General features: G+C 42.4%; 2 protein-coding genes across 4 annotated transcripts; both read right to left on the bottom strand.

The window, feature by feature from the left end:
* Nucleotides 1-10950: 10950 nt before the first annotated feature.
* Nucleotides 10951-75214, bottom strand: fhdc1 (FH2 domain containing 1). Its single transcript, XM_046327753.1, has 12 exons — nt 75066-75214; nt 43980-44893; nt 42110-42171; nt 34552-34654; nt 33782-33867; nt 30661-30761; nt 25314-25384; nt 24921-25028; nt 20910-20980; nt 17870-17987; nt 17253-17417; nt 10951-16992 (listed from the first exon to the last, which is right to left on the bottom strand). The coding sequence occupies exons 2-12, from the start codon at nt 44508-44510 to the stop codon at nt 14692-14694; spliced, it is 3717 nt and encodes a 1238-aa protein (XP_046183709.1). The 5' UTR covers nt 44511-44893; nt 75066-75214; the 3' UTR covers nt 10951-14691.
* Nucleotides 75215-82803: 7589 nt separating this feature from the next.
* arfip1 (ADP-ribosylation factor interacting protein 1 (arfaptin 1)) lies at nt 82804-113739 on the bottom strand. 3 transcript variants are annotated; one of them, XM_046325557.1, is made up of 10 exons: nt 113575-113739; nt 110684-111108; nt 106532-106630; nt 97084-97183; nt 92192-92299; nt 91248-91360; nt 90207-90428; nt 87107-87264; nt 86569-86743; nt 82804-85213 (listed from the first exon to the last, which is right to left on the bottom strand). In XM_046325557.1, the coding sequence occupies exons 2-10, from the start codon at nt 111104-111106 to the stop codon at nt 85058-85060; spliced, it is 1554 nt and encodes a 517-aa protein (XP_046181513.1). In that variant the 5' UTR covers nt 111107-111108; nt 113575-113739; the 3' UTR covers nt 82804-85057. The 3 variants fall into 3 exon arrangements, with proteins under 3 accessions (XP_046181513.1, XP_046181515.1, XP_046181516.1); XM_046325559.1 differs by lacking the exon at nt 92192-92299 and having other exon boundaries at nt 113575-113738; XM_046325560.1 differs by lacking the exon at nt 110684-111108 and having other exon boundaries at nt 113575-113734.
* Nucleotides 113740-123150: the final 9411 nt, after the last annotated feature.

Consider the following 123150-nt stretch of genomic DNA (forward strand, 5'->3'; position numbering starts at 1 on the left):
GTTGCGTTTATAATTCATATCATAGGCCTAATAGTACTGCAGAGCTCTTTTTACTTGCACACAATATAGCTGGATTGCCCTGTGCTGCCACAAGGAATCCACTGCCCTGCAGCACCCCAACCCAACCAAACACACCACACTCTTCTTTAGGATCTTAGTGAAACATTTATTATTAGTTTTGGGTTGTGTCAGGCCAAGGCCAGAGTGACAACTCACAGAACGGCAGACCCCCAGAGCCAGGACTGAATAGCCCAGCAGTTAAGGACTGCCTAAATAGATATCTCCCCTGATGTGTGCATGTTTTCATTACAGACTCCTTTAGTCATTCGATATTACATATAAGGCATCCAGACAATATGAAAGTTGCACAGTATGCCTTTAATCTGGTAATAAATCAAATCTAGTGATACATAACTTGACATTTCTGTCATCCATTGTGACATTGTGGGAGGACAACCAACTTTCCAATTAATGGCAATGCATTTCTTAGCCGCTATAAATGCTAGGTTACACAGTTTCTTCTGATAAGTCTCCAGTATCAACATTTCCAAGCAAACAAAAACAAGGAGAAGGTAGAATCTGTAGACATGCTGAGATAAAAAAAAGAACATACTCTTTGCCAGAATTCAGCCAGCCTTCACAAGAGCATAACATATTGAAATATGTCCCCTTTTGTGTTTTACACCTCCAGCAGAGGAATTACATTTCTGAGTGCATGATATTCAGTTTCACTGGCATATAGTATATTTCATGGTGGGTCTTAAACTGCAGTATTTTACGTCTGAGACTATTTGAGCATGACTGGACATTCAAACATATCTGCATCCTGTAACAATCTTAGGCGTATAGTGTGTGCGGAGTCAGGTGCAGGAGGAAGAAAGTCCTGAATAGCTCTATATTCAGCCCCGGGCAAAATCGTATATCAACGAAACTGAGGGTCATAAAACAAGTGCCCAAAACAGGAACCAAACCGAGATCGCACTACCACACATACAAAGTGGGAATAAACAAGCCCGCATGAAGAGCAGGCCGCCTACCGACTTAAATAGCCAAACTAAAAGTCTAATAAACAAGCCCGCACGAAGAGCAGGCGGGCCTACCGACTTAAATAGCCAAACTAAAAGTCTAATAAACAAGCCCGCACGAAGAGCAGGCGGCCTACCGACTTAAATAGCCAAACTAAAAGTCTAATAAACAAGCCCGCACGAAGAGCAGGCGGGCCTACCGACTTAAATAGCCAAACTAAAAGTCTAATAAACAAGCCCGCACGAAGAGCAGGCGGCCTACCGACTTAAAAAGCCAAACTAAAAGTCTAATAAACAAGCCCGCACGAAGAGCAGACGGCCTACCGACTTAAATAGCCAAACTAAAAGTCTAATAAACAAGCCCGCACGAAGAGCAGGCGGCCTACCGACTTAAAAAGCCAAACTAAAAGTCTAATAAACAAGCCCGCACGAAGAGCAGACGGCCTACCGACTTAAATAGCCAAACTAAAAGTCTAATAAACAAGCCCGCATGAAGAGCAGGCGGCCTACCGACTTAAATAGCCAAACTAAAAGTCTAATAAACAAGTCCGCACGAAGAGCAGGCGGCCTACCGACTTAAATAGCCAAACTAAAAGTCTAATAAACAAGCCCGCATGAAGAGCAGGCGGCCTACCGACTTAAATAGCCAAACTAAAAGTCTAATAAACAATCCCGCATGAAGAGCAGGCGGCCTACCGACTTAAATAGCCAAACTAAAAGTCTAATAAACAATCCCGCATGAAGAGCAGGCGGGTGAAACAAATCAGACCAAACCAACAGAAAAGGAAAAAAGGGATCGGTGGCAGCTAGTAGGCCGGTGACGACGACCGCCGAGCACCACCCGAACAGGAAGGGGAGCCACCTTCGGTAGGAGTTGTGACACATCCATTCATCATTATCAATAGCTTCTACCAGGTCTTCCTCACATTTGTATTTGTAACTCAACTTTGGAGATTTGTCCAACTGCCTTAAAATACTTTCAATCTTTGAAGCATCTGGCTTGTCCAGCTGCACAGAGATAATAAAGTGTTCTATCTACAAAAAGTCACCTCAGCTCCATCACAGACTGGTTTTCCCTGGCTGCCTGACCCTGCTGAGACCCCTGTCACCATCTGACACTCCTAAGATGAGCCTGACAAAGAATTACCTTGGTATAATTTATACATTGTATTATCCAAGAATATAATTCATGGTTCAATAATTGATCTGAATCCCGAGATCCCAGACTGTAGCTTTAAGCTTAAGCTGCTGTCCTGTAGTTACTGTAGGTCTACTGTACCCATCAAATCAAGATGGAACTTTTGTATCATTCACTGATACTGATAATACACTGCAAAATTCACCTGAGCTCCGTAGACAGGTCTTCCCTGGCTATCTGACCCTGCTGGGACACCTGTCACCGTCTGACCCTGCTAAGACATGATGAGCATAGTGTTGTTGTACTGACTGTGCACCATGACAGTGATGCCTGTAGAGCTGTTAATACCGTGTCAGTGTGAAAAGTAGGGAGTTCGCTGGGGAAACTGACAGATCAATAACGTTACATTTCTATACTGACTAATAAAAACTCACATTGCACTGAAGAAACGTCAGAATATTGGTCATCAATCATTTGGCCGCTGGTTTCATTGTTAGATTCAGGTCTAGTGTGATTGAGGCAAAATGAATAGCTAAGGTTTTTGACCATACAGCAGTCTCTCTAATGGTACATGGCAAACTGGCAAAAGCTAGTCAAGTTCATTTACTTCTGTTGAAATGGGACAAGACAAAGGCTACAAAACATTTCCTCACAATCAACAGCTGTTAGATAGTAGTAATAGCCACCTCATATCGCTATCTGACAGATAGCTAGAGGCTAGAGCTGAACTGACTGTGGTAAGACAAATGTCTGTTAAAAATTTAAAAAACGATCTGATCCCTACACAGGCTCAAGGTGAACCTGGGAGGGCGAGTCTTCCGATTTAAAATACTGAAGTCCCAAAAACCTTTCTGCCAGCAGCCACAATCATTTTGCCACCTCAATCTTCTTCACCCTTACAGGGCACTCCAGGAACTCAGGATCATAATCCCCATCACAATTACAATACTGGCGTCCTTCTACACAGCATTCTTCAGTATACTCTGTCCATCTGCACACACTTGAAACATGGCCAAATCCTTTACAATTATTACACTGCAGTGCTTTGGGGACAAAAACTTCACATGCTAGGTATTTGCTCTTCATCAAAAAACAAATGCATCCCAACAAGAAGCTATTCATTATCATTCATACACGTATCCTCCACTCCAATTTTAGACAATTTCCTTTTTGTTCCAGTATTCGATACTACTGTTGTCTATTCAGAACATTCATCTTCACCAACTTTGCTCGATGCGCTGCTTGATTCAAACTCAGCACCCACTTACGTCATTTTCTCCACCTACCCAGTCCAGCCAACCTTCCAGAAACTTTGCCTTTCACACAGCCTGTCTACCCGCTCTGTGGTGTCCGCATGGTCCTAAAGCCAGCCAGTTGAACACTCCAAACAGCCTAACCGACCACTGAGGCGTCCGCATGGTCCTAAAGCACACCCTTGCCGCTTATTGTATAACATTGCAATGATAAAACTGGGGGGGCAAAAGTGCATTTTCAGATTGTGGGCGGGACATGACCCCCCCGTCCGTAGTGAAAGTTGCGCCCCTGCTTTTATGTCATAAAATGTTTCAATCAAGCCAGGCGCCATCAGCGAGTTACGTGACAAATTGGAGAAAAAAAACGTATAAAAATGAATTATTACCTTGCGCAACTAACCCAGAAAATACTACAAAATACTGCGAAATACAGGAAGGACTGATAATTGCATTAGATATGCAATATGCATAGCTCGTAAGGCACAATAATTGGAAGAACTGACATTTTCTCAGTCCTGATTTCAGCCTGCACTCTCCACCATGAAAAAAAATCTACCTTGGCTACCGGACGATTGTGTCATCCGTCCCCCCAACCCCTCTTTAACGCTGCTGCTACTCTCTGTTGATCATATATGCATAGTCACTTTAACTATACGTTTATAGGGCATTGAGCCAGTAACTGAAAGGTTGCTAGATCGAATCCCAGAGCTGACAAGATAAAAATCTGTCTTTCTACCCCTGAACAAGGCAGTTAACCCACTGTTCCTAAGCCGTCATTGTAAATAAGAATTTGTTTTTAACTGACTGGCATAGTTAAATAAAGGTAAAAAAAAATGTTTACATACTATTAGCCAGACTAACTGGTGCCCCCCGCACATTGGTTACCTGGACTATCTGCATTGTGTCCCACCAACCCCTCTCTGTTTATCATATATACATGCATAGTCACTTTAACCATACCCACAAGTACATACTACCTCAATTAGCCCGGCTAACCGGTGCCTGTATATAGCCTCTTTACTGTTATAGCCTCTTTACTGTTATAGCCTCGCTACTGTTATAGCCTCTTTACTGTTATAGCCTCGCTACTGTTATTTTTCACTGTCTTTTTACTGTTGTTTTTTAATTTCTTTACTTATCTATTGTTCATCTAATACCTATTGTTTACTTAAAAAATTGCATCGTTTGGTTAGGCCCTGTAAGTAAGCATTTCACTGTCAGGTCTACACCTGTTGTATTCAGCGCGCGTGACACTTTGATTTGAGGATCCACTCTCTAAGAGAAACAACAGTTATTGAACACACAAAGTGTAAACACACTGTGCCAAACGTAATTCCACATACTATCAGGTCTAATATAATCTTTCAATTAAACTTAAGATAATATCTGAGAACCATTAGACTGGCTTAGAGCAGTCTCCCTGCAGAGACACCTGGGTGATTCCACCTGGACTCCAACTCTCTCAGGTAGGAGGGATTTGACCTCAAAGCTTAAGCCAAAGCAGCACAGCCATCTTTTGTGACTCCACAGGCTGACAGCCTACAAAGAGAGACACACAAAACAGCTATTTATCTTGCCTAACTCACACATAGCACAAAGCTGTTCCTGCCACAATTAGGTTTGGGGTTCATTTTCGGGTTAGGTTCAGGGAAAGCATGGCCGGCTCCAGGCATATGTGAAATTCATCTAAACAGTTATCTAAACTTGTAGTAATCATGGCTGAATACTGACCGGGCATGCAGGGCAGATGCCGAAGGGCACTGAACTCCAGGGCCCTCCCATTGATTTTGTTAGTCACTCTCACACAGATATCCTTAACATGGCATAAGTCATTGCAAAATGTGTAGAATTGCAGGAAATCAGCTTTAAAACAGCAAAATAATCTCTCCACCCGCATGGCAAAATGAGTAGATTTGAATGAAATGTGTTATAAGATTGCTAAATGTTCTCTCGGCCCCATGGAAAAATGTGTGGAATTGCAGGAAGCAGAAAAAAAATCTCTCCACAGGGCATTTTTATGTCTTTGCGTTTTGAAGGTAGTGGAAGGTCATTTCTAGAGCCAACACAGAAGTGTGGCCAGATCTGCACAATAACCCTTCATCTTACCACACTGACCTAGGCTGCCGTAGGACGGCAGTTAAAAGAAGCACCTGATAACTCAAGATCATCAAGATAGTTCACACACACAATGGTAATAGCGTTTCCAATCACCCTTTTAATTTGATATCAGTGTTCTGGACATTTAATTTACTTTAAAGCCTATGTGAAATAGTAGATTATGTATCTTCTTTAGAACAACTTTGATTACCCTCTGGGACAAGAGTTAGAGAACCATGCAGTAAACGGTTTTGAGAAAAATTATACACGGTACTCTTTTGCCCTCTAGTGGTTTATCCTAAATTCCCTCTGAGAAAATCATTTCTTCAACAGAATTCTCAAGGCTGTTTCTTTTATCGCCAGTGATAGTAGATAACAATATTTTATAATATTATCAATGAATCCCACATACCAATCTCACGTATGAACCCTGGGTTGTTTTCAGTAGGGTAAACTATGTCAAAATGAAAAAAAAAAAACGTATGACTTACTTATTGGACAAATTTAGGTAGTACCTCCGGTTTCAAAAGGTTTTCTCCCTACTGAACACCACCGTGGTCATTGGGTAGCTCTAAAGATTGCCAGACAACCATTAGATATCAACAGAATACACAGTCATACATCTCTAGGTAGTAAAAGTGATCTATAGACAGAATCCGTCTGGAGTTGACTGATCTACACTCCTAGAAACGAAGCTCTAGATTTGTTCTTAAATGGGTATTTTGTACCTTTTTAGTTATAGGTACATACTTGTACTCCAGTTCATACCTCAGATAGTAACTTTCTTCCATCAAATGCATTCGGAATGTCACGCCCTGACCTGAGATATCTCTGTTTTCTTTATGTTTTGGTTAGGTCAGGGTGTGACTAGGGTGGGTACGCTAGTTTTGTATTGTCTAGGGTTTTTGTATTGTCTAGGGGTTTTTGTCATTCTATGTTGGCCTGATATGGTTCCCAATCAGAGACAGCTGTTTATCGTTGTCTCTGATTGGGGATCATATTTAGGTAGCCATTTCCCTTTGGTGTTTGTGGGATCTTGTCTATGTGTAGTTGCCTGTCAGCACTTGTTTGTATAGCTTCGTAGTAGTATATGGGGCTTTGGTGACAAAACGGATTGCACTGTGACAGACTGCATCCAATTTGTTGAGCAGGGTATTGGAGGCTATTTTGTAAATGACATCGCCAAAGTCGAGGATTGGTAGGATGGTCAGTTTTACAAGGGTATGTTTGGCAGCATGAGTGAAGGATGCTTTGTTGTGAAATAGGAAGCCAATTCTAGATTTAACTTTGGATTGGAGATGTTTGATATGGGTCTGGAAGGAGAGTTTACAGTCTAACCAGACACCTAAGTATTTGTAGTTGTCCACGTATTCTAAGTCAGAGCCGTCCAGAGTAGTGATGTTGGACAGGCGGGTAGGTGCAGGTAGCGATCGGTTGAAGAGCATGCATTTAGTTTTACTTGTATTTAAGAGCAATTGGAGGCCACGGAAGGAGAGTTGTATGGCATTGAAGCTTGCCTGGAGGGTTGTTAACACACTGTCCAAAGAAGGGCCAGAAGTATACAGAATGGTGTCGTCTGCTTAGAGGTGGATCAGAGACTCACCAGCAGCAAGAGCGACCTCATTGATGTATACAGAGAAGAGAGTCGGTCCAAGAATTGAACCCTGTGGCACCCCCATAGAGACTGCCAGAGGTCCAATTCAATTAAATTGTTTTTTCCCCTCATCGATCTACATACAATACCCCATAATGCAAAAAGAGGTTGAAATGAAAAAAGATAAATATCACATTTACATAAGTATTCAGACACTTTACTCAATACTTTTTTGAAGCACCTTTGGCAGGAATTACAGCCTCGAGTCTTCTTTTAATCTGTTTGGACCCCAGGAAGAGTAGCTGCTGCCTTGGCACAGCTGTATTTGGGGAGTTTCTCCCAGTCTTCTCTGCAGATCCTCTCAAGCTCTGTCAGGTTGGATGGGAAGTGTTGTTGCACAACTATTTTCAGGTCTCTCCAGAGATGTTAAATCGCATTCAAGTTCGGGCTCTGGCTGAGCCACTCAAGGACATGCAGAGACTTGATCTGAAGCCGCTCCCAGGTTGTCTTGGCTGTGTGCTTAGGGTCGTTGTTGGAAGGTGAACCTTCACCCTAGTGGAGGTCCTGAGCGCTCTGGAGCAGGTTTTCATCAAAGATTTCTCTGTACTTTGCTCCGTTCTTTCCCTCGATCCTGACTAGTCTCCCCGTCCCTGCCGCTGAAAAACATCCCTACAGCATGATGCTGTCAGCACCATGCTTCACCGTAGGGATGGTGCCAGGTTTCCTCCAGACGCGACGCTTGGCATTCAGGCTAAAGTGTTCAATCTTGTTTTCTTCAAACCAGAGAATCTTGTTTCTCATGGTCTGAGAATCTTTAGGTGCCTTTTGGCAAACTGCAAGCTGGCTGTCATGTGCCTTTAACTGAGGAGTGGCTTCTGTCTGGCCACTCTACCATAAAGGCCTGATTGGTGGAGTGCTGCAGAGATGGTTGTCCTTCTGGAAGGTTATCCCATCTTCATAGAGGAACTTTGGAGCACTATCAGAGTGACCATTGGGTTCTTGGTCACCTCCCTGACTAAAGCGACCAACTCTAGGCAGAGTCTTGGTGGTTCCAAAGCTCTTCCATTTAAGAATGATGGAGGCCACTGTGTTCTTGGGGACCTTCAATGCTGCAGAAATGTTTTTGTACCCTTCCCCATATCTGTGCCTATACACAATCCTGTTTCAGAGCACTATGGGCAATTCCTTCGAACCTCATGGCTTGGTTTTTTGCTCTGACATGCACTGTCAACTGTGAGACCTTATATAGGCAGGTGTGTTCCTTTCCAAATCATGTCCAACCAATTGAATGTACCACAGGTGGACTCCAACAAAGTTGTAGAAACATCTCAATGATGATCAATGGAAACGGGATGCACCTGAGCTCAATTCTGAGCCTCATAGCAAAGGGTCTGAATACTTATGTAAATACAGTATTTTTGTTTTTTATTTATAATACATTTGCAAACATTTCTAAAAACCTGTTTTCGCTTAGTCATTATGGGGTATTGTGTGTAGATTGATGATGACAAATATTTCATTTAATGTTTAATTCATAATCCATTTGAGAATAAGGGTGTAACGTAACAAAATGTGGAAAAAATCAATGGATCTGAATACTTTCTGAATACACTGTGTAGTCAATAGGTCCAAAGCTGACTTTAGATAAGGTACACGGCACAACACTTCCACTCACTGGTGGCCCAAAGAAATTAACTCAAAGCCACGCCCCCACTAAACCATGCTTCCAATATAATTTCACAGTGTGCCTTGCCTTTTCGAGTGAATTCGTTCATATTCAGTCCTGCGGCCTTCACCAAGTGAGTTCCTAGGCGAATGTTATCATTAAAATGTTACTTTTTATGACAAGGCCTTATTTAGCAGGTCTGAAAAATTCTGGTAACTACAGAGTTCCTGCTTATTCCCTCCCAACCGGGATTCCTTGAAAACCTGGGCATTTTGGGAAAGTTTCTCCAATTTTGCAACCCTGCTTGCAAGTCACATTCTGCTGGTTTGGAAAGGGATGCGTAATTCCTATCAGATTCCTGCCAAATTAGGATATCCAGCATTTACTATTCTCCCACAACCTGTATTCAGAATGAACACATTGCGAGGGAACTACCTAAACCATTGAAACTGGAACAACCATTTCAGTAACGGGTGCAAAAAATCTAACTGATTACATTAGTTTAGAAAAATATGTTATTTATCTTTGTGTAGCATAAGATTACTCAATCAATCTTCGTTAATGAAAAATCACAGATATTCAAAACATTTTGAAAAGATCAATCTGCATTAGAGCATGCTGGGAAATAATTGTATTATAATGATTACAGTACAAATGTGTATTTTAGGGTACTACCACATTGACAAAGTCATTAGTTCCTTTTGAGAATACATTATTGTACCCTGTGGTGGGTTTTGAGGGTACACAAAATACAGTACGTTTGTATCTTTGAAAAAACAGAAAAGTAGCTTCACAGTAGAGTGGGATGATTGCATATTTTATATTCAAAATATAGGGTACAAAAATATACCATTATACTAGGTTATCTGCACATGTACCCTAAAAGGTACTGAACAGTACCATGTGAGTGTCACGCCCTGGCCATATATATGCTTTTATTCTCTATTTTGGTTAGGCCAGGGTATGACAAGGGTGGGCATTCTATGTTCATTTTCTATGTTTTATATTTCTTTGTTGTTTGGCCAGGTGTGGTTCTCAATCAGAGGCAGCTGTCTATCGTTGTCTCTGATTGAGAACCATACTTAGGTAGCCTTTTCCCACCTGAGTTTTGTGGGTAGTTGCTTTCTGTTTTGGTGTCTGCACCAGACAGAACTGTTGTTGTTGTTGTTGTTGTTGTTGTTGTTGTTGTTGTTGTTGTTGTTGTTGTTGTTGTTGTTGTTGTTGTTGTTGTTGTTGTTGTTGTTGTTGTTGTTGTTGTTGTTGTTGTTGTTGTTGTTGTTTTAATCAGTGTTCAGTTCCATTAATAAAAGGATGAACAGGTACCACGCTGCACTTTGGTCCTCACCTTCTTCCACAAACAGCCGTTAGTGAGATTATTATGTGTACCTCTCTTATTATGTTTACCCCAGTGAACAATTTGTACCCTAACCGTACCCTTATATATCATTGTTTTAGCAGCTAACCCGGACAACGCTGTGTGCGCCACTTCATCAGCACCGTGCAACTCGGGAGGCACATCCATAATAATTTTTCCAGAAATGTAAAAGATTTTACCACTGATATGTGACAGAGCTGTGAATTCAGGAGATGCTAATAGACTACTTAAAGGGGTAGTACTCCCAAAACGTTTGCCAACATTTTCATGTTGTAAAGACTAGGGGCGCGATTAGCAGTATGGTACGTTCAGATAGAAATAGTAGAATATGTAGAACAAACATGCATCTCTAACATGTAGAATATGGCATCACATCTCTATTCATGGCATTTCTATCTTCAATGTTCGAGAAGGATTCGCAACTGAACATTGCCCAACTGGCCATATTCCACGTCACGATTGGTTACTCTCCCTTTAATTAATACAACAGATGAGAGAAAGGGTGTTAAATGTCTAGCACGCTGTAGCGCAGCCCTCAGTGCGTCTGCTTTAGAACAACCCCCTGTAGAATGCATACAAAAACCAATATGATTCACGCAGTTTCAGATTCACAGAAATGTCCATTCCTGACGGGAAAAGGCTGAGAAGGATGGAGAAAAAAGCTTCACGGCTTCAAAGTGACACAGCATCGGATGACTTTATTGATTTTGTTTAACATATTTTTTTAAATGATCAGTGCTGTAGAATAACATTCTAATATTCAGTCTTGTGTAGTTTAGTGATTACAGTAATTTCCTCCATGTAGAAGTTTGAGTTTATTAACATCAAAGACAGTGACTTGGAGAAGAAGGCGGCAAAGCAGAACCAAGGCAATTAAGTGGAGCAGCTGTATAGAGCGGTGGGATTCCTCATAAAGAATCACATTAAAACAGTAAAAAACACCAAGCCTGGTCCTGGATCTGTTTGTGCCATCAAGGCCATGACAACAACCATATTGTCGGCTATAGAGCACAAACAGATCTGGGATCAGGCAAGAAAACATTCCTCCTTGCTTTCAGTTCCACCATCACCTCGGTCCTAAGGAATCCATGCCAATAGCTCACACTGTAATTTAAGGTTAACATTTGAAAGTGAACATGAACTGTAGCCTACTGTGGATGAAGTCACTAATTGTGTGCGTGCAACTTCTCGAGTTGGCTTGAGAAACCACCAACCTCAATCAATCAATGGGAAAATATTCATCGCCACCATTTGGTTTGGGTTGGGCAACATTAGACAAATGTTTCAACATTGTTTTGGGTTGCCAGGCGCCTGCTCTGTCATGATTAGGAGTCGGGCCTAAGTTTAGAAAGGCTAAGGCTATTAGTCAGACAGACCACTGCTAGTGTTCAGTCCCACAGCGTCCTGACTGACCTGCTGGACTGTGTTGTCATGGTTACCACCCCATAACAAGGAAGTGGCAGCAGAGTGGTGGGGGGATGCAAAGGGGAGACATTCCGTATTGAAGTCCCACCGTCTTTAGTGGCTCTGACGTAAGACCACCCATTGTCGACATGCCCCTATTAAATGAGCCCGGCAGCAGGAGGCATTGTGCGATAAGATGTGGGAGGCCGCTCTTGTAAAGGGCCATCCTTGTAAAAGACTGGACATTGTGTTAAGTCTGGCGGAGAGGAGATCTGTCATACACTCTAACTGTGACTGTAGATGGGAAAAGAGAGGGAGTGAGAGGAGCATTGTGCCTCGCTCTTTAGCCATAAGACATGTCGTAGGCCAGCGTCCCATATATAACACACTACTTTTGATCAGAGCCCTATAGGGTGCCATTTGAGACACAGCCCGTCCGGGCTGACGTATGGCCTCTGGGTCTTTTGTGACATTCACTGCCTCCCTTCATTTGCATTGCAGAGAGCAGGGAGATAAAAATATCCTGGCCTACTGCAGGGATGTGGCCTGTAGGATTGATTTAGGCTTGCTCTGAGAGTTACAGACAGAAATGGTACAACAGCTGTATGGAGAGTACAGTAGATTGAACTTGTTGATTCAAGACCAGTTGAATTGAGCGCCTCAGTGTATGGTCTGTGAACAACGATGCTGTTCATTGTGACAATTTCAAGAGAGGAAGAAGTCTGGTTAAGCATTTCCTCTCACCTTCACCTTCACTACTTCCAAGCCTCCATATACAGTTTGCTACATGTAAACATATTGCAAGCTCTACGTATAATAAAAAATCATATGTCTTTACACTATGTACACAGAGTGGACGGCTAATCGGCTAAGCCCGTGATTTGTAGTATCCATTCTAATTCGTTCAGTGCAATGGAGTGTAGGGAGGATTTCTACTCTTATTTACAATTCAGGAGACACTACTGATGATGCGGCGGCTACATCAAGCTTCAAGTTAATGCACTCTAGTTGTTGTTATTTAAGTCAATGACACAATGCTGTTTCAAAGGCAAGTGGTGTGACAAGCTGGCCGAGTTCCAGATCTGTTCGTGCTGGCTTGCCGATGACCATAGGAGTGGACAAGACAGCACAAACGGGCCAGTCTAGTGAGGAGCAATTGCAGGGCTGAAGAATCTACGGTATTACTTGAATCACGACCATTGGCGGTCGAGGAACACAATTACGCAATGTCATGTAGTACAAAAATCCGATGACAACATTCACAGTAGAAAAAGTCAAGGATTACAAAGACGATTATTGTGACAAAACACAGAGACAAACAACACCATGTTGGGTGTTACTTCAGTCTGAAGAGCTACATGTTCAATGCTGTTTTTCATAGCATTAGCGTTCGTCTAGGTATAGCATATAGCAGGAGAAATATTTCCTTTGTGTGCACGTCTACTCAATGCGAGAATGGAGGCGTTTTATCGAGAGCATTTAGAAACATTGCTTGTGATTGATACATAAATGCAAATGTCAAAAGTAACACAAGTACATGAAAATACATTGCATGACCAAGTACATGTTGTACTGTATTCTGAGAGGTAAAGGTAACACTTTACAGTGGAATCATACCAAAGGACTAACTGGAGTATCATAAACAGAGGATAATGGCTCAATAACTTTCTGTACTTGCTAATAGTAACAGTTAATGCACTTGATACAGTACACAATAGGATACCTGATTCAATCAAACCCTGACAACCAGGTTTCCAAAACAAGTGAAAAACAACATTCTTTATTGACAATTCAAATTTTGTTCAGTTTCCTAATATCTGACTGCACATATTATTTTGTCCAAGACAATGCAGCACATCAGCAATAATGTTTATTTAACTTAACCTCGGAAACCTGGATACCCAGTTGGATTGAATAGGGCCTATGGGCATTTCTTTTGTGTCCTTTTTTTTATACTATATACTATTTCTGCAATGTCAAGTATAACCGAGGTATAACTTCAGTGGAGCAGGAAAGGAACTCAGTGGCCAACAGCTGAGGAGTACAATGACACTGAGAGCAGGGTCTTATTCAGTAGTACAAACGGAAAACGAAAACGGTTGTTTCTTATTGGTTTCTCGTGAATAAGGTCCTGAATAGTTATTTTCACTGTTGTCCCGCCCATAGTATCTGAGTGGACACTGATTGGACCAGCTCTTTTTTTGCCAATCCCAAGTGAACCCTAATGGATCAGACTCACACTAAATCAGTGAAGTGAAGCAATAGAAAAACAGAGTGATATTCAGTGTGGACTCCAGGCTACTGTATAGTATAGCTGTGCAAAGGAAAGTAGAGAACCACAGAAATCAAAGATACAATCACAACAGCAGCAAGGCAGCATCTCACAAAGCTCATACCCTGAATGAAGACACTAACATAGTCCCCAAATTGTCAAAGCTAATTAGCAGCATTCAAACATGTTCAGTAGTGGTTTTTCAGTAACACTTCATTTTACAGTCACTGTTTACCAGGTAGTTACCTAGAAAGTACTTGTTAAAATGGTAATTATCTAATAATTGCATAGTAATCACACTTCAGTTTCTACGAGATTCATTGACACACGTGTCTCTATGTACCATTTGGTAACAGTAAATTACCAATAGTGTTGAATTCTTTGAGGTGAGTACCAGAAAATATTACTACCACATAGTTTTTAAGTAAATACCATGTAAACACCATCTTAAAATGGTCTGTTACAAAAAAAAAGCATTCTAATTTTGCTTCTATTTTGACATGTCATTATACAGTATTACATAGAGTTTAAGACCACAAAGCAGGCAAAGAAGGCTCCTAGGAAAAAAGGGGGATTTTGCCATTTGTCAGTTCTGTCTCCCCGTGAAGAATGCTCAAAAACAAACGGGGGCTCACGAAAAAAATAATCTTATCTACAGAGAGGTTACATAGAGTGCATTATATATTTTGCAGTTCATATAATACGTTTTGACAGAGCCCTGTACATTGACTTGATATGGATGAGGTGGGATGTCATAGAGTAGCTAATGAAAGAGGACATAAAAATGTCCATCTACAGTACGTGGGGGGAAAACCATAGTACATTTCTTTTTCTCTGGCTCCAATTGAGCTCCACCATATTTGAGTACTACTTCCAGGTGGGCTTGATGGTCCTACATGACGTAATGGATTGTACAGATTTCTCGGAGAAGCTGCTGCTCTTGCGTGAGCGCTCGCGGGTGGGCGGCGGTGGGGGGGTGTCGCTACGCTGGGTGCTCGCCCGGCTTGACGCCTTAACGCTCTGCACCCTCTGCAGACCACCCACTTGGGCCTTCTCCTTCTCCTCCCTCCGGGGTGAATGCTGCCCCCCTTTGGCAGGAGGTGTGGTTGTGGCGGTGGCTGGAGGCCGAGCGGGTGCTTGACTCTGGGAGCTGCTGCGGGACCGGAGAGAGGGGCTCCTGGAGGGGGTCGGAGGGTTGGAGAGGGCGAGAGCGAGTTCCTTCTTGGTGGTCCTAGAGGAGGAGGCCACAGTGTTGCGGGCCCAGCCAGGCAGGGTGGCTGATGGGGTTTTGGAGCTGTGGGTAGGTGTTTCGGGAGCACTAGCCTCAGAGGGTGCCCCAACCTGACCTTGGGCCTGGGCAGCCAGGGCTCTCATGGTGGCGCGGCACATCTTTGCCTCCGGCGGTGGCTTGGGCAGGTTCCTCAGTGGCTTGGCGCTGGGCTTGCGGAAGGAGGGCTTTCGTGGGTTGAGGTCACATGCCCAGCCTGAGAGGCCGGTGCTCCCCTGGGATTTGGTCTCCTCTGGGGGCAAGCTGGAGTGGCGGGGGGGCCTACCGATCTTCTCGCCCCGCCCCCTGGCTGGGGTGCTCTTGTCACGGAGAGGCTGCCTGGGTACTGCACCCTCATGGCTCCCGGCTGGTCTCTCCACCCGCCTGGCGTTGCTGCCAGTCCGGCTGAGCTTGGTGATGGGCACCACCTTCCGCATGCCCTGGTTCTCAGTGGTTGTCAACATCCTGACGCTGCGACCCACTCCGCTGTTTTTGGAAACTTTTGACACGTTCTTGTTCTTGGAGTGTGTTGGTTTAGGGCTATACGTCTCTACAGCTTTCTCGCCCACCTGCCTACCCTCTGCCGTGTCACAGCTATCTGTGTCCCCCTCTTCCGTGGTAACGAAGGAGCCGACGGATGGGGCACGTTCGTCTCTGGACTTTGACGGCAACATCTCATTTGTGGAGGCGGAGACGGACTGATCGTTTGTGGATGTGGAATCAAAGTTGGAGTTGGAGGACAGCGAGCTGGGGTCTTGAAGGTTCCCCTGGACGTTGTTGCAGTCAGTGTTTTTTACGTCAGGGACCAATCCTTCCCTCATTAGAGGCGAGCTTTCGATCTCAGAGTAGTCAAGCGCTACGGAGCAGTCAGTTTCTGTGCAGTCTAAGATGTAGAAAATCGGTTTCTTATTGGATACCGAGGGGTCAAGAGGGAGGGTCGTGTCGCAGGTGGTTGAGGAGATGGTGCTGCTGTCTTCTTCTTCCTCCTTCTGAAGCGGGCCCACCACAAACTGAGAGGACGCCATATCACCTTCCCACGCCGCGGGCTCTGGCCCTCTTTCCAAACTCTTTGGACAAGGAGGAGGAGTATCCAAAATGAGTGTCGTTGGAGATTCCCTCACCCTTTCCAAGTCCGTCACCACCACGTTTTCGTGGTCGACAAAGTGCATGTGATTGGTGTTATTGTTCGTACTTGTGGGGTCAAACGGTTGAATTCCCGGAACTAGCGTGTGCCTCTCCACGCTGACGTTCATGTGTGCCGTGATACTCGCTCCGGGGTTGGGAGTCTTCTGAAAGACGTTACGGTTGTGACATGAGCGAGGCAGATAGCTCCCCTCGGACACGGTCGTGTAGTTGTTATTATTGTTATACGGTTCCTCATTGACATTAAAGCATGTGGAAGAATACATGGCCAAGGGGCTGATGGGCTCTGTCTCGGCCCGGTGTGACGTGGCCAGCACCTGCCGCCCATTCCCCAGATCGCGGTTATCATCCTGGGACACAAGCCAGGGGGCGGTTCTCCGTTGAAGGGTGCGGCCGGAGCGCGGCAGGCTGTTGAATTTGTTGGCATAGTCTGCTGGCAGCGCCGCGCCACTGCCGAACAACTCCAGATAGCCGTGAAGCTCGCGGTCGGCCATGGAGGCCACAGTGTGGCGGTGGCGACGGGCGCTGGCTGAACGACCCAGGGGGCTGTGGGGGCTGGCGGGACGCTGCTGGAGGAAGTCAAGTAGGCCCTCCTTGGTGAGCATGTCCACGTCGTTCTCGCTGCTGCTGCGGCCAAAACCTCCGTTACCAGCGACAGCACCCTGCTGCTGGTCAGCATTCCAGGCAAAGCGCTTCTCCTCCAGCTCTCTGAGACGCCGCTGCCTGGCCATCTCCTTCAGCTCCCGCTCCAGGTTATCCTGACAGGGACAGCGAAAGGACGGGCTAATTAATATCATTTTGTGTACAGTGCCTTCAGGAAAGTATTCAGACCCCTTGACTTCTTCCACATTTTGTTATATGTTTACATACACCTACATCAGTATGTTCTTTTAAAGAGTTTAGAATTTTTTGTTACTTCAGGAAATGCAATGCAGGATAACGTGAGTTACTTATCTGAAACTACATAGTAGAGTCTTAAAAGATTTGAATAGAAATGTTTAAAGAAAAAACACCTCACCTTGACAGCCTTTTTGAACTTGAGACAGAAGTCCTGGAAGATGCGGAAGCACTCGTCCAGCATGAAGGTGTCCTTGTCTTCACAGAAGAAGTCAATAAGCGCATTTCCCTCCTTCCGCAGGTCCAGCCTGCGCCTCTTCAGATCTTGTAGGGTCCTTGTGGAGCTCTGTTGGGAATGACAGACAATGGATGACAGACACATAGATTAGATATATAAAGAACAAAACAAATGTGAAAATATTATTACCATCAAAATATACCAAAAACAGGGGGCTTGGTGATACTGTATATCAGGGATGTAGGATAGTATGAATGGTAAGCACTTATCAACATGCAAAATACATATGGACTCATATTGGCCCATATTTGTTATGCTTATGGGGTGTTCTTCCAATTGAGATCATGGTGGTAAGTTATCTGATATACATTTATTTGTCTACTATATGTACAGACACACCTCACATGACATTGAAGTCATGTTACAATGTTACAGTCACCCTAGGATCCGTTTTGATATCACAACTGGCTAAGGATGCCTTCACTGTGTGCCGCCCTCATGCGCCGTAATCAGCACAGAGTAGAATTCCCTAATTAGATCCTGACTGAATGTGCTCCCACCTGCAGGAAGGGGTCCAGCTGCTCCAGGAGCTCTGGTTCACTCTGGACCTTCTCCTCCAAGGATCTGGTCCTGACGTAGAGAGACGAGAACTCCAACTCGATGTTTTCCACTGATATTCTGCGGGGATATGCAAATCATCCAAAGCCTGTTAAAATACATTGTGTGGCTCAGTTGGTAGAGCGTGGCGCTCACAACGTGGACCATGTTACACTGTATGGCACTTGTCTATATCTACAGTGCATTCGATAATGGTGAAAGCACGACAGTTAGAGAGGCTGGAAGTAAGGATGATGTGTTAGCATATCCACAGCGGAGCATGAACTGTTGGCACACCAGGAGAGAGGGAGAGCTGAACTGTAGCATGCAGAGGTGACCTTGAGCTTGACAGCCACAGGGAAGATAAGGTATCCTAAACAGTGCAGTATACTGCCAGAGCCATTGGGAGCTAAAATGAATCTGAAATTCAACTCAAGGCGTTCGTAGGGATCTGTGATTTCATTCAGTGCTGCTGTTATTCTAGCCAATAATCAACCTCTTCATTTGATTGCATTTAAACTATGAACATGTATTGTACCATATATTTTTTCTATTGCGTTAAAGCTGCAGTCTGCGATACATAAAACAGCAAAGTGGTCACCTCGCCACTTGGTAAACAGCTGAGGTATGCAGCTGGAGAAATGTAACCAGACTTAAAGATGCAGTCTTATTAAAGCCGCAGTCTGCAGTTCAGAAAACAACAAACAGGACACCCCACCACTTGTTTAGGTAAACGGCTAAGGGATTGGGGTGGGGCTGCAGAAATGTTACTAGACTGCAGCATTAAGCACAAATCATCATCCAGTAGTAGTCATATAAAGGCAACATATACAGATATGTCTAATGGAGGGATATAATCATGCTAATGTTGAAGCAAGAACCTAAAAGCTACAGTCGTGGCCAAAAGATTTGAGAATGACACAAATATACATTTTCCCAAAGTCTGCTGCCTCAGTATGTATGATGGCAATTTGCATATACTCCAGAATGTTATGAAGAGTGATCAGATGAATTACAAAGTCCCTCTTTGCAAAGTCTCTCTTTGCAATGAACTGAATCCCCCAAAAACATTTCCACTGCATTTCAGCCCTGCCACAAAAGGACCAGCTGACGTCATGTCAGTGATTCTCTCGTTAACACAGGTGTGAGTGTTGACGAGGACAAGGCTGGAGAATACTCTGTCATGCTGATTGAGTTTGGATAACAGATTGGAAGCTTCAAAAGGAGGGTGGTGCTTGGAATCATTGTTTTTCCTCATTCAACCATGGTTAACTGCAAGGGAACACGTGCCGTCATCATTGCTTTGCACAAAATGGATTCACAGGCAAGGATATTGCTGCCAGTAAGATTGCACCTAAATCAACCATTTATCGGATCATCAAGAACTTCAAGGAGAGCGGTTCAATTGTTGTGAAGAAGGCTTCAGGGCGCCCAAGAAAGTTCAGCAAGCGCCAGGACCATCTCCTAATGTTGATTCAGCTGTGGGATCGGGGCACCACCAGTACAAGGCTTGCTCAGGAATGGCAGCAGGCAGGTGTGAGTGCATCTGCACGCACAGTGAGGGGAAGACTTTAGGAGGATGGCCTGGTGTCAAGAAGGGTAGCAAAGAAACCACTTCTCTTCAGGAAAAACATCAGGGACAGACTGATATTCTGCAAAAAAGTACAGGGATTGGACTGCTGAGGACTGGGGTAAAGTCATTTTCTCTGATGAATCCCCGATTGTTTGGGGCATCTGGAAAAAAGCTTGTCCGGAGAAGACAAGGTGAGCGCTAACATCAGTCCTGTGTCATTCAAACAGTAAAGCATCCTGAGAACATTCATGTGTGGGTGGGTGGGCTCACTCACAATTTTTCCTAAGAACACAGCCATGAATAAAGAATGGTACCAACACATCCTCCGAGAGCAACTTCTCCCAAACATACAGGAACAGTTTGGTGATGAACAATGCCTTTTCCAGCATGATAAGGCAAAAGTGATAACTAAGTGGCTCGGGGAACAAAACATCAATATTTTGGGTCCATGGTCAGGAAACTCCCCAGACCTTAATCCCATTTAGAACTTTTGGTCAATCCTCAAGAGGCGGGTGGACAAACAAAACCCACAAATTCTGACAAACTCCAAGCATCGATTATGCAAGAATCGCCTGCCATCAGTCAGGATGTGGCCCAGAAGTTTATTGACGGCATGCCAGGGCAGATTGCAGAGATCTTGAAAAAGAAGGGTCAACACTGCAAATATTGACTCTCTGCATCAACTTCATGTAATTGTCAATAAAATCCTTTGACACTTATGAAATGCCTGTAATTATACTTCAGTATTCCATAGTAACATCTGACAAAAATATCTAAAGACACTGAAGCAGCAAACTTTGTGAAAATGTATATTTGTGTCATTCTCAAAACTTTTGGCCACTACTGTACACACACCATTCCAGGAACTGAGTTAGTGATCTTGATTGTGAAAAGAGACACATAAGTCCTTATACGGTTTAGGGCATCCGTAGATAATGGGTATGAAATTGACTGGGATTCTTCTAGGTGAACTAGTTGTAAGACTCTTGTCAAAGGATAGCAGTGCAAATGCTGCGTTCTTGACATATCAGAGTGTTCGGAAATAAAACGTGCAAACTCTGAGCATTAAGTTGTATCTATTAACGTGCTTTGAAGTCATTGAAAATGCCCATTGACTAACAGCTAACTAGCTAACTAGCTACGTCAACCATGAACTGCAGTTATTATGCTCACAAACAAATTACAGTGTTCAAAAACAGTATAAATAGATTGATTTTGATAAATAATGTACTGTTGTTGCATTTAACTGCCGAGAATGCTGTAATTTCCTCAATAGGTGACGTCATAGTTCAGCATGTCGAAGAAATTGCGGCACATAGTTGACACCCGAGTGTCCTACTTTACAGAAATGATGAGATGGAGGGCTGTTCAAATGGCTTTTTCCCAGTTTGCAAGTTTCCGACATCATGAAGACCGCAAGGAAGTTTTACCTAGAAGCGCTCTGGATGTCCTGCAGTTTCTCAGGGAACTTCAGCAGCTTCTCATCCTTCTTCTGTGCCTCCTGAGAAGATAGGAAGGAATTATTATTACATGTTATGTACACCCATATCCCCCTTGTAATTTCCAATCTGTTTAATAAAGCTTGAAAATACATAAGGACTCCTTAAAAAAGAAAAACACACAAACATCTGCCATCCTTCTTGCAATATTCAAAATGTCTCTAATTTGGCCTCTGTTTACTCCAACATCAATGTCATGGAATATTTACTAGTGACATCTTCTCTGCTGTTGAAAGGGCATCTGTGGAAAGCCTCTCCTTATTCTGTGTCAAAAAATACATATTTACGCATCTCAAATTCTAACAAACGAATTCAAACAAACTACTAAATTCTGACCCACTGGGCACACCACGTCATTTAAACGTGGAAATGTTGGTAATATTTGGATGAGATGTTGATCAATAAGATTTCAACCTTCATTCATCCACTCAAAAAGACAGCCTGACATTTGTTGAATTCCTAATGTGTCACTACCTTCTAAAAGCACAACCAAATTCCAATGAAAAAACAATGTTGTATGTTTGGTTTAGTTGTCATCTAAACGTGTTATCACTGCAATTTCCATCATAACAAACAAACAACAAAATTCAACAAAATTAAAATGGGAATGCAATGTCAGACATTTTGTATCCATACACTGAGTATACCAAACCTTAGGAATATCTTCAACCAGGGATGTTTTATATACTCAGTGTTGTACATATACTATATACAACAACTTAATGTGTTCTCACTGTTTAATCTCATACCAAAACCAATATATAGCTGTGAGCAGCAATGAACGGTGTTCACAGGATGACAGAAAGGACACAAGATCAGTTGTTTAGCAAAGCAAGCACTCTATCATGTAACTATATTCCTTTATCTGCAATCAGTGAAAGCATTACTATGTTTATCTCTCAATACCACAAGGATGACTCAAGTGAAGTAAAAACAAGTTGCTGCATTCAAATATGGCCACACTGTACCTATAAGAAACTATAATTTTTCAAAAGTATTTGTAGCATTAGCATATGTGCTAACATGCATCTATAGGTACAGAACGGCCATATTTGAATGCAGCAACAATATTTTCTCAAAAACCATTAAAGACTGATGTAATGAGTCTAAATACAAAATCTGAAGTGAATCTGACGTATGGTTCACAAGAATAAGATGAATGCAAAGAATGAGTTGTTAATAGTTTCCTTGTTTTTTGAAATATAAATGCCAAATTCAGTATGGTTCATTTTAGGGACGGCCATGATAGCGACGATAAGTTTCAAGTTGACAGGCCACTGTGGTGTCAATTTACATTGGTTTAAATGGACAAGGAAAATCTGAGTTTCGTTTTGTCAATAACTTCGCCATCTTTTGGCCAATCCCTTAGCTTTTCAACTATGTACCATAGGCCTACATTCCACATTTTGTGTGTACTTTCAGCATATTTTAACATATTAGTGTATGTGCTATAGTGTGGCCATCTTTGAATGCATTAACGTAGGGACTATTGTGACCAAAGATCAAATTTGGAGTGAATCTGACTTTTATTCCATGACAAGATTATTTATGAATATTTTAAGCATTAGCGTAACTTGGTCAAGGATATCAATGGCAAACTTAACATGGTTCATCATGGTAATGTCTCTGATGAACCTAAACGGTTTCAAGTTGTTAGGCCCATTGTGGAGTGGCTTTACAAAGGATTTAAATAGACATGTAAAATCTGATTTATCAACAGCTCAGCCATTCTTTTTGAAGTTACTCATGGCCTCTAGTTTCTGTGTGCTTCGCTCTGAACTCTGAACTCCAGGTAGGATTGTAGTTGAGATGACAATAAAAGTACATAGTGCAAGTTATCAATGCTGTTCAATATTCTGCACAGATTATTATAGCAACTGTGAAGATTTCCACAGACCTGCGACCTTTGCATGCTATTTTGAACATGCACACTTTCTATGATTACATAAGATGACATTTATAGTTACAGTAACCTCATGACATGGCTCTGGATGTGTTACTCGTTTTAAAGTTGAATAAACACTGTTACATTAGTTTGTAAAATAGCCTAACTTTAGGCTATTAACTGTATTACAAAAGTTATATTTGTAATACAAATATCAACATTTAAAGGGAATGAATCTAATGCTTGGATAGTTTAATCTGAGCCACTGGCTTAATCCTATTGAATTATATTTTTGGTTTAGTTGGAGACGTGAATACAACATATCATTTGTTAACTTTGTGGACAAGTTAATAGACAGAAGTGCATCGCAAAAGTGATATTGAATCGTGTTTACACAAACAAAAATCAACATTTGAAGGAATTGTATCTTTTGTACCACTGACTTAGTCTGACTTTAATTCCAGTTCGTCTACAAATTAATATGTTGAAATAACCATGTCCATCTCAACCAAAGATCGAAGTTAAAGAATAGGACTAAATCAAATCAAACTTTAAACACACTTTAAATAAAAGTTGATTTGATTTAGTCCTATTATTTTACTTAGAGATGGAGATGTGAGATGGAGATGTGAGTCCAACATATGAATTCTTAACTTCAATGTTACATTTAAAATCAACCAAAGCTTGAAATCCTAGGGCCATATGCATTGTCTATTTTTAGTTGAACCCTGGGTTGACTTGAGACAATATCTGTTGATGACTTTGCAAATTCTATAATAATAATAAAAGGCCTAATATAGGCCTCAATAGTATCATTGATGATATATGACTTAACATTTGTTCTGTTAAACTCACCCCTTGAAACTACTTCAAAAACAATAGTGAATCTATTTAGTTATTAAGAGATCTCTCAAATATCATTCTCACTATAACAAATTGGTAGTAGTCAGTGACAAATATTAAAGCTAAGCAGAGCTGGGCTTAGTTAAAATCCTGGAAGTACATAGTGCAAGTTATCAATGGTTGGTTATCTTTGAATGCAGTAAATGGATGGCTGTTACCTTGAAAAACTACCAGCTCGTGAGATTGCATGTTGTTAAAGTTAACTACCAGCTGCTGCCCAGTTTATAGCTTTTTTCTGATAGTGGATATAACATTGAAGATCTGAAGTTGTTTCAAATGTACAAATTCAACAAGGTATGTCTATGTTGAAAATTGGTTACCATGATGACAGACACTGGTTGAACTTTTACCCTCAAAACAACAGTTGATGACTTTTTGCAAATCCAAATCCAATGCATTTTCCCCCTAGATTCCATGTCTCAATACATTGACAAATAACGTTAAAACAATGTTGATTCAACCAGTTTGTTCCCAGTGGGGAGTGTTTGTACTCTGTTCGAATGCCAAAAGGGTCCACAGGTCAGCACACTGACACCCAAATGGTGACATTTCATTTTAAAGTGAGCATGACCAGAAGAAACCTGAAGATATTCCTGCACACAGCTTGCTTACAAAGTGATTCTCCACTAATCTGTCTCTGTGTGTCTCCTCCAGTGTGTATGTGTCTTCTCCTGTGTGTGTTGTGCATGTCTTGTTTTTCTCCTCCAGTTTGTCTGTCTCCTCCAATGTGTCTGTCTCCTCCAGTGTGTCTGCCTCCTCCAGTGTGTCTGCCTCCTCTAGTGTGCCTTTCTCCTCTAGTGTATCTGTCTCCTCCAGTGTGTCTGTCTCCTCCAGTGTGTCTGTCTCCTCTAGTGTGTCTGTCTCCTCTAGTGTGTCTGTCTCCTCCAGTGTGTCTGTCTCCTCCAGTGTGTCTGTCTCCTCCAGTGCGTCTGTCTCCTCTAGTGTGTCTGTCTCCTCTAGTGTGTCTGTCTCCTCCCGTGTGTCTGTCTCCTCCAGTGTGTCTGTCTCCTCCAGTGTGTCTGTCTCCTCTAGTGTGTCTGTCTCCTCTAGTGTGTCTGTCTCCTCTAGTGTGTCTGTCTCCTCCCGTGTGTCTGTCTCCTCCAGTGTGTGTGTCTCCTTCAGTGTCTCCTCCCATTTCTATCTGTCAGACTCACCAAAGCCACAAAATGCAGCAGGTTCATGCCCGGTTTGTTGGCCTTGGTGTCAGCCAGCGAGAGGAGCGATGACAGCTTGAAGCCCACGGCGTTGCCCGCGTAACCGCCCTGCGGGACGGGGAGGAGGATAAATGAGCAGTGTCATAGTGGTGCCATAAAAGCCATTATCCCACCTTAGCCATGGTCATATCAGACAGATAAGGAGAGAAACGAGATACGGGGGAGGGTAACTAGACAGATGTCACAGATTGATGGAGAGAGAGACCAAGTGAGTGAGTGCGTGAGAGAGCGAGAGGGTGAGTGAGTGATTGAGGAGAGAGAAAGAGAGGAAGAGAGAGTGAGGATAGATAAATAGAAAGAGGAAAGTGAGAGATAATGGCATCGTTGGCTCACAGCGTTCATGATGTTTCCAGCCTGCAGAACCAGGTGGAGGATGGCGTGTAGTTCCTCACAGGTCATCAGCTCTACAGAGAGAGAGGAGTGAGGGGTCAATACAAACCCATAGCACGCAGAGCATTCAGCAGTAACCTCCATCTGATCTGGGCTTCATAAAAATAGATTCAAATACTTTATCTGTGCCTAGTTGAGCTTGCCTGGCTTAATAAACAAATATAAAAGTCCCCAAACTGCAAACCCCGCCCATCTGGCACTCCAGGCAGATTCAAGCAAACGCTCAATGTATTTGAAAATACTTTTCAAGTATTTCAACCCAGGTCTGCCCCTCATCAAACGCCATCACTGGTTGGAATTAACTTCCACCATACACTTCCACTATAACTCAAACTAGCTTTCAACTGAGATATATACAGCTGTATAGAGATGATGTCATAGTTTTAGCATGACTGTAGGCCTATTGATATTTAACATACTGTACAATACAGCTAGCTACTCATTAGGAGTAATGTCGGACCCCACCAAGAGTCTGGTTTCACTAGTAATCACAATCAGGAAGTAGCTTGTCTGTGTATTGCACTTTGTTTAAATAGAAAATGGACACCAGCGTAACAAAATGCATCATATATGTACATGCACATCCTAGATCAAATGCAATTCATGAAGAGATGGAGTAAACACAAAAACACACACAAAATAACGACGGCTCAAACCAACTTATCCAATGTTGCAGCAACATGCAGAGCTGTGGATAACACTCCTGGCACATGCCACATAAGGCCCTGTACTGGAGGTCAGGGTTCAATGCCTTCTTTCTGTGTCTCACTGTCTTCCATCCATCTACACCTTCCTAATAAAGCACGCCAAAAAACCTTGCAGCTATAACCGATTTTATGTAACATAACGCCGCCCAGAGGCCTAATGTTGATGAAACTATTCTTCATTTTGGCCAAGTGCCCTGCCAAACTGACATCTCAATTCAGCACTGCCACAAAGAGGTTGCGGTGCATGGGCTTCCTGAGAGGGAAGCCAATAAAGTGTGGCTGAGGGGTGAGAAGCTGTGACTCAGCTAAAATTACCTTGAGCCGCATTCAGCTTAGAGCAGGGGGGGTTGGTGTGTCAAATACAGTGGGGAGAACAAGTATTTGATACACTGCCGATTTTGCAGGTTTTCCTACTTCCAAAGCATGTAGAGGACTGTAATTTTTATCATAGGTACACTTCAACTGTGAGAGACGGAATCTGAAACAAAAATCACATTCTATGATTTTTAAGTAATTCATTTGCATTTTATTGCATGACATAAGTATTTGATCACCTGCCAACCAGTAAGAATTCCGGCTCTCACAGACCTTTTCTTTTTCTTTAAGGATCCCTCCTGTTCTCCACTCATTACCTGTATTAACTGCACCTGATTGAACTCGTTACCTGTATAAAAGACACCTGTCCACACACTCAAATAGACTCCAAACTCTCCACAATGTCCACAATGTCCAAGACCAGAGAGCTGTGTAAGGACATCAGGGATAAGATTGTAGACCTGCACAAGGCTGGGATGGGCTACAGGACAATAGGCAAGCAGCTTGGTGAGAAGGCAACAACTGTTGGCGCAATTATTCGAAAATGGAAGAAGTTCAAGATGACGGTCAATCACCCTCGGTCTGGGGCTCCATGCAAGATCTCACCTCGTGGGGCATCAATGATCATGAGGAAGGTGAGGGATCAGCCCAGAACTACACGGCAGGACCTGGTCAATGACCTGAAGAGAGCTGGGACCACAGTCTCAAAGAATACCATTAGTAACACACTACGCCGTCATGGATTAATATCCTGCAGCACACGCAAGGTCCCCCTGCTCAAGCCAGCGCATGTCCAGGGCCCGTCTGAGGTTTGCCAATGACCATCTGGATGATCCAGAGGAGGAATGGGAGAAGGTCATGTGGTCTGCTGAGACAAAAATAGAGCTTTTTGGTCTAAACCACTAGCCGTGTTTGGAGGAAGAAGAAGGATGAGTACAACCCCAAGAACACCATCCCAACCGTGCAGCATGGAGGTAGCAACATCATTCTTTGGGGATGCTTTTCTGCAAAGGGGACAGGATGAATGCACCGTATTGAGGGGAGGATGGATGGGGCCATGTATCGCGAGATCTTAGCCAACGACCTCCTTGCCTCAGTAAGAGCATTGAAGATGGGTCGTGGCCTGGTCTTTCAGCATGACAATGACCCGAAACACACAGCCAGGGCAACTAAGGAGTGGCTCTGTAAGAAGCATCTCAAGGTCCTGGAGTGGCCTAGCCAGTCTCCAGACCTGAACCCAATAGAAAATCTTTGGAGGGAGCTGAAAGTCCATATTGTCTAGCGACAGCCCCGAAACCTGAAGGATCTGAAGAAGGTCAGTATGGAGAAGTGGGCCAAAATCCCTGCTGCAGTGTGTGCAAACCTGGTCAAGAACTACAGTAATTGCAAACAAATGTTTCTGTACCAAATATTAAGTTCTGCTTTTCTGATGTATCAAATACTTATGTCATGCAATAAAATGCAAATGAATTACTTAAAAATCATACAATGTGATTCCGTCTCTCACAGTGGAAGTGTACCTATGATAATACTTACAGACCTCTACATGCTTTGTAAGTATGAAAAACCTGCAAAATAAGCAGTGTATCAAATACTTGTTCTCCCCACTGTGTGTCCCACCATTTATTGGACGCTTTGTAAAGCCCCAAATTTGCTAAAAGGTAAAACTCCATGTAAGGACGTTTTACGAATCATTCAAAAACCCTGCACTATGCCCTTAAAGGCCTCACAATGCAGATTTTACAGCAGTCTACACTCTCAAGACACGTTTAGCTTACTAAATGTATCAGGGCAAATCATTTGCTAAAGTGGTGCTGCTCTTTAGGCACTACCAAGCTCATTTGAATGTATTAGCTACAGTAGGTGCATACCAACAAATCATGCATAGGCCCACTGTACTACAATAAATGTCAACGTGTTGCATATTTCAGAGCCCAAATGACAAAAACAAGTCGACTGTGGATCATATGATTGGTTTCAGACGCTGTGCTTAATATAAGTATAATAACACTGACACACCGCGGCCATCCGCCGGTGTCAACTGTTTGTCATCAAGGCCTGTTTTGTCCTTTGCAATTATTAACCATTAAACAAATGGTGAACCAAATGAGGTCTACTGTCCCTACTCCCGAAAAAATCTCTAGGTGCACCCATCCACATCTCTATTTATCTGTAAATACGGTATGTATCTCAGTATCTTTCTATCTCTGTATTTAAATGTCTCTTCATTGCATGAACCTCAATTTCTGTCAATAATCTGAAAACCTCCTCTGCATGAACCCTGCATCCAGGGGTTGGAAACAAAATTATTTTTCAATCATTTAGTTCTGAACAGAATAATACATTTTTTGGTTCCGTTCCACTTTTCTAAACAGGAAAATAAAGTTTTGAAACGGTTCGAACCCAAAAAAAGTACGGGTTTGTATCGTTGCTCTCTGTTCCTTTTTAAACCTCTAAAATATATATACATTTAGCTCAACATTCATTTACTTCACCAATCAGTGCAAAATAGAGCAACTTGCTGTGGAGCAGGTAAGCAATTTAATAAGTAAAGGAAAGTAGTTAAGAGCCAATTGTATTTTGCCGTAACAGCATAGTAATCATAATGAAAGACAAACACACACACACTGTGCTGCCAGTCACAGTGTAGGGCACAAGATGCAACTGACATGTTGAGGGTGAGGAGAGAGCGAGAGAGGGTGGCGGAAGCATGCTTTGAAGCGCTGGGCATCTTGTTATGATATGTATTATCAGAATTAGGCCAACAGAATTATACCTACGGAGGACCGGCTTCTATGGAGGAACTTTGAATATCTTTAGCTAGAATTAAAAACATGTATTGCCTTTTTGTAGCTAACCAATCCAATGTAAAACATGAACAATATAGTATCCTTAACTAGCATTGAAAAAGTAAATCCATTCTTCTCTAATTAAACATCTCTCCCTAATTTCTGAATTATGCTTGTAATGTTGTCAGTAGGCTACAGTAACCTATTCTTCACACTAGCAAAGATTTCCAGCTGGCAGGCAGACGCTGGAATAAGTTTCTGAGTGACAGAATGAGGGCTTTGCATAGTCGCTTTGTTATGATTTTTGTCGGACAGGAAGAAAATGCCCAGAACGTAAAATAACGTTATTAACCAGTTCCCATGCTTTTAAAATAATGGTTTTGTTCCGGAACAATATAGATCACTTTTGTTTTCGGTTCGGGTTCTGTTCGTCAAATGATTCTGTTATTTTCCTGTTTTCATTTACATTTACATTTAAGTCATTTAGCAGACGCTCTTATCCAGAGCGACTTACAAATTGGTGCATTCACCTTATGACATCCAGTGGAACAGCCACTTTACAATAGTGCATCTAAATATTTTAAGGGGGGGGGGGGTGAGAAGGATTACTTTATCCTATCCTAAGTATTCCTTAAAGAGGTGGGGTTTCAGGTGTCTCCGGAAGGTGGTGATTGACTCCGCTGTCCTGGCGTCGTGAGGGAGTTTGTTCCACCATTGGGGAGCCAGAGCAGCGAACAGTTTTGACTGGGCTGAGCGGGAACTGTACTTCCTCAGTGGTAGGGAGACGAGCAGGCCAGAGGTGGATGAACGCAGTGCCCTTATTTGGGTGTAGGGCCTGATCAGAGCCTGGAGGTACTGAGGTGCCGTTCCCCTCACAGCTCCGTAGGCAAGCACCATGGTCTTGTAGCGGATGCGAGCTTCAACTGGAAGCCAGTGGAGAGAGCGGAGGAGCGGGGTGACGTGAGAGAACTTGGGAAGGTTGAACACTAGACGGGCTGCGGCGTTCTGGATGAGTTGTAGGGGTTTAATGGCACAGGCAGGGAGCCCAGCCAACAGCGAGTTGCAGTAATCCAGACGGGAGATGACAAGTGCCTGGATTAGGACCTGCGCCGCTTCCTGTGTGAGGCAGGGTCGTAATCTGCGGATGTTGTAGAGCATGAACCTACAGGAACGGGCCACCGCCTTGATGTTAGTTGAGAACGACAGGGTGTTGTCCAGGATCACGCCAAGGTTCTTAGCGCTCTGGGAGGAGGACACAATGGAGTTGTTTTCTGTTCTGTTCTCTGAACTGGTTCCAACCCTTACCTGCATCTACTATATATATTGGCCCGAATACAGCGCCAGCTCAGATGACACGCACGCACCCGCGCACACACTGGGTCCTTGTTACACCTCAGTGCTGCGACTCAGATATCTGGGTCTCCAGTCGATGGTGTGTGGCAGCATGCTAGCGGGGCAGTTTTGTCTCAATATCATTACCTTTGGTGGCCACGCGGATTACATCGATCTCACGGCTCATCACAGCGCAGGATGGAAAGAACTCGTCACGCAGGACCATGGCCTCGATGTGCAACTCAAACCTGGCAGGGGCGACAGAGAACAGGGGGTGTCAGATTCACTGGCACAGGGAACAGAATAGTACAATTTACTATACAACTCCAGGCCCTCAGTTTCGGGGGCCAAAGCACTGCTGGTTTTCATTCTCTCCTAATCAGGTACTGCCTTGATCAGCCTGTTGCATGATGACGAGGAAACCCATGGCCCGGTCCTAAATTACTTTGTGTGACGAATCACACCTGGTCCTAAACATCAACAAGACCAAAGAGATTTGCTTAGACCTCAGGAAGCGTACAACATTTACCTCTGCAACATTTATCAGAGGTCAGAACATAGAGATTGTAGAAAAATACAAATATATGGGTGTATACTTTCTCAATTTTAATGTTGACTCTTCTATACTGACTCTGTTTTACAAATCTTTCATTGAGAGTTTTTAAACTTTTTATATTGTTTGTTGGTTGGGCAATGCCACTGTCAGCCAGAGAACTATACTGAGAAGGATTATCACCACAGCGCACGCAAGGTACTTGGAGTCAAACAGACAGGCCTGGATGAGATCTTTAACATCAGGGCCCTCCGCAAGGCTCACAAAATAATTTTAGACCCAAGCCACCCCCTGTACTCGGACTTTGATCTACTCCCTTCTGGGTGCAGGTATACGGCACCCCCCGGGATGAAAAACAGAACTAGACAATAATTTGCACTAGCTGTGATATCACTCCTAAATAGCTTGGGCTAATGTTCCTATCGACCCAGTAAGGCCAGCAGGCTAGTCTCTTTTTATCTGTATGTAACTGTTATGGAAGTTGTATTGTCAATTTGTTTTATATTTAAACACCACTTTAAACGTGTACATGACACTGCAACAAAATGTCCCTATGGGGTCAATAAGGACAGTAAAGTAAAGTATGACTTACACTTGGCCTTGATCAATTAACTACCAGGGAGAAAAACAGTAGTAGCATAGCCCTCGAAGGGCAGTGGAATTGACCTGAGGTACAGCATCAGATACTACACACCTGTTTATTTAATTGAAATAAGTACTCCGTAAATTTCTCAAACCTGCACAGTTTATGCTTTAGTACAGTGCCTTGCGAAACCCCTTGAACCTTGCGACCTTTTGCCACATTTCAGGCTTCAAACATAAAGATATAAAACTGTATTTTTTGTGAAGAATCAACAACAAGTGGGACACAATCATGAAGTGGAACAACATTTATTGGATATTTCAAACTTTTTTAACAAATCAAAAACTGAAAAATTGGGCGTGCTAAATTATTCAGCCCCTTTACTTTCAGTGCAGCAAACTCTCTCCAGAAGTTCAGTGAGGATCTCTGAATGATCCAATGTTGACCTAAATGACTAATGATGATAAATACAATCCACCTGTGTGTAATCAAGTCTCCGTATAAATGCACCTGCACTGTGATAGTTTCAGAGGTCCGTTAAAAGCGCAGAGAGCATCATGAAGAACAAGGAACACACCAGGCGGGTCTGAGATACTGTTGTGAAGAAGTTTAAAGCCGGATTTGGATACAAAAATATTTCCCAAGCTTTAAACATCCCAAGGAGCACTGTGCAAGCGATAATATTGACATGGAAGGAGTATCAGACCACTGCAAATCTACCAAGACCTGGCCGTCCCTCTAAACTTTCAGCTCATACAAGGAGAAGACTGATCAGAGATGCAGCCAAGAGGCCCATGATCACTCTGGATGAACTGCAGAGATCTACAGCTGAGGTGGGAGACTCTGTCCATAGGACAACAATCAGTCATATATTGCACAAATCTGGCCTTTATGAAAGAGTGGCAAGAAGAAAGCCATTTCTTAAAGATATCCATAAAAAGTGTCATTTAAAGTTTGCCACAAGCCACCTGGGAGACACACCAAACATGTGGAAGAAGGTGCTCTGATCAGATGAAACCAAATTTGAACTTTTTGGCAACAATGCAAAACGTTATGTTTGGCGTAAAAGCAACACAGCTCGTCACCCTGAACCTACCATCCCCACTGTCAAACATGGTGGTGGCAGCATCATGGTTTGGGCCTGCTTTTCTTCAGCAGGGACAGGGAAGATGGTTAAAATTGATGGGAAGATGGATGGAGCCAAATACAGGACCATTCTGGAAGAAAACCTGATAGAGTCTGCAAAAGACCTGAGACTGGGACGGAGATTTGTCTTCCAACAAGACAATGATCCAAAACATAAAGCAAAATCTACAATGGAATGGTTCAAAAATAAACATATCCAGGTGTTAGAATGGCCAAGTCAAAGTCCAGACCTGAATCCAATCGAGAATCTGTGGAAAGAACTGAAAACTGCTGTTCACAAATGCTCTCCATCCAACCTCACTGAGCTTGAGCTGTTTTGCAAGGAGGAATGGGAAAAATGTCAGTCTCTCGATGTGCAAAACTGATAGAGACATACCCCAAGCGACTTACAGCTGTAATCGCAGCAAAAGGTGGCGCTACAAAGTATTAACTTAAGGGGGCTGAATAATTTTGCACGCCCAATTTTTCAGTTTTCGATTTGTTAAAAAAGTTTGAAATATCCAATAAATGTCGTTCCACTTCATGATTGTGTCCCACTTGTTGTTGATTCTTCACAAATAAATACAGTTTTATATCTTTATGTTTGAAGCCTGAAATGTGGCAAAAGGTCGCAAGGTTCAAGGGGGCCGAATACTTTTGCAAGGCACTGTATATAACCATTCATTTTCCTTTGGAGCAAATGAAATTGCAGAATGAACAGTTGTGGGTACTGGAAAAACACTAGCAAGGTAGACTCATGAAGATATGCTTAAAATGGCTGATAAGTGAATCAAGATTTGATTGATTCATGCAGTAACAGGGACAGACTGGCTCCAGAAATCGTATCAGGCATTTCAAACACACCGGCCCATGTTTTTCCTCGAGGCCTGAAAACCAGCCCATTTATTTTGTTGAGGCCCTCATTATTAGGCAAATAATGATCCTTCTGCACAAAGAAAAAAAACTATTTAGACCGGTCGTCATTAGGATAAATGAGTACAGCTTACCGAGGCACCTGGATCAACAGGTACATGAAGGAGTCTGCCAAGGTCAGTTTGCTGGAATCCCCTTTGAACTCCCTCAGTTTCTTTACCTGTGGATGTGACAATAAACATATGAACACGTTCCTATGTGGCTCAGTTGGTAGAGCATTGTACTTGTAAAGTTGGGATCATGGTTTTGATTCCCACTGGGGCCACCCATATGAAAATGTATGCACACATGACTGATTTTAAGTCGCTTTTGATGAAAGCGTCTGCTAAATGCCATTAATATTATATTGTGCTGCAATATGTGCAATCCATAAGAACCCAACCTCAACAACAAAAATGTACCTTAAACATTGTTTATGTGCACCAATTTGTAAGTCGCTCTGGATAAGAGCGTCTGCTAAATGACTTAAATGTAAATGTAAATGTACACAGTAACTTAGACAATGTCTGTCATTAAATCATTTAATTATTGTGCTCCATCCATTTCAGAATGATTTACTGGTATTTATATCATAGATATGGGGGAAACCTATGCTAGCTGGGATGTGCTAGTATCCTATTCAAAAACTGTGGTGCATTGCTTGGCTGGTACATTGTGTTCTCTCTCTCTCTCTCACACACACACACACACACACACACACACACACACACACACACACACACACACACACACACACACACACACACACACACACACACACACACACACACACACACACACACACACACACACACACACACACACACACACACACACACACATACACACACACACACACACACACCTCTTCAGACTCGGGCAGGAGTTTGAGCAGTTCTTTGAGGAGATCAGCTCTGTACAGCTTGCCGTCTCCCTGGCGAATGTCCTCCACGATGGACAGATTGGACCTGGATAAGATGAACACAGTGATAACCCTTATAATGCATTATGATGTGGTCATAATGCATGGCAAAATGTTATAAGCATGTACAGTATGACCCCATTATAATATCTTATTATCATCTGAAAAAAAGCCATTTCGAGTCGGTTGATCATTTGCTGCAGAGAGACTTAACATAATATAAGCCTTGTTATAAGAGGCCCTTACATGCTCATTACAAGTTATAAGCATTATACCCGTACATTAAATAAACACAACATATTATACACCTTATAATAGAACTTAAAGGCTCATACAACACAAGTTATAAAGCCTTATATCCATTGGCTGAAATGGTACTGAAATGAGACGGTCAGTTCAGTTAATTGGTAAACAACACAGGCTCTCACTCTATGTCTGCACAGAGCAGTAAATCCAGCCAATCCTCACACATGCACCTTGATATGTGAGCTCAATGCCCAGGCCTGATGTGGATTTATGAGCCATGGGACTGGAGAATCCATGAATTGAAAGGGATTCTGGGAGACGCGGTGGGAGCCCGTGCAACTGCAACAACATGCTTCTAATTTAGTAAGAATGCATTCTCTGGAAATTGGGTTGTGTCATATCAAATCGGGAGGAATCACTTAACATATGATATTCTCATTGGTGGTCAACTGTAAGGGGGAGAATGTACAGTTGAAGAGTCATTGAAACTCGTTTTTCAACCACTCCACAAATGTCTTGTTAATAAACTATACTTTTGGCAAGTCGGATAGGACATCTACTTTGTGCATGACACAAGTCATTTTTCCAACAATTGTTTACAGACACATATTTCACTTATATTTCACTGTAGCACAATTCCAGTGGGTCAGAAGTTTACATACACTAAGTTGACTGTGCCTTTAAACAGCTCCCAAAATTCCAGAAAATTATGTAATGGCTTTAGAAGCAACTGATAGACTAATTGACATAATATGAGTCAATTGGAGGTGTACCTGGGGATGTATTTCAAGGCCTACCTTCAAAATCAGTGCCTCTTTGCTTTACATCATAGGAAAATCAAAAGAAATCAGCCAAGACCTCAGTTTTTTCTTTTTGTAGACTACAAGTCTGGTTCATCCTTGGGAGCAATTTCCAAACGCCTGGAGGTACCACGTTCATCTGTACAAACAATAGTACGCAAGTATAAACACCATGGGTGTAACGGCGTTCTTCGTTTGTAGAAAGAGAGTCGGACCGAAATGCAGCTTGGTGGTTACTAATGTCTTTAATGAAACAATCGCGATACATGAAATAACTTCTACAAATACAAAACAACAAACGGAACGTGAAATCTAATTACAGCCTATCTGGTGACCACTACACAGAGACAGGAACAATCACCCACGAAATACACAGTGAAACCCTGGCTACCTAAATACGGTTCCCAATCAGAGACAACCAGAATGACCTGACTCTGATTGAGAACCGCCTCAGGCAGCCAAGCCTATACTAGACACACCCCTAATCAACCACAATCCCAATGCCCACAAAACCCCAATACGACAATACAATAAATCCATGTCACACCCTGGCCTGAACAAAATAGACCAAGGCGTGACAATGGGACCACGCAGCTGTCATACCGCTCAGGAAGGAGACACGTTCTGTCTCCTAGAGATGAACGTACTTTGGTGCGAAAAGTGCAAATCAATCCCAGAACAACATCAAATGACATTGTGAAGATACTGGAGGAAACAGGTACAGAAGTATCTATATCCACAGTAAAATGCGTCCTATATCGACATAACCTGAAAGGACGCTCAGCAAGGAAGAAGCCACTGCTCCAAAACCGCAATAAAAAAGCCAGACGAAGGTTTGCAACTGCACATGGAGACAAAGATCATCCTCTGGTCTGATGAAACAAAAATAGAACTGTTTGGCCATAATGACCATTGTTATGTTTGGAGGAAAAAGGGGGAGGATTGCTAGCCAAAGAACACCATCCAAACCGTGAAGCAAGGGGGTGGCAGCATCATGTTGTGGGGGTGCTTTCTGCATGAGGGACTGGTGCACTTCACAAAATAGATGGCATCATGGCTTAAGGACAACAAAGTCAAAGTATTGGAGTGGCCATCACAAAGCCCTGACCTCAACCCTATAGAAAACTTGTGGGCAGAACTGAAAAAGTGTGTGCGAGCAAGGAGGCCTACAAACCTGACTCAGTTACACCAGCTCTGTCAGGAGGAATGGGCCAAAACTTATTTGTGGGAAGCTTGTGGGAGGCTACCCGAAACATTTGACCCAAGTTAAACAATTTAAAGGCAATGCTACCAAATACAGATTGAGTGTATGTAAACTTCTGACCCACTGGGACTGAGATGAAAGAAATAAAAACGGAAATAAATAATTCTCTCTACTATTATTCTGACATTTCACATTTTTAAAATAAAGTGGTGATCCTAACTGACCTAAAACAGGGAATTTTTACTACGATTAAATGTCAGGAATTGTGAAAAACTGAGTTTATTAAATGTATTTGGCTTAGGTGTATGTAAACTTCTTACTTCAACTGTATGTTTCAAATGTCTAATTAGCCTTGTTAGCATTATCCACCTGCCTCTTTTCTGCATTCAAGATTCCAATCGACATGATGAACAAATAACATACTGTAAGTAGTTCGAGTTACTGTTAGCAACAAATTTGTCTGTGAGTAACAATATACTGTACTGCACTAGCGACTGTGTTACATAAACGAAAGTGACCAAGTCCAGTGTGGACGAGGCAGTGTTGATAGGTGCTCTTGTGATAAGAGTCAAATGCTATGAAAATACCAGGGAGAGCCATGCAAAACGTCCTATGAGATCAGCCCTCTGGCCCTGTACACACTCAAGTTGTAGAACTGATGTAAAACGCATTTCAAATCAAATCATATCAAATTGTATTTGTCACATGCGACGAATACAACAGGTACAGTGAAATGCTTACATACAAGTCCTTAACCAACAATGTAAAAATAAATAAATAAGAATAAAAAATCATTAAACAGCAGCAGTAAGTTAACAATAGTGAGGCTATATACAGATGGTACCGGTACAGAGTCAATGTGCAGGGGGCACCAGTTAGTCGAGGTAATTGAGGTAATATGTACATGTAGGTAGAGTTAAAGTGACCATGCATAGATGACAAACAGAGAGTATCAGCAGCATAAAAGAAGGGTCTGGGTAGCCCTTTGATTAACTGTTTAGGAGTCTTATGGCTTGGGATAGAAGCTGTTAATAAGCCTTTTGGACCTAGACTTGAAGCTCCGGTACCGCTTGCCGTGCGGTGGCAGAGAGAACAGTCTATGACTAGGGTGGCTGGGGTCATTGACAATGTTTAGGGGCTTCCTCTGACACCGCCTGGTATAGAGGTCCTGGATGGCGGGAATCTTGGCCTCAGTGATGTACTGGGCCATATGCACTACCCTCTGTTGTGCATTGCGGTAGGAGGCCGAGCAGTTGCCATACCAGGCAGTGATGCAACCAGTCTGGATGCTCTCAATGGTGCAGCTGTAGAACCTTTTGAGAATCTGAGGACCTATTCCAAATCTTTTCAGTCTCCTGAGAGGGAATTAGGCTTTGTCGTGCCCTCTTCACGACTGTCTTGGTGTGTTTGGACTATGATAGTTTGATGGTGATGTGGACACCAAGGAACTTGAAGTTATCAACCTGCTCCACTGCAGCCCTGTCAATGAGAATGTGGGCATGCTCAGTCCTCCTTTTCCTATAGTCCACAATCATCTTCTTTGTCTTGATCACGTTGAGGGAGAGGTTGTTGTCCTGGTACCACATGGCCAGGTCTCTGACCTCCTCCCTATAGGCTGTCTCATCGCTGTTGGTGATCAGGCCTACTACTGTTTGGCAAACTTGATGATGGTGTTGGAGTCGTGCCTGGCCATGCAGTCATGAGTGAACAGGGAGTACAGGAGGGTACTGAGCATGCACCCCTGATGGGCCCCTGTATCGAGGATCAGCGTGGTGGATGTGTTGTTACCTACCCTTACCACCAGGGGGCGGCCTGTCTGGAAGTCCAGGATCCAGTTGCAGAGGGAGGTGTTTAGTCCCAGGGTCCTTAGCTTAGTGATTAGCTTTGAGGGCGGTATGCAAATTGGAGTGGGCCTAGGATTTTTGGGATAATGGTGTTGATGTGAGCCATGACCAGCCTTTCAAAGCACTTCATGGCTAAGGTAGTCATTTAGGCAGGTTACCTTAGGGACAGGGACTATGGTGGTCTGTTTGAAACATGTTAGTATTACAGACTCAGTTGGGGACAGGTTGAAAATGTCAGTGAAGACACTTGCCAGTTGGTCGGCGCATGCTCGAGGTACACGTCCTGGTAATCCGTCTGGCCCTGCGGCCTTGTGAATATTGACCTGTTTGAAGGTCTAACTCACATCGCTACGGAGAGCGTGATCACACAGTCGTCCAGAACAGCTGATGCTCTCATGCATGCTTCAGTGTTACTTGCCTCGAAGTGAGCATAGAAGTAATTTAGCTCATCTGGTAGGCTTGTGTCACTGGGCAGCTCGCGGTTGTGCTTCCCTTTGTAGTCTGTAATAGTTTGCAAGCCCTGCCACATGCGACGAGCATCGGAACCGCTGTGGTACGATTCAATCTTAGACCTGTATTGATGCTTTGCCTGTTTGATGGTTCGTCAGAGGGCATAGGATTTTTTATAAGCTTCTGGGTGAGATTGCTGCTCCTTGAAAGCGGCAGCTCTAACCTTTAGCTCAGTGCGGATGTTGCCTGTAATCCATGACTTCTGGTTGATGTAAGCACGTATGGTCACTGTGGGGACGGCGTCATCGATGCACTTATTGATGAAAAAAAACTGGCCACAACCATTGTGATACAAGGGAGAGTATTTCTGGACAAAAATAATTACACAAGCATTGTAACAATTAGTATCACAAAAATATCAGTTGAATCACACCCATTGTGTCAAATGTGTTGTACATCAGTTGTACAAGCTCAGTGTATACAGCACATGCTCTGTGCTGGCATGCAAATCCCGAGCTACAACTCTCTCCCAGTCTACCACACCACAGTGTGTTAGCATTAGCCACTCCAGACTGCTTATGTAATACATAGGACTTATTGCTAGCCAAAGCTATCGCCACCAATTAAAAATGAATGAAACAATGTGGACCTTTTCTCCTGGATTATCAACCCAGATAATCTGAGGGTCCGTTTTGTGATATTACTAAAACCTTCTCTGTGACTGTATTTTGTGTGAATGTGTATTGTATGTGGTGTCGGTTCCTGAGTAGATTTCTTCAGGGTCAATACTGCTATATTCCTCAGTAAATGTAGGAAATGGTCCAAAGAAATTATATATTTTTTTAACATAAAACAACTTGTGGCCTTTGAAGGACACACACACAGACAGTGATGTGGTAAGGGCAGACTATACTTCTTCTGCAGGCCATGTCCCCATGCCATACTTATTAACTGTGTGTGTGAGCTGAGGAGAGCACTGCCAGCAGTCACACACACACTGAATTATACAGTATGTGCCCAGTCAGGCTAGGTAAAGAAATACTTTGATTAAAAAACCAACTCCAGGGGTTTTTCATTAAAAATACTGCTTAAAAAGCCTTATTTATAATTTACATATGTACGCAACGCAAGAACGCAATGAAATATGAAAAATGCCGATCCTGCGTAATTGCGTTAAGTTACAAAATGGCATTGCTGCACACGTTTACATATTTTTGCTTTGCAAGAACGCAGGACCTCCTATTTGCGTAGCTAATTCTGTATTTTTGTTGTGTACATGTAAGATATAAATTAGATCTAAGACACTCAAATAGGACAGAAAGCATGGAGCTTGGGGGCTTTCAGACAAGGGACTCTGATCCTTATGTGAGTTTTCAAAAGTCTTAGACGAGAAACTTCGTTACGATACCGCTATGTCCTTTGTGGTCAGCCCGGTGATGACGAAGTTTAATACATAATCGGAAACCTTTATCATCTAGCTTTTCTTGGCATTTAGGGAAATTGTAGCCTGCAGACACGGTTTCTGCATCCAACTGTGCAGCAGTGTCGCCTTGCCAAATAAGACAATGACAAGCATAAAAAGATTGGCAAACAAGTTAGAATTTACCCAAAGGATTTCAGTAGCATTTTGATTTAAAAACTATACTGTCATGGCAAGTTGTGGACAATAACGTGTCTTCCTATATAGAGTAGTAAGGCATCAGAGAGCACTTCAGTCTGAGCGCATGGTAGGTCACCTTGGGAGTTGGGACCATTTAGCATTTGAGCTACGTTGTTTCACGATGGAACAGTCAGCCAGATAAAATAAGGCCTAAAGCTGTGTCTGATTACTCTAGGGACCAGTGGGAGGAGAGCTGGACTGTTCACTAAGCACCTGGCTGCTATGGAGACAGGTACAGAGAAACAGACAAATGGCGCATTTGGGAGCGTGTGGGAGCATGCATGCATGCACATGCACGCACACACCTGCACAGAGATATACTCAAAAAAACACACACACAAACACCTGGACAAACACGCAATGCACATACAAACACAGGACACGAGTTCGGTAAACACAAATAAAGGTTACTCATAGGTCACGCTTTGAACAGCAAACGCAACAGGCACAGACAGTTCAAACTAGTTGTAATATAATTGGCCTCGCCCTTCTATGGAAATAACCTAACCCAGTGGTTCTCAAACCGTTTCCTGGAGACCCAAAGCGGTGAAAATGTAGTTTTTCTGCCCAAGCAAAATCAAATCACCATTAAGCTTTGATGATTTAAATCAGGTGTGTAGTGCGAAGAAAAAAACAAAAATGTGCATCCCTTTGTGTCCTCAGGACCTGGAATGAGAACCACTGCCCTAAACCCAATGACAACTATACAGGGGCAGCGGCAGCAGTTAGCCTAGCAGTTAGAGCGTTGGGCTGGTAATCATAAAGTCGGTGGTTTCAATCCCCAAGCCGACTAGGTGAAAGATGTGCCTTAAGCAAGGCACATAACCCTAATTACTGGGGCGGCAGCGTAGCCTAGTGGTTAGAGCATTGGACTAGTAACTGGAAGGTTGCAAGTTCAAACCCCCAAACTGACAAGGTAAAAATCTGTTGTTCTGCCCCTGAACAGGCAGTTAACCCACTGTTCCCAGGCTGTCATTGAAAATAAGAATGTGTTCTTAACTGACTTGCCTGGTTAAATACATTTTTTTTTTTTTTACGAATTACTCAGGTAAGTCGCTCAGGATAAGAACGTCTGCTAAATGACTCAAATGTAAATACAGAATTACAGACATCCATGCACACACACGTGACCTTATCCCCAAGTGGTCAACCTAGCGTGCCGGACTAAGGACGCCACCAGTTACACAACGGCGTTGTGTTTCGCACAAGGCGTCTCGTTTCTCTCTCTCAGGCCGATCGGTGGAATTTCATGCACGCTTTATGTAAACTAATCTAACAGAACCGGAGGAAGACTTACTTCTTGAATTGCTTGAGGAAAATGCCCACGTTCATGCCCCGCTTGGAGTCCAGAATGCTGATCTGAGAACAGTAGAAAGAGAGGAACATGATTCAGTACAGGAGGATATATGTGGGAATGATGGTGATGCTAGATTCGGGTTGCAAAGCTACCGGTAATTTTGGGATCTTCAATAATTTTGGGAAATAATCTATGGCAATCTACAATGACTATACAAAACATTAAGAACACATTCTCTTTCCATGACCAGGTGAATCCAGGTGAAAGTTATGATCCCTTATTAGTCACTTGTTAATGTTTTCTGTTTTTGAACGATTACAAACATACCCATTACATGATGCAACCACCACTATGCTTGAAAATAATGAAGAGCAGTACTCAGTAAAGTGCTAGATTTTCTCCAAACATAACACTTTTTATTCAGGACAAAAAGTTTTTTATGCATGTTTTAGAATATTTTGTATGATGCATGGTTTCCTTCTTCGCTCTGTCAATTAGGTTCGTTTTTAAATCAATCCACGATTATGCCCCCTCAATACATGTCAGACATGCTTTTAAGTTATGTACCCGGTAGGTTCCTCAGGTCCTCTGGCACTGACCTTTTAACTATCCCAAAGCCTAGGACCAAGAAGCATGGAGAGGCAGCCTTTAGTCATTATGCCCCCAGCCACTGGAATAGCCTGCCATAGAAACTGAGGGCGGCTGAAACTGTAGACATATTTAAAACAAAGATCTTAAAACATATATTATTAGCTTTGCTTTTCCTTAGGGTGCTTTTTAGTTGTTCTTTTGTTTTGTATCATATGTGCAGTAAATATTTCCTATTTTATTTTCATCGTTTTTTCTTCGTTTTTTCTTCTTCCTGTAAAGCACATTGCGTTGCATTCCACGTCTGAAATGTGTTGTATAAATATTTCCTATTTTATTTTCATCGTTTTTTCTTCGTTTCTTTTCTTCCTGTAAAGCCAATTTGTAAGTCGCTCTGGATAAGAGCGTCTGCTAAATGACTTAAATGTAATGTAAATGTAAAGCACATTGCGTTGCATTCCACGTCTGAAATGTGTTGTATAAATATGGCTCGATTTGATTTGATTTAGAATTGTAAAGTAACTACAATGTTGTTGATCCATCCTCAGTTTTCTTCTATCACAGCAGCTCCACTGAAATACATATTGAAATGGTCACTGGAAAAGGGGACGTTGGCAAATGTATGGAAGCATGCTAAACTGTGTCCTATCCCGAAAGACAGCAAAGAACCCATTACCCCTGCCAATAGTCAACCAATTAGTCTATTCCCTTCACTCAGTAAGATATCGGGGGTTATTGTGAGTAGACAAATACAGGAGTACATGGAAAATAATGATCTGATTACAGCCAATCAGCATGATTATCACAAAAACCACTCCACTACCACTGCATTGGTTGACATGACTGACCAGTGGCTCAGTGCTATGAATAATGGCAGGTTTGTGGGTGTACTATTGGCTTTTGTATCCGTTAGTATTATTTCCATCCCTCGAGACAAAGCTGAATTTGCTGTGCTGTTAAGTAGTTGTGTACGCTTGTGTTCTGTGATAAGTACAGTGAGTTCAGGTACAGTATACTGTCTGTCTATACTGCTCTTGTTGCTGTCCATTTATGTTTTGTTATATTGTTTTTACTACAGAGCAAACTGCCATTCCAACCAGTCAATCTTAGTCATGTTAGCGCAAACCCAAAACTCATTGTTAAGCACATTAATACTGCTAACGTCTTTTTCTAGTGAAGTGGACCTACCAGCACTCTTATGTCCTGTAATTCCACCAGTAAAACATAAACAGGTCAGGGCGTATCCACATCCACCAATCACAATCTACCCAGTCATACTCACCTCGTCCTTGTTCTCCTTAAAGGACCGGGACCGGGTGATGCGGGCTGAGGAGCATCCACCAGTGGCGGGCACACCCTCCCGGCCCTGCGCCTCCTCCTGCTGGCCGAACAGCTCCTCCACAGAGCGCACGTCGATCTGGTACTGCTGCTGGCAGCGCACCGCCATGGTCCAGATGTTGGGCTGGCCCCGCACCTTCTCCTCCGGGATGGGCTTCCAGAAAAAGCTCCGCACCCTCCGCTTCTTCCGCACACCATGGCTGGAGAGGGAGGTTGATGGTGGGGGAGGGGGAGGGGGAGGAGGGGCGTTTGGGGGAAGGGGTGGTGGTGACGGTGGGGCGTAGTGGTGGGGTAGTGTGGTAGAGTGCAGGGGGGGTTCGTTGGGGAAGGGAGAGGGGAGATTAGAAGGTGGGGGGGTGTGGCCCGACATTGGGGAGAGGTCGGAGGTGGTGCTGGTGGTGGTGGCGGCGCTGCTGCACTCACTGCTGCAGCTCTCTGTCTCATTAGCCAGCGACGGGCTGCTCATAACATGCATCACACTAGCGCACCATTGGGGTGGGGCCTAATTCTGAGAGGCCACTGCGTCAGATTCTCTCTGCCCTCAATTTCACTCTCGAGAGTTTGAAGTAGTCCAATCAACTAACAACCTTTCACGCAACTTAAACTCAAGTTATTCAGGTATGTCGAAGGAATCATAAACTCTCTGTGGTTTTAAAAACGAATAAAATCACGGGTCAAGGGTTAAATGTCAAAATAGCTCGAGCGCAAGAGACGTTCTGTCTAGTCACGGCGAGGTTAACATGCTCTCTAATTCCGTCTGTCTCCATCTTGCTGCTGGTATACCATCACTTCAAACTGGGCCTTGTTAGGGTTCTGGAGCGTTCTGTGGAGGTCGTCATTGGGGGAACCACCATGGACCTATAGGGATGTACAAAAACAACACAAGAGAGGATTATTCGGGGGCAGTCATGCATGTTGTCCCCAGGATAATCTAAATTAGGGGAAATTGAGGGGTGCGACACATCAAAAGAGAGAAGGGGGAACCACCCCGGTCGAGGGGAAACCACAATAGGGATATGACAGACTCCATTACTCTTTTGAAGTCCTTGAAGTCAACCTGCTGGGTGTAAAATGTCCGGTGACACTAGTCTACACATACTTACGCCCAGGGTTACTGGAAGGTATCCAAAGCACAACATGGATTTGCCAGGGGCGTATTTAGTTTTCCACAGGTTAGCGAACATGCCATTTCTTTACACTTTCCCTTTGTGGATTTGAATATAGTTTTAGAGTATTAAACCATTGAATTGTATTCATTTTCATTTGTACTGAAGTTCCCAGTCCACTTCTCTATGGATGTTTTCTCATGTAGGAGTTAAATATCATAGATTGGATGATATGTTGTTCTACTGACCTCCGTTTATGACTGGGAGTGGACTGACCAATCTACTACATGAGTGACATCATCTTAGACCTTTGCATAAAGGGAGTAATACTCCATGGACATTCGCACAACAACCCACATTTCAATATGCAAAGCACCTGATATCACAAAGACAGCTGTTGCCACAGGAGCGGCACAAAACATAAAGGTCAACTTTGAGAGAAAAGTACCTCAAACCAAACGAACCACCTTAAACGAGTGGCGCAGCGGTCTGATGCACTGTGTCTCAGTGCAAGAGGCGTCACTCCAGTCTCTGGTTTGAATCCAGGCTGCATCACATACGGTCATGATTAGGAGTATTATAGGGCGGTGCACAATTAGCCCAGCTTTGCTGGGGTAGGCGGTCATTGTAAGTAAGAATTTGTTCTTAATTGACTTGCCTAGTTAAATAAATAAAGGACCTTAGTTTCACCTGAATATGATAAATTATTATTGTAAGGAATCATTTGAACCAGTCCGGGCACGATGATCAAAGAGCCAACTGACAATTACTGCCGAGGTGCTGACCTGTTGCACCCTCGACAACCACTGTGATTATTATTATTTGGCCCTGCTGGTCATCTATGAACATTTGAACATCTTGTCCATGTTCTGTTATAATCTTCACCCGGCACAGCCAGAAGAGGACTGGCCACCCCTCAGAGCCTGGTTCCTCTCTAGGTTTCTTCCTAGGTTCTGGCCTTCATAAGGAGTTTTTCCTAGCCACCTTGCTTCTACACCTGCATTGCTTGCTGTTTGGGGTTTTAGGCTGGGTTTCTGTACAGCACTTTGTGACATCAGCTGATGTGAAAAGGGCTTTATAAATAAATGTGATTGATTTTTCATGCAAAGCCTGATTGCTTAAATGTTGTTTTGTGTTACATGCCAAAATCATCTTAAAGTTACTTTATTGAGCTACACAGTCAATTTCAATTCAGGATGATTTGTACATGCATACAATGCAAAGCATGTTAATATCGGGAAGATTTTTTTCTAAGTTTGGAGAAAGTGGCAAGGTAAAGTAAACCAAAGCATGGATTGCTATCTTTTCTGCTTACAGGGTAAGGAAACCAATATATAATTTTGTAATTTGAGTGAGCCATCTCTTTAAGTTCTGCTTTAACAATACCTTCTGTTGTACAGTACTTTCAGGTTTTGTCAAATAATAAGAATGAAAGGAGTAGCCTCCGGAAAACGGATAGGAAGACAGAAGTCTCGATCACATTTCTCTCATCCTAATCCCTTTGTCTGTTTGATAAAAGACCATCACCATACGCAAGGCAAATAGGGTCCTCCTCCCTTTTCAAATTAACCCCCATAGTTCTGTGATGGTGACTAACTCTCTTTCAGAACAACACATCACTCACAACCTAAGCTGACATGGCCTTGGTCATGTGATAGCCATTTATTTCCAAACAAGGAAAGGGATAGCTGACCTGACAAAACAAGGAACTGGATATGAGGCATAATAATGGTACAGTGGAAACATCAGTCAGGAAACATCAGTGCTCCAGTATGCCCCTTAGCCTTTCCTACTCCAACCCTATCATTAACCATTTGAGCCAAAACAAAATCAAACTGACCCTGGGTCAGGGATTTAAGACTTTTATGCTTACAATTTAGTCTATTTTAACCAAAGGCCTGCTGTTTTCTGGATCTTTCCGTGTCATGGCAACGGCACTACATCAGTTAGCGCCCTGTCCACCGGATCCCAGGGATCTTTTACTAATTCATACGGCTGACGTCACGGCCGGCCTCGTGTTGCCTGCTCGTAGTGCAACTTCAGCTGTCCTGTCCTCGCCCCAGTCGCTCATGCCTTATTCATGGGACCTGTGAGGAGCACTTGACCCCATGGTGAATCATCTTCTAAAAGGATGCTGCTAGATATGTGGTGATTAGGTAGGCTAGGCTAGGCTATGCTAGGAGATGCTATTGGGAAAACAGGCAGTGGGAGGGAGGGGGTTAAAGCTGCTATAGCCGCCTTCTCTGGCTCACTCCCCTATCTGGTTTAGAGGTTGACCGATTAATCGGAATGGCCGATTAATTAGGGCCGATTTCAAGTTTTCATAACAATCGGAAATCAGTGTTTTTGGGCGCCGATTTGCCGAATAAATGTTTTTTTTTAACACCTTTATTTAATATTTATTTAACTAGGCAAGTCAGTTAAGAACACATTCTTATTTTCAATGACGGCCTAGGAACGGTGGGTTAACTGCCTCGTTCACAGGCAGAAAGAAAGATTTTCACCTTGTCAGCTTGGGGGATCCAATCTTGCAACCTTACAGTTAACTAGTCCAACACAATAACGACCTACCTCTCTCTCGTTGCACTCCACAAGGAGACTGCCTGTTACGCAAATGCAGTAAACCAAGGTAAGTTGCTAGCTAGCATTAAACGTATCTTATAAAAAACAATTGATCATAATCACTAGTTAACTACACATGGTCAATGATATTACTAGATATTATCTAGCGTGTCCTGTGTTGCATATAATCTGACTGAGCATACAAGTATCTAAGTATCTGACTGAGCGGTGGTAGGCAGAAGCAGGCACGTAAACATTCATTCAAACAGCACTTTTGTGCGTTTTGCCAGCAGCTCTTTGTTGTGCGTCAAGCGTTGCGCTGTTTATGACTTCAAACCTTTCAACTCCCGAGATGAGGCTGGTGTAACCGAAGTGAAATGGCTGGCTAGTTAGCGCACACTAATAGCGTTTCAAACGTCACTCGCTCTGAGCCTTGGGGTGGTTGTTTCCCTTGCTCTGTATGGGTAACGCTGCTTCGATGTGGTGGCTGTTGTCGTTGTGTTGCTGGTTCGAACCCACGGAGGAGCGAGGAGAGGGACGGAAACTATACTGTTAAACTGGCAATACTAAAGTGTCTATAAGAACATCCAATAGTCAACGGTTAATAAAATACAAATGGTATGGAGGGAAATAGTCCTATAATAACTACAACCTAAAACTTCTTACCTGGGAATATTGAAGACTCATGTTAAAAGGAACCACCATATGTTCTCATGTTCTGAGCAAGGAACTGAAACGTTAGCTTTCTTACATAGCACATATCACACTATTTAAACCAAATTGAACATGTTTCATTTTCTACTTGAGGCTAAATTGATTTTATTGATGTATTATATGAAGTTAAAATAAGTGTTAATTCAGTATTGTTGTAATTGTCATTATTACAATTACATTTATTTTTATTCTTAAATCGGCCGATTAATCGGTATCGCTTTTTTGGACCTCCAATAATCGGTATCGGCGTTGAAAAAAAAATCATAATCGGTCGACCTCTAATCTGGTTGTTTTCATAATGTATTTGCAATGAAGTCAGCTGCTCCGGAGTCGCATGGTGTGCGCGCACGCACGATACACGCACATGCACACACACATGATGGAGGGAATAGGGCTAGAGGGAATGGAGGCAGTTTTACGGGTTCCTGACCAATTGTGTTAGCTATCACTAACCTCGATTTGGACAAGGACTTCTACTTCAACGAGTCAGAAGTGAAATATATATTGATATATTGATCAGGCCCAGATCACGAACATTCGAAGAAAGAGGGGACGGCGCTGTAGAGGCCGGCGTGTGAGATACCGGATGAGACTACGACGGAGAGTGGACAAATCGCTTCTACCCTCCGTTCTATTGGCGAACATGCAATCACTGGACAATAAACGGGATGAGCTCTAGAGTTTTGGACGACTGTGTGATCACGCTATCCGTAGCCGATGTAAGACCTTTGAACAGGTCAACATTCACAAGGCCGCAGGGCCAGATGGATTACCAGGATGTGTACTCCGAGCATGCGCTGACTAACTGGCAAGTGTCTTCACTGACATTTTCAACCTGTCCATGACTGAGTCTGTAATACCAACATGTTTCAAGCAGACCACCATAGTCCCTGTGCTCAAGAACACTAAGGTAACCTAACTAAATGACTACCGACCCGTAGCACTCACGTCTGTAGCCATGAAGTGCTTTGAAAGGCTAGTCATGGCTCACATCAACACCATTCTCCCAGAAACCCTAGGCCCACCCTAATTTGCATACCGCCCCAACAGATCCACAGATGATGCAATCTCTATTGCACTCCACACTGCCATTTCAGACCTGGACAAAAGGAACACCTATGTGAGAATGCTATTCATTGACTACAGCTCAGCATTCAACACTATAGTGCCCTCAATGCTCATCACGAAGCTAAGGACCCTGGGACTAAACACCTCCCTTTGCAACTGGATCCTGGTCTTCCTTCCGGGACGATCCTGTTCTTCCTTCCGGGCCGCTCCCAGGTGGTAAGGGTGGTAAGGGTATATAACAAGGGTAACAACACATCCGCCACGCTGATCGTAAACACAGGGGCCCCTCAGGGGTGCGTGCTCAGTACTCTCCTGTACTCCCTGTTCACTCATGACTGCATGGCCAGGCACGACTCCAACACCATCACAAACAAACTATCTGTTATGCAGGTGAATGAGGACCCAAAAGCGACTTAACAGAAACAGAGTTTATTCCAGTCTTTAACAAAAAACGATAATCCTGGATACTATCACAGGTAATGTCCAAACAGGAATAACTGAAACCCTCTAGTCAGTAGAGGGGAACAACAGGAGATGCGACCACAGACTGCAGGTCGCTTCGGGTAGGCGCAGGCCGTAGCTGATATAGACACCTGCTCACACACAGCATCTGAAGAAGGCAAAAACACAACAGGACGGAACAAGGACACAGTACAGCAAACATCAAACAAGGATCCGACAAGGACAGAAGCAGAAAGCAGAGAGAGAAATAGGGACTTAATCAGAGGGCAAAATAGGGGACAGGTGTGAAAGAGTAAACGAGGTAGTTAGGACGAATGAGGAACAGCTGGGAGCAGGAACGGAACGATAGAGAGAGAGAGGGATAGAGAAAGGGAAAGAACCTAATAAGACCAGCAGGGGGAAACGAATAGAAGAGAAAGCACAGGGACAAGACATGACAATATATGACAAAACATGACACTATCATTGTTCAAACACACCAAGACAGTTGTGAAGACTCCAGCCACCCAAGTCATAGACTGTTCTCTCTGCTACCGCATGGCAAGCGGTACCAGAGCTCTAAGTCTTGGTCCAAAAGGCTTCTTAACAGCTTCTACCCCCAAGCCATAAGACTCCTGAACAGTTAATCAAAGGGCTACCCAGACCCTTCTTTTATGCTGCTGATACTCTCTGTTTGTCATCTATGCATGGTAACTTTAACTCCACCTACACGCACATATTACCTCAATTACCTCGACTAACCGGTGTCCCAGCACATTGATTCTGTATCGATACCCCCTGTATATAGCCTCGCTATTGTTATTTTACTGCTGCTGTTGAATTATTTGTTACTTTTATTTGAACTACTTATTTTTCTTAACTGCATTGTTGGTTAAGGGCTTGTAAAGTAAGCATTTCACTGTAAGCATTTCACTGTTGTGTTCGGCGCATGTGACAAATAAAATTGGATTTGAAAACATTAAGAACACATGCTCTTTTCATGACATATACTGACCAGGTGAATACAGATGAAAGCTATGATCGCTCACTTGTTAAATCTACTTCAATCAGTGTAGACGAAGGGGAAGAAACAGGTTAAAGAAGGATTTTTAAGCCTTGAGACAATTGAGACATGGATTGTATATGTGTACCATTCAGGGGTGAATAGGAAAGACAAAAGATTTAAGTGCCTTTGAACGGGGTATGGTAGTATGTGCCAGGTGCACCGGTTTGTGTCAAGAACTACAACTCTGCTGGGTTTTTCACGCTCAACAGTTTCCAGTCAACTTAACACAACTGCGATAAGCATTGGAGTCAACATGGGCCAGCATACCTGTGAAACGCTTTTGACGCCTGGTAGAATCCTTTGAGGCTGTTTGAGGGAAAAAGGGAGGGGGTGGGGGGTGCAAATCAACATTAGGAAGTTGTACTTAATTTTTTGTACACTCAGTGTATATAATTTTAAAGTCAGAGCATTCCCACAGATGTTCAAATAACGCTAACTGTCAATGACAGCTTAAAACAGCAGTGCTAGTTTGGGGCATCTTGAGACAAAAGAGAAGACAGGACCCCAAGAAGACGACAACAAGAGTGTCTGCTTCCTTCTAAAGAGACAGTAAACTATTTGTAACTCTGTAAAATTCCCTGAAGGCAACAGACAGAGTTGGAATGAGTGTCTAGCTACAATACATCCATCCACCTGCTGTACTGAGAGTGAGTGAGCCCAGACAGACTGTTGAGGATCTCATTGTGGTAGTCCACCTGTTGTCAGGCCTGCAGCGTTCCCACCCCCATCCGTCTTTACCAGTGACAGGGATACCCCACCCAGCCTCATTAACTACTGGGCACGATGTGCCCCCCCCCCCCCCGCCACAGAGAGAAAGGGTTAAGATGGACGCACAAAGGCTTCTTTAAAGTTTATCTTTAAAGGAGAGGTAGTGTGGATTGTTGAAGCTGGCTTTTAAGCCCTGAGGATAGTGTGGCCAGATTCTACACAATAGGGGGAAAGGGGGGGTGGCAGAGACCTGATATTGGATGTGTGTGTGTGTGGTTCCCCAACTCTCGGGTGACATTCTTTCCCTCGACCATGTGTCATATTACTTTCCCCCTAGCCCACCACCATCTTCTCATTCACTACTCCAATATTGGGGGCTGAGGAGACAAATCCTCCTCCAGATCAGAGGGCGAGTTGTAATCCGGCGTCCCCGAGAGAGGTTACTTCCTGTGGCTGTTTGAGTGCTTGTTAACCCCAGCACAAACACACACAGACACACACACAGACACACACACAGTCTGAGTGCTCGTTAACCCCCGCAGCGCCGGGGCTTTTCACTCGCACAGTCGGGGCAGAGAGGGTCCGCCTCTCTGGGATTAAGCCAATCCTGCATCCGCCATCATCGCAGCGGAAATGCTTATTAGAGGAGAGCAGCTTTGCGGAGAGCTCAGTGGGGGTATGGCTCCCGTGATTTTGAACTTCTCTGTTTTAGATCCCTCAAAAAGTTCTTGATCTGGACTTGTCTACGTGTGTAAGGTAGTCAAATTGCCTATGGCCTTCTTTCGTGTCTTCGTCATATCTCTTAGCCTCGTTTTAGTTGTGTTTACCTCAGTAGGACTGCTTGTTGACCTTGTGACAGTGAATCTTGTCCACATCTGTCTTTTCAACGGTCACCATCATGGAATGAATGTGTCATACCGGGATCAGTGTTTTCTGTACAGGCTCCTTTTCAAGATACTATAGTAAAATCAGCACACTATGTCATAGAAACAGTCCTCTGCCTGGGCTGTCTAGTCATATCTACACTGTATATTTATATTCTCTTTCAAACCAAACTCGCTAGGAAAACATGGGCAGCTTAGGCTTTGTTCAGTTTAGTACAGCATACCGGCTTCCTGACTTCCCCCTTCTCTGACACATCAGATGGGGAGGTGGGTGACACACACTCAAGCACGCACACACACGCACATAGAAACAGTAAGGGGAGACGGAGTGTGAGTGAGGCAGAGCAAACGATGGGGCGAGCAGGTGGATATGTCAACTGTGTGAGATTAAACACACGCAGGCATTTACACAGACATACATAAACACAGTTACCCAGATACCCAGACAAAAGAGCCTCTCAGCCAAACAATCTCTTTTAATGAAAAGGATATGAAATGACACCTTATGGGTGTGTGTGGCAAACAGGGACAGATGCTTCCAGTACACACTGTACAACAGTCACTGGCAAAAGCAGCAGAGGCACCCAGGGCGGCAGGTAGCCTAGTGGTTAGAGCATTGGGCCAGTAAACTAAAGGATTGAATCCCAGAGCTGACAAAAAGCTGTCGATCTGCCCCTGAGCAAGGCAGTTAACACACTGTTCCACAGGCCTTGAAGACATGTATATCAATTATGGCAGCCCCCCACACATCTGATTTAGTGGGTTAAATGTGAAACACACATTTCAGTTGTACACCTGACTGTCATTCAGATAAGGCAGGAGATGACAGATTGCAGCAATAATGTGCCCTAGGGGGATCACAATACTGCTTTCAGTCTTCTCTGCTCGTGGACTTGTCTACTCTGGTCTATCCACTTTCCTACGTCACTGAATCCACCGCAACTCCTGTCGTGCAATATGTGTTATTCAGAGCAAAATGTGTCACTGTACCTGACGAGTCGAGGATTGAAATGTTTTGAGTGTAGACGAAAACCTCATCCATCTACTGTTATGAATATTGACAACAACTAGCACAAACAACAGATTAATACATCTACCATTCACTGTCTGGGGGGGATGTTAGGCAACGATGTGAACAACGGGGGCTTTTATTAGACAAATCCTGATCGGATTCAGGAAAGAAAAGGGATTAATCAAATACTTTGAAAGATTGAGATTAAGATTGAGATTAGTGCTCGGATGGAGCCTGTATTTTCTGATTGAACATTATAGGCCAGTGTAAGTAGCTCTAGTAACTGAAAATGTACATGTCCCTTATGAAAATGAATCTCTCTTCCAGAATGAACGACAAAAAAAAATCAAAGTTGGAGTCCCTATTCTCTATCGTGCACCACTTTTCACCAGAGCTTTTCACCAGAGAACTATAGACCCTGGTCAAAAGTAGTGCACTATACAGGGAATACGGTGCCATTTGGGATACAACCAGACAGACAGCTTACATAAGCTTCTGAGCCGATGCAATATTCAACACAGCGAAAGCAACATGTCCTTGCTCCTATGCAAATATATTATGAATTCATGACTCTCAAAGGACCTCTTCTTTGAAAGTTTGAGCCATTTCTACCAAGATACTTCATAAGGTCACTGCGTATTTCACGGGCATCTTCTATCATAACTCTTCTATTGTGAATCAAACAAATTAAAACAAATAAATAATTATAGAAATTCAGTTGGATTATGCTACACACAGATAGGCCTAGATGCACTGGGAATCAAACATGCAAACTTGACATGTTAATGGACCTTGAAGGAGGGGAAGTTGATTCCCTACTGTCTTTAGACTTTCTACTAATGTTAAAACATGAAAGAACTGTACACATGTAACCAAATCCTTTCCCTGGGTTAAATGCTCCCAGTTTTGAACATCATCCCTAGAGACAAATAACTCACCATTTAGACTCTTGCTGAGCAAACATTTTATCTAATGCGTCCCTACCATCTGTCAAATGAGCTCCTTATAAAGTGAAAGCCCTCTCCCTAAACACACACATACTTTCCCTCCCACTATCTCATCTCTTGACTGAGGTGTTCAAACGCCACATTGTTTTATGGCACGATTAAGTCCCTCGCTATTGGAATGGCTGTGATAACTTGGGGCCAATAAAAGATATCCAATGAAGGATACTAAGCGTCTAAATTTTAAGATAAGGGAGAACTACTGCTTGACCTCTATTTCATAGCATCCCAAATCATCAAATGCAACCAGTACATTATCAGACGATAGGATCTGCTGCTGGTTCAAGCTGCACTCAGGGGTAGACATAATATAGTAAATGTAAATCTGGGACACTCCAATTAGAATTATATGTTACGTTTCATATGGTATGTATCAATTTGTGGATGTCTATCATCCATTTCGTATGATATGTTCCGAATTGAAATTCGTACATGTTACGAAATTTGCAAAACGTATGATATGTTACAAATTACAATTTGTCTAGTAAGCTAACTCTAACGTTAGCTCGGTGGCTAACGTTAGCTATGCTAGGGGCTAGGGGCTATGGTTAGCAGTTAAGGTTAGGGTTAAGGTTAGGGCTAGGAGTTGGGTTAAAGGGTTAACGTTAGGGAAAGGATTATCTAACATGCAAAATTATTGCAAAGTAGCTCAAATGTAGTAATAGTTGCGGCAATGTAGCCTAGTGGTTAGAGTGTTGGACTAGTAACCGGAAGGTTGCAAGTTCAAACCCCTGAGCTGACAAGGTACAAATCTGTCGTTCTGCCCCTGAACAGGCAGTTAACCCACTGTTCCTAGGCCATCATTGAAAATAAAATAATTTGTTCTTAACTGACTTGCCTGGTAAAATAAAAAAAAGTTGATAATTAACAAAAACACTAAAGTTGTCCATGATGAGGTTCAAACACGCAACCTTCGAGTTGCTAGACATTTACATTTAAGTCATTTAGCAGACGCTCTTATCCAGAGCGACTTACAAATTGGTGCATTCACCTTATGACATCCAGTGGAACAGCCACTTTACAATAGTGCATCTACATATTTTAAGGGGGGAGAAGGATTACTTTATCCTATCCTAGGTATTTCTTAAAGAGGTGGGGTTTCAGGTGTCTCCGGAAGGTGGTGATTGACTCCGCTGTCCTGGCGTCGTGAGGGAGTTTGTTCCACCATTGGGGAGCCAGAGCAGCGAACAGTTTTGACTGGGCTGAGCGGGAACTGTACTTCCTCAGTGGTAGGGAGGCGAGCAGGCCAGAGGTGGATGAACGCAGTGCCCTTATTTGGGTGTAGGGCCTGATCAGAGCCTGGAGGTACTGAGGTGCCGTTCCCCTCACAGCTCCGTAGGCAAGCACCATGGTCTTGTAGCGGATGCGAGCTTCAACTGGAAGCCAGTGGAGAGAGCGGAGGAGCGGGGTGACGTGAGAGAACTTGGGAAGGTTGAACACTAGACGGGCTGCGGCGTTCTGGATGAGTTGTAGGGGTTTAATGGCACAGGCAGGGAGCCCAGCCAACAGCGAGGTGCAGTAATCCAGACGGGAGATGACAAGTGCCTGGATTAGGACCTGCGCCGCTTCCTGTGTGAGGCAGGGTCGTACTCTGCGGATGTTGTAGAGCATGAACCTACAGGAACGGGCCACCGCCTTGATGTTAGTTGAGAACGACAGGGTGTTGTCCAGGATCACGCCAAGGTTCTTAGCGCTCTGGGAGGAGGACACAATGGAGTTGTCAACCGTGATGGCGAGATCATGGAACGGGCAGTCCTTCCCCGGGAGTAAGAGCAGCTCCGTCTTGCCGAAGTTCAGCTTGAGGTGGTGATCCGTCATCCACACTGATATGTCTGCCAGACATGCAGAGATGCGATTCGCCACCTGGTCATCAGAAGGGGGAAAGGAGAAGATTAATTGTGTGTCGTCTGCATAGCAATGATAGGAGAGACCATGTGAGGTTATGACAGAGCCAAGTGACTTGGTGTATAGCGAGAATAGGAGAGGGCCTAGAACAGAGCCCTGGGGACACCAGTGGTGAGAGCGCATGGTGAGGAGACAGATTCTCGCCACGCCACCTGGTAGGAGCGACCTGTCAGGTAGGACGCAATCCAAGCGTGGGCCACGCCGGAGATGCCCAACTCGGAGAGGGTGGAGAGGAGGATCTGATGGTTCACAGTATCGAAGGCAGCCGATAGGTCTAGAAGGATGAGAGCAGAGGAGAGAGAGTTAGCTTTAGCGGTGCGGAGCGCCTCCGTGATACAGAGAAGAGCAGTCTCAGTTGAATGACTAGTCTTGAAACCTGACTGATTTGGATCAAGAAGGTCATTCTGAGAGAGATAGCGGGAGAGCTGACCAAGGACGGCATGTTCAAGAGTTTTGGAGAGAAAAGAAAGAAGGGATACTGGTCGGTAGTTGTTGACATCGGAGGGATCGAGTGTAGGTTTTTTCAGAAGGGGTGCAACTCTCGCTCTCTTGAAGACGGAAGGGACGTAGCCAGCGGTCAGGGATAAGTTGATGAGCGAGGTGAGGTAAGGGAGAAGGTCTCCGGAAATGGTCTGGAGAAGAGAGGAGGGGATAGGGTCAAGCGGGCAGGTTGTTGGGCGGCCGGCCGTCACAAGACGCGAGATTTCATCTGGAGAGAGAGGGGAGAAAGAGGTCAGAGCACAGGGTAGGGCACTGTGAGCAGAACCAGCGGTGTCGTTTGACTTAGCAAACGAGGATCGGATGTCGTCGACCTTCTTTTCAAAATGGTTGACGAAGTCATCTGCAGAGAGGGAGGAGGGGGGGGGAGGAGGATTCAGGAGGGAGGAGAAGGTGGCAAAGAGCTTCTTAGGGTTAGAGGCAGATGCTTGGAATTTAGAGTGGTAGAAAGTGGCTTTAGCAGCAGAGACAGAGGAGGAAAATGTAGAGAGGAGGGAGTGAAAGGATGCCAGGTCCGCAGGGAGGCGAGTTTTCCTCCATTTCCGCTCGGCTGCCCGGAGCCCTGTTCTGTGAGCTCGCAATGAGTCGTCAAGCCACGGAGCGGGAGGGGAGGACCGAGCCGGCCTGGAAGATAGGGGACATAGAGAGTCAAAGGATGCAGAAAGGGAGGAGAGGAGGGTTGAGGAGGCAGAATCAGGAGATAGGTTGGAGAAGGTTTGAGCAGAGGGAAGAGATGATAGGATGGAAGAGGAGAGAGTAGCGGGGAGAGAGAGCGAAGGTTGGGACGGCGCGATACCATCCGAGTAGGGGCAGTGTGGGAAGTGTTGGATGAGAGCGAGAGGGAAAAGGATACAAGGTAGTGGTCGGAGACTTGGAGGGGAGTTGCAATGAGGTTAGTGGAAAAACAGCATCTAGTAAAGATGAGGTCGAGCGTATTGCCTGCCTTGTGAGTAGGGGGGAAGGTGAGAGGGTGAGGTCAAAAGAGGAGAGGAGTGGAAAGAAGGAGGCAGAGAGGAATGAGTCAAAGGTAGACGTGGGGAGGTTAAAGTCGCCCAGAACTGTGAGAGGTGAGCCGTCCTCAGGAAAGGAGCTTATCAAGGCATCAAGCTCATTGATGAACTCTCCGAGGGGACCTGGAGGGCGATAAATGATAAGGATGTTAAGCTTGAAAGGGCTGGTAACTGTGACAGCATGAAATTCAAAGGAGGCGATAGACAGATGGGTAAGGGGAGAAAGAGAGAATGACCACTTGGGAGAGATAAGGATCCCGATGCCACCACCCCGCTGACCAGAAGCTCTCGGGGTGTGCGAGAACACGTGGGCGGACGAAGAGAGAGCAGTAGGAGTAGCAGTGTTATCTGTGGTGATCCATGTTTCTGTCAGTGCCAAGAAGTCGAGGGACTGGAGGGAGGCATAGGCTGAGATGAACTCTGCCTTGTTGGCTGCAGATCGGCAGTTCCAGAGGCTACCGGAGACCTGGAACTCCACGTGGGTCGTGCGCGCTGGGACCACCAGATTAGGGTGGCAGCGGCCACGCGGTGTGGAGCGTTTGTATGGTCTGTGCAGAGAGGAGAGAACAGGGATAGACAGACACATAGTTGACAGGCTACAGAAGAGGCTACGCTAATGCAAGGAGATTGGAATGACAAGTGGACTACACGTCTCAAATGTTCAGAAAGTTAAGCTTACGTAGCAAGAATCTTATTGACTAAAATGATTAAAATGATACAGTACTGCTGAAGTAGGCTAGCTGGCAGTGGCTGCGTTGTTGACTTTGTAGGCTAGCTGGCAGTGGCTGCGTTGTTGACACTACACTAATCAAGTTGTTCCGTTGAGTGTAATAGTTTCTACAGTGCTGCTATGCTATTAGACGTTTGTGTCATACACCCGACCAGCCACCCTACTTCTATTTTTGCCTAAAGTAACCTTCTATCTTATGTAACCATACCAAACGTAACATATCCAAGTAATTTGAGTATCCCGGATTTACGGTTATTATGTTACGTATGAGACAAGGCTGGCTGGTTAAGCATATTCTGCAGGATCAAGGATACAAACAAACAACCAAAGCTGTGTATGGGACAGGTCATTATACTGGGTGTAAGGGTGTAACAGAACTCAATAGCTCATTACAAATCTCCCGGCTGTTAATGAGCTTTCAGCAGATTATCAGCTTGTTGTTGGTCTACTAGTAATTATGGACACGGAAATAATGGACACGGGTGATAAGGCCACGGTGAACTTTGCAATGACTGACGTAGTTATACAAATCAAATAAATTATTTGTGAATAATATAGAGGTTCACCTCACAATATTCAGACAAAACATTTATCCAGACCGAACATTATGTTGTAATCAATTAAGCTACATAACAATTTTATGGTTTGGAAAGCAGTCATAACAAATGACAATCAAATCTCATGGGTTTTTAGAGTCTATCTAGGATCACCAAAATGATCATCGTTCTTCCTCCAAAATTGTCCCCCTCTGCCTCCCTGCTCCTGACTCAACAGTGGTCTACAGACTACATTTTTTTTCAAAACATTGCTATTAATACACTTCTATTCATTTTCTCCGCATCATAAACGTGTTCCCGGTGCGAGAAGGGCCGGGTGAAGGTGACAGTACTTACAGTGGCAGGAAAAAGTATGTGAATCCTTTGGAATTACCTGGAATTCTGCCTAAATTGGTCATAAAATTAGATCTGGCACAACAATAGACAAACATAGTCTTGCTTAAACTAATAAAACACAAACAATTATATGTTTTCATGTCTTTAATTGAACACACCGTGTAAACATTCACAGTGCAGGGTGGGAAAAGTATGTGAACCCTTGGATTTAATAACTGGTTAACCGTACTTTGGCAGTAATAACCTCAACCAAACGGGTTCTGTAGTTCTGGATCAGACCTGCAAAACATTCAGGAGGAATTTTGGACCATTCCCCTTTACAAAACCTTATCAGTTCAGCAATATTCTTGGGATGTCTGGTGTGAACCACTCTCTTGAGGTCATGCCACAGCATCTCAATCGGGTTGAGGTCAGGACTCTGACTGGGCCACTCCAGAAGGCATAATTTCTTCTGTTGAAGCCATTCTGTTTTTGATTTACTTCTGTGTTTTGGGTCGTTGTCCTGTTGCATCACCCAACTTCTGTTGAGCTTCAATTGGCGGACAGATAGACTACATTCTCCTGCAAAATCTATTGATAAACTTGGGAATTCATTTTTCCATCGATGATAGCAAGCTGTCCAGACCCTGAGGCAGCAAAGCAGCCCCAAACCATGATGCTCCCTCCACCATACTTTACAGTTGGGATGAGGTTTTGATGGTGTGCTGTGCCTTTTTGTCTCCACACATAGTGTTGTGTGTTCCTTCCAAACAACTCAACATTAGTTTAATCTGTCCACAGAATATTTTGCCAGTAGTGCTGTGGAACATCCAGATGCTTTTTTGCGAACTTCAGACTTTTTGGACAGCAGTGGCTTCTTCTGTGGTGTCCTCCCATGAACACCATTCTTGTTTAGTGTTTTACGTATTCGAGACTCGTCAACAGAGATGTTAGCATGTTCCAGAGATTTCTTTAAGTCTTTAGCTGACACTGTAAGATTCTTCTTAACCTCAATGAACATTTATGCAAGTCAACAATTCTTAATCTTGGGTCTTCTGAGATCTCTTTTGTTCGAGGCATGGTTCACATCAGGAAATGCTTCTTGTGAATCGCAAACTAAACATTTTGGAGTGTTTTTTATAGGGAACGGCAGCTCTAACCAACATCTCCGATCTCGTCTCATTGATTGGACTCCAGGCTCCAATTAGCTTTTGGAGAAGTCATTAGCCTAGGGGTTCACATACTTTTCCCAAACTACACTGTGAATGTCTAAATGATGTATTCAATATAGACAAGAAAAATACAATAATGTGTATGTTATTAGTTTAAGCAGACTGTGTTTGTCTGTTGTTGTGACTTAGATGAAGATCAGATCTAATTGTATGACCAATTTATGGAGAAATCCAGATGATTCCAAAGGGTTCAAAATATTTTGTCTTGCCATTGTACACTTAATTCACATCTCTATTCAATTTTCTCTGCGGCTCCAATTATTTCTTCCTCCTCCAGTTGTTTTGTAATTGAGTAAAGGACATTGGGGGTACGGATGATACGGATGGCCGCATATTTGTCACACCGTGGAATTATCCAAATGAATTGGTGTGATGGTGTCATACAGAAGTCAAACAGACAGACAGACAGACAGACAGACAGACAGACAGACAGACAGACAGACAGACAGACAGACAGACAGACAGACAGACAGACAGACAGACAGACAGACAGACAGACAGACAGACAGACAGACAGACAGACAGACAGACAGACAGACAGACAGACAGACAGACAGACAGACAGATTCATCAATAAAAAGTAAACAATCTTACTGAACAATCCTACACAATCTTACTGAAAACATTAGTAAGATATATACAGTTGAAGTAGGAAGTTTACATACACCTCAGCCAAATACATTTAAACTCAGTTTTTCACAATACCTGACATTTAATCCTAGTAAACGTTCCCTGTCTTAGGTCAGTTAGGATCACCACTTTATTTTAAGAATGTCAAATGTCAGATTAATAGTTGAGAGAATGATTTATTTCAGCTTTTATTTCTTTCATCACATTCCCAGTGGGTTAGAAGTTTACATATACTCAATTAGTATTTGGTAGCATTGCCTTTAAATTGTTTAACATGGGTCAAACGTTTCGGATAGCCTTCCACAAGCTTCCCACAAAAAGTTGGGTGAATTTTGGCCCATTCCTCCTGACAGAGCTGGTGTAACTGAGTCAGGTTTGTAGGCCTCCTTGCTCGCACACGCTTTTCAGTTCTGCCCACAAATGTTCTATAGGATTGAGGTCAGGGCATTGTAATGGCCACTCCAATACCTTTACTTTCTTGTCCTTAAGCCATAACTTTGGAAGTATGCTTGGTTTCATTGTTCATTGTCCACGTAGAATGTATGCACACATGACTGTAAGTCGCTTTGGATAAAAGCGTCTGCTAAATGGCATATATTATTATTATTATTATATTGTCCTTAAGCCATTTTGCCACAACTTCGGAAGTATGCTGGTGGTCATTGTCCATTTGGAAGACCCATTTGCGACCAAGCTTTAACTTCCTGACTGATGTCTTGAGATGTTGCTTCAATATATCCACATCATTTCCACCTCATGATGCCATCTAGTTTGTGAAGTGCACCAGTCCCTCCTGCAGCAAAGCACCCCCACAACATGAAACTGTCACCCCCATGCTTCACGGTTGGGATGGTGTTATTTGGCTTGCAAGCCTCCCCCTTTTTCCTCCAAACATAACGAAGGTCATTATGGCCAAACAGTTCTATTTTTGTTTCATCAGACCAGAGGACACTTCTCCAAAAAGTACGGTCTGTGTCCCCATGTGCAGTTGCAAACCGTAGTCTGGCTTTTTAATGGCGGTTCTGGAGCAGTGGCTTCTTCCTTGCTGAGCGGCCTCTCAGGTTATGTCGACATAGGACTCGTTTTACTGTGGATATAGATACTTTTGTACCTGATTTGCTCTTTTCGCTCCAAAGTACGTTCATCTCTAGCAGACAGAATGAGCGGCATGACGACTGCGTGGTCCCATGGTGTTAATATTTGCTTACTATTGTTTGTACAGATGAACATGGTACCTTCAGTTTTTGGAAATTGCTCCCAAGGATGAACCAGACTTGTGGAGGACAAAAATAAAATTCTGAGGTCTTGGCTAATTTCTTTTGATTTTCCCATGATGTCAAGCAAAGAGGCACTGAGTTTGAAGGTAGGCCTTGAAATACATCCACAGGTACACCTCCAATTGACTCAAATGATGTCAATTAGCCTATCAGACACAGCTAAACCCATGACACAATTTTCTGGAATTTTCCAAGCTGTTTAAAGGCACAGTCAACTTAGTGTATGTAAACTTCTGACCCACTGGAATTGTGATACAGTGAATTATAAGTTAAATAATCTGTCTGTAAACAATTGTTGGAAAAGTTACTTGTGTCAAACACAAAGTAGATGTCCTAAACAACTTTACAAAACTATAGTTTGTTTACAAGAAATTTGTGGAGTGGTTAATGACTCCAACCTAAGTGTATGTAAACTTCCGACTTCAGCTGTAAGGAGAGATAAGTAAGAGAAGGCCACTGGCCATTCAATTTAATGTTTCAACCATTCAACCAACCACACACACATACCCACACAGACACACACATAATGGCATCACTACAACAATAAACCCGCCAAAACAAAAAGGGCCTCAATTTTTACTATAGCGTTTCTACATTTTGCTAACAATTTTGCTAGCTTCTTCTCATCCATCTGTTGCTTATATGATGTATTGCAAAAACACCTCTAATACCAGACCCAGACCATTGGACTTCAGTGGAAACCAGCCAGTGAGTGTGTGGGAGCTAATCACTACCCCGTATTTTCTGTCTGGTTTTCACCATTGATCCTCTGAGTCATTAGAGAAGGTACATCTGGGGAAACAAAGTGTGTGTTTGAGATTTATATTGCAGTCAGACTGCGCATGCAGTGCCCAGAATCACAAGATCTACAAATCACATTGCATCCCAAGGAACTACTCATTATGTGATCAAGATCAAACTGATCTCTTCAAACACGTTCAAAGGGAGGCCTACAGTTGGCGATCCATTCCCAGCAGTGGCTGGACAGATGATTAAACCCATAAGGCACAGAAAGTGGGTTTGTGGGTTAGGTAGTCCATGTTGTAAAACCAATCCTCTGTCTATTTGGGGCGTTGTCTTCGACTACAATTCAGATGAAAAAGGATTACGTATGAAACTCTTCGAACTACAAAGTAGAAGTCTTTCTCTTTTGTCAGATAATTAACTTTAGGCAGCATCTTGTCACCTGTCTTGTCCAGAATCTTCGGCATCCACTTTGAACATGTTGCTATACCGCACTTTGTGTACTATAGTCACTGTTGAAAATGTTGATATGAAAATGTAGCAATAAAGAATGGTCTGAGGCTCAACAGTAATATCAAGTCATTTGTGTTTTTGCTCCGAGACCGAGTGAAGACCGTGTACAACGTTATCCAAGTCCAAGAACAAAAATATAAAAAAAGCAGTCTCAAGACCGAGTCCAGTCTTGAGTACTACTGCTATAGTGCATATAATACAATAACTAGTGAGGTACATGAAAGCATCTCTCTGACCTCACAATCAGTAACAGTGTCCCTTTTAAATCCACTTCATGAAAGTGTCATTAGTGTGTTCTCATCATGTTACGTCTATCAAAACACCCAGAAAATCTATTAACTATGGAGCTCAAAGACATACTGTATCTTGCAAATGATCCTGAGGCAGACAGAATCTGAGTTCTCCTTTGTACAACTTGGTCATTCATGTACTTTCCTATAGAGTGGACAACCTGCCAGTATGAAGAAGTTATTAATGAAATAGGATCATTGATTGAGGGTCCCTAGAAAATACTGTAAATTGTACACGAGGAAGGATTGATTGCCTAACTCGTTCACAAATCATACTCATGGACAGCCTACATAAATGCTGTCATGGAAATGTTGATAGAAAGACACAAGGCATTGCCAATGAAATAGAACTCCAGATCTCAGTGCGAATAGTTGAATCACATCTCTCTCTATGGAACCTGCAGTACTGTACCAATGTCCTCTTGCCCATAGCCCCAATAGCAGCACAAACACCTGCAATCTCATTTCTCTTCCAGCATTTTCGTGCAACAGACTTCCAACACAGCAGCACATAACAAATCCCAGAGTTTAGGATCAATCCCTTAATCACAGCCTGGGAGTCTGGGACAAAGGGTTTCAGAATGGAGAGATTCAAGTCTGGAAGTTTTGCTCTGTCATTTAGCGTTCAAAAGGCCTAATATACATGTGGCATCCTATTCCTTACTTTTAATCGGGGCCTATTAGGGAATAGGGTGCCATTTGGGACATTCAGTACATTCAGAAAGTATTCACACCCCTCAACCTTTGCCACATTTTGTTGTGTTACAGCCTGAATTTCAAATGTATTACATTTAGATTGTTTTGTCACTGGCCTACACACAATACCCCATAATGCCAAAGACGCATCATGAATTTAAAAATTATGAAAATATGAAATGTCTTGAGTCAATGAGTATTTGTTAAGACAAACCTAAATAATTTCAGGCGTAAATATTTGCTTAACAAGTCATATAATAAGTTGCATGGACTTACTCTGTGTGCAATAATAGTGTTTAACATGTTTTTTTAATAACTACCTCATCTCTGTACCCCACACATATAATTATCTTTAGGTCTCTCAGTCGAGCAGGGAATTTCAAACATAGATTCAAGCACAAAGACCAGGGAGGTTTTCTAATGCCTCCAAAGAAGGGGACCTATTGGTCTATGTGTAAAAAAAAGCAGATATTGAATATTCTTTTGCGCGTGGTAAAGTTCTTAATTACACTTTGGATGGTGTATCAATACACCTAGTCACTACAAAGATGCAGGCGTCCTTCCTAACTCAGTTGCCATAGAGGAAGGAAATCACTAATGGAATTTCACCATGAGGCCAATGGTGACTTTTAAACAGTTATAGAGTTTAATGGCTGTGATAGGAGAAAACTGAGGATGGATCAATAACATTTTAGTTACTCTACAATACTAACCTAAATGACAGAGTGAAAAGAAGAAAGCCTGTACAGAATACAAATATTCCAAAACATGCATCCTGTTTGCAACAAGGCACTAAAGTAATACTGCAAAGCAATTCACTTTTTGTCCTGAATACAAAGTGTTATGTTTGGGGCAAGTCTAATACAACACTACTGAGTACCACTCTCCATATTTTCAAGGATACTGGTGGCTGCATCATGTTATGGGTATGCTTGTAATCATTAAGGACTGGTGAGTTCTTCAGGATAAAAAAAGAAATGGAATGGAGCTAACCACAAGCAAAACCCTAGAGGAAAACATGGTTTAGTCTGCTTTCCACCCGACACTGGGAGATGAATTCAACTTTCAGCAAGACAATAACCTAAAACATAAGACCAAATCTACATTGGAGTAGTTTACCAAGAAGACTTCTGTAGCTCAGTTGGTAGAGCATGGCGCTTGTAACGCCAGGGTAGTGGGTTCGATCCCCGGGACCACCCATACGTAGAATGTATGCACACATGACTGTAAGTCGCTTTGGATAAAAGCGTCTGCTAAATGGCATATATTATATTATTAAGACGGTGAATGTTCCTGAGTGGCCGAGTTACCGTTTTGACTTAAATCTACTTGAAAATCTATGGAAAGACCTGAAAATGGTTGTCTATGTCACGCCCTGACCTTAGAGAGCCTTTTTTTTGTCTCTTTTTGGTTTGATCAGGGTGTGATTTGGGTGGGCATTCTATGTCCTTTATTTCTATGATTTGTATTTCTATGTTTTGGCCGGGTATGGTTCTCAATCAGGGACAGCTGTTATCGTTTAGGTAGCCCTTTTTCCCTTCTTTCAGTGTGGGTAGTTCATTTTGTTTGTGGCACTTAACCCTGTAAGCTTCACGGTTGTATCTTTCGTTTGTTGTTTTGTTGGCGACATCTTAAAATCAAATAAAATGTACGCTCACCACGCTGCACTTTGATCTACTTCCAACGACACCCGTGACAGTCTAGCAATGATCAAAAAACTATTTGACAGAGTTTGAATTATTTTGAAAGGAATAACGGGCAAATGTTTCACAATCTAGGTGTGGAAAGCTCTTAGAGACTTACCAAGAAAGACTGTAATCGCTGCCAAAGGTGCTTCTACAAATGATTGACTCCGGGGTGTGAATACTTTTGTAAATTATATATTTCCGTATTTCATTTTCAATCAATTTGCAAAATATCTAAAAGCATGTTTTCACTTTGTCATTATGTGGTATTGTGTGTAAATGGGTGAGAAAAAAACATATATTTAATCAATGTTGAATTCAGGCTGTAATACAACAAAATGTGTAATAAGTCAAGGGGTATGAATACTTTCTGAAGGCACTGTAGTCATAAGATCTAGTCTAATGTAACTACTACATAGCTCTCAAGTCCCACATAGAATTCTATAGTAACTGTAGTTTACTATACTACACGATGTACTATCCCTTGATCATGTGTAGAACGTAATATAGAATGCTGTAGTATACTATAGTAAATACTACTGTATTATCTGCAAAAACACGACAGCATTTATTTAGCATATACACCTTCACATTCTCCTGAACCATATCACAATTGGCGCCACCCATAACTGAAAACCTACATGCCAAGTATAGACCCTACAGGTTATAGAAAAGAGCAGAAGCTCTGAACTATCCGTACTATCCTATCCGGTACTATCCTATCCGGTACTGTACTATCCGGTACTGTACTATCCTATCCGGTACTAACTATCCTATCCGGTACCGAGACAATATGCAGGGGTATGAGGTAGTTGAGGTAATTGAGGTACTCTACATGTAGGTAGGGGTAAAAGTGACTAGGCAATCAGGATAGACAATAAACAGAGTAGCATCAGCATATGTAAAGACTGTGAAAGTGTGTCGTGTGTGTGGCGTCAATATGATGTTTTGTGTGTGTGAGCGTATGTAGTGTGTGTGTGTGTGTGTGTGTGTGTGTGTGTGTGTGTGTGTGTGTGTGTGTGTGTGTGTGTGTGTGTGTGTGTGTGTGTGTGTGTGTGTGTGTGTGTGTGTGTGTGTGTGTGTGTGTGTGTGTGTGTGTGTGTGTGTGTGTGGGTAGTCCAGTGAGTAGGGGAAAAAAGACTGGTCAACGCAAATAGTCCTGTTAGCCATTTGATTAACTGTTCAGCAGTCTTATAGATTGGGAGTAGAAGTTGTTCAGGAGTCTTTTTATCCCAAACTTGGCGCTCCGGTACCGCTTGCCTTGCTGTAGCAGACAGAACAGTCTATGAGGAGTGCACCACATCAGTCACTAGCTTCTTCAATAAGTGCATCGATGACATCATCCCCACAGTGACTGCACGTACATACTCCAACCAGAAGCCATGGATTACAGGCAACATCCGCACTGAGCTAAAGGGTAGAGCTGCCTTTTTCAAGGAGCGGTACTCTAACCCGGAAGCTTATAAGAAATCCCACTATGCCCTCTGACGAGCCGTCAAACAGGCAAAGTGTCAGTACAGGACTAAGATTTAATCATACCACACCGGCTCCAATGCTAGTAGGATGTGGCAGGGCTTGCAAACTATTACAGACTACAAAGGGAAGCACAGCCGAGAGCTACCCAGTGACATGAGCCTACCAGACGAGCTAAATTACTTGTATGCTCGTTTCGAGGCAAGTAACACTGAAACATTGCATGAGAGCATCAGCTGTTCAATACGACTGTGTGATCACGCTCTCCTCAGCCGAATTGAGTAAGACATTTAAACAGGTCAACATTCACAAGGCCAATGGGCCAGACTGATTACCAGGACGTGTACTCCGAGCATGCACTGACCAACTGGCAAGTGTCTTCACTGAAATTTTCCACCTATGTAATACCAACATGTTTCAAGCAGACCACCATAGTCCCTGTACCCAAGAACACTAAGGTAACCTGTCTAAATGACTACCGACCCGTAGCACTCTCGTCTGTAGCCATGAAGTGCTTTGAAAGGCTGGTCATGGCTCACATCAACACTATTCTCCCAGAAACCCAAGGCCCACTCCAATTTGCATACCGCCCAACAGATCCACAGATGATGCAATCTCTATTGCACTCCACACTGCCCTTTCCCACCTGGACAAAAGGAACACTTATGTGAGAATGCTATTCATTGACTACAGCACAGCGTTCATCACCATAGTGCCCTCAAAGCTCATCACTAAGCTAAGGACCCTGGTACTAAACACCTCCATCTGCAACTGGATCCTGGACTTCCTGTCAGGCCGCCCCAAGGTGGTAAGGGTATGTAACAACACATCCACCATGCTGATCCTCAACACTGATCCGCTGATCCTCAACACGGGGTGAATGCTCATTCCCCTCCAGTCCTACTCCCTGTTCACTCGTGACGGCACAGCCAGGCACGACTCCAACACCATCATTAACTCTAACAGGAAGAACCAGTGACACTCTGAACATGTCACTGGTATGCACAACCCTCTGTCATGCCTTGCGGTCAGAGGCCAAGTAGTTGCCATACCAGGCAGTGATACAACCAGTCAGATGTGATGTGGACGCCCAGAAACCTGAAGCTCTCAACCTGCTCCACTACAGCCCCGTCGATGAGAATGGAGGCATGCTCGGTCCTCCTTTTCCTGAAGTCCATAATCATGTCCTTAGTCTTGATCACGTTAAGGGAGAGGTTGTTGTCCTGGCACCACACTACCAGGTCTCTGACCTCCTCCCTATAGGCTGTCTCATCATCGTCGGTGATCAGGCCTACCACTGTGGTGTCGCCTGCAAACTTAATGAAGGGGAAGGCCCATCAAGAAGTCCAGGATCCAGTTGCAGAGGGAGTTATATAATCCCAGGGTCCATAGTTTAGTGATGAGCTTAGAGGGCACTATGGTGTTGAACACTGAGCTGTAGTCAATGAACAGCATTCTCAATTTTTCTCCCCAATTTCGTGATATCCAATTTCGATCTTGTCTCATCGCTGCAACTCCCAAACGGGCTCAAGAGAGGCGAAGGTCGAGTCATGCCTCCTCCGAAACATGACCCATTAAACCGCACCTGTTAACTTCTTATGGGCAGGTGGGACGGTGAAACTGCAGAGCGCGAAATTCAAACTACAGATTTATAAATATTTAACTTTCATAAAATCACAAGTGTAATACATCAAAAGCTTAACTTCTTTATAATCCAGCCGTAGAAATGAGGTAAAACTGATTTCAGTTTTCCTGCATTAAAATCACAGGTGAGCATTTTTTTGTTTGCTTATGGCCCTATACAGCTTGTTGAGTGCGGTCTTAGTGCCATCATCGGTTTGTGCTAATAAATAGACAGCTATGAAAAATATAGATGAAACATCACTTGGTAAATAGTATGGTCCACAGGTTATCATGATATATTATCATGATAACAGGCGAAAACAAACTTGAGACTTCCTTAATATTAGAGATTGCGCAACAGTTGTTGTTAACAGAGAGACACACCATCGCTGCCGTTCTGTCCTACCGATGTATAGAAAAATCAGTTTGATTTATATTTTCCATGTCCTTGTTCAGCCATGACTCTGTGAAACATAGGATATTAGAGGTCTTCATATCACGTTGATAGAATAGTCTTGATTGGAGCTCGTCCAGTTTATTCTCCAGTGATTGCATGTTTGCCAGTAGAACAGAGGGCAGAGGCGGTTTATCCACTCTCTGACGTAGTCTTATCAGGTATCCCACACGCCGGCCTCTATAGCGCCACCTCCTCCTTCTCCGAGTATTGTTGACTTTGGCTTGTTCCGTAATAATCAATATGTCCTCATCCAAATTAAGGTTAGTGATAGCTGTTCTGATGTCCAGAAGCTCTTTTTGGTCATAGGGAATGATGGCAGAAACACGATGAACAAAAAAGTTACGATCAATGCAAAAAAATACACAAAATAGCACAATTGGTCAGGAACCCGTAAAACAGCCGCTTTTCCCTCCAGCGTCATTCTAGGTCATGATACTACAGTCCGCAAAAACAATACAGTGAATACTATAGTATTCATACCAACGTACACTATAGTATTTCTTCATGTGGGGTGGAGGAAAGCCACATATTTCAGTCCACTTAATCCAGAAGGAGATATACAGACAGACAGTTAAAATAACCTTGTCAAAATGTAACCAATTATAATGTGTATCACTTTACATGACACTGCAAGTCTTCAAGATTCGTATTACAGCAATAAAACAGAGAGCTGCTGGCCTTGGACAACCTACTTTATCCCCCAAAAAGGGCACAGTTTCACAATTGCAGTGGGAGATATCGTGTCCCCAGGAAAGTAGTGGCCTACATAACAGATCAAATCAACCAGATGACATTGTCCCCCAACAATACAAACAACTTTGTCATACTACACGGAACAAAAATATAAACGCAACATGCAACAATTTCTAAGGTATTATAGAGTTACAGTTTATATAAGGAAATATTTTGAAATTAATTCATTAGATCCTAATCTATGGATTTCACATGACTAGGAATACAAATATGCATCTGTTGGTCACAGATACCAAAAAAAGGTGCAGGCGTGGTCGGAAAAACAGTCAGTGTGACCACCATTTGCCTCATGCAGCACAACATTTCTCCTTCGCATAGAGTTGATGAGGCTGTTGATGGTGGCCTGTGGAATGTTGTCCCTCTCCTCTTCAATAGCTGTAAGAAGTTGGTGGATATTGGCGGGAACTGGAACACGCGGTCGTACACGTCGATCCAGAGCATCCCATCCCATGCAAGCCATGGAAGAACTGGGACATTTTCAGCTTCCAGGAATTGTGTACAGATCCTTGCAACATGTGGCCGTGCATTATCATGCTGAAACATGAGGTGATGGTGTTGGATGAATGGCACGACAATGGGCCTCAGGATCTCGTCATGGTATCTCTGTACATTAAAATGTTCATCTGCCCGGGGCAGTTAAAACTGGGATTCATCTGTGAAGAGTGCAATTCTCCAGCATGCCAGTGGCCATTTAAGGTGAGAATTGGCCCTCTGAAGTCGGTTACAATGCCGAACTGCAGTCAAGTCAAGACCCTGGTGAAGACGACGAGCACGCAGATGAGCTTCCCAGTGACAGTTTCTAACAGTTTGTGCAGAAATTCTTTGGTTGTGCAAACCCACAGTTTCATCAGCTGTCCGGGTGGCTAGTCTCAGACGATCTCAGATGATTTTTAAAGACCTTGGAGGCGGCTTATGGTAGAGAAGTTCTCTGGCAACAGCTCTGGTGTTCACTCCTGCAGTTAGCATGCCTGCACATTTTAGAGTGGCCTTTTATTGTCCCCAGCACAAGGTGCACATGTGTAATAATCATGCTGTTTAATCCGCTTCTTGATAGGCCACACCTGTCAGGTGGATGGATTATCTTGGCAAAGGAGACAACATTTTAGGAAAACAAGCTTTTTGTGCGTAGGACAATTTTTGGGATCTTTTATTTCAGCTTGTGAAACATGGTACCAACACTTCACATGTTGCGTTTATATTTTCGGTCAGTATAGAATGAGAGCCCCGAGAGAGGTGGAGGCTAATTACTGCTATTCTGAGAGCACAATTGAAAAACACCATATCACAAATAAACTGTCTCTAAATCACCAAGACTATCTAGAGTTAAGAAAAGTGGGGATATTCATTGGGAAAGACAAGTCAGATCCATTGACAGAGGGGAATGAGAGAAGGGAACACACAGAACAGGGAAACACAGTGAATTGAGATAAGCATCAAAACAAAGGTATGAATCCGTCCCCTTTGTTCCATTGTTAACAGGTGGTGAATGTCTCGCCCGGAGATGATGGAATACTGAGTTCTAATAACTGAGCCTCTAATATTGGTATTTAGAATGTTGGCTAGAATAACACCTTTTATGGTACCGTGCAACCAGGTTTTACTTTTAAATATATACTTTAATGCTCATCTAGGGACAAGCACAGGAAATTAGTATGGGTTAAAGTGTGTGACTGTTGTGTATTCAATGTGTCAACGGTGTCATTGTATCTGTCTTTATTCAAAATGACATTTGAAATTAAATGACATTTCAAAATGGCTTCTTCAGTTTGATCAACATATTCAACCCTGACACAGAATGCGGTGATTGGCCTAGGCCCTAGGCAGATGAGGAAGTCATGCTGCTGATGTTACCATAGAGATAATAGGAGGGGGAAGCAGGGAGGAACTGAAAACACCTGATGTTTACTTCAAGAGGTGAACAACAAGGTGCAAGGTGCCCAGGGCATTAGCTCAGAGCAAGACAAATACCCCAGACCCTTGTACCCTGAGGAAGCCTGATTATAGGTGACCCATATGTGTGCTTGAAATTACAAGAGTGCTTAATGATACTACGCACCCCATTGACAATGAAGTAGTTTTCCAATACTAAACAGTTAAAACATATTCATGTTCATCTACCTCACAAAGTAAACATGTAATATGAATCCTGAAGATTTACTTGATTAAAACCTCAAACCTGATAAGGTTTGTGTTGGAAGTATATTGTCATAGTGAGTTATATAGACTTTTTAAAGTCTCGTTGTTCTCTTTCCGGTGCGTATTGTGGTGTCATTGTTGTAGATGAAGACATCGCATTTTCCACTCCTGAACTTTACAGCGCTAAGACCTTTTCTATTTCCATGACAGTGCGGCACAGCAGCAGTTAAACGCAATTTCCACCGTTAAAAGAAAGGGAGAGAAAAGCTAATCTCACTTTCTTTCAGAATAACATCAGAATCAGAATCACATTCCAATTCAAATCAGATGAAGTTGTTTTTTGTGTGTGCAATAAGCATGGGTAAACCCAACCTTTTACAACAATCTAAGCTGTAACACTTTTATAGACACGATTTAAGAAAACAGAATTGTAGAACTTAAAGTACACCCCAGCTTCCCACCCTTTTTTATTATACTGCTCCCACACAAATCAATCAAGCCTCCTCCAAGGCCCCATAAGATGGCCGATGGCGTCACAAAATGTAGTTTTCCCCCGTTGGTCCCGGTATCCACGGTAACGGGGGGGATACCAACCCACCCCTTGACCAGACCCGGGGAGGGGAGCAACTTTTTTTTTTCTTGGGCAATGTTCCCCTTACTTGAATGGATTGCCTCTCATTCATCTCAGCATGAGAAATGGCATACAAAGGCCAAGGAAGAGCGAGGGTTTTGGGATTAGACCAACGCAGGCAGAGTTGCAAAGCCTTACATGTAGCCTCGTGGGTTGAGGGGTCACAGAGCTACTAATTGACTTGAGAACATCCACAATAACATTGGAATTGCTTTTGAAGAAGTTGTCATTTTCAACTCTTGTTTTGAGACGATTGGTGAACTGGAACATTCAACATTGTTGCCAAATGCAAACATACTGTACATGTATACAGCAATGAATTCATGCGTTTTCAGAGAGATGGAGCAGGTGTTTTGGTGGAAGAAATAGTTGTTTTTGTATGGTAATACTATTTTCACACAAAACAATATCATCAATCTTAGATGCAGTTTAGTAGACTTTACACAGTTTGCAATAAATTCAAAGCAAGCCAACAAAATCAATTGATGGCAATTGGCAAACTTACATTATCAATTGGTGGCAAACCTGAATCAATTAGAATTGGGGTGGCAGGTAGCCTAGTGGTTAGAGCATCGAGCCAGTAACCAAAAGGTTGCTAGATCAAATCCCTGAGCTGATGGTAAAAATCTGTTGTTCTGCCCCTGAACAAGGCAGATAACCCACTGTTCCTAGGCCATCATTGTAAATAAGAGTTTGTTCTTAACTGACTTGCCTAGTTAAATAAAACATTTAACAATCACTGTTAATTGTATTAAATTAAAGACACGTGAATGAATTATGTCATGTTAAAATGTTAAAGCCAAATACAAGCATATTGATTATTTTAACAGATAGATATTTGGCAAAACTGTGACCACTTGTACATTTTCTGACTACAAATACATAACATATTTGTAAAGCCAGAATAGATTAACATACAATATGGTATGCTCACACATGCCATGACATGTGCATTGTTATCAAAGATACTAAGCTACAATATCCTTATCCTGTGACATTGTCCTATCAATAGAATTAGGAATCAATGTTGGATGTAATTGTCTATACTGTACCATTCCCATAGTAGGCTACAACATCTTGTAAAACAACGCTAAAAACGAAGGAAGGAATTCAGGCTGGAAAATACATGAAGGTTCAAACAACCTTATGCACAGACATCCACACAAAGAGCAAATAAACTTCATATAAGAATAACTGTGTAGAAGCACTGACTTGCATGATGTCATTTCACGCATCAGTTGCAGTGAGTTAGCTACTATACTTAATTGCAGACTCTAAATAAGCAAATAATAGACTGATGAATCACTTACCGAGAGAGCTAGGATGGTAAAATACATACTAGGTAATCCGCATGGATAATGTTTTAGTTAGCAGGTGTACTTTTCAGAGAAAGAAAAGGTGTATGTTGTTTTTATTTTGGTTGTTAGAGCAGCGACGGTGTCCTCTGTTCGTTGCGGCTGCTTTGAGGGACGAGAATCGATTGAAGGGCGGCAGCGGCGACAGCAGCAGCAGCAGCAGCCGCCAAGCAGCAAAGCGAACGCGTGCACAATCTCAAACGTGATTGGCTCAGGTGAACGCGGTGTGTCCACCCATATCTTGCGCTGGTGTCGCGCGCCTCAACGGGTCTTGTTGCGGTTATTGATGTCTTATTATGAATGTCAACGCTTTGACACCACGTTTGGTAGCTATACGCTTTCGTTTCGCAAACTACGTATATGCAGTTCGCAAATAGGCCTCTGCAATAGTATTAGTCAGCATTTCTTGAAGAAGTAGAAAACCACCACCTGTAGGACAAACATATCATAGGCTAGCTACTGATGTCTTTGAAGGTGACTATTTTGGTGGAGGCCACGAAGATGAAGGGAGTGCATGGGATAGAGATAGGAAGAGAGAGGACCTGAAGAGACAGATGATGGTGAGTAAAATGAGAATAATACAGAAAGGTGACAGATGCTTGGTAGCATCTAAGGTTCAGGAGTACAACATATTACAACATATACAACAACATATAGTATAACATAGTACAACATATAGTATAACATATACATAGTATATAGTATAACTATTAACAGTTCAGTTCTGACCGTGACCCCTTGTAATGGGGAATATTTAACATATTTATTTATTTAGATGTTTTCCCTTTCTATAATACACTATAATACACGTAGGTTGATGGATTGTATGTTATGGATTCAACTGTATCTGTTGATAGTGATTGACGCCAGACTGGAGTTCCAAGGACCAAGGATACTGATTGTTTGTTGTATTCTGTGAAACACTGTGTGATTCTGCAGCAGCTGACAGAGTTGTTTTGACTTCCTACAAGCCTCCCAGGCTGTTGTTTACAGAACATTTGGTCCTGTGTAATTAGGATAGAAGAGCCTTCTCTGCTAAGGTCAAGTTAGACATGTTCTCCGCTTCTGTGCTGTGGGTGTCTCCCTGTTGCAACTTGTAATTAAACCGAGATGATTCTGATTGATTTGACAGCTCTCCTTTTTGTTCACCTGGAAATTCCCAGTAGACCCCCCCCCCCACTGTTGACCCGAAGATTAACCCTATCTCCCCTACTGTATGTCCTGTTTTTATTCTTCTCAATAACAATGGGCTGTCACCGGACCTCTGTTTGGTCCCTAAATGTAACCCACCTTGAAGGCTGGACCCCCAATTTTAAATTCACAGGCAAAATCCAATTATAAAGAGAGTGTGTGTGTGTGTGTGTGTGTGTGTGTGTGTGTGTGCGTGCGTGCGTGCGTGCGTGCGTGCGTGCGTGCGTGCGTGCGTGCGTGCGTGCGTGCGTGCGTGCGTGCCTGTGTGTGTGAAGAAAAGAGATTCAAACTGATAGGAAGGTAGGTTGTTATACTGTATGGACCGGTTTCCCAGACACAAATGAAGCTTAGTCCAGGACTTGAGAGAGTTTAATAGTCCAGGACTTCATCTGTGTCAGGGAAACCAGCCTTATATGTATTATTAAAGTGCCACAGCCTTTGCTGCAAACATTTACACTTATTTGCTACTTCAAGATGAATGCCATGCAACGCTAGAGATCCCATATCTAACGGCACTGACCAGCCCTTCGTTTTAAAGCCCTAAATGCTGAATTAATGATGTGATAGTAAACTTTCTGCTTATACTGAACCATATTTGATCAAATGAACTGCTACTACAGGATAAGGAGCTAAAATTGTATTTGATTTTCCCTAATGAAAAATGTATCAACACTTACCAAAATGTCCATGAATCATAATCCACATAATAATTCACATGTCCTGTTGCTGCAGGATTATTTTCCTGCTGTGGCAAACTGGCTCAAATCTTCATGTCTGCCATATTTGAAATCATATGGCTATTACAGTTTTTTTCTCGCAGGGACAGACAATTATCAAAATCTCATAGCCTAGACAGAGGTTGATGAATAAATGAAAACCTACAGTCAAGGGGATTCATTAATAAACACATTAATTAGCCCACAACCCTTCCATGCAAGGACCCAATGAAATATTTCCACTCTCTTCTCCCTCTTTCCTCCAGCTAAATGTCTCTTGCTGAGGTGGCGGCTCAACTAGTTTGAGGTTGAGCATATAATAATTTTACTCAACTAGAGATTTGAACCAATTATGCAAAGCGGAGCATAAACATGAATTGTCCTGCGACAGAACTGGGTGACATTGATACAGGCATTAGGTGATGAAAAGTGTACCAGTTGCGGATTTCTTAATTCAATTACCCTGAGAAATTGGGCACACGTGTTGAAGATGTGATTTGCAACAAGTATACACAGGGATCTACACTATACTTGGTACAAAAGTAATCGAAAACCTCACTGATTTATGTTTTTTTTGTGGTTCAATTGTATTTGACATTGTCACTATGACAGGGACATGGTGTTATAAGACTTCTCATTGGTGGGCAGTGTGCTAAGTCACTACAGCTATCATAATACAAACTGCTACTACAATACAGTCATCATAATACAAACTGCTACTACAATACAGTCATCATAATACAAACTGCTACTACAATACAGTCATCATAATACAAACTGCTACTACAATACAGTCATCATAATGCAAACTGCTACTACAATACAGTCATCATAATGCTAACTGCTACTACAATACAGTTATCATAATGTCAACTGCTATTACAATACAGTCATCATAATGCAAACTGCTACTACAATACAGTCATCATAATGCCAACTGCAACTACAATACAGTCATCATAATACAAACTGCTACTACAATACAGTCATCATAATGCAAACTGCTACTACAATACAGTCATCATAATGCAAACTGCTACTACAATACAGTCATCATAATGCAAACTGCTACTACAATACAGTCATCATAATGCAAACTGATACTACAATACAGTCATCATAATGCAAACTGCTACTACAATACAGTCATCATAATACAAACTGCTACTACAATACAGTCATCATAATGCAAACTGCTACTACAATACAGTCATCATAATACAAACTGCTACTACAATACAGTCATCATAACGCAAACTGCTACTACAATACAGTCATCATAATACAAACTGCTATTACAATACAGTCATCATAATGCAAACTGCTATTACAATACAGTCATCATAATGCAAACTGCTACTACAATACAGTCATCATAATGCAAACTGCTACTACAATACAGTCATCATAATGCAAACTGCTACTGCAATACAGTCATCATAACGCAAACTGCTACTACAATACAGTCATCATCATGCAAACTGAAATTACAATACAGTCATCATAATGCAAACTGCTATTACAATACAGTCATCATAATGCCAACTGCTACTACAATACAGTCATCATAATGCTAACTGCTACTACAATACAGTCATCATAATGCTAACTGCTACTACAATACAGTCATCATAATGCCAACTGCTACTACAATACAGTCACCATCATGCAAACTGCTACTACAATACAGTTATCATAATACAAACTGCTACTACAATACAGTCATCATAATGCAAACTGCTACTACAATACAGTCATCATAATGCAAACTGCTACTACAATACAGTCATCATAATACAAACTGCTACTACAATACAGTCATCGTAATGCAAACTGCTACTACAATACAGTCATCGTAATGCAAACTGCTACAACAATACAGTCATCGTAATGCAAACTGCTACTACAATACAGTCATCATAATGCCAACTGCAACTACATCTGTCATGATAATTCCAATTGTTTTGACAGATGTAGTAGCAGTATGCATTATGATGACTGTACTGACATCGGGAGGTTGCTTTCCAGCCGTGCTATGTCAGGGGTGTCACAGCATGAAACTAAGGGCCGGTTTCCCATACACTGATTAAGCCCAGTCTTGGACTAGAAACCTTGCTCAGTGGAGAATCCCCATTGAAAGTGCATTTAGTTTCTGGTGTGCTTTGACAGCTCTTTGGTCTTGGTCATAGTGGAGTTTGGAGTGTGACTGTTTGAGGTTGTGGACAGGTGTCTTTTATACTGATAACAAGTTCAAACAGGGGCCATTAATACAGGTAACGAGTGGAGGACAGAGGAGCCTCTTAAAGAAGAAGTTGCAGGTCTGTGAGAGACAGAAATCTTGCTTGTTTGTAGGTGACCAAATACTTATTTTCCACCATAATTTGCAAATAAATTCATTAAAAATCCTACAATGTGATTTTCTGGATTTTTGTTCTTCTCGTTTTGTCTGTCATAGTTGAAGTGTACCTATGATGAAAATTACAGGCCTCTCTCATCTTTTTAAATGGGAGAACTTGCACAATTGGTGGCTGACTAAATACTTTTTTGCCCCACTGTATCTGGGAACGCAGCCATAAATGTAATATAATAACAATGAAACTAAACTGTTATGCAGTAGGCTTATACATGTCATAGTGACACCATTTCACCTTTACTCAGTGTTCAGTTTTTAAAAAATCTAGACTTAGCAAACATAACATGGCTAAATTCCCAATCTGGCCCTCCATCCATCACGGTCACCTAAGAATCTCCAGTTTACAATTGGCTCATTCATCCCCCTCCTCTCCCCTGTAACTATTCCCCAGGTCGTTGCTGTAAATGCGAACGTGTTCTCAGTCAACTTACCTGGTAAAATAACGGATAAATAAAACAAATTAAAGGTGACCAAAAACACCAGATGCACATCAGCTGCTGGTTAGTCTTAATGACAAATATCAATCCATTTCTATGACACCCTCTGGGAGGCAGACGTACTGTGAGTGTGCTGTGTAATTGTTAAGTGAGCCCTTTGCTACATGGGCCTTGGACCCATGTGTTATGGCAGCACAAAATGTGAACACATACACACACACCTTTCCCTGAAGTCAATCAAATCAAATGTATTTATAAAGCCCTTCTTACATCAGCTGATGTCACAAAGTCCTGTACAGAAACCCAGTCTAAAACCCCAAACAGCAAGCAATGCAGGTGTAGAAGCACCTGAAGTGTGTGTGTGTGTGCGTGTGCTAAAACATATGCTCAGTCAACCGCCTGTACATAAGTGACATTGACAGCCACATCCTCTCAAGCACAAGCAGGCATCTCTCTCAGGGCCTATACCTTCAGGTTCCTCTCCATACTGCCCACCTCAGACTCATGATTACATTCATGCAAAATCCTATTTTGAGCCTACCGTTCACGTAAGTCCCCAATATAGACTTGGGGATACTTAGCCTAGCCATCATGCCAATGCGGTACTGGACTCTATGCTATTTCATTAATGCGCCTGGCTAGGCTAGCTGATGATCAAATAAAATAACATGTTATTGGTTACATACACATGGTTAGCAGATGTAAATGCGAGTGTAGCGAAATGCTTGATTTATGAGATGAGTAATGTGAGATTTGTAAACATTATTAAAGTGGCATTATTTAAATTGACTAGTGATCCATTTATTAAAGCAACCAATGATTTGAGTCTGTATACAGGCAGCAGCCTCACTGAGTTAGTGATGGCTGTTTAACAGTCTGATGGGCTTGAGATAATAGCTGTTTTTCAGTCTCTCGGTCCCTGCTTTGATGCACCTGTACTGACCTCGCCTTCTGGATGGTAGAGGGGTGAACAGGCAGTGGCTCGGCTGATTGTTGTCCTTGATGATCTTTTTGGCCTTCCTGTGACATCGGGTGCTGTAAGTGTCCTGGAGGCCAGGTCGTTTTCCCCTGGTGGTGCGTTGTGTAGACCGCACCACCCTCTGGAGAGCCTTGCGGTTGATGGCGGTGCAGATGCCGTACCAGGCTGTGATGTAAAGTGTTTTAGGTCACAACCAAATTTCTTCAGCCTCTTGAGGTGGACCATTTCAGTTTGACCGTGATGTGTATGCCGAGGAACTTAAAACTTGCCCCCTTCTCCACTACTCTCCCGTCGATGTGGATAGGGGGGTGCTCCCCTACCTGACACCATACTCCGAGTGCCCTTACCTCCTCCCTGTAGGCTGTCTCGTCCTTGCTGGTAATCAAGCCCACTACTGTTGTGTCATCTGCAAACTTGATGATTGAGGTGGAGGCGTGCATGGCCACGTAGTCATGGGTGAACAGGAAGTACAGGAGGGGGCTGAGCATGCACCCTTGTGGGCCCCAGTGTTGAGGATCAGTGAATTGGAGATGTTGCCCCCCCCCTGGGGGCGGCCCATCCAGGACTCAATTGCACAGGGCGGGGTTGAAAGCTTAATGATGAGCTTGGAGGGTACTATGGTGTTGAATGCTGAGCTGAAGTCAATGAACAGCACTTTTACATAGGTATTCCTCTTGTCCAGATAGGATAGGGCAAATTAGCCATTCATGATGGCGATGACATTGTCTGTGGGCCTGTTGGGGCGGTATGCAAACTGAAGTGGGTCGAGGGTGGAAGGTAATCCTTGACTAGTCTCTCTATTCCCTTCATGACTACATGACAGAAATGAGTGCTACAGGGGCGATAGTCATTTAGTTCAGTTATCTTTGCCTTCTTGGGTACAGGAACAATGGTGGCCATCTTGAAGCATGTGTTGGCAGCAGACTGGGAAAGGGAGCAATTGAACATGTCTGTAAACACACCAGCTGGTCTGCGCATGCTCTGAGGACGGTGGCTGTTGTGTAAATGGCTAATCCAATCGGTTTCTACAAGCTTCTTTTACTTCCCAAGGGTGGTGGGAGGAGTGGGGCACATAAACAACTTAAGAGCCCTTCCAGAATTCACCACTCGCTCAAGGGACTGCTACTACAATACAGCCACTTTGTCACCCTCACTATGGTGACAGATTTGTTGGTGTCAAGGTTTGTTTTATGCGGCCTAGATATTATGGTTACTGTTGTTATTAGTGTGTTTAGGCCTGGGATGAGCTAGGATACACTTACATGTTTTATGTGTCACACTTAGAGGCACACATGACTTTATGCAGGTGTTTTACATGCCAAACATGTATACAAAACAGATCATTCTATATTACAGTAACAGTGATCCAGGCAAACATAAATGACATATACCATAGTCTATGTTTATGAATAATATATCCCGTGAGTGACCACTTACACTGCTAATGTCTGATGACCACAAATGGACTGTTAAAACTGATAGGCTTTGATGTTCTGAAATTGTGCAATCAGAAAAAATGACAAACTATAGAATCTGAGGAATGAAATCGTTGAAAACTGACCAGGAGCGAGGAAAGTTGAATTGTTGACAAATTTCAGAGCGACTGACAAATCAGTTCCACAAGTACTTGCTTTTATGTTGTTATGGCTTTGAGAAGACCCGACGTTAAACTTCACATCCATTCTGGTTCTTAACTAATCAGCTAGATCCTGTGATGCTTAAGACTTTTGGATGTTGCAGGTAGGTGACTATAAAATACTTGGAAAAGCCTCAAATCAAAGGAGATGGATGATGCACTAGAACTTTATTTTTATTTTTAATATATATATATATATCCCACTCAGTTTTAGGATGTGCTTTAGTCATAAAATATGCTTCCATAATGAATTAATCTCTTTATCAATAGAAAACAGGCCATATCAATGTGCATTTTAGGTTAAAAAAAATAAAAAGGGGACACCAGAAAATATCTTTATTTATATACTGTAGCTAAGCCTTCGCATAGCAGGACCTGGTGGCAGCACAAAATGAGGCTAAATCATCCAAATGTACACACAAATCATATAACAAAGGCAAAAATGCAAAGAAGTTGTGAAAATATAAAAACACCTTCACTCAATTATTGGAAACATACCAAAACACCAAATGAGACATTCATGAAGAAAACATTTTATTTTCCCCAAAAAGACTTTACACAATATTCAGAAACCTGTTTTTGAACTCAACATCTGTTAATCACCATGAGAAAAATGCCCAATCGCTTCATTCATATACCCTATAAAATATCTAAGGTAAAATAGAGGAAATTACAAATATATATATTTATCTATGCTTACATCAATTCATTGAACAGATTGATGTACAATGCACACACACCGTTGTACAGCAGGAATGGTACTGTAGGTACAAATAGAAGACAGAGGAACCCATGGGCAAAACTGGTTGCAATAACATTATTTTGTGAATATTATGGTCAGATTCTAAAGGGAAGGTGTTATAGATATCATTTTACCAGAACCAAAATATGGCGTCATGAAAAAGATGTCTTCACCTGGTTGTCATCTGGATAACATTTCAACCAGAATATAACGTCATTATGACATCCCATATTTTGCCCGCAGGGACGAGACAGCTGGCTAGAATACCTGTGGTCCTTTCTAAGGAAATAACCATAGTATTCAGAAAATAACTATTCAAATGTTTAGAAGCTCAGGCAGAGGATGCTGGTCTTTCCTATGTACAAATGTTTTTCAGGTCCACTTTCATCTCATATACACAGTTCTTACAAGTGTTTTTTGTCTCATGTACATAAATGTGCAGTATTATATATATATATATTTGAGAGGAAGATATCGTTTAAAAAAATGACTGCAATTGGAAAGTCAAGGGAATCAACATGCTTCTTGTGCCATTAACTAGCATAGAGATTGTCATTGTCCAATGCTAAGACTGAACTGTTGTTGCTCATTCTAAAATGCAAACATTTACGTTCACGTTTAGCATATAGGTTAGCTTTAAAGCAGATAACAGCTGCTAATTAGAGATTTAACTCGTATTTAACCCTCTTCTCAAATGTAGCAAAAAGGATTCTATTCACACGGCGAGGTAATCGTGAAATAGGATAATTGAGTGGTTTATGTTGGTATGGCGTGTATGTGATGTAGGTATGTTTGGTCCATTCTTTATCTATCCATCTACAGCTATGTGGTCCTGAAGCTGGCAGTGTGAGGGGTCTGTGTTTAGTTGAAACACCAGACAGAATGAGAGATTTGTACAGACATAAAACAAGGCACATCAAGTTCACGTGGTAAGGCTGGTCTTTCAGTTTTTCTGGAATTACAAAATGTTCAATTCAATAATTAATATTGTCTGTCATATACCCATGATTAAAGTCAAAGACAAACACAAATGGTTAACACTAATGAACATCATTATTGCAACATAATAGCACCTTAAACATGACATTGACGCTTGTTATAAAATGGCCATTCATTACAGTACAATGAAATGACTCAAACAGTGAAAACCAACCATCTAATCTACTGTATTTAATTCCAAGAAGGTGGTAATCCATTTCCTACAGTCATACACTGGGTATAACAGGTGTCACATCTTGCTTATGATGCATCATGTACATTTAATGATGCCTATCATTAGTGTTACTCCATCAATAGGTGGCCAGAGTTTTACAAAAAGTGGAGATAAGTTAACCAACTGGATGCAGTCAAGAAGATGACGGCCATTTGTCCCAAAACGTCTCTACAGTGTCGAGATACAACATTCATAAGCTGGAGTAAAAAGTCCTTTTACGCTTTCCAAAATGTATTTAGCATCTCTGTGCTTCTCACTAGATTTGTCAAATCAACCCCAAAAAGTGAATTTCCCATGATTCGAAAAGAACTGCAGCAGTTCCATGTAAAAAAGAAGAGAACGAGAGAAAGTGAGATGGCCACTTCACGATTAGAACGGTCAATGGATTTCCTTGTACAGGAAATAGTAGAAAACAGGACGTACAGTTTATCAACCAAGAGATTGATAAATATTTCTTTGTTTTTTTAATTATTTATTTGTCTTAGTGTTGCTTTGCCTAACAACTTTTACAATCCTGAAGAAAAGTGGGAGGAACAGAGGCAGACAGGGAGGGGAGAGCATTTCCTGATGCCTCTCCAGACCAAACCACTAGATTTTTTTGGGAGGGGTGGATCGGCTGATTAGTGCTCCTCCAGCCAAGATGGTGTATCCCCGCCGGGCATTTTCAATTTGATGTGGAACTGCTTGAGCGTCTGATCCAGCTGCTGCTGGTTTCCTGCATAGTATGCTGCGATGGCATTGTGGAAGAGGATCAGCTGGTTGTGCAACACTTTCACCTGGGAGAGGAAGGAGGAGAAAGAATAGAAAGACATAAGCACACAGAGTCAGACAACACAGTTGCATTTAATGCCGGTTGAACAACTGTGTAATGGACCAGTTTTTAAATTTATTTAGCAAATATCCCACCAGACTTTTCAAACAGCCACACTGGTCAGTTTTAGATTTGGCCAACCTAGTCTCAGAGCATTTCAGTATACAGAAGACAGCCCTATTTGGGTAAAAGACCAAGTCCATATACAAGCACACCAAAAAAGTTGTGAAAAGGGCCCGTCAAAACCTATTCCCCCACAGGAGACTGAAAGGATTTGGCATGGGTAATCAGATCCTAAAAAAGTTATACAGCTGCACCATCGAGAGCATCACTGCCTGGTATGGCAACTGCTCGGCTTCCGACCGCAAGGCACTACAAAGGGTAGTGCGTACGGCCCAGTACATCACGGGGGCCAAGCTTCCTGCCATCCAGGACCTCCATACCAGGCGGTGTCAGAGGAAGGCACTAAAAATGGTAAAATATTCCAGCCACACTAGTTCTCTGCTACCATGGCAAGTGGTACCAGGGTGCCAAATCTAGGTCCAAAAGGCTTCTCAACAGCTTCTAGCCCCAAGTCATACGACTCTTGAACAGTGAATTAGGTATGGGCCTATACAATTTGTGACTGTCTGAAGAGTCACAATGACAGCTCAAAGAAGCACACATTTTATAGGCTATAGTGTAGGGCAGGGGTGGGCAACTCCAGTCCTCGGGGGCCTGTTGGTGTCACACTTTCTCAGTCTGTAGCAAACACACCTGATTAAGCAAATTGCATTCTAAACTGAAGATCATGATTAGGCGAATATTGGAGTCAGGTGTGTTAGCTGGGGCAAAACTGTGACACCAATCAGGCCCCCGAGGACTGGAATTAACCACCCCTGGTGTAGTGTTTAACTGCATTCGGGTTGCATGTGCAGTCCAGCAGTGTCAATTAGGTATGTGCTTTGACTTTATGGTTAAATTGTGTGAAGTAAATATGCTAGGCTAAAGGCTTACCTGCGACAACCTGTTGGGACAACGTGCCATTTTATTTTTGGCTCATCTGCATGTTGAGTATTTTTGGAATTGCATTAGTGCGACATTGGGGAAAAATGTTGTAATTTCCCAGGTTATTATTTTGGGAAATGTGAAGTGTTCCCGGGACAGTCCCAGGATGCTGGTTGCCCATGTTAATCCCTAGTTGACAGCAAAGGTTCCAAGACAATTACATCCTAGTAAGGACGCAAAATCTGGTCACATGTATTCTGTACTAGCCCTTGATGCTGAAAAAAAGACTTAGCTGCCATATCAGGAGTAGCCTAAAACTATCTTCGGAAGTACCTTGTTCTCTTCCAGGAATTTGAGCTTGATGGAGACGTCGTTGCGCATCTTCTCGTACTTCTCGCGGTGGATCTGGAACTGCTGCTGGGAGTATTCTATCTTGGGCAGAGTGGTGGCATCCCGCGGCCCCAGGTTCAATTCCTCCAGGTCTGTGCGGTACGCGTCAAACTCAACCCTACAGGGGATGTCAAAGAGCAGACGGAGGTCAACTACATACTATTTTTTTCGGGTACTATAGCAGTCTTGACAACTCCAGGGGTCATCTTCTTGCCAGACAACGACCAGAGGAGTTGATTATACAGCACAAACAGATCTGCGACCAGGCTAGGGATAATAACACGTCCAAGAGTCAAACAAAATCCTACAAAACATTGATGAAACCTCCCCAAAACACTCAATTGGCCATGGCAATTTCCTAAACTGAGTCCATTTCAGAAAATGACTAGGAATAACATATGCCCTCAAAATGTTCAATAAGAGGATGCAAGTCAGTCAATAAGTAACAGTGAACCAATTTAAACTGATATTATCACATTACCTGGCAGTTTCATACTGTTTGATGTTAATCATAGTGTCCTCAATTGTTTTGTCCACCAGTGTGTTCACATTGGCAATGAAGAAGTTGATAGCTCCCAGAAGGGTCTCCCCATTTTTGGACAAAAGTTTTTGAGTGTCAGCATTGTAGCCAAACTCCTCCTGAAACACAAGATTGCATCACACATTTTTTTGACAATTCAATAAGATAACGACTACCAGAGAACAATTGTATTATCTGAGCAAGCATAGCATCGTTGAATATGATCAAAATACTACTTCCCTAAAATATATGAGGCAAAAGGTCTTTATTTCCTAAAGAGATTAATGGATATTGAGTGACCCATCAATGTCATGGGAAAATTGCTTTTAGAGTGAGGACATGATTACATATATTGAATCACTATAGAATTCCCTTAAAGGGTTTCCAATTGAGAGCTCATAGATCATTTTGACATCCAATGACAATTCAGACAGTCACATTTAACTTCCAACCACGAGCTGTGCTTTCTTAAATCTCGATACATGTTTATTTAAACCTTTTATACAAAATGGAAGTCTTAACTCTTAACAAACCATGAATGTCTAGGCCCAAATGTCACAGCAAATAAACCATTTTGGACATGCTTATTCATCATACAACAGAAGTAAATCTAACACGAAACATGGCAGTACTACCATCTCATAAACAGAACATTGAAACACAAACATGTACACACACACACACACACACACAACCCTTTCATTAGGCAGCAGGTGGGGGATGTGCATAAATCCCATTACAATAAAGATAGAACATGAAGTACGGGTCCCACCCAGTTTACTGTTCATAATTGCCTATAGATCTGACAAGGGTGGCTATAAAAACTAGCTATCATTTACGCATAAGCAAATACTTACAAAACATGCATTTCAAATAAATGCGCAGAATAAAAACAGGTGGTCTTCACTGTAAAATGCTTACTAATGAGCCCTTTATAAAGACAAATGTGCACAAAACAATAAGGAAATAGTAACACAAAATAACGAGGTAGTTGAGGTAATACGTACATGTAGGTAGGGATAAAAGGGACCAGGCAATCGGGAGGTAGGAAAACGGTTCAGCGAACATAGCAAAACCGGAAAATAACATTTTTGGGAGGAACGGAACCAGAACGAATTATTTTAAAGGCATATGAACTGGTTAATAACGTTTATTTTATGTTCCGTGCATTTTGTTCCAGTCCCACAAAAAAAAACTCAAAGCGCCTATGCAAAGCCCTCACTGTCACTCAAACTTCCAGTGTCAGGCTGCACACCAGCTGAAAATCTTTGCCAGTGTGTATGTAGGCTACCTTCCCCTCACTCCGAAGCATGCAGTCTACTGTAAGCTACTGACGTTACAAGCGTGATTTAAAAATTAGCAAGAGGCATTTTTTAAATTAGAGGACAATGGATGAACTTTATCAATTCTGGTTAAGGTTACTATCGATATCACGTTTCACATTGGATTTATTAACTACAAAAGTCTTTACTTTAACTCTGGTGCCGCTCTACACATACCAGCTAGCTGTGGTCTAGCTCTTAAAACGAACGGCCTCATTATGTGTAATGTAATGGAACTGAGAGTCATGATCAAGGGCTATCCCTGGTCCAATGTCAAACTCCGAAGTTCAAAGACATTCAAAAGATTCCTCATCGACGCCGCTCCTTCATAGATCTAATTCTGTGTGCCCAATTCAGATCATGCATGTCATAACATGCCCATGCCTTCATGCCCAGCGCTCTCCTCACCCGGTAAATTTCTGCCGCACCCTACACTTGTCTGTCCAATGCATGTACATATCTTGCCCACTCCATAGCAAGCTGCTCTATCCATTGGTGAAGTCATTTAAAGTAGAGCTAAATGTTTAAAAAAAATAATATACAATTATTTGAGGTTTAAAAAGGAACAGAATTAAACTATATAAACCATTACTTGTTGGGGGTTCGAACCGGTTCAGAACTTCACTTTGCTGTTTAGAACAGTGGGTGGGGGGGGGAATGACGGTTCTGCTCAGAATGAAACTATATAAACCATTACTTGTTGGGGGTTCGAACCGGTTCAGAACTTCACTTTGCTGTTTAGAACAGTGGGTGGGGGGGAATGACGGTTCTGCTCAGAATGAAACGATTGAGAAATCATTTGTTCCAACCCCTTGTCAGGAAACAGAGTGGAAGCAGCATATGTGAAGAGGGTTTAAGTGTGTCTGTCTGTGTGTGTGTGTGTGTGTTTAGGGTCAATATGCATGTAGGCGTGTTTTGTGTGTGTGAGCGTATGCAGTGTGTGTGTGTGTGTGTGTGTGTGTGTGTGTGTGTGTGTGTGTGTGTGTGTGTGTGTGTGTGTGTGTGTGTAAGCCAGTGTAGTATGTGTGAGTATGCATAGAGCCAGTGCAAGAGAGTTAGTGCAAGAGAGTTAGTGCAAGAGAGTTAGTGCAAGAGAGTTAGTGCAAGAGAGTTAGTGCAAGAGAGTTAGTGCGAGGGACATTTGGTTATTATTTCAGGGTACATCAATAATACATTTACTACAAATAATAAATGATGCATCATGTATAAAACAGCTAAGTCAAATAAAATAGGTCCGGCTTTGCATTAAGCGGTCTGTCTTGTAAATCCATTTTATATAGATACAAATTAAACCAATTAAACCAATTTATCAAAGGCTTTTAGTGCATTTGAGAATTCAACACAAGTGAACCCACTCAGCATCATCCGCACTGAGGCAACCTGAAGCAGCTCGAGTAAAAAAGGGAGAAAATCACTGACTGATCTGACAGGTGAAAGCAGAAGTGTTAACCTACCCAGTCCTTCACCTAGCTATCAGTGGTTATGGAAAAAAAGTGATGAGGAATAGAAGTCATTTCAGAGTACTGATAACAAACCAGAGCCAGAAACGGCCATCCTTAAAAGGTATGTCCCAAACCACAGATCTAGGAGGAGGTTACTTTACTCCCAATCCTAACCTTCCATTAACATTACAGGTATGAAGAAAAAAAACTGATCTTGTATTCGTTTCAACTACTTCAACCTACTCCAGCTTCAGGTTGCTCGTTTAGGTCAAAGTTAGAAAATAGTGACTGACTCACATGGAGCTCTGGCGACTTGAGGCCGAGGTCAGCGAAGGCGTCGCCAAGCTGCCGCTGGGTCTGCATCATCTGGGTGAGCTGGTTGGCCAGAGTCTGGGTCAGCTTGACCACGTGTTCGTACTTGCGCTTGTTGTCGCGCAGCACTTCGATCTGCCCCTCCAGCTCCAGGTCCACCGTCCGCGAGCCGCGGCCCAGCTTCTCCGACAAGATCTGCCTGGTGCACTGCGGGGAGAGAAGTGTTAGCATTCCTAGTGTAACTGACCAAATGGAATGATTTAGCATTAGCATTGTTAGCATTCAAGAATAACGGACCTTGCGTTTCAAACAATTTAGCGTTAACATATATTATCCCAGTGTAACTGACCTGGGGTTTCAAACGAATTAGTGTTAGCATAGTTAGCATCCGAGAGTAGCTGACCATGGTTTCAAATGAGATAGCGCCAGCATCTTTAGAATTCTAGTGAATCTGATGTTGGGTTGAGAACCCACATAGTTAGGATCCTAGTGTAACCAACCCCAGGTATCAAACCCAGGTCATCGACATGTCTCAATACAATGTTAGCCCTCCAAGCTAAAGCCGGTACGTTGGCTCTGGGAACAGAGATTTTATTTAAATGTTGTATCTAAATCTCTGATCACATTCAAAGCAATATCTTTAATGGATATTAAAAGTATGTAGTGCCGTGTAATATCACTGAGAAACAGTTTGGCTAAATCAGATGTTCTACAGCAACCCTTTTGTCTTGTTCTTTTGTGAGTGTACAATAAAGCAGGGGAGCCAGAAGTAAACATTCACAGCACACTGGGGAATTATGGACAGATGAGATCATAGGTAGCTCACCAATCCAACCCTGGCTATGAAAAGCTGTGTGTGTGTTGCGATGCCAGGAAAAAAAGGGGTAGTCTACCTGCAAAGTGGGAACCGGATTGTGAGAGGAGAAAGGTACTAAGGAGATAGAGGTGTGAAAAAGCAAGGTTGAGAATGAGTGAGTGGGAGTTAGAAAAGAAAGAGGGGCAGTAAGTGCTGGTGGCAAATATTACTTTGTACGTGTTGATACTCCACTTCCTCACTAGGTCCAGTTTTTCCATGGCCGGGTTCTTCAGGTCGTCTGCCAGGACCACCGGCCCGCTCTGTGGCTGCCCTTCCATAGTGCCTGAAGAGAAAGGCGACTGTCATGAATGGTCGAGAGAGGCTGTATCTGTTAGCTTGGGGCTCTGGTAAGATATAGTGTTAGAGAATATAAAATGTAGATGTGAGACTATGGTGAATCAATCATAGGATTGATATACCATTTCCAGTCATGTCATCAGACTGGAACATGGAAACACTGAGTAAAAGTTAGATGCCGACTATGATACTCCGACGATTATCATCTACAGGTGAAATACTAAAGTATATACGTTTACCTGCAGGGAAAATAAATTAGTAACAAGCAACAGCAAGGAGTTTCATTTAGAGTAGAAGGGAGGTTTTTCCGTTTGAGGGAGGTCTGCAAGGAACTATGGGAGCCCAGTGATGCAAGGAGGACGCAGGAGTTAAGCAGGGATGCTGGTTAAAACTCAGGTGAAGCTGTGTAAGGCTTGGTTGGTCCTAGCAAGTGTGTTTGTGAAATGTTGAAACAAGATGAGGACCCCTATAACCAGCTATGGGAGAAATGCAGACAACCGACATGATTAGTTTCCAGTGGCCTAATCTCAGCTGTTACAAACCAGAAACCACCGTCAAGCTTTCAGGTAATTGCATCCTTCGCAGCTAAAAGTCAAAGGTGAAATTGAACAAAGAGAGAGAGGGGAAGGACGCGAAGACAGAAGAGAAACGACAGTAGAAGTCGATGAAGAAGGACGTGGACGATGGATTTTGAAGGAATGACACAGAGCCTTGATACAAAGGAGGGAACAAGGGAGAGAAGCCCAACCAGAAATAAGAGAGGGAGCAGAAAGCAAGTCCGTATATAAATATACACCGTCTCTGTTGCTGCGGGTACCTTTCTGTATCTCAGTCTGACTATCGCTGATGGGTCGCGCCAGACGGCTAGCCGCGGCTGAGCTGGGAGCTACAGGTGCCACGGGAGACGTGGGCTGGCTTGCTGACACTGGAAACAGCAGGCAACAGTGGCGATTGATTAGTAAGTCAATTCAACAACCCCCCCCCCCCCCTATCTAGAGCTGTCAAATGGAATCTCCCACAGGTCCTCCTTGGGTGTTCCTTTGGGTCTGAAATGGCACTATGGATGGGGCGGCCCACCCCTAAAGACCGAATAAGAGGTGTAATCTTGAGATGACAGGCACAGAACAGTCCCACTGGACTAAAAGGGGATCAGTGGCACAACTAGGTTCATATCGTACCAAGTAAAGACTCCTAAAGCAATTGGACTACCTGACACCACATTGGACACAATGCACTATGCCTGCACCTTCCCTTTGGTTTGATGTTACTTGTCAGTGAAACCTCCATGGGACAAACGTTCTGTACTTGCCATTTAAGCCTATGCTCAACCTTTAATGAAAAGCACAGATCTTGCTGTAAAATGACAGGGTTCTAATCATTGCAGCCTTTCAGTCTTTGTAGACTTGCCTTTGGATGCTTTTATGGGTTAGCCAGTTGAGAAGTGACCTATCAGGTCTGAGTCTGTAATCATAAAGTGTCTCAGAGTAGGAGTGCTGATCTAAGACAAAGTTTAGACTTTTAGATCATAGTGAATGAAATATCACATGGACAGATCCCAGATCAGACGCTTTGTGAACACTGGCCCAGGTCAGGTCAGGAACCTTCTCAGTGTGTTGATGTGTCCTTATGAACACCACATACCCACAAACAGGAAGGTATACAACAAACAGAGTTTAAAGTTGTTGCCTGGGACACGGTTCGATCCACCGCCGCCTTGCTGTTGATGACTGGGCATTTCAGCACATCACGCAAAGCCTCTGATGCTAAGTATGTGACTACCATCAACCAACAATACTGTATGCTAGCTATGTCGGAAAGGACTACAACTTTCAAAGTGTACCCACTACATTATTATTTCCCATGTATTTTTTGTTCAAAAGTTTGGGGACGCTAAGAAATGTCCTTGTTTTTTAAAAAGCAATTTTTTTTGTCCATTAAAATAACATCAAATTGATCAGAAAGATAGTGTAGACATTGTTCATGTTGGAAATGACGATTGTGGCTGGAAATGGCAGATTTTGAATGGAATATCTACATAGGCATACAGAGGCCCATTATCAGCAACCATTACTCCTGTGTTCCAATGGCAGCGTAGCAAAGAAAAAGCCATATATATCAGACTGGCCAATAAAAAGAAAAGATTGAGCAAAAGAACACAGACACTGGACAAATGAACTCTGCATAGAAGGACAGAATCCCAGAGTCGCCTTTTCACTGTTGACGTTGACTGGTGTTTTGCGGACACTATTTAATGAAGCTGCCAGTTGAAGGCTTGTGAGGTGTCTGTTTCCCAACCTAAATCAATTAGCCTTATAAAATGATCAACTTGGATTAGCTAACACAACGTGCCATTGGAACACAAGAGTGATGGGTGCTGATAATGGGCCTCTATACGTCTATGTAGATATTCTATTCAAAATCACCCGTTTCCAGCTACAATAGTCATTTACAACATAAACAATGTCTACACTGTATTTCTGATTTGATGGTTTTTTTTAATGAAAAAAAAAAAGTTCCTTTTCTTTCAAAAACAAGGACATTTCTAAGTGACCCCAAACTTTTGACCGGTGTATATTTTCCTTCTTTATTATTTTTCCCCAAACCCGCTCCTCCCTCCTTTAATTGGAGTAACCTAATGTACAACAATACCTAAGCTTCTACTTCCTGCTTATACATACCATATACATTTTAATGACATAGTATATTAGTCGCCTCTTTTTTGTTCCTCCCTTTAGCTCCCCCCAACCCCAATCCAGGTTTGGTTTCAATTAATCATATTTTTCAACTGTGCTGTGATGTCACAAAAGTCCTTAACCTTTCTCATAGTTTCTACAGATTATAAATTAAAGAAAATTCTTTGTTAAAATTATTATATTATTGATTGATTTACTATGACTTTTCGAATTCCCCAGCAGTGCTATTTGCAGAGTTAGCTCCAAGTAAATGTTGTAAATCTTCAGTCATTCCTGAACCTGCGACCAAAAACAAGCTACAGTACCAAAACAAGTGATCAAATGATTCTGACTCTTCACAGCAAAATCTGCAGAGCTAGGATGGTTGAAACACACACACACACACACACACACACACACACACACACACACACACACGGTTGTAAGAATGTTACATAATAATTTACACTGAAAAGTATTAAAGATTACATTATGTGGACCTGGACAAAAGGGCAGTAGTGTTGAATATTGTTGCATAAATACTGTATCATTTAAGTGAAACTTTGGTTCCGTTAATTACAGTCACAAGAGTCAATTGATACAAACGTCAAGTCTCTGTGTTCAGTGACTTCACCTCCCTCCCTTGAATGGGCATGCCAAGGTAAGTATTTTCCAGTTCCCACCACAGCCTGAAATATATACAGCTTGTGTTAATAACTTTCCAATAGGTCTGGATTAATTCCGAGTGATAAACGATATCTACATGACTTGAGGGGACGGCGGACACTCAGAGTCCGCAGCAACCTCCGGACGCCAGCGCCTCTAGTCCGTTGCCAAGGGGGATAGAGTTAATTTATTTGCATGTGTAACGAGGATGCGATAATGAAAGAAAGGGGAGCCAGGAGGAAATCAAACGGAGATCAGAGGCAATTCATTAAAACTCAATTGGACTCCCCCCTTTATAAATTCAAATGTCGTCCTCATCTATCCATATCTCTGGCGCTGGACAGAGGGGCAGCTTGTTAGGGCGACACAACCAAAGTACCTTGCATTTTGCAACCTGAACACCGGGATTGAATGAGGAGGGCGAGTTTGGAGGGTCGAAACACAGGAATAACGCAAACTAGGCTTGGGTAGTATACCATACTGGGGTATTTTGAAATACCAACAGTATGATTTTCAATACAGTCCAAAAAATATACATTTTTATTTTATTTAATCAATACTCACACACACACAGTACCAGTCAAAAGTTTGGACACGCCTACTCATTCCAGGGCTTTTATTTTTTTTAATACCATAGCATTTTTGTATGTTCTCTATACTTGAAAAAGTATAAATGGACCAATTTGGCACATTTGGGCAAACTCCTGGCAGACTTTATACAAAATATTGTGTTGTGATGTAATTTTTCACTGAATCAGTCTGAAACCGTGCACGCACTGCTGCCATCTTGTGGACAATATCTAAATTACACCATGTTTTTTTGTTTGTAATATAATAATAATATATATTTGTACTATTTTTTTTGTACTATCTTTTCCAGATCTAATGTGTTATATTCTACATTACCACAAACTTCAATGTGTTCCCTTTTAAATGGTATCAAGAATATGCATATCCTTGTTTAATGTCCTGAGCTACAGGAAGTTAGATATGGGGGTGTCATTTTAGGTGGATTTTTTTTTTTAAAGGTTCCAATCCATAAGAGATTTTAAGACAAGGTCAGTCAATACGTAACTTTAAGAACTTAGAAAGTTTCTTCAAGCGCAGTCGCAAAAACCATCAAGGGCCATGATGAAACTGCCTCTCATGAGGCCCACCACAGGAAAGGAAGACTCAGAGCTACCTCTGCTGCAGTGTTTAAGATCAATGGCATACCAGCCTCAGAAATTGTAGCACAAATAAATGCTTCAGAGTTCAAGTGACACATCTCAAAATCAACTGTTCAGAGGAGACTGCTTGAAATCAGGCCTTTGTCATATTTGCTGCAAAGAAACCACTACTAAAGGACAGTGGGATTGATTTGCACTTCCCGCTCCAAAGTATGATCATATCTAGGAGACAGAACGTCTCTCATTCCTGGGCGGTATGATGGCTGCGTGGTCCCATGGTGTTTATACTTGCGTACTATTGTTTGTAAAGATTAACGTGGTACCTTCTGGCTTTTGGAAATTGCTCCCAAGGATGAACCAGACTTGTGGAGGACTACAATTTTTTTTCTGAGGTCTTGGCTGATTTCTTTTGATTTTCCCATGATGTCAAGCAAAGTGGCACTGAGTTTGAAGGAAGGCCTTGAAATACATCCACAGGTACACCTCTAATTGACTCAAATGATGTCAATTAGCCTATCAGAAGCATCTAAAGCCATGACCTTTACCTGGAATTTCCCAAGCTGTTTAAAGGCACAGTCAACTCAGTGTATGTAAACATCTGACCCACAGGAATTGTGATACAGTTAATTATAAGTGAAATAATCTGTCTGTAAACAATTGTTGGAAAAATTACTTGTGTCATGCACAAAGTAGATGTCCTAACCGACTTGCCAAAACTATAGTTTGTTAACAAGAAATTTGTGGAGTGGTTGAAAAACAAGTTTTAATGACTCCAACCTAAGTGTATGTAAACTTTCGACTTCAACTGTATGTAGGTTAAGAACTTTTGTGAAACGGCACAGTTGAAAAATACATGTCAAATAGAAATCAAAACTAGATGGTAGGGGTTGAGGGTAGCTGAAAGATGGAGTTAAAACCAAAAGATAACAATTGTAAGATGTACTGTGTCAGTATAATGTACAGAAAAATACATCTGGGGATTGGAAATGATGCAGACAATTAACACTGATGGAAGCCACAACCTGCAACATTAAAGCTGACCTAAACTCCACCCCCCACCAAAAATATATATATTTTTTAAAAGAAAATGTACTAGGTACTCTGGTTAACAGTAGAAAAGGAAAAACCTGCACTCACTGGAAACAGTCTTTACATTCAATATGCTGCTGCATGCCATTTCTTGATAAGTCTGGTTACTGTACCTTTGTATGGTCCTGATGCAATGATGCCCTCTGTCATCGAGGCAAAGCTGCCAGAGTGGATGTGGCTTTCTGACAGGTTCAGGTCCCCGTAAGAAGGGTCCTAAAAGTCAGGGAGGGAAAATTGCAACAGTCAGAGGAAAGGGGTTCACATTGAAGAATACGACACTGGTGTAAAGTACTTTAGTACTTTAAAGTATTTTTAGTACTTTAAAGTATTTTTACTTTACTTTTTACTCCATACGTTTTCCCTGACACAAAAAAGTATTTGTTACATTTTGAATGCTTTGCAGGAGAGAAAATGGTCCAATTCGCACGCTTATCAAGAGAACATTCCTGGTCATCCCTACTGCCTCTGATCTGGCGAACTCACAAAACACAAATGTTTATTTTTTATTTTTTAATGTCTGAGTGTTGGTGTGACCCTGTCTATCCGTAAAAAGAGAAGAAAAAAAAGACAATTGTGCCGTCTGGTTTGCTTAATAAGGAATGTAATTATTCATACGTTTACTTTTGAAACGTAAGTATATTTAAAAACTAACACTTTTTCTCAAGTAGTATTTTACTGGTTAACTTTCACTTGTACTCGAGTCATTTTCTATTAAGGTATCTTTACTTTTACTCAAGTATGAACGTCGTCGAGTACTGAGTTTGACCTAAGATAATGCATTCTCTCCGTTTACACAAACTGAACAATCGCAGAATTTAATTTTCAAAAATGTGCCCATACACAGACATCGAAAGCATCACAGACTGTCACGAAATGGAACTACAATCGTCACTAAGATAAAAAAAAAATTAAAAAAAATACTCCTGACAACTGAAGGACTTCAAGAAACAAGTGTCCTGTACAGGTTTTATGAGAATAGATTTTCCCTTTAAGTACATTCTGCTTGCTTCCTCTCAAATCACCATGAATCACACCCGCGGCCTCAAAGCTATTGGCTGGCGTCCAGTGTAAGAGATCAAGTTGCCACCAATGGGCAACACACATTGGAATTCACTTTAAAAAGGGAGATGACAATGATCATGTATCCTACACATCATGACAATGTTCTGTAAATTAACATAATTCGTATGACATTTTAAAGGACATTCATTTTTATACTTAGCTCTAGTTTGTCACTTACGGTTTGATTCGGATGTGTTTCTAAAGCCACTGCTAACAGAAAACAAACCTGAGTGATAGGGGTAAGATCCACATGTTCAGAATGTGTGGCCCAAACCCCTAAGTAACCTCAAACCAAGGAGGAGGTACAGAAAAGGAAGGGCACAAACAGTTAGGTGAGCAGAGACCCATCGCCGTGGGGGCATACGGTCCCAGGTCGGGAGCGTTACTGCTGCGCCAGACTCCGGCACTATGCATTACAATTTATTCCGTCATAAAATAGGCACGCATGTCAGAGATTTGTACCGGTTCTTATGGGAAATATAGCATTATTACACCACAGAGCCTAACAAAGCACGGCACGATCCCTAAACATAAATTAGACAGCAAGACCCCAATGCGGGGATGTTCTGTGTGCTTACAATGGTCACAAAAGCCTTCACTGTCAGTGACATAAACAGAGGATCGACGGGATTTGAACTGCATGCGACCAATTTTTACAATGTCTATCTTGACATTCATGTTAATACCATGTATCGTCGGTCTGCATTTTCTAAACTGGATAAGTATGATATATTCATCAATCAATACATGATAAACATGGGCATAGCTAGAGAGCATCAACAATACCACATGGACAACGGACAATAATAGGCGTATGGTTTGATCCATTACATATGTAGGATTACATGTATACCAGTTAGGCTTGGGTGGTATAACGTATACTGGGGTATTAGAAGCTAGCCACGGGCTGCTTTTTCCATATTGTTGAATTTTTGTTTTAGTTTTACAATACGTTTTAATATTTGAAGCTACTTTAAGAAAATGCCTGCAGTCAACGTGTGCAATACATTAGGAGATGAAGCATATCGCGTTCCTCCTTTCACATTATTATACATAGAATACCATATTTCCCCAGAACAGTTGAGCCAGTCACGTGTTTGTAAAGAACCCAATGACCAGAACTACAGAGTTCCTCTACTGAGATCAGAGAACCTGCCAGAAGGACAGCCGTCTCCACAGCACTTCACCAATCTGGGCTTTATGGGAGAGCGGCTAGACGGAAGCTACTCCTGAGAAAAAAGCACATGATAGCACGCCTGGAGATTGCAAAAAGGCATGTGAAAGTCTCAGATCATAAGGCAAAAGATTGTGGTTTAATGAGACCTGAATGCAAAGTGCTAGGTCTGGAGAAAACCAGGCACAGCTCATCACTCTTCCAACACCATCCCTAACGTGAAGCATGGTGGTGGCAGCATCATGCTATGGGGATGCTTTTCAGCGGCAGGGATGTGGAGACTGGTAAGGATAGAGGGAACAATGAAAGAGTCAAATGCAGGCAAATCCGAAAATGAGAACCTGCTTCAGAGTGCAAACGACCTTAGACTGGGGCAAAGATTTACATTCCAACTGGACAATGACCCCAAGCATACAGCCAAAGCCATGCAGGAATGGCTTCAGAACAAGAATATGAAAGTCCTTCAGCTATCAAGCCAAAGCCCAGACTTGAATCCCATTGAAAGTCTGTGGAAAGACGTGAAGATTGCTGTTCACCAAAGCTCCCAAACTAACTCAACAGAGCTTGAGAAAAATTGCAATGAAAAATGGGAGAAAAATCCCCAAATCCTGATGTGCAAAGCTGATACTGATATAGCCAAGATTACTCAAAGCTGATACTGCCGCCAAAGGTGTTTCTACAAAGTATTGACTCATAGGTGTGAATACTTACGCAAGAGACATTTATGTATTTCATTTTCAATAAAATTAGCAAAAATGTCTAAAAACATGTTTTCACTTTGTCATTATGGGGAGTTAGTGTAGATGCATAGCCTAAGTATAGGCTTGTCCATAATTAAATCCCATGATGTGGAGCTACAAAAAGAGCTGCTGCTACTGTTTCAAATGCACAGCTGGGGCATCAAATTACTTTAAATGAGGGAGACCAACTATATTGAAAGCAGGTACGTCCACACAGGTGTGGTTCCTGAGCAATTCATACTTAAGGGTCCAAAAAAATGCTGGGCAGGCCCAGTTGCTAATTGACAATGCCCACATCCCCAGGGCACAAGTGGTTTGACAGGCATGAAAACTATGTCCATATGCATGGCAGTCACCAGATCTTGACCCAATTGAACACTTATGGGAGATTCTGGAATGGTGACTGACAAAGCATTTTTCACCACCATCAACAAAACACCAAATTATTGAATTTCCTGTGGAAGAATGGTGTCACATCTATCCAATAAAGTTCCAGATACTTGTCGAATCTATGCCAAGGCGCATTAATGCCGTTCTGGTGGCTTGCCGTGGCCCAACACCCTATTATCCCCTAGAGTAATGTCTGCGAACCTGTGGAAATCTAATAAGCACAACAACAACAAAAAATCCTAATAAAAATCTGTCATTTTAACCTAGAGATATGCATTAGATGCTTCTCAATCCATGCACTTCCGCATCTGCGGTGAAAGGTGATAGAGTTATGGTTTGACAAACACAGATTTGAGACATCCCGGATATCGGTCTTCTCACAAAATTATCTGTAGAGTCCGAACATCTTTGCCTACAAAATATTATGACACCTCTATGGAAAGATTAGACTCTCACGAACAAAATGGTGATCTCCGTTTTGCTCTACGGCCTCCACAAGCTGTAGCATGCAAACAGTTTTTGTTAAACACTAAACGGCGAGACTCACGAACACACACATGTAGGTTGTTTGCTCTAGGACGCCCACAGGCCTCAAAAGACTCGTCTGATGGTCAAAGTTTAAAAAGGTACACTACATGTGGACACCTGCTCGTTGAACATCTCATTCCAAAATCATGGGCTTTTAAAAAAAAACTTTATTTAACTAGGCAAGTCAGTTAAGAACAAATTCTTATTTTCAATGATGGCCTGGGAACAGTAGGTTAACTGCCTGTTCAGGGACAGAACGACAGATGTGTACCTGGTCAGCTCGGGGATATGAACTTGCAACCTTTCGGTTACTAGTCCAACGCTCTAACCACTAGGCTACCCTGCCGCCCCAATTTAATGGCATTAATATGGATTAGGTCCCCCCTTTGCTGCTATAACCTACTCCAGTGTTCTGGGAAGGCTTTCCACTAGATGTTGGAACATTGCGGCGGGGACTTGCTTCCATTCCGCCACAAGAGCATTAATGAGGTCAGGCACTGATGTTGAGCGATTAGGCCTGGCTTGCAGTCGGCATTCCAATTCATGCCAAAGGGATTCGATGGGACTCTGTGCAGGCCAGTCAAGTTCTCCCACACCGATCTCGACAAACAGGAAAGGGCCTTCCCCAAACAGTCCACAAAGTTGAAAGAACAGAATCTTCAAGAACATCATTGTATGCTGTAGCATTAAGATTTTCCTTCACTGGAACCAAGGGGCTTAGCCCGAACCATAAAAACAGCCCCAGACCATTATTCCTCCTCCACCAAACTGCACAGTTGGCACCATTCATTGCGGCAGGTAGCGTTCTCCTAGCTTCCGCCATACACAGATTTGTCCTTCGAACTGCCGGATGGTGAAGCGTGATTCATCCAGAGAAAGCGTCTCCAGAGAAAGCATTTCCACTGCTCCATAGTCAAATGGCGGCAAACTATCAAATCACTCCAGCTGATGCTGGGCATTGCACATGGTGATCTTGGGCTTGTGTGTGGCTGTTCGGCCATGGAAACCCATTTCATGAAGCTTCCGATGAACAGCTCGTGCTGATGTTGCTTTCAGAGGCAGTTTGGAATTCGGTACTGAGTGTAGCAACTAAGGACAGACTACTTTTTACACACTACGTGCTTCACCACTGAGCTGTCCCTTTCTGTGACCTTCTGTGCCCTACCATTTCGCGAATGAGCCGTTGTTGCCACTAGACGTTTCCACTTCACAAACAGAGCAATTACAATTGACCGGGGCAGTTCAAACAGGGAAGAAATTTGACAAACAGACTTTTTGAAAAGGTGGCATCCTATGACGGTGCCAAGATGAAAGTCACTGAGCTCTTCAGTAAGGCCATTCTACTGCCAATGTTTGTCTAGGGAGTTTGCATGGCTGTGTGCTCAATATTATACACCCATCATCAACAGGTGTGGCTGAAATAGAAAATCCACTCATTTGAAGAAGTGTCCACATACTTTTGTGTATATGTGGAAACTGTTTAGTGCCAAAAATAAGGAGTTAAATACATGTAAAACATCTCTCTCAGATATAGGAGAGACACTATAGAACTAACTTCCCCCCTCTCCCTTCCACTGCTTAGACAGGACATAGTGCCTTAACTCATTACAGTGGGTTGGCTTTTCCTTTATTTTGTCAGTTACCAGTATGTAGTCGAGCCTAGGTCCATCCAGAGTATGTCTTGCAGTGATGTAATCCTTAGAAAGACACATCTTTCCAAATGTTATTGTATGTCTAGTAAATTGATGCGCCAATAAAGCCTGACACAGCTTGCCTGTTAAAAGCCATGCCAAGGATCACAGTCTAGATGGCTTATCGCACTGCGACAAACTAAGGCTGAAACAGAATTTCACTGACAACCAATTACCATCCTCAGAGAGTAGAGGAGAATACCTGCTGCCTGATCCTACTGATTACAACTACAACCATGTAGCTACAGTGGCAAGCTATATGAAATGTAATCCTTTATTGAATAATTGTATAGCACTAGGAATAGGGTTAGACTATCATTGCTGGGGAGATAATTTGGTAACGCTTTACTTGACACCCAGTGTCAACAAGTTATGACATGATCATAACCAAGTCATAATGTCATAACAGCAGACATAACTTGCCATAACATGGTTACGCCCATATATTTACAAGTGTTGTGACAAATACTGTGTTATTGTACAGCTGGTTATGACACCTACATAAGTGTCAAACCCCACTTTAAAAAAAAAAATTCAGCCAAGAAGTTTCCTTTCGCTTGAATGTTTGTTTCTTAACTTCTTAGGGCTGCAATCTCGTTAACGGGATCGATATGACAACAGCCAGTGAAAGTGCAGGACGTCAAATTCAAAACAGAAATCTCATAATTAAAATTCCTCAAACATACATGCATCTTATACCGCTTTAAAAAGGTAATCTTGTTAATCCCACCACAGTGTCCGATTTCAAATAGGCTTTACAGCGAAAGCACCACAAACGATTATGTTAGGTCACCACCAACTCAAAAGAAAAACACAGCCATTTTTCCAGCCAAAGAGAGGAGTCACAAAAAGCACAAATAGAGATAAAATGAATCACTAACTTCTCAATGATCTTCATCAGATGACACTCATAGGACTTCATGTATTTTTTTTGATAAAGTGCATATTTATATTTAAAAAATATCTCTATACATTGGCACGTTACGTTCACTAGTTCCAAAAACATACGGCGATATTGCAGAGAGCCACATCATTTTACAGATATACTCATAAATGTTGATAAATACAATTGTTAGACATGGAGATATAGATAGAGGTCGACCGATTAAATCGGAATGGACAATTAATTAGGGCCGGTTTCAAGTTTTCATAACAATCAGAAATCTGTATTTTTTTTTTACACGGATTTGCAGATTTTTAAACGTTTTTTTTTACACCTTTATTTAATATTTATTTAACTAGACAAGTCAGTTAAGAATACATTCTTATTTTCAATGACGGCCTAGGAATGGTGGGTTAACTGCCTGGTTCAGGGGCAGAACGACAGATGTTCACCTTGTCAGCTCGGGGTATCCAATCTTGCAACCTTACAGTTTACTAGTCCAATGCAATAATAACCTGCCTCTTGTTGCACTCCTACACGCGAAAGCAGTAAGCCAAGGTAAGTTGCTAGCTAGCATTAAACTTATCTTATAAAAAACAATCAATCATAATCACTAGTTAACTACACATGGTGATGAAATTACTAAATATTATCTAGCGTGTCATGCGTTAAGTATAATCTGACTAAGCATAGAAGCATACAAGTATCCAAGTATCTGACATAGCGGTGGTAGGCAGATGCAGGCGCGTAAACATTCATTCAAACAGCACTTTCGTGCGTTTTGCCAGCAGCTCTTCATTGTGCGTCAAGCATTGCGCTGTTTATGACTTCAAACATATCAACTCCCGAGATGAGGGTGGTGTAACCGAAGTGAAATGGCTGGCTAGTTAGCGTGCGCATATAGCATTTCAAACGTCACTCGCTCGCTCTGAACCTTGGAGTGGTTGTTTCCCTTGCTCTGTTGTCTTTGTGTTCCTGGTTCGAGCTCAGGTAGGGGAGAGTTAAGGGACGGAAGCTATACAGTTACATTGGCAATACTAAAGTGCCTATAAGAACATCCAATAGTCCTAGGTTAATGAAATACAAATGGTATAGAGAGAAATAGTCCTATAATAACGACAACCTAAAACTTCTTACCGGGGAATATTGAAGACTCATGTTAAAAGGAACCACCAGCTTTCATATGTTCTCCTGTTCTGAGCAAGGAACTGAAACATTAGCTTTCTTACATGGCACATATTGTACTTTTACTTTCTTCTCCAACACTTTGTTTTTGCATTATTTAAACCAAATTGAACATGTTTCATTATTTATTTGAGGCTAAATTGATTTTATTGATGTATTATATTAAGTTAAAAAAAGTGTTCATTCAGCATTGTTGTAATTGTCATTATTACAAATAAATAAAAATCGTCAGATTAAAATCGGTATTGGCTTTTTTGGTCCTCCAATAATCGGTAACGGCGTTGAAAAATCATAACCGACCTCTAATAGATATACCTCTCCTTAATGCAACAGCTGTGTCAGATTTTTTAAAAACTTTACGGAAAAAGCAAACCATGCAATAATCTGAGATGGCCCTCAGAAAAAAAATATATATATTCGCCATGTTGGAGTCAACAGAAATCAGAAATAACATTATAAATATTCCCTTACCTTTGATGATCTTCAACAGAATGCACTCCCAGGAATCCCAGTTCCACATTAAATGTTCGATTTTGTTCGATAATGTCCATCATTTGCGTCCAAAGAGCTACTTTTGTTAGCACATTTGGTAAACAAATCCAGTCATGAAGCGCGTTCCCTAGTTGCAGACGAAATGTAAAAAAGTTCCATTCCTGTACGTAGAAACATGTCCAACGATGTATGGAATCAATCTTTAGGATGTTTTCAACATAAAACATCAATAATGTTCCAACCGGAGAATTCCAATTGTCTTCAGAAGCGCGATGGAACAGAGCTCCCTCTCATGTGAACGCACATGGTCAGCTCATGGCAGACCCGACTCATTCCTCTCTCATTTGGTTCCACTTCACAGTAGAATCTTCAAACAAGTTACTAAAGACTGTTGACATCTAGTGGAAGCCTTAGGAAGTGCAACATAACCAATATCCCACTGTGTATTCAATAGGGGCTGGGTTGAAAAATCGACCAACCTCAGATTTCCCACTTCCTGTTTGGATTTCTTCTCAAGTTTTTGCCTGCCATATGAGTTCTGTTATACTCAGACATCATTCAAACAGTTTTAGAAACTTCAGAGTGTTTTCTATCCAATACTAATAATAATATGCATATATTAGCAACTGGGACTGCGGAGCAGGCCATTTACTCTGGGCACCTTTCATCCAAGCTACTCAATTCTGCCTCTGTAGCCATAAGAAGTTAAATCCTTTGTTGTTGTAATGAACTCTTTACAGTTGTTATTTCAACATATTTTAAATAACTTGTAGAAAATACATTTTATGACACCGTCATGAAGCATTATGACCATCCTGTGTCACTTTACTTGGACTAAGAACATACACCTTGACAATGTCAAGAAGCATTATGACCATCAATCATAAATGCCAGATAGGCCTTTCACGTACATGGCCTTAAATCAATCATCAGTCACAAAGAGGGTGTCTTGTCCTGCTCCTGAAATCTGCTCCTGTATTCATCCCAGTCATCAGCAACAGAACATTGGGGTTGGAGCAAGTCTGACATCAATGTGTGCACAAAAACAATGATAATGTTATATGGTCAATTTCCCCCAATATAATATAACAAACATACTGTTGACAGTAAGCTATGGTGCAATGTAATAATTTTGCCTTGTATGGTAGCTTGACACTCATGTAGGTGTCATAACCAGCCATAAAATAAAGCAACATACTGTATGTCACAACAGTGCATTGTTCCACTGGCTCCGATTGCAAAGTTGCTTAAACCTACCAATTTATTCTGTTTTCATTATTGTCGCAATAATGTGGTTCCCTTTCAAGTAAAAAAATTCAAGTGCAAACACAGTTTTGCGAAGCAGTGCGTGCGTGTAATTATGTGTAGTGAGTGAATGAGTGCAGTGCCAAAGAGGAGGCCCTGTCCAGCCCTTACCCTGAATACATCCTCGTGGCTCTCCTCCAGGTCTCCATTGCTGGTGACCGATATCTCTGCCGCAGGGCTCCTGTGGACCTCCTCATCCATAGTGCTGTCCTGCAATCACAAACGGCTACGGTAAGAGATTAACAGTGTTTCATACATTACATGAGACTTACCTCAATTTCATCTTCCAAGTGTGCTCTGTGCATGGGTGAAGCTGTAGGCCTATGCTTTTAGCCTAACGTTTGTCTGGAAGAGTAAGCAGAGGGGACTCAATCAACAGAATTTGATGACTATGGGCTGCCATCTTGTGGTCACTGCCACCAGAAGTGATGAACAATTTATTGAAATAACATCCTGCAGTATTAGGGTGGTTTTTAAAAACAGTGTATTAAGCTCAAGCTGAGATATTGCATAAAAGGAGATAAGTCAACCTTGAGAATTACACAAGATACCTCACATGCAAGCTCACCTGACCTCTTCACACAGCAAGAATAATTGGAAATCTTCAAATGGTTTTTAGAGCCTTGGAACTAGCCATCATTGCCCTGATTGAGCAGTATCAAATATTCATTGCAACCAAATTAACAAGTTCTACTCTACATAAATAGAACTGGAATCAACGCATGGTCCTTCGGTTGTTCCAAAGATCCAACCGGTCTCCATGGCAATGCTTTTATGAGGGCCTCTCCCATGCCATTCCAAGTCTGCCACAGTTATCAGGGCAATAAAAATCCAACCATCTCTTTAGTCCTTTAGGATTGAGACGCTGTGCTGTGACGGAGTAACATAGATTTTCGAATTGCCTCTCATTACCTCAGACAAAGCAGAACTATCTGGGTCAAGCAGAGTTATTGTACCATTTCATATTTATAAACTAGGACTCCTCCAAGGAATCTGGGCAAGAAAAACACAACAAACACAAGGGTGAAGCCGCTGTCAGTCAACATACAAAAACTGTCAAAAACAGATAGGGCTAAATGTCTGATATGATATTGTCAATTTGTAAGTCGCTCTGGATAAGAGCGTCTGCTAAATGACTTAAATGTAAATGTAGAAGAGTCAAAAGGCAACCCTTCAAGCCATTTACACACTTCAGTCTCATGTCGCCACCTATAGGGAGAATATGTAGGACTGTGAGAAGTGTGATGAACACATTCACACCTTTTCCCACAGAACCACACTGACTGTCTGAGTCACTGTCAGAAGAGGCTAAAAATACAAATGGGCGTACTTGCTAACGCAGCAAAACCAACCCTGTTCATGCAGCATGAATTGTGTTGGGCAATTAAGCATGAACCTGTTTTTGTCTAAATGCTTTGCTTAAACCATGGGTCAAGAAAAGCTACAATTTTAATTAAATAAGTATTCATTGAAACAATTCCAAATTCTCTATAGGAAATTAAAAGTTATTATTAGTCTATAGTCTGTAGGTAGAAAACCTCATGACATTGTCATCATTGACAAGACCCATGTGGAATTACTGTAACGGTGGTTTATAATTGGCCTTTTGATGCATGCTATAAAATAAAATGTAATGGACATAGGAAGCTGTATTACATCATTAAGTCAGGCTTCGACACATTGGCTTACAACACCACCATAACTTCCTCTTGAAAGTTGAACACAGTAGAATGCTGTTCACACACACTTAAAAACAAAAGCCTGAATGACAAAAGCTTAGCATTTTCTGGGCCAGGATACCCAACTTGGCGTAGCTATGGTGAAAGGCTAGCACGTTTATAGCACTCAGTCCGTATAAAGCTAACTGATAGCAGCTATATTATCGGTGTTTCAAAAACCACTATGGTCCCCTGCCATTGTCAAGGGTTTATTGCTATTTGGAAATACCAAAGTCGAGCATGAACTTGGACTGATGTCTAAATAATGCAGATGGCTAGCTATCCAGTGGCGGCTAAGATAAGGCTAGCGTTAGCATAAATGCATGTGTGAAGTGCAGGTAATCTTCAACTGTTCCATTCACAGACCATGCTAACGAGATCAAGCAGTGCTAATGCGAACATCAAAATGAGAGGATGAGCTAAGCCCTTAAGATTTAAAAATGGCATCACAGAGTGAGACAAATATCAACCAGAGAATGGAACAAGTCTGCTTCATGGGAACCAGGTGGGATCAAGTTCATGAACCAAGAGTAAGCTATCTGCTTGTTCAAACCTGGAGGCTACACATTCATTTGTTGGCTGCCTAAATATTACTATTATTTCACACTCCAGCAAATGGGAAAATACACTATAAACAAGTGCAAACACACAGCACCCGCTTTGTTTATGTGTGGGTGTCATTTGGTATGTGCATGAGTACATGAACCGCTCCAGACAACAAAACCTAATAAAAGACTTGTGTTGGAGTTTTGGCCTCAATATATTTTGGAGGCTCATCCAGGGAAGAAGTAGGCCAGTATACTTTCTCCTTATTCCGTTGCATTAGGACAAAGCATACGCCCTAATGCATTTGCAATAGTTCAATAGGATTCAGTGTATGAAGATATTCTCTGTATTTTCAACTTGTTTCAAACATTGCCCAGCAACCAGCTCCATAAGCAACAACAAGCTTCATACAATTATTTGGACTGCTTTGGCAGCAGAGTGTGTCAACGGTGCAGAGAGCAACATGTATTAGATAACACACAACATGAATATTTAAAAAGGCCACAAGATGCCCACGTGCAGGCAGGCAACAGAGACATCCACAGGTAGGCTTGTCTAACTGTTGAGGTAGATTAGACAGACTCCCGTCTATCTGTCCTCCCAGAGTATGAGTTGTAACAAGTCATCGGGGAGTTGTTGGGTATACCAGTGTTCACACAACTGTATTGATAGACACCTGACAACCTCAACAACTACCGGTATATCTAGGCCTAGATTAAATACATTCGTTGGCAAAAGCCAATAGCACTACCAATTCCTGAAGATCAAACAGACTGGTTACAATACACAGAAATGGTTCTAAGGTACTGAAAGGATGAACATGGGGGCAATGTTTAACAGAGACACAGAGCTCAGGCCCCTGGAGTTCAGTAGCCTGGAAACTAGCTAACAAGTGGGGGGAGGGAAGAATAACAACAGCAGACTCCTGATCAGCTGAGCTGAGGAACTAAGTCTCGCTTCTTAAATAGCAGGTCAGAATGTAAAGCAAACAGGGCTTAATAGCAAGATGGGTACAGTGATTGCATAGTATGTGACTACTTCATGCAGCCTTTCTATCAACAAAAAAAAGAGGCAGTTGGTATGAAGCCACAACACTCCAGGATAGCATCACCACCTGAAGCACAATCACTCATTCGACGTTGGGAACAACTTAAGTAAGGGAATCTGCGTCGAACTAACAGCTTTGAGTGGTTGAACACAACAGCAGTGGATCTGACATTGACTGGGAACATTGAGGAAGCAGTCCAAATTCTTCCGCCTACAGCGATGACCCAGCCATGTGACAGGCCTATTCAATTCAGGGTGCTGTATCCACACACACAGGAAACACTGGGTTGGATTCTTATAATGGCAGGGAACAGTCACACATACAGGCCACACCATGGCTAGGATGGGGACAATAGCGTGCGTCACTTATGCATAAAGGTGGCTACAGGCTGGTATGCTGAGACTCAAAGGCAAACATAACATCATGGCGTGTTCCTGTAAACACAACTCAATTAAAGTTAATCAATAAAAATACAAATTAAACAATTGTATTGGCATTAGGCGGAGAATGCATGCAGGGGATTTCACAGGAAGCATAGCCCATCACCAGCATTTTCACTGGCGCTACCAGACGTCACAGTACAACTAATCAGGAAGTACACCCCGTAAAAGAAGGATAGTTATGCAAAAGTTACGCAAACGTTACACCAACAACACAAATGCACTAGCCAGTACTCCTACTAGAGTTGCACCAAGCAGACAAATTTGAAACGTAAGGGGAAGGCACCAACGATTAAAGGAAATCAAAAATGGATAATTATTGATTCAGAGCTTTAACTCAAGTTCATGTTGTATTAAGAAATGGTTCATAAGCTGTATCACCATTGGATATCATAATAATAGCGATATCCTGTAGCGCTATCCATGTTTTGTGAAATATAGCAACATGAACCAGAGTGCTAGAATGAATGATTCCCAGAGCTGTTGTCTGCATTGAAGATAAATATGTCACCTTTGTATGAGTGTGAGCATCTTCATTTTTCTTTGGTGTATCATTATCAGTAGTCACTGTATGGCAATTTTCCCTTTTAGCACCGGCATTGTCGGAATGTGCATTGCCACTAGTCGTTGGTACATCATCGTCATGCTCAGCATTCACACTGTTTTGCGTATTCTCATTATCGCTCTGAACATCATCATTTTGAGCGCCATCGCTGTTCTCAGCATTATTGTTGTCATTTAGAACATCACTGTCGTTTTCAGCTCTGTCACCATGAGGCACTTCATCATTGTTTAGTACATATTCAGTACTATCAAAGCTGTGAGCATCCTCCTCGCTCTCTCTTTGAAAGTCCTCAGTATTCTGAGCCTCCTTAGATGAATCCATTGGCAGGTCCTGGGCTGGGGACTCAGCCTCAACACTAACTTCGGACATTCCTGAAAACAAACAGATAGGAGGGCATGAATAGGTCCCTACCAGCCACCACATTTAATAACGAAGAGGGCATCGATCCAGGCAGCTACATTGGTGGTCAACCCCTCAAGGCGCAAGATGGCAGTCCTTTCAAGTTATTGATTTCCCTACCAGCCACCACATTTAATAACGAAGAGGGCATCGATCCAGGCAGCTACATTGGTGGTCAACACCTCAAGGCGCAAGATGGCAGTCCTTTCAAGTTATTGATTTGCTGGGGGGGACAGAATGTAGCCTAAACTCATGCATGTAAACTCACGCCTGTTTGTCTGGTGATTCTGTTTTACTAAGACTTAACAAGGAGTACAAAAGTGTCATGATATTACACAGGCTGAATATTGTTAAGAAGAAATACTAGGCCTATTTTAAATGCAACTCCATAGGGTGGGGTGGCATAAAGCACCTGGGCCACTATTCCAGAGACAAATGTCATTGCATACAATGGCAATTGACAAATTAGGTTGGACAGCTATTCTGCTGGATAGGCTAGTTCATCACCACAAAATCATTGTTTGTGCAAGGATCTTGACCCATGTCTGCAGGGGCGATTCCAGACATAAGCGACATCAGTGTTTGCTTAGGGCCCCCAGCCACCAGGGGGCCCCGATTGATTTTGTTAGTCATTCTCACTCAGATATCAAAACATGGCATAAGTCATTACAAAATGATTAGGTGACGGTGATGGTATGAGGGCCAGTTTGGGAATTTAGCCAGGACACCGGGGTTAACACCCCTACTCTTATGGTAAGTGCCATGGGATCTTTAGTGACCACAGAGAGTCAGGACACCCATTTAACATCCCATCCGAAAGACAGCACCCTACACAGGGCAATGTCCCCAATCACTGCCCTGGGGAATTGGGATATTTTTTTTAAACCAGAGGAAAGGGTGCCTCCAACACCACTTCCAGGAGCATCTGATCTCCCATCCAGGAACCAACCCTGCAGCAGTGGGATGCAGGGTGGTATGCATGTTTATCTCCAGGTAATACCACAAGACTGTGGCTCCAACTGCAAAACAGTCCTTCCTGTAGATGATCAGATATTAGACTTTATACTTCATGGAAAAAGGAATTTAAAAAATAAACAGATGTAAGGAGGCAAAAAAATATTACCATTTAGACCTCTGAACAGAGAACATTATACTCTTCCTCAACATTTTACTCACTATAAAATTTAAAGTCATGTTTTACTTTAAAATTAGAGTGCTGATGATGCATCCTGTTCAGTGAAGGACACAATTGGCATGTCTTGAACCAAATACCAAAAAAACTAATGAGAGGATGAAGGAAACTGTTGCAAACAGAAAGCTGATAATGTTGACTGTGGTTGTTATTATCAACCAATTCAAGTGTGACAGAATTTAAGCATGCAAATCAGATTTAAAAGTTTAACACTTGATTCCATAACAGAGGGCGTTGGTGACCTAAATGTCTGACTTATATGGTAGAGAATAAGAAACTGGGGAAGTTCATTTCGCATGGCCCGGTGCCCCGGGTGGGTGGTATTATTTGGAAACGCAAAATGGAGTGTCTAAAAATATATATACAAACTGGGCCATGCAAACCGAACTCACCAACCGGACTAAATGTCATAATGGACACGTAAACGGTAGTGAGTTCACTAGTTTACCATCTTAAAAAGAGGACATTCTAATTTGTAGACATTTATAAAGTTCTCAATAATGTGGTTCTCCTCTCACTTATTGAATGAAAATATAACTATTGGCTAACTTCTAATTGTTTGTCACGAAACCCTGAAAAGTTGCATGGCTTAGCTGCTACCCCTAGCACTCCACTCTAACAAAGCAACACTAACTTTTGATTTAAAATAGTACCTAACCGCTACCTAGCTTAAGGTATGATATTTCATAGTTAACTAGCTAGCTATAAACATTAACTTAGACAACATTGCAGCGTAGCTAGCTGGCTAGCAGGTACAGTAACAATTGCCTGCTAGCTGTAACGTTGATGTTAACTACGAATGACAATGTCGACAGTCAGACGAACGTAACATGTTGCTTAACGTTGACTGTGCCCCTTTCTGCATTTGTCCAGCTGAGAACAATCACCAAACGCGGAAACTAGCGGAGCTAACTTTTTCTACATACAAAATGAGATCGTGAGTCCCATAGGGCGGCGTACAATTGGCCCAACGTCGTCCGGGTTAGGGGAGGGTTTGGCCGGGTAGGCCGTCATTGCAAATAATAATGTGTTCTTAAATGACTTGCCTAGTTAAATAAGGTTACATAAGAACAAAAAAACAGCTAGCTAAATCACATGGCACCACAGATTCATGAGAAACGGTCTAAGACCGTGACTGACGGGCTAGCTAACTAAACTTAGCTATTTAGCTAAAGTTAGCTAGCTTGACTGCTTGTTGTTGCTGAAACACTTAAATATGCAACTGATAATGGTCCCGAAAAATTACCTGCAGCTTTTGTCCGGACCTTTATCTCTCTGTGTTTCTTGGTACAAAGGGTTCCACTACCGCGATTTGGGAAGAAAATACAGCCAGTTTGCAACTCACAGCATAAAATGTAATTCAACGCCCATTTGGGTTTCTGGTGTCCCTGGCCTGTGTGAAGCTACCCACAATAAGAACAACGGTGGAATTTGCGGTTCGCATTCAAAATAAAAGTTCCCCATTGAAACGGATCCAAACGGATACACACAGTGGAACGTGATAATAAACCACTAGATAATGCAGTAAAAAGTTTGGAATGTTGTTATATAACTTAAAAATAAATAAAATACATCATTCATTTGACAATAAACAGTAAAACAAACTATTAAAATAGCACTGTGTATGTACACTGCTCAAAAAAGTAAAGGGAACACTTTAACAACACAATGTAACTCCAAGTCAATCACACTTCTGAGAAATCAAATTGTCCACTTAGGAAGCAACACTGATTGACAATACATTTCACATGCTGTTGTGCAAATGGAATAGCGCCTTTAAACAGTTTGGAAAATTCCAGAAAATTATGTCATGGCTTTAGAATCTTCTGATGGACTAATTTACATAATTTGAGTCAATTGGAGGTGTACCTGTGAATGTATTTCAAGGCCTACCTTCAAACTCAGTGCCTCTTTGTTTGACATCATGGGAAAATCTAAAGAAATCAGCCAAGAAAAAAAAATTGTAGACCCCCACAAGTCTGGTTCATCCTTGGGAGAAATTTCCAAACGCCTGAAGGTACCATGTTCATCTGTACAAACAATAGTACGTAAGTATAAACACCATGGGACCATGCAGCCATCATACCACTCAGGAAGGAGACGCATTCTGTCTCTTTGAGATGAACATACTTTGGTGCAAAAAGTGCAAATCAATCCCAGAAAAACAGCAAAGGACCTTGTGAAGATGCTGGAGGAAACAGGTACAAAGTATCTATATCCACAGTAAAACGAGTCCTATATCGACATAACCTGAAAGGCTGCTCAGCAAGCAAGAAGCCACTGCTCTACAACCACCATAAAAAGCCAGACTACGGTTTGCAACTGCACATGGGGACAAAGATTGTACTTTTTCGCCATAATGACCATTGTTATGTTTGGAGGAAAAAGGGGGAGGCTTGCCAGCCGAATAACACCATCCCAACCGTGAAGCACGGCGGTGGCAGCATCATGTTGTGGGGGTGCTTTGCTGAAGGAGGGACTGATGCACTTCACAAAATAGATGGCATCATGAGGACGTAAAATTAGGTGGATATATTGAAGCAGCATCAAGATATCAGTCAGTTAAAGCTTGGTTGCAAATGGATCTTCCAAATTCACAATGACCCCAAGCACACTTCCAAAGTTGTGGCAAAATGGCTTAAGGACAACAAAGTCAAGGTATTGGAGTGGCCATCACAAAGCCCTGCCCTCAATCCTATAGAAAATTTGTGGGCAGAACTGAAAAAGTGTGTGCGAGCAAGGAGGCCTACAAACCTGACTCGGTTACACTAGCTCTGTCAGGAGGAATGGGCCAAAATTCACCCAACTTATTGTGGGAAGCTTGTAGAAGGCTACCTGAAATTTTGACCCAAGTTAAACAATTTAAAGGCAATGCTACCAAATACTAATTGAGTGTATGTAAACCTCTGACCCACTGGGAATGTGATGAAAGAAATTAAATCTGAAAGAAATAATTCTCTCTACTATTATTCTGACATTTCACATTCTTTAAAATAAAGTGGTGATCCTAACTGATGTAAAACAGGGAATTTGTACTAGGATTAAATGTCAGGAATTGTGAAAAACTGAGTTTACATGTATTTGGCTGAGGTGTATGTAAACTTCCGACTTCAACTGTAAGTATTCAAACCCTTTGCTACGAAACTCAAAATGGGGCTCAGGTGCATCCTGTTTCCATTCATCATCCTTGAGATGTTTCAACAACTTGGAGTCCACCTGTGGTAAATTCAATTGATTGTACATGATTTGGAAAGGCACACACCTGTTTATACAAGGTCCACAGTTGACAGTGCATGTCAGAGCAAAAATAAGCCATGACGTTGAAGGTATTGTCTGTAGAGCTCCGAGACAGGATTTTATCGAGACACAGATCTGGGGAACGGTACCAAAATATATCTACAGCATTGAAGGTCCCCGAAAACACAGTGGCCTCCATCATTCTTAAATGGAAGAAGTTTGGAACCACTGAGACTCTTCCTAGAACTGGCCACCCGGCCAAACTGAGCAACCGGGGGGAGAAGGGCATTGGTCAGAGAGGTGACCAAGAACCCGATGGTCAATGAAAGAGCTCTGGAGTTCCTCTGTAGAAATGGGACAACCTTCCAGAAGGACAACCATCTCTGCGGCATTCCATCAATCAGGCCTTTATTGGTAGAGTGGACAAATGGAAGCCACTCCTCAGTAAAAGGCACATGACAGCGTTTGCCAAAAGGCACCTAAAGACTCAGACCATGAGAAACAAGATCCCCTGGTCTAGAGATTGAACTCTTTGGCCTGAATGCCAAGCATCACATCTGGAGGAAACCAGGCACCGCTCATCACCTGGCCAATACTATCCCTACGCTGAAGCATGGTGGTGGCAGCATTATGCTGTGGCGATGATTTTCAGCGTCAGGGACTGGAAGACTAATCAGGATCGATATGTGACATTTCATACATATATTTGCAAAAATGTCTTAACCTGTTTTTGGAATAAGTGAAGGGATCTGATTATTTTCCGAATGCGCTGGATATGTTCCCAATGTAATTATTTGAACAGTTTTAGTGAATTAATTATTGTATTTGTTACATTTCAACATTCCAACCTTGTTTGGCATTATCTAGTCCAAATATGGCATTATTTCACTCTTTGTATCCGTTTCAATGGGCAACTTTTACTGTGAAGTTGAACAGCAAATTCACTATTGTGGCTCAATCTTGTTGTGGCTAGTTTCTAGTGATGGGAATTCCTGCAATTTTCAGTGAACCTGCTCGTTCGGCTCAGCTCGACAAAAAGAGCCTGCTCTTTTGGTTCCTAAACCACTCTTTTAAAAAATGTTTTGTATTTTTCAAGTCAAACAGTTTGCGATAGTTGGACTATGATTGGTGTTCGGTCTAGTATGGTTCTCAATCAGAGGCAATCAATTCTAATTAAATCACACTCTACCTTAACCACAATGTATTTAAAAATGCATTGGTTTGATATGAAAAATAATGCTATTAAACATTTGCATTTAAAGTATAACTTTTTAATGTATATAAACAAAGTGCATATAAATCTAGCCATTCAAATGAAATACAATCTGAACAGCATAATAGAATAGTGCACCATATCAAAGAAAAATAAATAAATATTGCAGCATCCCACAAATTGAAATAAATGTAAAGAAGAAGGATGCCATTACACATGCACTGTAACGGATCTCGTCCTCCTCTTCTGAGGAGGAGTAGCGAGAAGGATCGGAGGACCAATGCGCAGCGTGGTAAGTGTCCATAAATTTTTATTAAAGCACAACAGAACACTGGAACAACAAACGTGAATAAACTAAACAGTCCCATGTGGCAACAAGCACACCCACAACTCAAAAGTGAAACCAGGCTACCTAAGTTTGATTCTCAGTCAGGGACAACGATTGACAGCTGCCTCTGATTGAGAACCATACCCGGCCAAACAAAGAAATAGAAAACATAGAACACAAAACATAGAATTCCCACCCCAACTCACGCCCTGACCAAACCAAAATAGAGACATAAAAAGGATCTCTAAGGTCAGGGCGTGACATCCATTTAAACATTTTCATGGCTTTGGTAATGTTAGCTGCATTGTCGCTAACACAACAGACCACTTTTCCATCTACTTGCCATTCTCTGGCCAGTTCCTCTGCCAAGTTCTCTGAGGTGTGTCTGTCGCTGACGTCAAAGCAGTCCAGAAGACAGCTAGACATCTAAAAATCTTCAATGAAGTGACATGTAACCGACATGTAAGAAGTGGTTACCCCTGATGTCCAGCAGTCAGTGGTAAGGCAAACTGCAGTAGCTTTTTGGACTCTTTCCCGCACTGAAGCCGGTGTGCTCTCATACAGTTGTAGAATAAGTGATTTTGAAAGGGTTTTCCTGCTTGGAATAGTGTACATTGGATTTAGACTATTGCTATAATTTCTAAAACCTCTGTCCTCCACGATCGAAAATGGCTGGAATTAGGTGGCAATCATTTTAGCCAATGCAATATCAATTTGGCCTTGTTTTGCTACATAGACTTTGGCATAAACTGGTCCATAGAAGACTGCGTTGCTGTTGGTCGCAGAGTAGGCCTACTTAAACTGTGTGGTTACATCTCCACGCAGGCCCACTAGTTTCTCGAAGCTCAGCTACAGCTAGCTTCACAGTTGGTTGCACAGTTCGCATATGCCGGTGTAGGTTGTTCATAGAACCGGCTTTATATGAGATTTTGTTTTGGCAAATTTTACACTGTGCTCTAACATTGTTTTTTTAATTGATCCATTATTTTACCAGGTAAGTTGACTGAGAACACGGTCTCATTTGCAGCAACGACCTGGGGAATAGTTACAGGGATGAATGATCCAATTGTAAACGGGATTATTAGGTGACCGTGATGGTTTGAGGGCCAGATTGGGAGTTTAAACCAGGACACCGGGGTTAACACCCCTACTCTTACAATAAGTGCCATGGGATCTTTAATGACCTCAGAGAGTCAGGAGACCCGTTTAATGTCCCATCTGAAAGACAGCACATTTATTTTAGACCAGAGGAAAGAGTGCCTCCTACTGGCCCTCCAACACCACTTCCAGCAGCATCTGGTCTCCCATCCAGGAACTGACCAAGACCAACCCTGCTTAGCTTCAGAAGCAAGCCAGCAGTGGTGTGCAGGGTGGTATTTATGTTAACTTTACTAAAATGCATCCAAATGCTACTGTGCATCCGACACATTTTCCAGCTGTTGTTTTCACAGCTGTCCTTCCTCTCTCTCCTCAGCTGCTAAGTGTGTGACTGTGAGTGAGCTGGCTCGGCCCTCCCTCACGCATCTTTGGTTCATTGGTTAACAATGCGTGCCTGATTGACAGGAACAGGTGAGGATGTTAAGTCTGAGCAGACAGTCAGAACAAATGTGTAGCGTGTGCGCTTGAGCATTTAGGCCTATATTATTTTATTTCTTTTTTCGTTCTTTGTATGAGTTAATTAATTCAATTCATTTAAATCTTTTGATAATTCATATCTTAATTTTTGTATCTATTTTTATAAATAGATTCAGCTCTTCTTATGCGAACCGGCTCCCAACGTTCACCTACAATAGCCGGCTCTTAGAGCTCGTTCGCGAACGACCCATCACTACTAGTTTCACACAGGTGTCAACCCTGCTTCAGGGTTTCTACAGTAGCTTTTATATAGCCACAAAGTCAGATTCCACAGTCACAATATCACAATTGGCTACAACAATGTGCTTTTTGGTCTTCATTTAAGGTTAAGGCTTAAGGTTAGCAGTGTGGTTAAGGTTGTGGTTATTATTAGGGTTAAAATCACATTTTAAGAAGATGGGTGGGTTTTTTGACTTTGTGGCTAAAGAAAGCTAGTGGAAACCCTGTTTGAGCTCAAACCAGATCCAGAAAAGGACACTTTGTTACCACTGGATAGGGCCAACCAGGCAGGATATAACCCAAACCACTTCGCCAAAGCACAGCCAGCACACCACCAAAGGGATAACAACAGACTACTAACTTACCCCTAATTTACTACTTACTACCACTAACTTACTAACCAAACTTACTACCCTAGCTTCCTTTCCTTTACTCCTTTACTAGCTAGAGAATGGGGCTAGGAGATACAGATCTTCATTTCCTTTCATACCTCCCTTTCCTCTCCTCCTACCCTCACCTCTTTTCTGCATTTCCCAGCTCACTTCCCTAGCTTCCTTTCCTTTACACATTTTATTTCCTAGATTCCTTTCCTTGCTCCCTTTCCTTTCCTCCTTTCTTAGCTAATTTTCCTCCCTTTCCTCTCCACCTTCTCTATCTCAGCTCCCTTCCATAGGAAAAGTGAGAAAGGAAAGCAGCTAGGGAAGGAGGTGAGGAAAGGAAGTGAGGAACGGAAGCCAATAATAGAAAGGGAGTTAGGAAAGGAAGCAAGGAAAGTGAGGTGAAAGCTAGGAAAGAAAAGGGGTTAGGGAAAGGGTGATAGGGATGGAAGAAAAGTAGGAAATGAAAGGAATAAGGGAAGGAAGTTAGGAAAAGGTAGCTAGGAAAGTTAGGAAGATAAGGAAAGGTAGATAGTGAAAGAGGATAAATTGAGGTAGGGAAGGAAAGGAAGCTAGAAAAGGAGGAAAATAAGCTCGAAAAGGAGGAAAAGAAAGGGAGAGAGGAAAGGAGAAAAATAATGTAGGAGAGAAAATGTATGTGGTAGGGATTAACCACAGCCAGTAGAGAGGAAAGGAAAGGAAGAAGAAAAGGAAGTTAGGAAAGGAGTAAAGAAAATGAAGCTAGGGTAGGAGGAAAGGAAAGAGAGCGAGGAAAGGAATATAGGAAATAAAGGAAGAGTTCACATGTATGTGGTAGGGTTTAACCACAGCCAGTAAATGGCGATAGTATTGGTTTTAGTGACAGGCTAGTTTTATTCACAGGCTGCATCTGGATACTACTGAGCATGCATGCATGCTCTACACTTGTGCAAGGCTCCTCCTACTGTTGGATTGCAGAACACACCCTGCTGATACAGTAAAATAATTTTGTTGCCAATATACAATTTTCTTAGCTAATTGATTATATTTTCCAAAGACCATATAGATAGATTCAGGGGCCCTAAGTGAGATTTGTCTCTTATCCAGAGTAACTAGTTGAGAAAAAGTTATCATTTACAACTGCGACCTGGCCAAGATAAAGCAAAGCAGTGTGACACAAACAACAACACAGAGTTACACATGGAATAAACAAACATACAGTCAATAATACAGGAGAAAAAGTCCATATACAGTGTGTGCAAATGAGGTAGGATACAGCCGATGATCAAATAGGATAAATATACAGTCGTACAGTAGGATAAACGTACAGTCGAATAACACAATCTAAAAAGTATATACACAGTGTATGCAAACGAGGAAAGATAAGGGAGGTAAGGCAATAAATAGGCCATAGTGGTGAAATAATTACAATTTAGCAATTAAACCCTGGAGTGCTAGAGGCGCAGAAGATTAATGGGCACCCCCATAGAGACTGCCAGAGGTCTGGACAACAGGCCCTCCGATTTGACACACTGAACTCTGTCTGAGAAGTAGTTGGTGAACCAGGAAAAGCAGTCATTTGAGAAACCAAGGCTGTTGAGTCTGCCGATAAGACTGTGGTGATTAACAGAGTCAAAAGCCTTGGCCAAGTCGATGAATACAGCTACACAGTATTGTCTCTTATCGATGGCGGTTATTATATCGTTTAGGACCTTGAGCGTGGCTGAGGTGCACCCATGACCAGCTCGAAAACCAGATTGCATAGCGGAGAAGGTATGGTGGGATTCGAAATGGTCGGTGATCTGTTTGTTAACTTGGCTTTCGAAGACCTTAGAAAGGCAGGCTTGAATAGATATAGGTCTGTAGCAGTTTGGGTCGTGGGAGGCTTCGGGCCATGACTCCTCACTGGAGGCTTCATGCCATGGATCATCACTAGAGGCTTCTTGCCATGGATCATCACTGGAGATTTCGTGCCATGGATCATCACTGGAGGCTTCGTGCCATGGATCATCACTGGAGGCTTCTTGCCATAGATCATCAATGGAGGCTTCTTGCCATGGATCATCACTGGAGTGAGGAGACGTATGGGCAATCTGGTACGTGGAGCTGCCACAGGGCTCACCAGGCTGGGGAGACATATAGGAGGCCTGGTTCTGGCAGCAGGCACAGGACTCACCAGGCTGGGGAGACATACTGGAGGCTTGGTTCTTGGCGCTGGCACCGGATACACTGGGCCATGGAGGCGCACTGGAGGTCTCGAGCGCAGAGCTGGCACTACCCGTTCTGGCTGGATGCCCACTTCCCCCCGGCAAATGCAGGACGCTGGCACAGAGCCTAACACCTAACAGGAATTGTATCTCTTAAGCTGTTTGAATTGTTGTTTCCTGTAACACAGCACACCATTGAAAAAGAGACCCTGGTCTCATTTGGGAGTCTCTGTATAATAAAGGTTAAATAAATAAAAAATGTGATTGTGATGTGATGCAGTGCTAGGGGGCAAGGCGGGTCCTCTGCCCAAAATGATCAAACTCATTCAACATCAGCCTTGCATTATATGCCTAATCCTCCCACAAGTAGCCCAATAATAAGAGTCCATTCTCCAGACCACCATATTTTGGCCATCAGGACCATCTGTGACAAAATCTCATAGTGATTATTTTCAAGGTCTGTCTCTAGAGTTGGAAAATGTGTCCTAGTATTTCAGCGGTGGTAGCTCTCTGTGTGTTTTATCACTCTTCCTTTCATCCCTCCATCCCATTCATTTTTCACATAGGATATTACCCTAGGACAAATGATGGCAGTAGAGGACAAGTTATTACACATTTATTCATCATACAACATTGGAAAGCTTATATTAGTGTCAACCAACTTGTTGACATTTGACCTCTAGGCTACATATCAAAAATGACCTACACTACCATTCAAAGGTTTGGGGTCATTAAGAAATGTCCTTGTTTTTGTAAGGAAAGCAAATTTTTTGACCATTAAAATAACATCAAATTGACCAGAAATACAGTGTAGACATTGTTAATGTTGTAAATGACCTTTGTAGCTGGAAATGGCTGATTTTGAATGGAATATCTACATAGGCGTAGAGAGGCCCATTGTCAGCAATCATCCCTCCTGTGTTCCAATGACACGTTGTGTTCGGTAATCCAAGTTCATCATTTTAAAAGGCTAATTGATCATTTGTTAACCCTTTTGCAATTATGTTAGCACAGCTGAAAACTGTTGTGCTAATTAAAGAAGCAATAAAACCTTCTTTAAACTAGTTGAGATCTGAAGCATCAGTATTTGTGGGTTCAATTACAGGGTCACAATGACCAGAAACAAAGGACTTTCTTCTGAAACTCGTCAGTCTATTCTTGTTCTGAGAAATGAAGGCTATTCCATGTGACAAATTGCCAAGAAACTGAAGATCTCGTACAACGCTGTGTATTACTCCCTTCACAGAACAGCACAAACTGTTTCTAACCAGATTGGAAAGAGGAGCGGGAGGCCCTGATGCACAACTGAGCAAGAGGACAAGTACATTAGAGTGTCTAGTTTGAGAAACAGACGCCTCACAACCCGTCCAAAATACACAGGACTAAAACTGTCCGGAAAAATAGAGATCACACCAGATCACACCAACACCAATAAACAGAGAACAAGCCCGCACAATACTCAGCGGGCCTAGTGCCCTTAAATAGCCTACAAACAAAACTAACTCAAAACAGCTGTAACCAATTAGACCCAATTAACAGAAACAAAAGGAAAGGGAATCGATGGCAGCTATTAGGCAGGCGACGACAACCGCCGAGCACCGCCCGAACAGGAAGAGACACCATCTTC

The sequence above is a fragment of the Oncorhynchus gorbuscha genome, linkage group LG24 (genome assembly GCF_021184085.1).
Source record: "Oncorhynchus gorbuscha isolate QuinsamMale2020 ecotype Even-year linkage group LG24, OgorEven_v1.0, whole genome shotgun sequence".
NCBI classification, from domain to species: domain Eukaryota; kingdom Metazoa; phylum Chordata; class Actinopteri; order Salmoniformes; family Salmonidae; genus Oncorhynchus; species Oncorhynchus gorbuscha.

What these genes read in the sequence shown, in the direction of transcription:
- fhdc1 (XM_046327753.1), bottom strand. Translation starts at nt 44,510, where the DNA reads ATGCATGTTATGAGCAGCCCGTCGCTGGCTAATGAGACAGAGAGCTGC. An exon ending in AGCTGGACCCCTTCCTGCAG is followed by an intron (nt 17,418 to 17,869) that starts GTGGGAGCACAT and finishes CATTCCCAACAG; the next exon opens with AGCTCCACAAGGACCCTACA. An exon ending in AGTTCAAAAAGGCTGTCAAG is followed by an intron (nt 16,993 to 17,252) that starts GTGAGGTGTTTT and finishes TGTCCCTGTCAG; the next exon opens with GATAACCTGGAGCGGGAGCT.
- arfip1 (XM_046325557.1), bottom strand. Translation starts at nt 111,106, where the DNA reads ATGTCCGAAGTTAGTGTTGAGGCTGAGTCCCCAGCCCAGGACCTGCCA. An exon ending in GCCACGAGGATGTATTCAGG is followed by an intron (nt 97,184 to 106,531) that starts GTAAGGGCTGGA and finishes CCTGACTTTTAG; the next exon opens with GACCCTTCTTACGGGGACCT. An exon ending in TCAAGTCGCCAGAGCTCCAT is followed by an intron (nt 87,265 to 90,206) that starts GTGAGTCAGTCA and finishes CTTGTGTTTCAG; the next exon opens with GAGGAGTTTGGCTACAATGC.